General features: G+C 40.9%; 1 protein-coding gene and 1 long non-coding RNA gene across 2 annotated transcripts in view; both read left to right on the top strand.

Moving 5' to 3' along the window:
* The first annotated feature begins 37807 nt into the window (after nt 1-37807).
* Nucleotides 37808-85954, top strand: VRK1 (VRK serine/threonine kinase 1). The gene is made up of 13 exons (XM_081939830.1): nt 37808-37982; nt 42167-42328; nt 45290-45345; nt 52990-53059; nt 53633-53720; nt 55029-55137; nt 55230-55322; nt 64031-64163; nt 73020-73140; nt 74648-74706; nt 75845-76017; nt 81269-81380; nt 85715-85954. Exons 2-13 carry the CDS (start codon nt 42172-42174, stop codon nt 85813-85815), a joined length of 1272 nt encoding a protein of 423 aa, XP_081795956.1. The 5' UTR covers nt 37808-37982; nt 42167-42171; the 3' UTR covers nt 85816-85954.
* Nucleotides 85955-138314: 52360 nt separating this feature from the next.
* Nucleotides 138315-138409, top strand: part of LOC309382662 — a 40548-nt gene continuing 40453 nt past the window's right edge. The window contains exon 1 of the long non-coding RNA XR_014173693.1: nt 138315-138409. This exon is cut by the window's right edge and continues 5 nt beyond it. This is a non-coding gene — a long non-coding RNA (uncharacterized lncRNA).

Below are 138409 nucleotides of genomic sequence, written 5' to 3'. Positions count from 1 at the left end.
GTAACCTTTCCCTGGAGTGGGAGAGAATGGAGATTTTACAGTATCCTTCCCTTGGAGTGGAGTGGGAATGGAAAGTTCCTCCGTTGCCATGCCAGCCAAGCCAAGCCATGCTCACCAAACCATGCCACACCCACCAAGCCAAACCCACAAAACCGGTAGTAAAACATTTTGAATTCCACCACAGATCTCAGGGTGTGGTGGCATGCACAGCCATTGTATTTGCACCCATGTACAATCTGAAATGCATGCTGGGAATCAAATTTGAAGTATTATACAGTTCTGGCATTTATTTTAAGAATTGCAACTGTTCTTTAAGTTTCATAGTTATTCAGAAAATAAATCTAATTCCTTTTAAAACAATAATTTTTTTGATGCAGCATTGATGCAATCAGATGATTTGACTATTTTCATTAGAAAATGATTACTTACTAGTAGAGGAAGAAAATAGACAAATTGTCAAATATATAGAAAGTCACAAGTTTAATCCTATGGTTCATAGATCAGATAGTAATTTTTAAATATTTTAGAGATGTTAGAAATGACTAGACTAAATAGATCAGTGTGATGCAGTTCATTGCTTAACACTGCATCTTATCTTAAGAATCTAGAATTTAATGACATAAAATTTGACTTGAATAAAGTTTAGATGCACTTAAGAGATTTTTACTGATTTAAGAAGAAATTTGAACATATGGACTCATGATAAGGAAAGCAAATCAGGCCAGAGGAATTGCAGATCATAGTATTTGGAGTGACCAGTGGATAATAAGGAAAATGAGCAGGTTGCAACCAATTAAACCAGTTTTTCAGAATAAGCAGCAATTTTTAAAAAAATGCTCAGAAGACTAGGAACAGGTGTAGAGAAGGTTGGTCCAAGAACAAAGATTTCTATTATATGCAATCAATATTCTACAGTGGAAATTGCTGATAACCTTGCAAATATCTTGTGCCTGCAGTCAAAGAGATCCAAGTTTTGAAGCATCAAAATCTTTTACTTTATATATAAAGAGCTAATGAATGAATCTTGACAGTGCTCCTGTAGAAAACGCTGATTTAAGGAATCGTTCTTATTTGGATATCAAAATCTCTCTTGTATTCTTAATAAAACTTGGAATATTTATTAAAATCTCCCTTCACTTCAGCTTCCCACAACAATCAAGCAGAAGTTCACTGTTAGTTACACTCAAAGTTTGTTTTTCTTTGGGATTTTTTATCCATCTAGGTAGTTGCTATTTCTAATGAGTTATATGGTAGTTATTGATATATCATAGAGTACAAGGTCACATTTGCAGATTGCAAAGTGCAGAAGGTTAAATCCTTGCTTGATGTAAGCATTTCTCAAAGCAGATGTTGTCAGACATAACAGGTCTCAATGTTAGTTTGAAATTATGGGATAAAATAAAGCAACCACTACCAAAGAGCAATAGCACGTAGACTTATACACCGCTTCATGGTGCTTTTTACAGCCCTCTCTGAGTGGTATACAGAGTCAGCATATTGCCCCCAACAATCTGGGTCCTCATTTTACCGACCTCAGAAGGATGGAAGGCTGAGTCAACCTTGAGCCTGGTGAGCACATTGAATTGGCTTTAAGACATGTATCTGATCATTGGTCCATTTAGGTGTAGTATCTTCTGTTCAGGAACATCTCTCCAAAGTGTCAGGATAATTGTCTCCTCCAGTTCTACTACATGAAAGCTTTTTAATACGAGAGAGAGGCACGTATGTTGTTAACATGTTGGATTATAAAGTCCATTATTCTTGACAAATAGCCAGGGTTGATGAGAATCTGGAGTAAAATATCTGATGGAAACAGGATCCTCATTGAAGGTGTCAGAGACGGGACTTGGAATCTCTGTAGGCAAAGCATATGCTGTTCTGATGACCTATGACTCTGCTTGGCATCCTTCTCATTCACTTCTGAAATTCAGCACTAAATTGACTTAGGTAGGATTGTTAGTTTGCTTTTCATTTACTTTGCTCTGTCCCCATTAAAAAACTTCACCACATAGTTTTTCTTCATATGCTTAATCTGCTATATTGATGGGAATAATGATGGGCAATGGTGAAAGGTGCTGGGAATTGTAACTCAGCAGTGTACAGGATTACATGTTCATAATTCCTATTGAACAAAATAAAAGACATCTATGCCTTTCTGTGTTTTCACCAAAGAAGGAAAAAGGAGATCACACGCCCAAAGGTTTGCTAAATTCTCCTTTATGTAGATTACTTTATCACTCATTCTATGTATACTCTTACAATTGCTTCCAACAAATCAAGGAAATAGAGATTTGGCTACCACAGTGTAGTGAAAAACATCATAGAAAAGTTATTCAGCGTTGTCTGCTTTCAAATTGACAGGGCTTTGCTGCTGTTGGAAGGCCAAGGAGCACTTTCAACCCTTGACAAGCTAAACTTTATTTTATTTTTCATGCTAAGATTTAGACTCTTAAGAGAATATCTCTTTTCTCACCAAAATGAATAAAACAGACATATATGAAATAAATTTGCTCTAAATAAACATAATTTTTATTTGATGTTATATTATCTTTTTAGTCCATTACAAAGAATGCTAGGAAAACTCCTAACAGGAAAACTAGGTTTGCACCAGATATTTAAACTGAGTTCAAATTTAAAAACCGATTTGTTATTGTGACATACCATAATTACTTTGTATTTTTAAATTTATGGATGGAAATTGTTATGCAAAGTACATTTTTTTCATTATACAAACGTACTTACTTCATTGCTGAATTTTTATCCTGCTTTTCCTCTGATAATCCTGATGCTTTGATGGGGAGGGGGCATCCTGTGACTGTTCCCAGAGCAACAAACATTTCTGGTAGAATGAACTGAGAATGAACAGCTGAATGTCACCCAGTGAGACAAGTGACCTGAACCCAATTTTCTCTAGTCTAGTCCCTAAACTATTGCACTGTGCCTATATGACAAAACATGTAATATATATATACCTATGGAATGATACAGCTACTAACTCATCATCATTGAGTTTAAATAATTTCATTGCAGCAAGTACTAAAAAAAGAGACAAAGTACAGAAATATTGACATACCAATATGAAATGGTTATAAGGGCAAATATTTCATATTAATTCATTTCTTAAAGAGAGCAATATTTGCGTTTACACTTGTTGCTTGCATACCCGTGTTGCAGAATGCATAATCTTAGGAGAGGCACTCTATTTTACCGGTATTTAAAGAAAATAGGAATGATGTTCATAAGTGCTCACCACATTTTTCTAAATACTCCAGCAAATCTCATGTTAAAGATTCGTTTTTTTAAAAAAATGTTAAACAATCAGAAAGTTTCAGATTAGTTATCCAATAAACTAGAATTCCTACTGTTTTTAATTCTTGATTGGTAGACAGGCAGATGAAGAACCAAACCTCCATGTAGCCAATCACAGGAAATAAACATTGAAATATATGTTTATATACTTGACGTTGTATGCTTTAAAATTCCCATGCGCCAATAAATATTATAAATAAATGAAATTAAGTAAAATGAGAACAATCACGTAGGTTGCTTACGTACTTCAAACATCCATTGCCAAGAGAGATTAAATGCTCACACTCTTTCTCTACCTATCTCTCTCACAGCAATCAATGTATCTCAGGCATTTTGTGTTGGCATTGTTTATAGTTCTCACTCTGTATTACTAAGCAAACACGAGAAATCTCCAAAGAAAATACCTACATATTCACAGCACATCCATGAACCGTACGAAGTGTTAAACGGTCGTCTTCGATTTGTAAAAAAAAAGTTTCTTACCATTTGCAGGGGAAAACATATTTTCTTTGTCAAAATATAGTTGAACTTTCTCCAAAACAGCTGGGATGTTGTTTTTTTTTAGGATGTTTCAATAATGCCATGCCCCTGCTGTTTTTTCCCCCTATTCTTTATCTCTCGGATTTCTTTTTCTTCCCCGCAGACAAAAATTTAATTTTAGCCTATCTCCTCAGTAGAAAAGTTGTTTTATAAAAACACAACATTAATATTAAACTGCACTCTCTCTAATCCACTGCAATGTTTTAAAGAATGTAATGGCTTCTTCATACATTTAATGGCTCCAATATTATGCAGCTAACAAACAATTTCAGAATTAAGTTGCCACAATTAGGAATTAGAAGCAGGTGGCCCAATAATGTTGCTTTTTCATTTCAGAAGGATGTGGCGGTGGAAAATTCCTCCCCACCTCACCCACATATACAATGCAGAGGGGTCAGTTATTTCATCAGCTCTGTGTTAAGAGATGCTCAGCATTTCCCATTTCCCCCATTGCTTCCAGTCCACTACATGCCTGTCTTTCATTTCCCGAGTTTGCAAAGCTTCTTAGCATCCATCCCAATTTTATATTTACATCACAAATGTGGACTTCAGCTATTAGATGCCATTTACAATCCCTGTTTTGTCATTTCTAAATATGAAAACAAAAACAGGAGAGGGAGCAGATGGGTTGTATTTTCCCTGCTAGGTGATCCCCGAGGTAGGTGTTTTTAATTTCCATATACAGGTAAAACTCGAAAAATGAGAACTTCGTGCAAAAGTTCATTTATTTCAGTAATGCAACTTAAAAGGTGAAACTAATATATGAGATAAGACTCATTACATGCAAAGCAAGATAGTTCAAGCCGTGATTTGTCATAATTGTGATGATTATGGCGTACAGCTCATGAAAACCCCAAATCCACCATCTCAGAAAATTAGAATATTACATGCAATCAATAAAAGAAGGATTGTACATAGAACAATATCGGACCTCTGAAAAGTATAAGCATGCATATGTACTTAGTACTTGGTTTGGGCCCCTTTTGCAGCAATTACTGCCTCAATGCGGCGTGGCATGGAAGCTATCAGCCTGTGGCACTGCTGAGGTGTTATGGAAGACCAGGATGCTTCAATAGTGGCCTTCAGCTCTTCTGCATTGTTCGGTCTCATGTCTCTCATCTTTCTCTTGGCAATGCCCCATAGATTCTCTATGGGGTTCAGGTCAGGCGAGTTTGCTGGCCAATCAAGGACAGTAATCCCACAGTCATTGAACCAGGTTTTGGTGCTTTTGGCAGTGTGGGCAGATGGAAAATGAAGTCAGCATCCCCATAAATCTTGTCTGCAGAAAGAAGCATGAAGTGCTCCAAAATCTCCTGGTAGACGGCTGTGTTGACCCTGGTCTTAATGAAGCACAGTGGTCCAAAGTCCTGTTGCTCAGTGGTCCAAAGTCCTCTTTTCTGATGAGAGCAACTTTTACATCTCATTTGGAAACCAAGGACCCTATGGAGGAAGAATGAAGAGACCAATCAAGCACAGTAATCCCACGGTCATTGAACCAGTTTTTAGTGCTTTTGGCAAAAGTTGGTCTCATCAGAAAAGAGGACTTTGGACCACTGAGCAACAGTGAAAGATGAGAGATATGACACCGAACAATGCAGAAGAGCTGAAGGCTGCTATTGAAGCATCCTGGTCTTCCATAACACCTGTTTCATTGATTGCATGTAATATTCTAATTTTCTGAGATGGTGGATTTGGGGTTTTCATGAGCTGTATGCCATAATGATCACAATTATGACAAATCACGGCTTGAACTATCTTGCTTTGCATGCAATGAGTCTTATCTCATATATTAGTTTCACCTTTTAAGTTGCATTACTGAAATAAATGAACTTTTGCACGATGTTCTAATTTTTCGACTTTCACCTGTATATATGGAAATTAAAAACACAAAACACAGTATATACATAGTATATAGCAGACATGCACAATCCACAAACGCCTGCTTCAAAAGACATTGATCTCTAGTTTGCTTGTTTCTTGTGTTTTTCATTTCCTTTGCCTCTTTGCAAGAGGTGTTAAACTGAAACTCCTCTCTAGGTTCAGTGTTAAAACCGAGGCAAAAAGCAAAGACATATGACTTATAAATGTACCGGTTATGTAAGAATGTGTTGTTTTTAAGAATAGGAAAACGGGCAACACGCCGCCCGTTTTCTCTCCTTCCCTGCGTGCTTACAAGGCATTCTTTCAGTAAGCAGGGCAGGAAATTGCTATGGCCTGGCACGCCCTCTAGCGGCCTAAGGCTCAGCAAGATTGTTCTAGTCTAGCTCTAGGCTCAATTGGTGAGAATTAACACTCAGGTGGAAAAGCTTGGTTTTCTGGAGAGAAATTTTGGACTATAAAGAAGAAAGAATTCATGTTCTCTTATCATCTCAGGGGGGAATCTAACGTGCTTTTAAAAGCAACAACACTTTTTCTTTAGTTTTAAGACTTATTTATTTTTCTTTGTGTGTTTGCTTTTCAAAACCACTGTAGGCTTATTTTAGCTACATGTTAACATCAGAGGTGTTCAAACTGTGTAGATCATAACTCTGGAAGTTCAGAGTAAGAGGAGGGCCCACAACATGGGTTTAAAGTTGGGCGGCTTTGCACAGAAAATATGGGAGTGCAGTCAAAAGACATTCTTGTTTTGCATGGGTGAGGCTCAATGGTCCTGGAGTGAGTTTTGAGAGATGAGCAAATCCGTAAGCTTACCGACCCCATGATCCAACAATCATAGCAGCACCAGATACTGACTTTTGCTTTAATGGGTAGTAGTGGATTATTTTAAACATCTCACTTTTCAAAGTGGAAAAAAAGTTTTATTGGGAGGGTAAGAAGAAAAGGAAAAACAGACAAGAAATCAAGCAAACGCTGCCTGCTGGCCAAACCTGAACTCGACTTACAGACGGCCCTGGATGAAGCCAGGGCGGTAGAGCTATCAATGAAATCTATAGAGGAAATCCAGAGATTCTCCAGACCACAACTCGCAGATAAGACTACCAAGGTGCACTATGATGACGTTATCAATGACACCGGGGCCTCCGGGAACGACGAAGTACATCGCCTAAGGGGTGAGCAATCCAAAGGTCGGCAGGGTAAAGCCATGTCCCGAACAAATTGCCCAGGGTGTGGGGGTAGGCACGATAGAGCGGACTGCCATTTTAAAAATGCCTCCGTTGTGGAAAAAAGGGCCATTTAGCAAGGGTTTGTAGGGCAGCTGCGCCTTGCGCAAGTGCTTTTGAGGGGAACTCTCCCAGCACCAGCCAGGGTTTCAAAAAACCCTCCAGTTTTGGTAGGAATGCCGGGTTCAGGAAGCAGGATTCATGTTTTGCAGTCAGTGAGGACAGAGATGAATCTGAAGTAGATCAGATTGTCTATACCCAGAGAGGGAAAATATTCCTCACCGTTAGACTGGAGGGCAAACCCTGTCAGATGGAGGTAGACACTGGCTCAGCCGTGTCTATAATATCATGGGCAGGCATTAAGAGACTTGTGCCAGACATCTCCCAAGCGAGATTGAAACCGTGCCCATTAAAGTTGAAGGATTTTCAGGGAAATTCCATTCCAGTGCTGGTTTTTCTGTAGGGTGTCTTTTAAGCAATATCATAAGAGACTTCCTCTTATTGTAGTCAAGGGTCCCAGGCCCAGTTTGTTAGGTTTGGAATGGTTTGAAGCCCTGGGTCTGGCCATAACGGGAATAGATCAGGTTCAGACCACTCCATTCCTTGACATGCTAATCAAAGAATTTCCCGAAGTTTTCGGGGAAGGATTGGGAAAATACACTGGCATCCCCATCTCTTTTAACCTAAACCCCCAGGTACCACCACGGCGTCTGAAGCCGCATAGAGTACCATTTGCGTTAAAACCCAAAGTAGACGCAGAAATAGACAGGTTATTGGCTCAAGGGGTGTTAGAGCCTATTGACCATGCCCATTGGGAAACTCCCATTGTCACACCAGTTAAGCATGATGGCTCTGTGTGCATCTGTGCTGACTTTAAATGCACTTTGAACCGTGCCTTGCAGCAGAGCGCATACCCCGTGCCCGTGGTGCAGCATTTGCTGCACTCCCTGGGTCAGGGAACCATATTTGCGAAGCTTGGCCTAGCTCAGTTATATCAGCAGTTGCCTGTGGATGAGGCAACTGCTGAAGCCCAGACTATAGTTACACACAGGGGCACATTTAAGTGTAACTGTTTAGAATTTGGGGTTAGCGTAGCACCTGGACTTTTTATGTTCCCTATTTTGACGATGTCCTGGTATCAGCCCGCTCCCTATCCAACCTCCTGGCCCAATTGCGAACTGTACTTCGGCATTTCCATGGTGCTGGCTTAAAACTTAAAACGACCAAGTGCCAGATTGCAGTTCCCCAAGTTGAATTTTTGGGTTTCTTAGTAGACAAGAAAGGCATTCATCCGACCCCTGAGAAAGTGCGGGCTATTAGTCAGGCTCCTCCGCCTAGCACCAAAGCCGAGCTTCAGGCTTTCCTGCGTCTGCTCAACTTTTATAATATTTTCCTGCCTCACAAGGCGTCTGTTGTGGAACCCCTGCACAGATTACTAGACTGCTCAGCGAAGTGGGTTTGGGGCAAGAAGGAAGCCACAGCTTTTGACAATGTAAAAAAATTCTTAACGTCTGAGAATGTCCTGCACCAATACGACAAATCCCTCCCTGTGATTCTGACTTGTGACGCATCTCCTTATGGCATCAGTGCAGTCTTAAGCCACTGTCTGCAGTCAGGACTAGAAGCCCCTGAGGCATTTTTCTCTCGCACTCTGTCCTCACCCGAAAGGAACTATAGCCAGCTTGATCGGGAAGCCTTGGCTATAGTAGCCGGGGTGAAGCGCTTCCATTCTTATCTCTATGGCCGTCATTTTCATATAGTGACAGACCACAAGCCCCTGCTGGAGATCATCGCTGGGGACAGACAAACGCCCCAAATTCTATCTCCAAGATTCACGAGATGGACTGTGTTCCTGGCTGCCTACAACTATACCTTGCATCACAGACCAGGGAAGCACATTTGCCATGCCGACGCTTTGAGCAGGTGCCCTTTGCCCATCACAGTGAAAGACCCAGAGCCTGCCTCTGAGGTTTTGCTGATTGATGAGATGCAGCTACCGATAACAGCAGCTGATGTGGTCACCCCGGCTACTATAGCCAAGGCTTCCTGATCAAGCTGGCTATAGTTCCTTTCGGGTGAGGACAGAGTGCGAGAGAAAAATGCCACAGGGGCTTCTAGTCCTGACTGCAGACAGTGGCTTAAGACTGCACCGACACCATAAGGAGACGCGTCACAAGTCAGAATCACAGGGACAAACTACTCGCCAAGGTGCTGGCTTGGACTGAACGGGGATGGCCAGCGAAACCACTGGGCACCGAGTGGCAACCCTTTTCAACCAGGCAACAGGAACTCTCTTCTCAGCAGGGTTGCCTCCTGTCTGGTGGCTGAGTGATCATTCCTGCCTCCCTGAGAGAAGCGGTGCTGACAATTCTCCACGAAGGCCACCCGGGCATAGTCCGGATGAAGTCACTGGGCCGGAGCTATGCTTGGTGGACGGGCATGGACCAGGACATTGTGAGGTGGGTTTCTGGCTGTTCTAAGTGCCAGGAGTCCCGACCTGCCTGTCCCAGAGCTCCCATCCAGAATTGGGAGCAGCCAAGGGCTCCGTGGTCCAGGATTCATATGGACTTGGCAGGCCCAGTAAAGGGCCAATCTTTTCTTGTTATTGTTGATGCTTATTCTAAGTAGGTTGAAATTGCATTATTGTCTACCATCACTGCCCCTGCCATTATCAAGGTGTTAAGGAGGGTGTTCGCAACCCACGAGTTACCTGATCTGATCATTTCTGACAATGGGCCCCAATTTACTGCAGCATTGCTAGGCAATTTCTTTGCCAGGCTAGGGGTCTGACACGCTTTTGTAGCCCCCTTCAACCCAGAGGCCAATGGCCTAGTGGAACACGTGGTCAGATCAGCAAAAGAAGCGCTGGCTAGGTTTGGCCCCCTCAATTGGCAGGAAGACATAGACACGTACTTGCTATGGCAGCATGCCACACCATGCTCCACAACAAACAAGAGCCCGGCAGAATTGTTAATGGGTCAGCGACTCAGAACAACACTAGACAGGTTACACCCAGAATATGCCCCTTCAAAGCCTTTAGACTTGCACACTCAGCTTAAGGGTTTTCCATTAAACGCAACAGTTTATGCACTGAATTACGCTGGCCACCCACTATGGGTCCCGGGGGTAGTCAGAAAAATCATGGGCCCCTTCTCGTACCTGATAGAGCTAGAGGACGGCCGAGTATGGAGGCGCCATATCAATCAGCTATGAAATCGGCAAAGGGAATCAAACATGGCAGGGAAACAACAGGGCCTATCCTATAGGCAAGCCACCGAGAGCTCAGAGCAGATGCCTATGTTCCGGTCTACCTCCCCCGAGCGACCACATAATAGAATAGAACAACCTAGACACTTACCTGCTTTTCTCCATGAGTTTCCAGCATTGTCAGAGTCTGAAGGGGCTAGGCCCGAGGTCATGGGAACTGCGGCCACAAACTCTGAAGCAGAGGTCACTCTGCGAAGATCAGGGCGGGTTTGACACCGCCCAGGCTATTTGGAAGACTACGCATGCGCATTCTAAGTGTGAAGGAGTGTTATGTATCATAGTTTTCCCTCTGGTCCATTTCCCTAGGGGGCGCAGTGCTCGACGCTGATTGGGTGACTGTTTGACACCTGGCATATATAAAGGGCTGACAAAAAGGGCTCAGCTGTTGCCAGTTAGCTGAGACGCACGAAATGTGAAGTGCCGCGTTTCGCAACCTGTTAGCAATAAACTGTTAGCACCTGGCTCACCTCCATTTGTCCACCCGTGTTCTCCCAGCTAGAACAGTAGTTTCCACCAAGGTCCTCTGATCCGGCGGGAAAATACTCAAAGGTGATTGGTTAAGATGTCTGACAGCTCTCTATAAAAGGGCTGCTGCCAGACAGAGTCTTTGCTGGATTGTACATAGTGTTGACTAATAAAGAGCTATTGTTACTGTTAGCCTGAGTCTGCCTCATCCATTCACCCGATCTAACACAAACCTTGCGACAAAGGGTGGAGGACATCAAGAGGTAGGCCAACTAAGGGAAAGCTCTGCTGTTTCTGGCTCCAGATGCCATTAAATGTGTTGTTGCTCCTGCCAGCTATTTTAGCCAGTTGGAGTCAGCAAACCATTGGAAAGCATTTTCACTTACACAGTGCCATGTACTTCCATCGGCCATCCTGTACGGCAAGTATAAAAGGACACCATTGACAGAAAGACTGTTCCTGCAGCTCAGGAGAGGTGGAGATTGTGGGTCACATGCTCCTTAGATATTCCTTTTACACAGAGTTTAGGAAAAAACATTATTCCAATAACTGCTAGGTATCCTGGCTGTTCCAATGCTACCTATCTTCAGTGGCTGCTTAAGGATGAACAGTCCATAACTACAGTGCAAGTGGCCAGATTCTGTGCAGCAGCACTGGGGATTTGTCGCAAACATGTGTGTCAGCCTCTACTTTGCCTGCTTGCTATCAGCTGCCATAGAAATGGGGAGGGTGGGGGCTTATGGTATTTGTGGGGGGGAGAAATAGGTGCCGGAGGAGATATCGCTTAGGGAGTTTTGTTCTCAACATCTTCTGTGCATGCTGATGGCTCGTGTTTGGGTTTGGTCAAGGTCAACGGTCTCTGCATACCAACTGAATGAGGCTGTTCGAAGATGCAACCCACATAACACCTTTGGGAGCTGGAGATTGGACATTAGGTTGGGGTAACTGGGGGGGGGAGGGTTTTGGGGAAACGTTTGATGCGTACAAGTTTGCGCTTTTTTGCTTCAGATCTTGCTTCACTTTCACTGTTTTCATTTCATGTCCAGTAAAAGTACTTTTGTCTAATCAAATGGAGTTGGGGTTGTTCTTTCTCAGATTTTGAGTGAGGCACGCCTGACAACGTGTCTACTCCACCATAGTTATGTTATATAACAAATGTGGCAAACCTTTTGCACTGCTTAGTCCTTTCCCTTTTAGCATTGAACCTACACAACGGGCCACACAGTTTATGGATTGTAATTTTAGTATAGTTCGACCATGTATAATTGACAGACTGGATTTTATTATAGATTTTAGTTGCTATTTATTATTTTATACTAGAACTTTAAATTGTATAATTTACTGAGCATTTTTATTTGTTCTGGTCTCTGGTCTAAGACTGTAATAAACTGATTGATTTTAAATGGTAACTGTTATTTAACCATAGTGTGAATGAACTGGGTTTGCAAAGCACGCTAAGTTACACATTAAAAGGACCTACCATATATCATTGTGGGTACAATTTGTTTGATAGGGGGTGTCTTGTAGGCTGCAAGTAAAACTGATACAAAGAAATGGCAAGGATTAACTTTGACAAAATCTAATTAAATGATGCTTTGTTTTAATAAAATAGCACAATATGAAACAGGTGGTATAAAATACTAAAGGGGTGCTTTGCTTCACAGAAGTTATGAGCAAAGCAATCTTCTCTACGGTGGTGCCTTCTGGATGTAATGCCCAGGCTGCCAACATTAGTGCAGGAAAGGTATCCTGGGAATTCTGCTGCCAGTCTGGAGGTGGAGGAGGGCACCAGACTGGGGAATGCTAATCTGAAGAAATGTAGATAATGTCAATACTGCATTATACCAGATTGTCCTTATCACGAGATAGTGAACTGCTATAAGGCATAGAACTATTGCGGTAGCAAACTTTGAGAACACAAGAGATAGTGACAAATAAAGAGGAAAACCAGCACCTGGGATAAGAAAGGCTTCACAAGATGGGTAAAATAATTTGGTTGTAAACCTCAGTCTTGCTATATTTTGTCAATTTGTATGGTGGAGTTCTACACCAATGGATGCTTTTTATGTGTTTAATTCTACGCTGCCCAGAAGAATCCCTATGTGAGATGGGGGGGGGGGGGGTTCTAAATGCCATTATCACATGCCACTACCATATCTTACCTTACCTTATTTCATCTCCTCTCCTCCCCACCCTCCTCTTCTCTCTCTCCTCTCTCTCTCTCTCTCCCCCCCCCCAATAGCTGGACTGATCCCTCCTACTGTTCAACCTGTTATGAATCTGCTACAAGTGAAAACCAAATCTGCTCTCAGCAGGATCTTTGGCAAAAAATATATTATATATATCCCTATTAAGAGACAGAACTTACAGAGAGACAATTGTGTTGGTAAATTAGTTAAGTATGTGTCTACTACGTGTATAGCCTATGCAGACATGTGTGCACATACACATATGATACAATATATGATGTGATGTGATGGGTTAGAACCCACTAGTTCCTGTGATAAAGGAATTCCTGCAAATTTTAGTCCACTAGTTGTTACTGATTATAGGGGCTGGTGCTCATCTCCATTTCAAGGTCACTGAAACAGCACTGTCCAAAGACATTTCCTCAGTCATGTGGTCAGCATGATGTCACAGAGCTCTGTAACCTTCCTACTGAAGTGGTACCTATTTATCTATATGCATTTTGCATGCTTTAGAACTGCTACATTGGCAGAGATGGGGGTGAGGGATAGAATCAAGATCACATGAAGTGTTAATACTACTTTATAATGCTTTGGTAAAGCCACACTTGGAATACTGCATCCAGTTTTGGTCACCACGATGGAAAAAAAGATATTGAGACTCTAGAAATAGTGCAGAAAAGAGCAACAAGGATGATTAGGGGAGGCTAAAACATATGAAGAACGGTTGCAGGAACTGGGTATGTCTAGTCTGATGAAAAGAAGGACTAGGGGAGACATGATAGCAATGTTACGATATCTCAGGGGCTGCCATAAAGAAGGGGGAGTCAAGCTACTCTCCAAAGCACCTGAGGGAGAGGTTGCTCCCAGTTCAACCCGGTTCAGCCGAACCGGTAGTGGTGGTGGCGGCGGGAGGCTCTGCCCACCTGCCCGGCCTCTTCTGCTCATGCGCAGAAGTGTCGCACGCACACATGTGAACCAGTAGTAAAACCAGTACAAACCCATCACTGACCTGAGGGTAGGACAAGAAGCAATGGGTGGAAACTAATCAAGGAGAGAAGCAACTTAGAACTGAGAAGAAATTTCCTGACAGTTAGAACAATTAATCAGTGGAACAGCTTGCCTCCAGAAGTTGTGAATGCCCCAACACTGGAAGTCTTTAAGAAGATGTTGGATAGCCATGTGTCTGAAATGGTGTAGGGTTTCCTGCCTAAGCAGAAGACCTTCAAGGTCCCTTCCAAGTCTGTTATTCTAAAGTATATTACAAAAGAAGAAATACTTCCAGTGTTCCTTACAGTCAAGATTGGATTGCCGGTTCTTGTGGTGTGGAGCTCAAGAGCCTTCATTAAGGCAGGAGAGAAGTAAGTGCCATATTCACATATTACTTCTCTGCAGCTTTATATCTTGGCAGATACACTTCTTTTCAAAGTACATTATTATTTTTGCTGTTTGCTAAAATAGACCCATATACAGGTTTTATATGATGGCAGGTTTTATATGATGGCAATGCTACCAATTTAACACTTCTCAGGATTGAAATTATATTCTAGTTCACTACAGAATGGTTTCAAACTCATATGCCTACTTTTAAGAACAAAGTAAGTCTTTCCTTTCCTTTCCTTTCCTTTTTCCTTTCCTTTCCTTTCCTTTCCTTTCCTTTCCTTTCCTTTCCTTTCCTTTCCTTTCCTTTTTCATGTTGATGGCTGCAATTTGATCATTAGCAAAGAAAAAAAGTGCAGATGGAAGTGATATTTGAATTTCAGCAATGTGTTGATATTACTTGGGGGATGAAAAAATGTTTAGGGGGCCACTTTTGTAATATCGCCAGTTGTTTTGTTTATTCCATGTCAAAAATGAAATAGAAATTGTTTAAAAAATGATAGCATAATATTCTCTAATCTTTTAAGGAAATATTAACAAGGACACTACAAACTAGTTAGTGTATTGTGAAACTATCCAGCTATTTTACATTATAGGAACTGCCTATGCAAAACATTTCTCTTAAAAATAAAACTTTTATGAAAGATTGCACCATTGCATTCCAGTTTCTGAATGATGCCAGGAATATCTCAGCTGGTTTGGGCCCATTTCTTTCTTTCATTTCATTGAATTAGATTTTATCAGGCTTGACTATTTTAGCCAGAAAATAATTCAGTTCATTGCAATGCAATATTGGGGCAATTTGGACTCATAACATCTCACTGTGATGATGTCATTGGGAGTGTAATGGAGTCTGATTCTTCTTGCAGCTCTATTTATGTCTTGCCACACATAACAGGGGGAAAATGCCTTTCCTTTTGATCCTGGCACCTACAGTACTTCACAGCCATACTGGTATGTTAGTTTCCCAAAAAGTGAAGGCAAGACAATTACCTTGCTCTTCTAAAAAGACACTAACTGTTCTCACTCACCTATTTTCAATATCCAAATGCTATCTTGTATTGAAAGTCACCCTTACAAAGCACAGGAATGACAAATGTATTTATAAGACCCCTAAGTGAGCTATGGTAGTACTGTATACAACAAACACACACATTATCAAAGTTCTTTGACAATTATTAAAATACTGAGGAACTTTACATGTATCAATGCATGAATTAATACATCACACATAATGATGTTTGCAGTCTTCATTTGTGTGAACACTGTGGTTTGGAAATTTTAGTTTATGGCTTAGCATGCTGCCACTTGCTATGCAGAAAAAGAGATAGGATTTGCTTATATTTATCAAGTATTCATCCTGTTTTCTGGTAAGTTATATAATAATCCTGACTATTTCAAAATGATTGCTTCTTTCCGTTTAGTGGGATTGATGTCTGAAGTTTTCTCCAGACCTTACTAGGGATGGAGAAATGATATGTGTTAGATCGGGCAATGAGAAGGCAGACACTGGCTTAACGCCACAACAGCTCTTTATTCATACAGACAAGTATGTACAATCCAGTAACTGTTCGGTCTGACAGCTCTCCTTTTATAGGGAGCTGTCGGACCTCTTAGCCAATCAGATTAAACCTCTGTTCCCGCCAGAATAGAGGACTTGAGTGGAAACTATGGTAGCTAGTGTTAATATCTAACAATGTGCTAATCTTCATTCCTGGTGCCCATGCATTTTTTGTGACAATAGATCCAGGATTAAAGTGAACTCCGAAAAATCTGTGGGATCTGGTTATGATCAATAGAAGATCCGCTGATTACAGTGAGTTTCATATAACTAAGTCTGAATCCAACAAAAAACAAAGCCTATCTCTGTAACTTTAAATAATTACAACTTAATAAATTGAATAAGTAAGAGCCATGTGCCTAAATACTGTATTTTTTGGAGTATACGATGCACCTTTTTCCCTCAAAAAAGAGGCTGAAAATCTGGGTGCGTCTTATACACCGAATACAGCATTTTTGCCTCCTGAAACCCCGCCCTGTTCACCAAAATGGCCGTGCATAGCTTGTAGGAAGCTTTTAGAGAGCTCTTGGGGCTTGGGAGGGGAGAAATTCCCCCCCCAGCCCCCAAGAGCCCTCTATAAGCTTCCTAAAGGCTATCCATGCCCTTTTTAAACAAAAAACGGGCCCGTTTTTGTGAAAAACGGCCTGGTTTTTGCTCATTTTTGGCCCCCCCAGGAGCACACTGCAAGCCCCCCTAAAGGTTATTCATGCCTTTTTTTGGAGGGGGGGAAAGTGCCCATTTTCATGAAAAACGGGCCGTTTTTGGGAGGTTTGCAGAGTGCAAAAACTTTAATTTTAAATTTGCCTCTTCAAAACCTGGGTGCGTCTTATACTCCGGTGCGTTTTATATTCTGAAAAATAGGGTAGTTATTTGTCATTGTTTATAACACCTTATCAATCAGTTAGGAGGATCTAAAGGGAACAAATATTAGTTCCTATAACATAACAAATTATTTTTGCATATTTTTACTTAAAATCTTTAAAATTAAAAAGGGCTGGATATTTAAAGAAAAAAAGGAAGCTGAACATTTTAGAAAAGACCTGGAATCTTCCAGAAGAGTATTCAACCAGCTTTTGTAAATATCATACAGGCAGGACAAATATCTTCATGCAGGACATCAGTTCCCAGTCTGTTCAGTACCCAGCCTCTTAAGTGGGGACTGGCTGAAGTGCCAACAAGGACACCTCTGCCAACAGTGACAGTTGCTGGTGTGAGAGGGGACATCTGTCTGCAGAGAAAACTGGAGTGGGGTGTAAAAAATTATTTCCCGGAGGCCACCAAAATGGTCATCATATTGTAATAACTTCTTCATCTCATTAGCTTGATTCTGATGTAACCTATTGCCATATCAGAGGAGAAACCGCTCTAATTCTCTGAAAAGTGTAGAGTACTACATAGTGTAGTAAAAAAAAAATTCTAACAGGGGAAGTCCTCTCTTGACAGATGAATAGCTATGTCAACAATTTTTTGCTTCTATATTTTTCCCATGTATTGTGAGGTGTAGGGCATATGTGAGTATGTAAAAAAAAATTGGACCATAAATTTCATTATGGAAAAAAAACCACACACAAACTCTAACAAAAATTCTGGCATGCAAATTCTTGTTTTGGATGTGAATTCTATTGTACCCCATTGTGGCTTGTCATATCAGGAATATCCTGATATGACACCCTTTCACAAGTTATTGTTGGAAGAAATGTCCTGCAGTTCAGTTCCAAGTGGGGAAAAAGACAGTGGAAACATGGAGGCTGCTTGGAAAGATGGTTTAATGGTGGACAGGATCACATGGAGCTTCTGGGTGAAAAAGGGAACAGATGCTGAAAGTCCCTGGGTTTTATGCCCTCTCTGGGCTTTGAACTTCCTGGGGCACAGGAAGAATATCCTGATTGGTTGCTGTCAGAGGTCATAGCTAGCTTTGTAAGTTGTCTGTGTGTAAAGTTTGGTTGAAACCTGGTGGGTGATGCAATGAAGAGCAATGAAATGGGGTAGATCTTTGTTATGTAGAATAGACTGGCCCGGGCCTTAATGGCCCATTAACAAGGGAGGGGGGGGGAGTTTTTGCCTCTCTGAGTTTTTACTTCTCTTTTTAGGGGAAATATTTTGCCCTTTTAATATTTCCTAAAATATTTCATTTTTCTAGGAGAGGGGTGGGTGCTAACTTCACTATTAATCGTTGGTATCCTGAACCAAGAAATCCTTGTTACAAAAACTGCATTTCATATTTTAAAAGGAAGTAAATTTTTTGATTTAAGTTGTGTTCTCTTTCTGCGGCCGCTTTCTTGGTTACGTGTATATTTCATGCATTTCAAAACAAAGTTAAAAATAGTAGAATAATAAACAGACTGAGCCAAAAATCACACACACACACTTTTCACTTCTTCAGAACAAGAAACAAAGCAAGATCCAAAATTCCTAAGGCCCATATTTAAAGAAAACACATTTTAAAGCTGTTCTCACAGAAAAAAACAATAATTGATTTATATTCAGCTCAGCCTGTCGTATTAACCAAATCAAGGCAATTATCAAAGCATAATTTATATATTAGCATTGTAGCAGCTGCTTTAATGCGTAAGCCATCCTGGGTTGGATTTGTAAGAAACTAACAATCCTTCTTTCACACACACCCAAATACACAACAGAATGACAGTCACCTTAAAGGTGCAGTACATTTTAAACAAACAACACCCGCATCCTACCTTCTGCATTGCTTGGCTGCTTAATCTTCCCTTCTGAATCGGCTCTCCCTCATCCTGACCCCTCAGATCCTGCCTACTTCTTCTTGACTTCTTAGATCCAGCCCTTTCCCACTGGCTTCCCTGGGTGATTTACAGCCTCTTTTCTTCCATTGCCAGAGCACTGCCAATTGATCTCCTGATTCCTTTGCCTCTCTCTCCTTTATCGCAGCAGGGAGGGGACTCCCGGCTGGACGATGTGATGCAGAGAGAAAGAAAACCTCTGTGCTTCCTTTCCCCCCCTCTTTCTTGCTTAGAAGTAGTTTCTCTTTGGGTTAGAGAACAGGCCACCCTGCATATTCTTTAATTCCCCTTATCTCCTTAGGCTTCCTCTTTCTAGCAAACTTTTAGATGTTGTTTTTCCCCCCTAGCCTGATGATATCAGCTTAGTCCACCCCATTCCTTTTCCTTCCTGCCCTCCGCACTGCTTTCAAATGTGGCTCCAAGTCAGGGGTTCGCAAATGTGAGCGCGCAGAGCCTTCTGCACATGCGCATTTGACCAAAAAAGGGCCTAAATGAAATGCCGTAGAGCTAGGGTGAGTGGGTGGGCCCACATGTAATTTCCGCTACCGGTTCGGGTGAGCCAGTCCAAACCAGTAGAATACCACCTCTGCTCCAAATCTCATTTCAATGCTTTCATACCTCTGGCTTTTTGCTTCCTGCCTCTCTGCTTCTTGGGTCAAATTCCTACTTTATCTGGAGGTCCCCTTTTCTCATTTCCGTCGCTGTCTCCAAACTCTTTAATCTTTTTAGGCATATCCAGACTGACTACTTAAACTGCTTCTGCCAGCTCAATTTTGACTCTGGGCTGAAATATTTTGGTAATAGCTCCAAGGGATTCAGTCTACAAGCTACATGTCCACTTGGCTGCTGTTGTTTCCCACCTTCCCCAATTGTTTTTCTTCCTGTAGGCAGGTCTTCCTGGACTACCTGTGCATGTGCATTAAATTTAAACTTACTCTTGGAAAAAAAATCGGGTCCAATTCCAAGCCAGGAGAAAGATGCTGGAAAATAAAATGGAGGCAGGCTGCAGAAAAGGAAGTCTCTGTTTATTTGGCAGCCAGAAACTAGTGTCAGCAGTATGTTTCTGGGGTGGCTGACAAAATGGGGTTGAGAATAGGTGGGTTTTTATACATTCTTTGGGGCTTTATTTATTTTATTTATTTATTTATTATTCATGCTTCTAGACCGTCCCCTCTCCCAAAAAGGGACTCGGGGCGGTGTACAGTCCATGCAAAATATATCAAAATACAATAAAAATTGAATATGTACAGTTGGAATGGAGGAGGTTAAAAATGGAATTAAAAGAACTGTACAAAGCAATATATATAAATATAGGATTTTGAACCCCTAAAACACACACAATAAGTTAAAAACAATACCCCTAAAATAACCAGTTAATACATTTGCCAGGAGGGACAGTTGTAATTATGCCAGGCCTGCTAATCGGAACAGGTGAGTCTTCAATTTTTGCCGGAAGGAGCGGAGGTCAGTAGTGATTGGGATGCCTGTTCCTATGTAAGAATGTGTCCTTTAACATTTTAATTGCTGTTGCCAGATTCCTATGGGGTCATGTAGGGGTCATGTCTGGCTTTACAGGCAAAAAGGAAAATGCATTTCCTAGGTGATTGAGCTAATTTTGCCAGCTTTGGCTTGCCTAAGTGTGTGGTGTGAAGGTTCCAAGAGTTGCCCTAATTAATTTATGAGCCCCGGGACGAAATTCAAAGTAAAACCATTCGTTTATTAGGACTACCATCTTAGCACGGACTTCTGTGTAGCTGAAACTAAACCACATTTAATGGTGTCTGACCTTTACCCCTGTGCCCCCTCCCCTCTGGCTGAGGTCATCAATCACATTCTCCAACAGGACATTATGGCAGGGTTCTGGACATGCGCATTCACATCCCAGGACAGAAATATGAGACTTTTACTCTGGCCAAAAGTATGCATGGAATTTCCCTCCCCTTCTCAAGGTGATAGTAGTCATGGAAACGCCTTAGGCATTGACATCCAGCTCCCCTCACTTCCTGAAAGCGACCTGTATAAAACAAAGCAATTTGAGTACAGGGATGTGTCCCTCCCCCAGGCTTGCTTGGATTTTCTGCATGGAATTTTGCTAAAAGGCGATCAGCCTGGATATTTCTACTTTTCACTCAAAATACCTCTGATAAGGGGTAGCTGTTAGGGTGTAACCAACAAGTTGGGTAGACAATATATTGCACAAGGCATGTTATGTATCTTTAAGAGAGGAGCTCTGCTAATTAGTAGATTACAGCATTTAAATTGCAGCTGATGTTGTTGCTATCTCTCTCTCTCTCTTGATTGATGTATGATAACTGCTGTCTAACTGTTACTACTGTTGCTACTACTTACTGTGTGTAAGTTATTTGCTACTTGTATCCAAGTTATCTTGGTAGTATTGGACTGTTTTTTTTTCTGTGTATGACTTTTTGGCTGTGTTTATGGATTTTGCTATATTCTTCAAAAAGTAAAGTTTATTTTGTTACTTTACTATCCATTATTCAGTGTGGTTGCTTTATCTATCGCACGCTGCGTATACTTTACAGGGTTGCTCTGTTATAACCTCGACCTGGGGTTCATTGCTAGTGCTTAATCGCACCAGTACCTAACATTGGTTATGGGCCCAGACGCCCTGCCTTAACCATATTTTTTTTTTTTAAGCACCACTTTTTGGATAGTTTATTTTTGTGAATATGGCACAAGAACAGTCTGCTGCACTCTCCATGATTACCCGGTTTGATGGAACCAACTATGTTTCCTGGTCCTTGAAGTGTTCCCTACTTCTGCGTAGAGAAGGACTGTGGTTTGTGGTTCAGAACCCACCAGATGTTACAGATTGGGATCCTGCTGATAATGAGGATGTGAAGAAGATTGCGCAGTTTAACAGGGACAATGAGAGAGCTCTCTGCATTATTGGACTAACACTGAATGACCAGCAACTGGTCCATATTCGTGGCGAAGAGTCTGCTGCTAGGTGTTGGAACACATTGCGGAGAATTTATGTTCGGGACAGTGTGGGTGCTCATATTCATCTCACACGGAAACTGTTTAGAGCCCGTTTGCAAAAAGGTGGTGATATGTTGGCTCATTTAGACTTCATGAAGAAAACTTTGCAGGATTTGCAAGAAAAAGAATTGATTTTTTCTGAGCTTCAACAGGTGTATATTATTCTATCATCGCTTGATGAAAGCTACGACTCTTTTGTTTCCTCATTGGAAGTTCTTTCACGAGATGAACTGACATTATTTGAGGTTACCGGGAGATTGCTTGAAGAGTCCAGATGAAGAGAGGATAGAGTTCAGTTCAGAGACAATCAATCACAAGAAGAAACACAGTTTTCAACTGTAAATTTTGTTAAGAAATGTTATTCTTGTGGTGGTAAGGGGCATATTGCTAAGAACTGTAAAAATAGCAAGAAAAGGAGTGTTGCTAATAGTAAAAGAAAAAGCAACAATGTTACTGTAACTGTAGCTAAGGTAGATAAGGCTGTAAACCATAGTTTCTGGGTGGTTGACAGTGGCGCATCCCATTCTATAACTAAGGTTAAAGAAAGGTTTGTTACTATGAAGGCTAGCAAACAGCACATTTCCTTAGCAAATGGTTGGAAAATTAAGGCTTCAGGTGAAGGTACAGCTTATTGTCCATGTATTAATGAAAAATTGGAAATGTTATATGTACCTAAAATGAAATTTAACCTATTATCTGTAAAAGACCTTGTGAAATGTGGGTTTACAGTAACATTTAAGAATGATAGATGCATTATTGAAAAGGAAGGTAATAGTGTTATTGCCAATTTGGAGAATAATTTATTTATTCTACATGAGAACTCTTTAAATATTGCGAGTTCTGAACCTGGTTATAAGAATAAACAGCCCCATGATAACTGTATACATCTACTTCATAGACGTTTAGGCCATGTAAATTTTAAAATGGTACGTCAAACTGTTATTCTATCTAATGGAATCAATTTGAAACCTTGTTCAAAATATCTTAACTGTAATGCCTGTAACCAGGCTAAAAGTAAGGTTACCCCTGCAAACCGGTTTCAAGGATTCAAGACATCTAAACCACTGGATGTAGTGTTTGCAGACCTAATTGGCCCTAAGAAACCTAGCTTAGGAGGTGCCTGCTATATACTCAGCATTATGGACCATTATTCTAGGTATGGTTTCTGTTATGTAATGAAATCAAAGGCAGAAACTTTCCAACATTTTACTAAATGGTTAAAGTTTGTTGAACGTAAGATGGATAAAAAAGTACTTTGCCTAGTCACTGATAATGGGTCTGAATTCACTAATCATAGGTTTACATCAATGCTGGAGAATGCTGGTATAGAACATAGGCGTTCTGCCCCCTACAGGCCAGAACATAATTCATTTATTGAAAGACGTGGTCAATCATTGCAGGCAATGACCAGAACTATGCTGGTTGATTCTGGTTTGTCAGAAAAGCTTTGGGGTGAGGCTATAATGTGTGCAAACCATATTCTGAACATAGTAGTTAACTCAACTAATGGTAAGATTCCTTATACTCTTTGGCATGGTAGGAAGCCTGATTTGAGTTATTTACACACATTTGGTGTCCCTGCTTGGGTGCATATTCCCTCACAGACTAGACGGAAGGATCAAAGCAGAGCTAGGAAGATGGTTTTTGTTGGGTACAATTCCAATCATAGATCGTTTAGGTTCTGGGAACCTGGAACTCGGAGAATTATGCTCAGTGCTAGTGCTAAATTTTCAGAACATGTTGGTTGGGAGAAGCTAGAACAAGAGTTTCACAAGGTTTGTGATGATATAGATGTTGATCGTTTGGTTAATCATGATACACCAAATGAGCAGTTAGAGAATCAGGATGGTCCATCTATTACTCTGAAAAGGGAGGAAGATGTAGATGTAGAATCTACTCGTGAGGTGGAACAGGATGATTCTGCAAGTCCTGTATTGCCTAGGAGGTCTACTAGGGACAGGCATCCACCCGACAGATACCAAGCCAGTGTAGTATTGCAAGTTAGCATAGAACCTTCTAGTTTTGCAGAGTTAAGGCTGTATCCTGAAAAGGAAAAGAAATTGTGGAAAACAGCTATGGAGAAGGAGTTGAAATCCTTACAGGAATTGAAGGTTTATGAAGAAGCTAGGCTCCCTTCAGGGGAGAGTGCAATTGGCTGTAGATGGGTGTTTAAAATTAAAAACGATGCTGCTGGCAATGCTATTTATAAGGCTCGTTTAGTTGCTCAAGGGTTTTCCCAAACTGAGAGGGATTACGATGAGGTTTTTGCTCCGAGCTTGAAAGCCTCTACGTTGAGGGCAGCATTGGTGTGGGCTGCTAAGTATCGGTGTAATGTTACCCATATTGATGTTGAAACAGCGTATCTGCATGCTCCATTGCAGCATACCATTTATATGAAGATGCCACCAGGTGTGGATTCTAATGGCCAGACTGGTTGTTGGAGACTTAAAAAGAGCCTTTATGGTTTAAAACAGTCCGGTTTTGAGTGGAACAGATGTATAGTAAATGAACTAAAAGCTATGGGATTTATTCCAGGTTTGGCTGATCCTTGTTTATTTAGACGGGTGAAAAATGGTTTGATCTCGTTGTTGCTTTTGTTCACGGACGATATAGCTATTATTACTAGGTCTGAGCAGGAAGCTATTGACATTGTTTCACAATTAGAGAGTAAATTTAAAATCCGGAATTTGGGTGAAATTAAGCATTATCTGGGCTTAGACGTGGTTAGAACCAGTAAAGGTTTTAAGCTGTCACAGGCTGGTAAAATTAATCATTTACTTAAGAAATATAGCATGGAGCTATGTAAGACTGCAAAGACACCAATGGCATTGGAGTTTAAACCTGAGGTTACTGAGGGTACTGGTTTTGATAAGGGAATCTATCAATCTTTGATAGGTAGCCTAATGTACCTAAGTAATTGGTCTAGACCAGATATATCATTTAGTGTGAACCAACTGGCTAGATTCAATGATAGTCCTTCAGAGAGGCATTGGCAAGCAGCAAAGCGTGTGCTGCGTTATTTGAAGAAAACTATCCACTATGCATTATATTTAGAACCGAATAGGGATTTAGTTTTGACTGTTTATGCTGATGCGAATTTTGCAGCTGCTATAGATAATAGGAAGTCAACTTCCGGCATAGCCTTTATGCTAGGTGGTGTACTGATTGGATGGAAGTCGATACGACAGAAACACATAAGCTTATCCACAATGGAAGCTGAGTTTTCATGTTTGTCGTTGACATGTACTGAGCTGATATATTATAAGCAGTTGCTTATAGATATGGGATTAAGTATCAATGAACCTTTTACTGTTTATGAAGATAATCAGGCAGCAATAAAAATGGCGACTAGTTTAGCTATTAAGACGAGATCGAAGTATACTGATTTGAGGTATCTTAATGTTCGACAAAGCATTAAGGATGGCCTGATAAAGTTGGAATATTGTTCAACTGAAGACAATTTAGCAGACAACTTCACTAAGGCACAAAGTTCAGTGAAACATACCTCATCATGTGAAGGTTATCATCTTACATTGTGAGTGGATATATTGATCTACCCAAAGGGGAGAATGTTAGGGTGTAACCAACAAGTTGGGTAGACAATATATTGCACAAGGCATGTTATGTATCTTTAAGAGAGGAGCTCTGCTAATTAGTAGATTACAGCATTTAAATTGCAGCTGATGTTGTTGCTATCTCTCTCTCTCTCTTGATTGATGTATGATAACTGCTGTCTAACTGTTACTACTGTTGCTACTACTTACTGTGTGTAAGTTATTTGCTACTTGTATCCAAGTTATCTTGGTAGTATTGGACTGTTTTTTTTTCTGTGTATGACTTTTTGGCTGTGTTTATGGATTTTGCTATATTCTTCAAAAAGTAAAGTTTATTTTGTTACTTTACTATCCATTATTCAGTGTGGTTGCTTTATCTATCGCACGCTGCGTATACTTTACAGGGTTGCTCTGTTATAACCTCGACCTGGGATTCATTGCTAGTGCTTAATCGCACCAGTACCTAACAGTAGCCCTTCCACTTGATTAAGTATTGGAGTTGTCTCCTGTGCCACCTTGAATCAAGGATACGCTGAACTTCATAATGGGTTTGGCCCCCTAGGACCATAGGGCCCAGGGGCTCCCGGGGTAGTGGTCTCAGAGTGGATCCAATCACGGATTTTAAGAGGCTGCTATGGAATGCTGGGTGTATCTTTCCCCAACAATCGAGGCAGTTTCAATTGCACTGTGACTGGGTTGATGATCTTTACTATAGGGAATGGTCCCATAAACTTTGGCCCCAGTTTCTTACTAGGCAGTTTTAATCTCAAATATTTTGTGGAGAGATAAACCTTCTCTCCCACACGGAATGGCCGTTGCGGATCCCGGTGTTTGCCTGCCTGTTTCTTATAGGTTTGTGCCGCTTTAGCCAGTGCCTTTTGACATTTTCCCAGGTCGCTTTCAGCATTGACATCCAGTCAGCCAAGCTGACTGAGGAGGGGGGATCCCTTGGATACTCAGGCATTGGGACGAAGTCCATACCACTCACTATTTTGAATGGCGTGAGTCCTATGCTACTGTGGACAGCATTATTGTACGCAAACTCAGCAAAAGATAAAAGGTCTGCCCAATTGGACTGCTGATAGTTCACGTAACACCTTAGGTACTGCTCTACCATGGCATTCAGTCTCTCTGCTGCCCCATTGGTGCTCGGATGAAAAGCTGAACTAAGACCCTGAGATGATCCAATGGACCACAGGAATTCCCTCCAGAACTTTGCCGTGAACTGGACCTCTCTGTCTGAGATAATTCTTTGAGGTACTCCATGCATTCGGTAGATATGCTTCACGAACAGTTTAGCCAGCTTGAGAGCTGAGGTTAGTCCGCTACAGGATATGAAGTGTGCCTGTTTGGACAGCAGGTCTATTACAGTCCAAATCACTCTGTTTCCCCCACTTTTTGGCAACTCTACTATAAAGTCCATTGCGATCTCCTCCCACGGCCTCGTTGGCTCTGCTACTGTTTGCAGTAGTCCAGGGGTTTTTCCTGTTCGTCTCTTCATTGTGGCGCAAATGGTACAACTTTTCACGTAACTATCTACATCTTTCTTCATGCCAGGCCACCAGAATTGCCTCTGGGCTAAGTGTAAAGTCTTTAGGAACCCAAAGTGGCCTGCTGGTTTGGCATCATGATGCCTCTGGAGAACTAGGGTACGTAGGGATTCTGGGACGTAGAGTTTTGTCCCCTTCCATGCAAGGTCATCTCTCTTTGTCAAGATGTATTGGTTGGTTTGGAACCAGGGGTCTGCTAGCAGTTCAGTTTTGAGCCTCGTGGTTAGGTCGCTTGCAAATTGGTCTTGCTGGTCACGGTGTTGCCGTCTGGTGGTCACTTGGGCAGTGGTTTGGGTAGAGGGAATGATGGCATCCACTACGTGCTCCCTTTCGCATTTGTACTGAGGCATGTGGGAGAGGGCGTCATCTAGAAAGTTCCTCCCACCTGGAATGTGCTTTAAGACAAAATCAAAACGGTTGAAATATTGAGCCCATTGGACTTGTTTAGGTGATAGTTTCCGTGGGGTCCTAAGCGCTTCCAGATTTTTGTGGTCGGTCCAGACTTCAAATGGTTTCCGGCTCCCTTCCAACAGGTGTCTCCAGGTTAGCAGTGCCCATCTCACTGCGAAAGCCTCCTTTTCCCATGCGGCCCATCATCTCTCTGTGTCTGTGAGCTTGCGGGAGGTGTAGGCGCAGGGTTGTAAGCTTCCTTGATTGTTACTTTGGAGTAGCACTGCTCTCACTGCCACATCGCTGACATCTCCCTGGATCAGGAAAGGTTGCTCGGGGTCAGGATGCTTCAGCACTGGCTCCTTTGCAAACATTTATTTTAGTGTCTCGAACGCCTCTTGGCAGGTTAGGCCCCATGGTAGGGGTTGTCCCGGACGAGGTTTCATTCCTGGGCTCCCTGTCTTCAGGAGGTCTGTCAGGGGTTTGGCAATCTTCACAAAGGAGGGGATGAATTGTATGTAGAAGTTCACGAACCCTAGGAAGCTTTGTAGCTGTCTGCAGGTGCGAGGGGGATGCCAGTTTAGGACGGCTTGCACTTTTGCTGGGTCCATCTCTATTCCCTCATTTGACACTCGGTAATCCAGGTAGTCTAACCTTCACGGTGGAATTCGCATTTTGATACCTTGACGTACAGGTTGGCTGCCAGAAGTTTCTCCAGTACTTGGCGGACCAGGGGTACATTGTCGTCCATGGTCTCCATATAGATAAGGATGTCATCTAGGTAGACGAGGACCCCATTGTAGAGGTGCTAGTGCAACACCTCGTTTATTAACTGCGTGAATACCGCTGGGCCCCCTGCAATCCAAAAGGCATCACTTTGAATTGAAAGCTCCCCGGGGGCAGTTGAATGCTGTTTTCCACTCATCTCCCTCTCTGATTCATACTCGGTAGTATGCTTCTCTGAGGTCTAGTTTGGTGAAGACTTTTCCCTTGGCCAGATGAGATAGCATATCCTTCATGAGGGGGAGGGGTTTAGGTTTTGTACGCACACCCCGTTTATCCCTCGAAAGTCCACACACAGCCTCATGGTGCCATCTTTTTTTTCTTTGAAGAGGACTGGTGCCGCGACCCGTGGCTTGGCTGGCTCAATGAACCCCCTTGCTAGGTTTTTGTCTATGTATTTGCTCATCTCTTGCATTTCCCAGGGCATCATGGCATACAGTTTGGGCTTGGGTAGTTTTTCCACTGGGATGATTTTGATAGCACAGTCTGTCTCCCGGTGGGGAGGCAGAACATCACACTCGGCCTCGCTGAATACTTCTGCGAGGTCCTGATATTCTATCAGAATCAGTTTGGCCTCTGGGGTTTTGTCAGATGTGGTTGCCAGTTGTTCTCGTGGGCTTTCCTGGGGTGTTTCCAGTGTAGGTGGTGTTTCTGCTTGCTGGTGTGGGAGGGGTTGGGGGTCCCTTGATATCCTAAGTCTTCGGGTACCTCCTTGCCACCAGATGGTCGGTCCCCACTTGTCTAGCCAGGAAAGTCCCAGTATGACTGCATCTGTCATTTTGGGGTTATTATGAATTGAATTACTTCCCAGTGATCCGCTAGTTCTAGCCTCACTGGTTCAGTTAGGTGGGTGGCATAGGCTCCTCCCATTAGGGACCCGTCGACCTGCTCAAACCGGATTGGGTGGGCCAGTCTTTTTGCTCTGATCCCCAGTTTCAGGACTGTGGTTAGGTTGATCAAGCACCTTGTGCAGCCTGAGTCTATTAGGGCTTGAAAATCCCCCTGGTTTCCTGTTTTTGGGGCTGTGAGGTGTATTGGAAAAAGGAAAAGGTGAATTGATTCACTCACCATTGGGTCATTTTCTCCCTCGTCCTCGCTGTCATATGATTTGGGTGACTGGTTGTCGTTGCCTGGGGTTCCATCACTTTTGCCTGAGGGGAAAGGGGCCTTTGCAGCCTGGAGGGCTTTTCCAGATGTGTTGGTGGTCCATTTGACCCTCGTTCTGGTTGTGCCCTGGGTGGTGGGTCTGGCCTTGGTTTTGGGGCTGGGGTTGGGCATGCAGCTGCCATGTGGCCCATCCCCCACATCTGTAGCATTTCAGCAGACTTCGAGGGAGAGCTGGTCTCAGAGCCTGCTGTGGTGCTGTGGTTCCATGCCAGCTGGGTGGTTTCCTGTTGGGTTGACCTCTCTCTTGTGTGTCCGGTTGCTTTGTCATGTTGTTGGTGCACAGCCCGCTGTCAACTTTTGTTGCTACTTGGAACCACTCAGAGAGTTGATTTGGGATGTTACAGTATGCAGTTACCTGGGTAACTTGCTTGTCCAGGCTTGTTCTGAAAAAATGCACCAGCAGCCACTCTGGTAAAGGAGGTAGCCTTCCTATGACCCTCCTAAATTCACAGATGTGCTCTTTGATGGGGCGGCCCCTCTGCTTTAGGTTGCTGAGTTCCTCTTCTGCATATGGGTCCTCCTCCTCCACCTCCTCAAACCTGGCCTCCAGCAGTTGCAGGAAGTCATCTATGTCTTGCAGTTGGGGGGCTCTCATCTTGTGGAGGGCTGCTAGCCATTCCCTTGCTTCTACCTTTAGGCCCTCTGCGATGGCATTCACCATGGTTCTGGGGGATGGGTAGAGGTGCACATAGCATTCTAGGTGGATATCAGCTGAATCAAGGAATAGGGCTAGCTGGTCTGAGTCTCCGTCAAACTTTCCCCTGAATTGGGGTGGGTCATCCAGCCCTAATCCCCCAGCCTCCTGTCAGCCTTGGTATGCTTGCACCTGATATGGCTGGTTATCTCCTTCACCCCTAGTTCAGTGAGAGGGAGGGGTTTGCCTGCTCTTGGCAGCCTGCCTGCTGCGTGGGAGAGGCACTGGTTGCCGTTCTGGGCTCCTTCTCCTTCCATCGGGATGGGGAGGGGGGCTGCGCTCCAGTCTGCATCTCTTCCCTTCAACAAGATCAGATGTCCCTCCCTTCACTTCTTCCCTCTGTTGCTCTTTTGCACTCGCTCGGGATTCCATCTGGGGCTTTGGACTAGGGCAAGGGAATTCCCACCAATACTTATCTTCTCTTTTTCTGCTTATGAGAAAGGCATCCCTGTTTTGCTTTGCCGCATACCTCCAGCTGCAATCAATCTCCTGTCTTCTTGATTTTCCCTCCAAGCAACCCAAACATTGGGAGGGGTACTCGGACAGGCCGGGCTTCAGGAAACCTGGAAAAAATTTTTTAAGTGAGTTTCAGCTATCTGTGAAGGTTCCAAGAGTTGCCTAATTAATTTATGAGCCCCGGGATGAAATTCAAAGTAAAACCATTCCTTTATTAGGACTAACATCTTAGCGCGGACTTCTGTGTAGCTGAAACTAAATCACATTTAATGGCGTCTGACCTTTATCCCTGTGCCCCCTCCCCTCTGGCTGAGATCATCAATCACATTCTCCAACAGGATATTATGGCAGGGTTCTGGACATGCGCATTCACATCCCAGTACAGAAATATGAGACTTTAACTTTGGCCAAAAGTATGCATGGAATTTCCCTCCCCTTCTCAAGGTGATAGTAGTCATGGAAACGCCTTAGGCGTTGACATGTGGCTTATTTGGAATCTCTTTGCTTTTGAATAGACTAGTTGATAAGCCAGCATTGCCAGTGTATTTATTTATAGGGGGAAAGTGTTTGGACCAAATGTAATTTCTAATGTTGGATTTTTCCCCTTACCAGAGACAACTCCCTTGTGAAGTACTGTGAAGCTGTTACCATAGCAACTCTACTGTACTGTACAGTAGAAACCATTTTATGGCAGTACAGTAGAAGCCATAAGGCACAACAGGCTGTATCTTAACAGAACACACATTCCGAGGGGTGTTAGGGGTGTCTTACCCCCATAATATTTATTTCGAGAGAGTAAGTCATCTGTGTACCAAGTTTGGTTGAAATTGGCAGGAAGACTGGGGCTGCTTGTTAAGATTCTTCTCCATTTCTTCTTTAGGGGAAATATTCTATGCTGCCTGTTTTTAATATTAAGAATAAATCATATTTTAATCTGGTGTGTGTGTGTGTCTTCCTACATTGCTAAGGTTAAAGTGTCAAAATGTACATACAGCCAGGCACAATAAACAGCTTAAAATTGTTTTCTTTCAAGTGTCCTTTACAGCTGTTCTTATCATTAGGGCCAAAACCAGCACTATTTATTTATTTAAAGAATTACATCATTTATCTCACATAGTGATCCTAGTCAGCTCAGAACAGTAACCAGAAAGAACCACAGAAAACAAGAAAAGCTAGAAAAAACAACAACATAAAATCCTTTCCCTCATGCTGCTAAAAGCAGCCATACTGTTGACCCCTGACTAACCCTAATCCTAATCTTCCCCCTAATGCTTCTTTCCTTCTGTTGCTCTTCTAGCAGCAGCCAGGAGTCCAGGAGGACCTCCCTCCCCTGAATTGTGCACCAGCTCTGAGATCTTTATTTAAAGAACAAGTGGGAGAGCTACACTGTCAGAAATCAAAGATGTCATCTTTCCTGACCCTGGTGTCCCAAACCCCCAACCATTTTAGAACACATTCATTGTAAATAGAAGAGGGCTAGTTTGAGACCTAGCAGGATCATTATTATTATTTCTTTCCTAGGGCTTTTTTTTTTCAACACTAGTGCAACACCATTTCATCACTTTCCATTCAGCTGCAGTTAGCCTTGTAGAGCATATCAGGCCAAAGGGACCAGAATACTTGAAGTGACATAAGGAGAAAAACTGTACTTGTGCTCTCTACATGGGGCTCCCCTTGAGATGCACCCGAAGGCTGCAGCTGGTCCAGAATGCAGCCGCGGGGGCAATTATGGGGAGTACGAGGTACTCCCATGTAACACCTCTCCTGCGCGAGCTGCACTGGCTACCTGTGGCTTTTCGGGTGCGTTTCAAGGTGTTGATTCTCACCTTTAAAGCGCTCCATGACTCAGGACCTAGTTATTGGCGGGATCGCATCCTACCCCATACATCCCTGCGACCAATTCGCTCTCAGAGGGACTCCTCCGGGTGCCGTCCGCCAAACAATGCCGGCGGGCGACGCCCAGGAGTAGGGCCTTCTCTGTGATGGGCCCGACCCTCTGGAACGACCTCCCCCCTGACATTAGAATCATTACTGATCTCCGCTCCCTCCGTAAGAAACTCAAGACCCACCTGTTCCAATTAGCTGGCCTGGCCCAATCACAATCACAATCACGATCTAATCCCTTGACTTTCCTGGCCGGTTATTTTAAATTTTGGGGTATTTTAATTTGGTCTTAATCACTAATTAATTTTTCCACAATTGTACAGTCTTGTGTTTAATTTGTTTTTATGAGGTTTTGTAATTGTTCTATATAATGTTTTTATTCTGTCTGTACACCGCCCCGAGTCCCCTTGGGGAGAGGGAGCGGTTGACAAATCCAATAAATGAAATGAATGAAATGAAATGTGTTCAGAGGTTGTATCTGTGATGGGAGGGAGTTGAGTAAACAGCAATATCGTTTGTTTCTGCCCTCAAAACTTGGTGGCTGACCTTGGTTGTGGATAAGCTCAAAGTAACCACAGTTATTATTGAAACTACTGTATATAAGAGGCAATCACTTTAGTGTCTAGAAACTGTTTTATTTTTTTAAAAAAATAATTGACTCAGGGACAGAATATGTGTTTGGGGCACAAAGATTTTGTATTGCCAGTGAGGACACAAACGTACAGCATATTTTTGAGGAAACCCTGGAAAGCTGTGATCATTCAATCAATATAATGCAGGCGAAACTAATAAAGTCAAGATATAAATGAATTGGAAAAGATGGGCTAGCTAGGAATATAACTTCTTCCTGTTGAACTAAATGTGATAAGGTTCTTGGTAATCTGTACAGAGCTGCCCATTTATAGGGCAAAGATGCTAATACTTCCCAATCACCTTAGCTTTTCTGAAGGGAAGCATGGGTTTTTTTTGTCAGTTTTCATTTTTGTAACACAATATCAATCTTTTTATCTTGATGTTTTTTGTCTTGATGGATTGGGATGGGGGGGGGGATTGTATTGTAATTCTGTCAAAAAAAATAAAACACTTCAACATATGATTGGCAAGTTGATTACAATAGTGCATGTGATTAAATCCTTGGTGTGCTTCTGGAACAACTGAGGGGATGTCAGTGGTGATTAACTAAGCATGTGTGTATTTATTTGAGTGGGCTTGTATTTTAACTTTTTGAATAGGATAACCTGTACCAGTAGGACACCTGTGGATGAGCTTTGCAGGTTTCATGTCTGGCTTATCTGAAAAAAGTAAAATACAAGGACGCCAAGAAACATATTTGGTAATCAGAGAATCAGGAAATAAATGAAATGAACAGTAAGTGAGCAGAATACTTTTATTTACATAGGATATAAATTATTATGGGTAAAAATAGAATAACATAAGATTACCTGCAGACTACATCTGGGTGTGAGGAAAGCAAAGTATTTTGCTTTCTCAGTCAGTCTGGGATAAACAAATTCAAAGATTTCAATAGGATGCACATGGGTGTTCAGTTGTGACATATTCAAGCCACAAGGTTTTAGTTCCTCTAAAACTATGAGGCCACAAACATACGTTGCCACATTTTCACTGCAAGTATTTCACTCTAACTATTGTAGAATTAATTTTGGTAGTTTTCAGATTGCACTTAATGTATATTAATTGTGATTGTATGTGCATTCTACAAAATAAAGTGTTTCTTTAAATAGGTAAATGTAAATCATTTTAACAAAGTTTAAAGTAATACAACAGTACCTCAGGTAACAACTCACAACATACAAACCCATATCAAGAAACTCTCCCATCACCACTGGTCTATTCTGAAGTCTCTCTAGAAAAGCCAAGTTTCAATGACTTTCAGAAAAACAAGTATGGGAGTGAATCTAATCTCAGATGGAATGATGTCAGGCACAGAAAAATCAGGAATCCGGGCAGTTCAAATGAATATATAAGTTTGTTGCATGCTAAAGCTCTGTACAAGAATCTGAGCTACTAATGGTCAATGCAAATTGGTGGTAGATAAAGAATCAAGGGAATTGAAGGTGAGCTGTACTTTAATCTGCTGTGGGCACAAAGGGATTGAGACTGATGATGCATTTGACTCTTCCCTCATGCTCAATCTGGTCATCCTCTATAACAGCGATGGCAAACCTTTTTTGGCTCGCGTGCCATAAGTGGGGGGAGCGCAGGGGGATCGTGTGTGGGCGTGCTGCACCCTTAATGCAATGCGTGACCCCCCAGCATGCATGCGCGCACTACAGATGCTCCCCCCCATTTTTACATGCTTTTTTTGCCCTTCCCAGGCTCCAGAGGCTTCATAGGAGCCTGGGGAGGGCGAAAACAGCCTCCCCCACCCCTCGGACACCCTCCGGAGGCGTCAGGGAAGCCTCCAGACGGTCCCTGAAGCCTTCGGAGCGCTCAAAACGATCCTCCGAGCAAACAGGAAGTGACTTCCGGTTTGCTCAGAGGGTCGTTTTGAGCACTCCAAAGGCGTCTGGGAAGCTCATGAAGCCTCCAGAGGGCCTCTGGGGGGGACGGGGACGGCTCTTTTCGCCCTCCCCAGGCTCCTATAAAGGCTCTGGAGCTTGAGGAGGGCGAAAAATGGATTTAAAAAAGGGTGAATGCAGCTGACCAGCGTGCTCATGCGCGCTGGCCAGCTGACAGGGCAGCGCCTTGCGTGCCCTGACAAATGGCTCCACGTGCCACCTGTGCCATAGGTTCGCCATCACTGACCTATAAATACTTTTCAAAAAAGCAGGCAGTAACAGAAAGGGTTGTCTCTTTCCTGAAGATGTTCTACACATCCTTCTAATTGCTTCATTTCCTTTGGCTTCTCAGTGAACCACTGACCATTCCCACTTCTGAGAGAAGTACATATGAGGACAGGATTAGGCAGCAAGCCTTCTCCATGGTACTCTTTACAACTAATTCCCACAATACTATCAATCTATCTAGTAGGGTGGTATTACTATTATCCTTTTTACCTTTCCTATTTCCTATTCCTTATGACTATAACTTTGTTGCTTGTATCTTATGATTTATATTGTTTTATTTAGTATCCTAGTATGATTTATGTTGATACTTATTTAGTATCCTATGACTATCACTAAATGTTGTATCTTATGATTTATGAGGAATGTATTTTATGATTGTAATAATGATTTATCACTTGTTGCTTGTATGTATACTAAGAGCTTATGCACTGGGGACAAATTCCTTGTGTGTCTAATCACACTTGTCCAATAAATAATTCTAATTCTAATTTTCTTTGTCCAGAGTTGCTCAGGGACCCTTGTTTGGTAGCCTTCTATAAACAACTTCCTCTTTTATTTCCTCAGATGATTAAAGGTGCATCTATCCATAAAATCATAAGTACTGTGTTTACATAATATGCTATTCTTTATGAATAAATCATATTACATCTTAATGTGATAGCATGACTTATACAATATAAGACTAAGATTAAGTTTCCTACAACATAATGAACTACAAACTACTCAATTCTATTTTATCCAGATCAAGAGTGTTGAGCAAATGATGCCAATATTTCCTGTATTGTGCCAAACTACAAATTATTTAATTCCACTTGTTAACCATATTTATACCCCCACCCCCCATCACAAAGGACTCTGGGGGAAATGCAAGTACAAAGATGAAATTATAAAAACAGTACAAAATTCCAAGCCAATATCCAAAATACCAGTATTGTAAATCTCTATCTATTGTAGAATAGAATAGAATAGAATAGAATAGAATAGAATTCTTTATTGGCCAAGTGTGATTGGACACACAAGGTGCTGGTCTTTGGTGCATATGCTCTCAGTGTATATAAAAAGACAAGATACATTCATCAAGAATCATAAGGTACAACACTTAATGATAGTCATAGGGTACAAATAAGCAATCAGGAAACAATCAATATCAATATAAATCGTAAGGATACAAGCAACAAAGTTACAGTCATGCAGTCATAAGTGGGAGGAGATGGGTGATAGGACCGATGAGAAGACTAATAGTAATGGTAATGCAGCCTTAGCGAATAGTGGTGAGGGAATTATTTGTTTAGCAGAGTGATGGCGTTTGGGAAAAAAACTGTTCTTGCGTTTAGTTGTCTTGATGTGCAGTGCTCTATAGCGTTGTTTTGAGAGTAGGAGTTGAAACAATTTATGTCCAGGATGCGAGGGGTCTGTAAATACCTTGCTAGTTTTGTATTGGACAGATGCACATACTTTTCCTGCTTAATCTTGTCTACACATAAACTCCATAGCTCTCTGGCTATTTTTTCATAGATTTTGCACCAAGGCTGTTCAGAGAATATCACCAAGTTTAAATATGAAAATTTGTAAGAGCCTCATCGAAATTCCATGTAGGAACCTTTTATTATAAAATGCAAAATGAGATATTAGAACAACAGAATTTTAAAGACTTTTGTAGTAAACTAAGTCAGGATCATCTTTGCTGAATGACAGTACAGAAAAGCAGTAACTTGTAGTGTGACTGAAAGTTCATAGCAACTCAGTTTAGTTCTAGATACTTTGAAGATACACTACCTTGAAGCATATAGAGTCAGCTGATAGATAAAGGTAAAGGTTCCCCTCGCACATATATCTTAATTGTTCCCAACTCTAGGGGGCGGTGCTCATCTCTGTTTCAAAGCCGAAGATCCAGCGCCATCTAAAGGCATCTCCGTGGTCATGTGGCCGGGATGACTGTACGCCAAAGGCGCATGGAACGCTGATAGATAATATGCTTCAAAGCATATTTGTACTTATAAAAGAGGCCCATTATATCTCTTAGGACCTTTTCCATATTAGGAATCTAAAGTTTTTGTTGACTTCAAAAATAAAATTACAACGCTACTGCCCATCCATGAATAACCCCCCTTAAATTAAGAGGGAATTTAGTTTTGTAAGATGATACAGTGAACTGAATTACCTGATGATCATTAGTACAATCATTATCATGGTTGTTAAAAAGATGTTATATTCCGCTTCTACATCCTAAACTACACTGTATACTATTTTTTAATAAAAATGTTAGTTTAACTGTTAAACCTACAATAAGTCCTCCCACCAAAAACTATTATCTTTGGGGGGAAACAGTAAGAAGGTAAATACAATAAAATCACTTTAAACGAAAAATAATAGATAATTCACCTGCCTGGCAACAGGTCAATGCAATTTTTCTGAACAGTAATAAAAAGCTGCCCTGAATAGAGGTTAGTACAACGAAGATTCCAAGGATAAATTAATGAAAAAAAATCTACATTTCGGTTATTATTACTATAATGTCGTTCACAAGCAAGATTTAGCAAGTGGGGAAACCGAGGTCGCAGCAATACAGAGCGTAAATTGGAAGAACAGTCGAAGTTGTCACGATCAAACGCGATTGAAAGGAATAGGATTTATTTCTGATTGTGCCAAAGAACAAGAATGGGTTAATTCGCGGTCTAAAAAAAGCACGGCGAAGACTACAACTGAAACAAACATATGAAATCAGAATTTATCTTGCTTGCAATAGAAGAAACGCCGGCTTTAGCCCCTTCGGCGGTTCATCTAAGATCAAGCGTCGAGTGGACGGGGCAACCACGGAAACGCCGCTAAATAAAAGCCTTTTTACCCGGGCAGCCCACACGCGACGCCTGCCCATGCGCGCGACGAATAAACGGCGCCAAGCCGAAGCCACGCCCGCTTTTTGGCGCGCGGGAGGCGAGACCGCCCCTCGCTTTGACAGTTGCAGGGACTATATCCCGTTTGGAAAACGGAAGCTCTCTTTGCGCGGCAACTCCGAACTTCCGCCCTCCCGTTTCCGGTGTGGAGTGAGTTTGGTGCGTGACGCAGTCGGGGGTGGTCGCGCTCTTCGCCTGGTGAAGGGACTCGCTAGAGTCCCGTTTGGCTGACGAGGTATGGCCCCGAAGCGCTCTCTTGTTATGGCTCTGGGAGAGGACGAGAATTGCATCCGCTTTTCTCCGCAAAGCAGAGTTTGGGAAGCCATGTGGTGCCCATTTTCTTTGCCCCCAAGGTGGACCTTGTTGTTTCTACCTTCCTCCTCCTAGCCCCCTCTGTAGCCCAACTCTGCTGTTTGGCAGCCTTTTTCAGGAGCCGTTAGCCACAGAAACGCTTTGCGTGTTTCCCTTTTCCGCCCTTAGTTGTGCATGTCGCCGTAAAAAAATAGTCAATTAGCAATATCATTGAGATATCTACGCAGGTGGATTTTTCGGGATTTGGTATGTCTTTCATTGCCTTTTTCTATTGGCTCCGCTTTATTGGACTGGATTAAGTCGATCCAGGACGGGAGATTTAGTAACTGAAAGTAACTCCCCTAAACACTAATTCAGTTTGGCTAGTAGGAGATCTAATGTTACAATTCAAAAGTCCAGATGGAGAAAAACTGCTCCAAACATTTTTGTTTTGACCATATTTAAAAAAATAAATGGTGATCTATTAAAATAAAGGGAGGGGTAGCCTTTGGATGCTAAGGGCAAGGTGAAACATTTTGGGAGAAGTGAGTTAGGTCTACAATACAAGCTGAGCTTTGGGGATGATGAAATCCCACTTGAGGTTAATAACACACTTACTAGTTTTCAACAATCATAGTTTGAAATCTTAGGATTTTTCAGAAGGCCTCTGTGACAGTAGGCTCTCTGAAGTAAAATATAAGCCAAATGTTCCTTTTTAGGTGAGGAGGTAGTATGTGCTCTGTTCAATAGTGTCTTGGGTTTGCCAGAAGGGAGTTGACATAAATAACAGTATGTGATGTATTAGAGAATGAAGGAGGTAAGTTCTACATTTCACAATGTAGAAACAATGTGGTTGAAAACATTTAATAGGAAGGGAACTGTAAAGAAAAAGGGAGAGATGAGAAAAAAAATTACAATAGCAATGAAATTGATAGCCTTATTTTGGACCAGCTAAATAATTGTTAATTTAGTTATTACTAATGATGGTGATCAGAACTGTTTCTTGGTACAAGAAATGCTACACACACACACACACACACACACACACACACAGCTATTTAATTATTAAGATTGCTATTGTTTGTTTACTCCTAAGCCTGCCTCTTGGTATTCACAATCTTAACATTTACCTTTAGAATCATCTGTTAATAACCAGGGCTCTACTGATATCACTTCCTATCACATATGCAAGGAATTCTAGGAAGTTATAGTTGTAGGCTAGGAGTTTCTGGAAGTTACAGGATTGGTGAAAGCTGCACTTGGTCCTTAAATATTCCCCATATCCTCCCTCCCCCAATCTACATACCTACTGCATTGCTGTTTTTTCCAGAGTTATTCATTATCCATTGTATTATTTTCATAAATAAGGCAGCATACATATCCAATACATCTTCCATCTTCCATCTCTTTTTCCCCACTGCAACAACCCTGTGAGGTGGGTTGGGCTACTTTCAAGTGATAAATGGTGGCCCATAGAATATAATTTAAGCTGCTGTGACTTTTCAGTTTGTATTAATTTTTTCTTTGCTAAATTTATTTGCCTCATATCTTGCTGTGGGGCTACTCTTAAGTGGCTTACAACAATAAAACAGAAAAATTGAAAAGAATGTCAAGAAAATAGAAGCAAAATAATGGAACAATAAAATAAAAAGAAAATATGAGAATGCATCAATATGCTAACAAAAAGTCCGGTGGAGAGCAGAGAGCAAAGGGGAGGGAATATGTAATTATGTCACATAACATTCAAATATGAGTAACCTAGTGTAATTGCTAATTTTGTATAAACAAAATAAGCATAGGGAATATGAAAATATGGGAAAAGATGGGGTTCCACCTATTTTTTCTGCTTTTTTGTTAACTCCTAAGCAAGCATTGATAAGTTTACAATGTTTATTTATCAAATTAATGTCATGTCATCTAAATCAGGGGTGTCAAACTCACGTTGTCACAGTGGGACTTTCCCCCCCTTCATTAAACCGGGTGTGGGTGTGGCCAGTGCATGATGCACTTGGCCCGTGGGCCGTGAGTTTTACAGCTCTGATCTAAATGATACTACACTACGTTGGTAAGTTATGTCCGTTTTAGATACAAATAAATGAATAATTTATTACTTATTGTTTGTTGAATAGATTCAAAGCAGAAAGGATAAGGCCACTTTCATCTGGCAGACTTGGCGCCCTCTAGATTCCATTGATTTAAAGAATAACACCTGTCAGGGCCCCACCTTCCCTGTAGCAGTGCTGTCCTGTGGAATGATGGTTTGAAGGGCTCCCACCTTGTTGGTATTTCAAAAGACCATAAAGACCTGGTTCTTTGCCCAGTCCTTTGAAAAGTACAATTGTTACCCCTTTCTTTTCCTTGCTAACATCTAAGTTTCGTTCCTCTGCTCTTTTGTGTTCTCTTTCTGTTTTTATACTGTTCCTTATTTTTAAATTTTTTTAACAATTTGTAAAGTACTGAGAGTTGAAAATCAGGTGGCTTATAAATTTAATATATTAATATAATGTGCACAACAATGTGAAATCAAAGCTGCCAGTTGTGTAGCTGGTGTTGGCCTTCATACACATTAGGTTCTTTTCCAAAACAGGATGTAGTAATATGTTGGTGTAGTATACATGCAGATGTAAGTAGTGTGGCCTTTTGTACTTGGAAATTTTGTCAGTGCCTAGATTTTATATTCTTATATTTTTAGGGATAAATGTATCATCTTCATTAGCTCAAAGAGTTAATTAAGGGGAAGGACTCCCTAACTGTTTTTCAATTTCACCTTTGCAGTGCAAATAGTTAACACCTTCAAATTGCATTACATTTGCTCAGTATTTCTTTGGATATTTGAATGTTTTTTTAAAGTGTCAATATTTAATAAAGGATTGCTGTTGTCCTGTTTTGATTGTGATTGTTTGATTTCATTATGAAATATGGCTACCCACTGCATTTCTGAGGAAATTGTTTAAATATGTAGTGTCTGTGCTGACCTAGGATTGTGAAACTTGAACATTAAATGCAAAAGTGATACAGGAGTTGAAAGTTCCACAAAAAAGTATGGAATGGCAAATGCTTAACATAATGTGATATGACAAAGAAAGTCAATGTATGGCCCTCCAGATATGGTTGAATTCTGCTTTTATCAACCTGTTTAATATAATGGTGAGATAGTGGAAGTATCAATTCAACATCAAGAGGTCTCTGTTGCACAGCTCCTGTTTTTATAGTAATAATGGTTAGTATTGTCATAAATAATATTAAAATATAAACATTAGATTTTTAAATGATGATTCTGCCAAAATTTAAGTCTTGCTCTTTATGATGAGTAATTTTTCATATTTATCAGAGGTGCAAGTATGAAACCTCATCTGCCTGCCTGATTGCATATGATTGAATTGAGACTGTCAGCTATGCTTTGGAAGAGTTGATGGCAATAGTAGGAGTAAAACTAATCACTGACTCAGCTTAAAAAAATTCAACTCAAAAATGGCAAAGTGAAAACAATTATGAGGGAAGACAATTTTTGCTAATTTCCCATTAATTAAATGGCACATCAAAATAAAAACTATTGAAACTATTGAGATTTCTTTTTTCGGAGATTGAAAAAAGAAACTGGACACTACTTTTGTGCTGTACTTCTGTGACATATATCAAAAAATAGGTAAACTGTGGTCATCTAGGTATAGTTGAATGACAATTTTCAGTAACCATAGCCAGAATGAATAATAATGTAATTTAGCAATATCTGGAAGGATACAAACTGTCTATGTTAGTAATGGTTCTGTAGATATGCCCATCTTTTAACATTTAGTTATTATTTGCAGCAATATGAACGATAAGAGAAATTGGTAAAAATATATATTATTTTCAAACTGTAGAGCCTTTTTTACACCTTTGTCAGAGGTGCGAGTATCACGTAGGAAGTAAAATAATACATTTTCATATTTGCATTTTGATCAATTTGTCCTAGAAAAATTCAGTACTAAAATCATCAAAAGTTCCATGATCAGAACTTGTTTGGGATTGATTTTGATTCTTCTGTTTTGTCAAACAGGGTGACAAATGGAAGAAGGCAATAAAGATTTTTTTGATTTAAAAATAAGACAAATTTATCCTATTTCTAATTTATTTTATTGTCTTTAGTGATTATGCCTAATATCAAAAAGCCGACAGGAAAAAGAGGCCCAAGAAAACGGAAACTTGCTGAAGAATTTCCTCCCGGAGAAGTTTTTACTGACCTTTTAAAGAAAAAATGGAAGCTTGGTCCAGTTATAGGCAAAGGTGGTTTTGGCTGTCTGTACCTTGGTAAGAATATTGTCAAGATTGCTAAAATATAGCGGCCAGCATATACCGTATTTTTCGCCTTATAAGACGCACTTTTTTACTCCCAAAAAGAGGGTAAAAATCTGAGTGCGTCTTGTAAGCCGAATGTAGCTACTGGGTCATCTGAAAATGGGGCAGGCAAAGAGGGGGCTGCAGAGATCGTGATGGCTGGAAAGGAGAGAGGTTTCGCTTTCAGAGCTCCCGCTCGGCTGGGCTCCTGAGAGGGCTTAGGCGGTGGTGGTGGTGGCAGCGGCTCCTCACATTGCTGGGGCGCTGCTTTAAGCTGCCCTCCTCCTACAAACGAAAGGTGCCTCAAGGCTTTGGCTCCTGAGACGGGTGCGCTGCCATCCAAAATGCTGGTACCACGATCGCTGCAGCGCCCGCTTTACCTGCCGCTTCTCGGCCAGTTCCAGGTGGCAGAGATCGTAGTAATAGCATTTTGGATGGCAGTGCACCGATCTCAGGAGCCAAAGCCTTTGAATCAAGTTTGATTGTGTCCCATCTAGCGTTCTCCACCCCCAACCCCAAATCTCTCCGGATCCGGAGAGATTTGGGGTTGGGGGATCCGGAGAGATTTGGGGTTGGGTGTGGAGAACGCTAGATGGGACACAATCAAACTTGATTCAAAGGCTTTCACTCCAGAGATCGAAGCCTTTGAATCAAGTTTGATTGTGTCCCATCTAGCGTTCTCCACCCCCAACCCCAAATCTCTCTGGATCCGGAGAGATTTGGGGTTGGGGGTGGAGAACGCTAGATGGGACACAATCAAACTTGATTCAAAGGCTTTCGCTCCTGAGATCGAAGCCTTTGAATCAAGTTTGATTGTGTCCCATCTAGCGTTCTCCACCCCGAACCCCAAATCTCTCCGGATCTGCTTATTGCTATTGCTGCTATTGCGCCCAGCTACTGTATCTCTTTGCTGCATGACAGATCCGGGCGGATTGGGGGTGGGTGGGTGGAGAACGCTAGATTGGGAAGTTAAAAGTTTTAGATGAGCCAGAAGGGAGGTGGAAGGAAGGAAAGAAAAGCAGACACGCTGGAGGGAAAGAGGAAAGAAGGCAAGCAGGCAGGAAGGAGGCAGAAGGAAGGAGGGAAGGATGGAACTGGAAGGGAGGCAGGGAAGGAGGGAGGGAGAAAGGAAGGATAGGAGGATAGGGAAAGAGGAAAGAAGGCAGGCAGGCAGAAGGGAGGGAGGTGCAAGGAAGGAAGGAAGCATAGATAAGCAGGAGGGAAAGAAGGCAGGCAGACAGGAGGAAAGAGGAAGGAGGGAACTGGAAGGGAGGCAGGAAGGAAGGGAAGGAAGAAGGGAGGGTGGAAGGAAGGATAGACAAGAGGGAAAGAGGAAAGAAAGCATCTGAATGTACTAAACACGAGTCTTCAGGGAAAAGATGGATACATTGTGAAAACTCAGCTGTCAGTTGATCTTAATGTTATGAAATGAAAAGTATGCCATTTGCAATTAACTTGGCATAAAATAATTCATTTGCATTTAATTGTTATTGTTCAAAGAATGTTTGGAAAAATGTTCGGCCCTCCAGCATGTTCACTTCATCCAATCTGGCCCTCTTTGAAAAAAGTTTGGACACTCCTGTGTTACATGGTTGACATAAAATTGTTCTTAAACTGCTGTTAACTTTGTACAGTTGATATAAAATATTTTACTATAGTATTTGGTTCAGAATCTTTTTTTTCTAGATTTTCCTCCTTTAAAATTGGGTGCGTCTTATATTCCGGAGCGTCTTATAGGGCGAAAAATACGGTAATTATTTTAGAATGTATTCTTAACACATATACAGAATGGATATATTTTCCTACAGAACAAACATTTTTGTTTCAAAATACTCAACTAATAGAATTGCCTGGAGAACCTCATGACTTTTTGCAGCTTCTCTCTTCCTGTAACAGTAGAAAATGAGTGACCTTAGAAAAGGGACAATAAGACTTTATCTTTTTCCCTTTAAACAATTTGTAGAAAGCTTGCTGTGTTGTTGTATAGCACTCCTCAAGGCTCTCCAGCTCTAGCCAGCTTGCCAATCAATTGACAAGCAGTTGCTGTAGAATGCATGGTTATCATGCTGCGGAAAGGATGTCCACAGGCCAAATAGTGTTCTTGGGATTCTGCCATTCAGCTGATTAGCAGATTGATGAGGGGACTGCGGGGTTGGTGACAGCATCTGGTGAACTGAATAGAAAGTAGTTGGGTGTGCGCGCCTGATTCTATTGCTTATTCTGATTTTCTTCATTGCCTTCATGCTCCCCTTACAAGAAGGGCTGGGCCTTTGTCACAATACTTTTTGTTGGTATTTTATCCAGTGATGCTGTCAGTAGAAGACTCTTCTAACAGAATGGGTTCCCCCTCTTCTTCTATCTTCCCTAGTCTGTTCCAACAGATAAATATAAGAACATGAAATCTTTTTGGAGGGCAAGGTGGATCTTGACTCAGTGCTAATTAAAATATCTGTTATGGTTGTTACTACCATGTTCCTAATAAGGACTTGGTGTTCATAATCTTGTTCTTTAGGAAAGGCTTTGTTGCTTCAATTCACCCACCAAAATCACTGAATGTTTCACTAGTGGGGCATTTTGACGTATTTACATCTGGCAGCACCAGCTGGTTGCTCTTAAAGCAGAATACTATGTGTGATTGACTGTGGTTAGGTTTGGCAAGTTTGTATAGTTTTTAAAAATGGAATGTAGCATTCATTGTTTACATGCAAAATTGAAATATATGTAAAATGTATCAGTTTATATTATTGTATGAGTTTTGTGATATGGAGATTTGTGCAAATAATGCATAAGGCTCCACCATACAATATTGTTAAATATACTCATGAATTTGTATTTGGTTTTCATCCAATTACTCTGTTGGTTATGTAAAAATTGCTGCTGAGATATTAAGATAGTTTTAAATCCAGTTGATAAAAACTACTTATATTTTAACAGCTGATGTTAATTCATCTGAATCAGTTACCAGTGATGCACCCTATGTTATAAAAGTGGTAAGTTTGTTTAATTATTCACTCATTCATTTTTGGTGTGCCTGACTCCAGACTGATTCTAGAGAAAATTTCTTTCTTTTGAAATAGTCTGCATTTGAAAAATAAAATGGAAAAGACAAACTTTTCCACCTGTAGGTTTGTAAAATTCTTGAAAACCCTCAAGCAACTAGTGTTATATGAATTGTTTAGTAGATTAAATTAAACTAGAATGTATTTTAAGCTTTGCTAATATATTTTAATAAAAATAACAAATGCTATTGTCATCTTGCTCAAATAATTTCTAATTTTATTATATTCCTTGGATTGAGTGTTGAATAGTGGAATGACATACGTGCTTTACACTGGTTCCCTTTGAGGTGTTCGGAAATAAAATTTCTGTAAAGTTGGGACACAATCTGGAATCTGACCTGTACCTTGTATATTTCTCATAGTGAGGGGAGGAGTATCCAGGATGGGTTGACCTTGTCCTCTCTTGATTGGACTGAGTCAGATAAGCTCTTTTAGCCACGCCTTGGTCACCAGGCTCCACCCCGTTATCAACTCAGTCCATCAACGGACGGCTGTGTTCATCCTGAGATCCTGAAGAAACTTAAAGGAAAAATTTTAAATTGCTGAAAAAGTGATCGAAATTGCCTCCACGCTGCCTGATCAATCACTAGAGGCTGAGGAAACCCCCAGCGGGGGTAGAAAGCCCATGGAGCAACTGCTAAGGCGGCGCGCAGTCCAGGTCACAGAGCGAGATCCAGGGCACTAAGTGAGGACTCTCACCAAAGACAGGCAAGCGAGCTCCGCAGAGGCCTCTGCACAAGGGTGACGCCCAAGGAGGCTCTAAGGGCGCTGGAGTGCTCCACCGCTCCCCTCAGGGGTTGAGTGATGAACCGCGGCATTTTAAAACGCCCTGGATCACCCACGCTGCAGAGATCGCCAGAGAACAAGGAGAGAGAGAGCCCCCAGCGGCAACGGAACACGCGCGGCAGCCTGCAAAGGCACAAGCCGCTTCCACGTGCTCCAGCAAAGAGGAACTTTTTGAATTTGGAGCCGGGAGCCGTTTTGAAACCACGTGGTCCAAGATGGCGGCCCCCAGCAGCTCAGACGAGGCCAGCAGGAGCCAAGCACTCAGCCCTGCAGCCAGCAACCACCGGAGGCACTGAGGAACCCTTAAAAAGGTTAGAAACCATTTAGGAGGCATCAGCCAAGGGCGGGGGAGGCAAGACAAAGGCCAAAAAGGAAGCATATCTCCACCAAGGAGGCTAAAGAGGCAGGCTGTGGATCCAAACCCCCCAAGCCTAGCTCAAAGTATGAAAGGCAGAAGCACCAATCTTTGGAGCGCATCGGCCACAAGGCCAGCAGCAGGAAGACACCCACCTCCCTGGCCTGGAACCTGAGGAAAGATTACCAGGTTTCTCTTCACCTGGCAGGGCTGCAGAAGGGGACCCCTCCTTCCAGGTGAGGATTCCCTTCAACACCTCGGGCTTTGTCATCCTGTGTTCCGGCAATCTTCTATCACGATTTATGCAAGCCCTATTCAATCCTTTTCTGAGTGCCTGACTAGCCGGAGAAGCCCAGACAGGGCAATGAGGCTCAGATTTCTGCTGAGGCTTTGCCTTTAAAGAAGGTCTTCCCTTTAAGGAAAAACTTTCCCTTTAAGGAAGAGAAAGGAAAGCAGCTGGAGGAGGGGGCGGCAAGTCTCTCAGCAAGTGGCTGTTAACAGCAGGAGGCCACAGGAGAGAGCGCAACAGCTCTTAGTAGCACAAGCCGCTTTTTAAAAGCCCTGACCGGCAGGGCTGTTGTATTTGCTGCGCAGCATCATTTGAAAAGAAGGGGAAGGAGAGTCCCCACGTGGCCCAAGATGGCGGCCTCCTGCAGCTCGGAGGACACAGGCAGGAATCAAGCCCTCGCTTCTAAAACCGGCAGCCCCACTAGAAGGGCAGAAGATCCTCCAATCAGGTTAGAGATTACCCCTGAAGGTCCATCCAAGGGTGGGGGTGGCAAGGCAAAGAGCAAAATGAAGCACACCTCCTCCAGGGTGGCTAAAGAGGCAAGCTCCGGCTCCAAGCTTCCCAAACCTGCCTCTAAATATGAAAGGCAGAGGCATAAAGCCTTAGGGCGCATCTGCCATAAGGCCATCAGCAAGAAGGCTCCCCCTGGTCTGGAGCCTGATGTGATCACAGAGGAGGATCCTTCCCAGCAAGTGAGGATTCCCATTGATACCTCAGGCATCTGGGGCTCTATCCAGGGATGGCAGTCACCCTCACTATGGGGCATCCTCCTCAAGCCTCCCTTCTACCTCTGCAGGCACGGAGGTGGGGCAACCACACGAGGCAGAACAGTATAAAGATGAGGTTATTTTGAGCTCCCCTCAAATAAAAGGGATATTGAAGTTGAATCCCAAACTCTGTTTGCAGTCTGAAATCAGCTGCCGGGATTTCCCCCACCCCTGTTGGAGCAAAGAGGACCATCCCGTTTCAGTGAGAAAGGCTGATTATCTCTCCTGAGATGACGGACTCTGTTGCGTTTAAGAAAAGGGGCCAAGAGTTGCATGAGAAATGCAGCATCTTACCACCTAGCTGATTCAATCTGCTCTGAAAAGCCTGTTTTTGTTCTCTGATACACTGAGAAAGCAGATTCTGCAAAGTTAGAAAAGCATGTTTCCTCTCTCTCCTTGTTTGAAAGCAAGATTGACTTTCTTTCCATCTGATTGAGCTTCAGGGGATCCAGGAATCGCATGATAAAGCAACCCCACCCCTTCCCAACCTTTGTAATCTGATCTGCTGTTGTTAAGGCCTAACAAAGAAAGAGAAACATGATGCAGATTCCAAGCCTTAACTCCTTAAGTGATTGTAAAAGCCTCTTGGAAAGATCTCCATGGAAACGAAACTTGAATGAAAAAGGGGTCAGCTAGCCCAGACCCTACCTCCCAAATCCTTTGAACTTTAATGATAAGTTTTCCTGACAATGAGGGGCAATAAAGACGCCCCAACTATCCCAACATCAGCTTACCTTGTGTGTGCAAAGCCTTCGGGCAGCCAAAGGGCCAAAAGGCAGATGTAGTTCAGCTGAAGAGATTGTTATGCTCTTGTGGATTGATTACTATTGTTTATGAATTATTTGGGAAGGGCTCAACCCCTATAGAAGGTACCAAACTAGCCAGGTCCAAGACGGGTTCCGAGTTCAGGTAAAGGCCCCTTAGGAATTCCAAAATTGGAGAGTGAGCTTGACAAATTTAACCAGCAGAATAGCCTTGGCATCTAGAGCCAAGATGGCATAGGGGTTAGAGTGCAGTACTGCAGGCTACTTCAGCTGACTGCTAGCTGCAGTTTTGCATTTCAAATCTCACTGGCTCAAGATTGACTCAGGCTTCCTTTAACAGCAAGGAAGGTGTCATTACCAATCACTCCAAACAGTAGGCACAAGCAGCGCCCACTAGTGGCTCCTCTACAAACTGCAATCCAGTATTTCAGGCCAACACTTGCAACGCCTAGTGGCCGACAAGTGATGTGCACCTGCATCTACAAAGCATTGCATCGTACCCTAGTGGCCAACACGTGAACTGCGCCTGCATCTCAAAAGCCCTGCAACTCACTCTAGTGGCTGACCAGTGAACTGTGTCCATGTCTACTGAGTTTTGCAATGCCCTCTAGTGGCTGACACGTGAACTGTGCCTACATTTACAAAGTCTGGCAACACACACTAGTGGCTGACCAGTGAACTGCGTCTGCATCTACAAGTTTTGCAATGGACTCTAGTGGCTGACACGTGAATTGCACCTGCATCTACAAAGTCTTGTAACACACCCTAGTGGCCGACAAGTGAATTGAACTCAAATAATTCATAATACATTCAAGAAATGTTCTGAGCTAATCCTAGTCATAGAATCATAGCACCCTTCTAGCCATGGCAAAAGGGTCAGACAGGCCGGTCCCCATGCCTGAACCTACTGCAAACTCAGAATTGGATGTCCAACTATGAGAACGCAGAAGCACCTCAGATAGCCTATGACCTTAGACAGCATTCGCTGAGGGCAGAACATATAGCAGGGGTGGACAACATCAGAGCTGACTGGCTCAGCCGGACCGAGGTGGACAATTCGGAGTGGAAGCTGCAGCCAGCAATCTTTGAGGAGCTGGCAGAGCACTTTGGACGCCCAGAGGTCGACCTATTCGCCACCCTTCTCAACACCCAGCTCCCGAGGTTTTACTCCAGGTACCGGACAGGGGAGGGGGCGGAGGGAGTAGATGCTCTCCGCGGCCCTTGGCCCTGGGAGCTCCTCTATGTCTATCCACCCTTACCCCTGATCCACAGGGTCATACAAAAAATCTTGCAAGAGGGGGCAGAGGTGGTACTGATTGCCCTACACTGGCCCCAAAGGCCTTGGTTTGCCGATCTCGAATCTCTCTTGGTGGAAAGGCCCTGGAGGATCCCCCAGGAGAGGATCTCCCTCAGTCAGGGGTCGCTGGAACACCCAGACCCTCAGTGGCTCCAGTTGACTGCTTGGCGCTTGAGCAGAGCATCCTGAGGGAAGATCACTTCTCCCCTAGGGTTATACAGACTATCCAGGCAGCTCGCAGACCCTCCACGGAGCACATTTACGGCGCTACAGGGTCGGCTTTTTCAACATGGTGCATCTCTGGGGCCACGATCTGGTCCGGGCCACTGTTGCACAAGTTCTGGATTTTCTTCAGGCGGGGCTGGACAGAGGGTTGGCTCCCAACACGATTAGGAGACACGTCTCGGCCATTTCATCGGTACTCCTGTGCGGTAGATCTCAGACACTGACTCGCCATCCGATGGCAGGCGGTTCCTCAAGCTTCAATCTTAAACAGCCCACGGTGAACAGGTACTCTTCCTGGGACTTACACAAGGTGTTGGATGCTCTGACAGGCCCTCCGTTCGAACCATTACGTACTGTCTCTCTGAAGTTCCTGACACTTAAGGTGGCCTTTTTGGTGGCCAACACCTCTGCCAGGAGGTTATCCAAACTGCAGGCTCTATCTATCAGGGAAGATCTCTGCGTGTTCCACCAGGACAGGGTAGTGCTAAGGTTGGACCCCTCCTTCATACCAAAGTGTGTTCTTGCTTCCATTGCTCGCAGGAGCTGATATTGCCCAATTTCTGCTCGGACCCTTCTCACCCATTAGAGAGGAAGTGGCACACCTTGGACGTGAGGAGGGCTCTGACGATTTACCTCAGAAGAACCAGGCTGAACAGGAAATCGGACGCCCCATTTGTTTCCTTCCAGCCGAGGTCCCTGGGGAACAAGGTGACTTCCACCACGATAGGCAGGTGGTTAAGAACCTGTATTGGCACGGGGTCTGCAAACACTGAGCTTTATCACAGCACATTCTACACGAAGCGCAGCCACTTTGGTGGCCTGGGCCATGCGGGCCTCACTATCTGAGATCTGTAGGGCAGTCATGGGGTCTCCCCCCCACCATTCGTGAGGAATTGCAAGTTGGACTCCTTTGCTTCTGAGGAAACCTCATTCGGACGTAGGGTTTTGCAGGCTGTTCACAGGGCGGGGGATACGCCTCACCAAGCATAAGTTTGGGCATATACTCAAATGTGTAATCCTCCCTAGGGACTTGTAGGCTTTGGTACGTCCCATCCTGGATACTCCTCCCCTCACTATGGAGAAAGGGCGTTGGTAATTGCAACTAATTGCAATTATGAGCTATTTTACTTTAGAGATATGTGGTAAAGGAGAAGAATTTATCATTGTACCCTCGTGAATTTTGTGTGTGGAAAATTAGAGTTCTTAAGGAAGGTAAACAGAGACATATAAGACATTTGAAGACGGGTGTGCTATGGAATCTATGAACTGTTAAGGATCATTCTGATCATGATCCTTAACAGTTCATAGATTCCATAGCACACCCAATAGCAGGAATTGGGATCATGCAATCATTTCCATACAGCTAGTAATAGTGCACGCAGGATGCCTCAAAAAAGTTGGGGCATGTCCTGCCCCTGTTTTCCTCTCATCTGCCTTTCATTATCCCATTTATATTCCCATTAACCAATGCGGGTGAATGGATAAATAGGACCATGATTTCCTGGCCCTTCAGTTTTGACATTCTGAATACTGTGATGATATCAGAATAGACTACTGATTTAAAAAGCCAAATTATAGAGTGCATTTTAATGCTTGCAAATATTATTGCTTGATAGTAGCATCAAGTGGACTTGCCTTTTTGTTGTTACTTTTTATCTGCAGTATAGAATTATAGATGCTATTAATTAATTACAATTATGATGTAAAATAATGTATATGTCACATTTTTACTATTAAATATATTGAAAAGTATTACTGCATAGTGATTCATATTGGTGATGTACATGAGGTGATCTGCATGAATGGAAGATGTGACTGATAAATATTTATATGAATCTGTGATTTGTGATATAATTTAGAATTTAAATGTAAGGTGATAAATTATATTTATGCATGAATAGATAGCTTGAAAAAAATATCTCTTGGAAATGGTGACATTTGACACTAGCTATAGATTTATAGAATAGAGTTAACTACAGTGTATGTAGGCATTTAAGTCTATTCTGCATTATGATTACAGTCACTTAAGTCAGGATCATCTGGGAAAGGACTATCACATGGATACTGATTATCCATGAATAAAACTCTTCTAACAGTTCTATAAAACAAAAATAAAACTAATGATTTAGTCTTGTTATAATCATATTTTGATTTAGTTAAAAAATAACACAAATTTCAAAATGAGAAGATCAGGAAAAAAAATTGCATACGCCATGTAAACCAATTCAATTCTCTGGTAGATTGCTTGCTGCTGCATAAATTGGTTTCCATTAATGGCAAGGACAGTGTTCTTTTTTTAAAATAAGAAATGTTCTGATTAAAATACCTATATGTATGGGAAGCACCATAATTAACTATTATATCTCATAATGTAGTTATATAAGAGCCCATGTTTAGTCCCTAATTGAGAAGAACTCAATCTGAGATCCTGGAAAGTTGTTGATAGGCAGAATAGAATGCACAGTGCTAGATGGGCTACTAGCTTGACTTGGTATGAGACAACTAGGTTAATATATGTCCTATTTTGGATACTGAAAATGAGAGTGTTTGGTGAATCATATTGACAGGAACAAAGCAACAAGGCCACCTCTTGCTCCATAAAGTTTTTTATGGCTGCCTCAAAGTCTTTTCCAAGTTGTCTCTCCATATATGTGCCTAGACCGTTGCTTTATTTAATTTACTGTACTTGCAGAAGTATGCATACAACCCTGGAATGTTCATAGAGCAATAGTGGTAAGCTTTCTGGAGGATGTAGATGCCTCCATATTACATGGGTTGCTTTGTTTGGGTCAAATACTTACCTAGCGATACTGTGTATTATTTTGGCTTTTAGATCCCCTATTGATGTAAACATTTTTATTGTGATATATGGGAATGCTTTATTTTTAAATTATATATCTCATTCCCAATTGTGTAACAATTAATTATCAAGGAATTGAATTACAAGGAAGAAAAAAATGGTTATTTTAAATGGTTAAAAGAACAGTTATAGGAAAATAGAAGAATGTTTTATATATTAGTAAAATCTTTGCTTGAAAAAAGTGAATAAATAAATTAAAACATTGCACTTATTTATAAAATGATATTTAAAGGAGCCCAGTGACAATGGACCACTCTTTACAGAGTTAAGTTTCTACATGCGAGCTGCTAAACCAGAACGAAGTAAGTAAATGAATCCATTTTTATTCAATAAAACAATGTAATCATTCTTAAATATAAGATAATTATGGGAAATATATAGTATTGAATTATTGTAATTCACATATGATTCTAAATGGTTATTTTAAGAGTATGAAATATAGCCATGTAATGATACAGTGTTGAGTATTTATTGGAAATATTTTTTATAAAGTGGATCCTAAAACATCCTTTTTTAATACTAAGAGTCTGAAACTGCTTGAAAAGGGGGGAAGGAATAATAAGCAACTATTTAAATGATATGTTAAACATGCTAGCATGTTTGTTCATTTTTTGCTCTTGTGGGGTGCTTTTGTTATATTTAAATTGCTAAAACTAGAAGGAATTGAGGATAAAATGTATAAACATTAAAGAAAATGCAGTCCATCTATAGTTTAGATTCTAATCTTTTCAGTGCCATTAATTTCAGTGGAGAGGTTCCCTGTTTAAAAAAAAAAAACCATCCTCTTCTATTTGTATTAAGATTTAATAGACAGTAATAATAGTTTTCAACCTTATGTGGTAACAAATGTATATTGAATATTTGTTTCTTTTCAGTTAAAAAATGGATTTCTTCTCATAAACTAAAATATTTAGGCGTACCAAAATATTGGGGTTCTGGTTTGCATCAAAAGAATGGCAAAAGGTATAAACCTTATGTTATTTTAGAATATAAAATACTTTTTTATAATGTAACTTTCCTTAATTTCAATTTTCCAAACTCTACAATCTATTTCTTAAAATGAGTCATAATAATTTTGAGTAAGAATCTTTGTCATTTAGGTTTATTATATCAACATCGAGGAATTGGAACAGTTACTGTATATGTATTTTATTACAGAACTTGGTGGTCAGTATTTAAGTGAATCTTAAGTAATGTTATGATATTCTATTAAATTTAATCCATGTGCTTGGTAGTTCTCAAGGAAGTATAAGATAAGGTGTTTAAACTTTCCAAGTTAGCTTTATTCCATCAGAACAAAACTAAATATGTTTAAAGAATTCAGACCAAGTAGTAGGATTTCAACATCACCTATCGTTCCCTTGTTTTTCACCCCAAGGCCAGAACAGAGTAAATAGGCAATATTCCATTTTGAGTCTTACCTAACAATTAAATTACAAAAATATCTGTCCAAAGAGATAATCAAAAATACCTTGCTAGATATGTGAAATAAAAAAAAAGGTAAAAATAACCGACTATCATTAAAATTAAACCATTAAGAAAATATCAAACAGGAGATGTACTAATTGAAAGGGATGTTAATGAGATAACTTCTCTTTGGCTTGTAGTTTAGTGACAGGCATTAAGGATTTGTTTAAAGAAATTGGAAATACCTTTTTCTTCTCTATTGAATTTTTTTTTATAAGTTATTTAATCAGTGAAAACAGAACTGTGTTTTTATTGTTTCCTAAGGGGGGTATTTAAATGAGATTATGCTTCAGGTGCCACAGAATTATGGCACAGAAGTTTGGTTAATTAGAACAGCACAGATTCTTCATCTCTTTCAGTCAGGAGACACCCCTGATCTCTTCTCTGTTATACTTCAGAAATTTGCCTTTAGTATCAGTTGAATTGCTATCCTGTTCTGATTTCATTTATTCCTGCATACTTTCCTGAAATCGTAGCAAATATGGAAGAGGGTTGTTTAGAAAGTTTTATCAGTTTTTAAACTTTCTTTTTTTTCATGCCACTGCATTGCTTGGGAGTAGCACCTAGAACCTTTGTCATCATAAAAGCTAATCATGGTCAGTCCTGCTTAGTATGTGGGTGGGAGACGATTAAAAAATACTAGTGGAAATTAGACAGGGAAGTAAAAAAAGACCAGGAAGAGGTTAATGGCACATGATTGTTAATTGGTGCTAAGAAAACTCCATGTCTGTACAATCCTCAAGATTGAATGTTATTTTTTGTATGTTTGTTTTCAATTTCCTTAAATATATATTTTTAAATCAGTTATAGATTTATGGTGATGGACAGATTAGGAAAAGATCTTCAGAAGATATTTGAAGAACAAGGAAAGCAATTTTCACGCAAAACAGTGTTACAGTTGGGATTGAGAATAGTAAGTTAATGTTTTTCTATGTTAATGTAAGTAGAGACCTCATTGAAATTAATTTTATTAGTTTTTTTTTCTGACGTTCTGTTCTTTTTTAGCTTAATGTTTTGGAATATATTCATGAACATGAATATGTACATGGAGACATCAAGGCCTCAAATCTTCTCCTGGGCCACGAGATTCCAAATCAGGTAAGTTTCAATCTTTTCTTCCTTTAGTGTTTAACCTATTGTTTTAAAGAAAATGGAACTGCTGTGAACCTCAGCAGAAATCTTGCCTTTATGAATGTGTACAGCGTTAATATTTCTGCTTGACATTTATATCTAGTTAATGTTGTACATTTTTTATTCACTTTGCTGGCAGCTGATCAAATTGGCTATTCTGCCCTGAATAATATTCAAGAGAATGCTTGCAATACAAAATGAATTTCAAATAGCTGTTTGGGGGTGGAAGTTTAAAATTATATACTACACCAGTGAATTACGTTTGCTTGTCTGCTTTGTCAATTTTTTATTTCCTTTGTTTGAAGAATCCATCAAGCATAAGTGTTCTGTTACTTGAAAACCTGATTTCTTAACATATTAGTTCAAATCAAATGGTTTACAGAAATATCCCTACCTGTCTATTTATTATTATCATTTAGTTATAGTAGTCATCATTAGCAAATGAATAATTTCCAAGTTTAGGTGCTTTTCTTGAGATGACACTTTCATATTCCCATGTAAATTGATAGAAACATTGTGCAGGTTATTTTGTCCCTTCCTTTGGCAAGAGGTCCAAGAGTAACTAGATGGTTGCATTGCTTTTATTCAAGCCGGGATGGCAGTAAAAGATCAGCTCCTAGATTCATCTGGATAAAATAGTTCATTTGTTTACCACATTATTTCAGGTATTATGTGATTGATTGATCACCCATCACTTTAAATTTCTTTTTTTTTTGTAAACCTGAGATCAAAGTTTTTGTCTTACATCTACAGTTTTTTTTATCACCATTGTATGAATTGTTGATAAAAATACTATTTTGGAAGATGAGAATTATCTAAAAATGAAAATAATTTTGTAAATCAAAGGAAAATTATTGGGTTTTATAGTAGAATTTCTATAATAAAGCAACATATACATTATTTTTTATTTGTATAAATTGACACTTTGCATTTCAATCAAGAAATAAATTTGTAGCACAGGAGCTCACTCTTCAAGGACACTTTTCACATCTTAATGTTTGACACATCATCTTAGTTACAGATTAACAGAGTTGGAAGGGACCTTGTAGGTCATCTAGGCCAACCACCACCACCACCACCCAAGCAGGAGACTCTGCACCATTTCTGAAAAATGGCAGTCAAATCTCTTCTTGAAAGCCTCCAGTGATGAAGCTCCCATAACTTTCTTAGCTTGATACAGAATTACAGTATATCTGACAATGCAAATATTTTTAGGATTATTGATTTATTTCTTGTATAATACATTTCTGGGAAGGATTCATCTGATTTTTCTAAGGAAGGTAAAATGGAAGCCGACATAGTGCAAAGAAGAGACATTGATAGTGAGTCTTACAGTTATTCCTAGTGGGAACAAAATTTAGTGTTTTGTTTAAAAATTTACCAATAGCTTCAGAACAGGAACATCAGAATTCTGGGGGAAATGGCTTCCTGGTTAATGGGTATTTTGTAGCTGGCTAATCTTATGTTGATGAAAAGATGACCCCTTCTTACATGGTAACTCTTGTGAGAACTCATGACATGCTCACCAAGCCAGAAATTTTAGCAGCCCCAGTCTAAGATTTTTCTGTAAGCACAGACTTTTTACAACCTATATTAATATCCACTTACCCAGATTTGAATCCAGGAAATGAATTTACATACTTATTTGATTTAGAAGCCACCAAATTCCAGGATGACTCTGGAAATCTTATACTTTAAAAACAGAAAACGGTAAAGAAAAAAACCCATAGTCATGATACTCCCATATATCAAAAAGCTATAACCAACAGGATCCACAAGTACTATAGCCCATAGCCTGAGAGAAAGACCATTTTTAAAAAGCCTATCACAAGGTCATCAGAATGGGAGCTACACAAATCTCTCAGAGGGCAGGGGCTGCAACAGAGAAGGCCTGGGTCTTGTTTGAGGGAGGGAGCACCAATTCTGTCCGATATTACTGGAGAGCAGAAACAATGAAGATAGGTGGTCCTTTCAATAACCTGATCTAATGCCATAAAAGGCTTTATATAGCCCAGCAGATTGAATTGGAAAAGAAAGAGGGTAAGACTGGTGCTGACTTGTTTCTGTAACAGTTTGTGAGATGTAAATGAAATTGAAACTGGTGGTAAAAGCAGCATGAGACTTCAGGTGGGAATTGAAAGCATCCACTGGTATAGTGAGCCTTAGTTATTAAAAATAATTCTGAATTAGGTTTGTGCTGGTAATACGATATTTAGAATCACCATCTACACCCCTGAGACAATTTGTTCTACATCAGTTCAATCAGGAGCTGGTTAATTATAAAGGTAGGGTGCAGATAATATTTTTCTATTTGGTTCTTTTAACATCAATATTAAATTAATGTTACTGGATTGTAGATAGGCTTACTTTAACTTGCTTGGGAGTCCTGTTAAATTTAATAATATAATGTGTTGTTTTTATTGAAGTATATAGGATAGATAATTAGGCTTTTAATATTAGGAAGAATCTTGGTACAAAAAGAAAATACATACTTATATTTTCCTGTACACCGCTTGGAGAGTCCAAGCAATGGGTTAATTCAGTCTGCTTGCCCTTAGGACTGAGGAACTATTTTTCCTTTAGCCACACCTCCTGGTGTGATCAATCCCCAGAATTCTTCCTCAGTCAGCCCGTTTGGACGTAATTAGCTAGAGCTCTGAGCTGAATTAATCCTTTTTTGGCTTGGACTCTCTATTTGCATTTTTTTCCTCTTTCCTGACATTTCCCCAACATTGTGAGACGTTTTTCTCCTCATTGCTGCGTTTCTCTCCAGCAGAATCTTCGTTTGAAGGCCAGGAGGTAAGCTGGAAGGTGGTGGGGGGTGCCCCTCAGCCGATCTCTAAGGGATGGCTTCGGAGGCCTGCCACTTGTCATTTAAAACGGCGCGGCTGCAGCGGCGAGGTTCCTACGTTCCCAGGCCCCTCGTTTGTTGTTTTAGTCAGAGTTTTTTCGTTCCCCGGCCTGCTGGAGGACCTCTGCCGCAGGGAGGAGTGAGCGATCGTCGCCATTAAGGCGCGTTCGCTCCTTGCTCTCCCTTCGCCCCCACGCTGTTGCGGCGGCCATTTTAGGCGCAAAAAAAAGCGCGCCCAGCCATGGCCGCCATTTTGCATCAGCCTTGTTATCAGGAGACCGCTGGAGGTGGCAGGGCCTGGCAAGGGTTTCCCAGGCTGGGGTCACCACCTTCGTCTTTTTGCCTATTTTTGCGAGCGGTGCTGGTTCCTGGGCCATACCAACGGTCATTATACCGGCTCAGGGAGGAGGCCTAAGTAAGCGCAGGCCAAAGCCTTTTTCTAGTCATTCTCCTCCCTGCTTCTCCTGCGGGGCCTTGCGCCTCGGTGCAGGCCCCAATCCTACCCCTGGGCCTCTGACTGGTATTAAGCATGGGATCCTTTCATACGTATTGACTCATTTACTGTGCATATAGCAATTTTGACAAATCTTTTTGTTTTGTTCCCCTTGCAGCAACCAGTCTCTCTCTCTTAACTTCTGCCTTGTCATAGCCTTGCTCCATCTTGTGTGGTCATTGACTATGGACCTGCCCAGTCCCCCCGATTCCCAAGATACTAGGCCGAGCCTCTCTCAGGCCCCTAGCAAGGGTTCCTCCTCATCGGGGAGTGGGGGTGCGGGCAAGAGTGGTGGGGGTAGTTCTGGGAAACAGCGTTCCAGAACCCCTTCTGTGGCTGAGGCCAAGGATGCTGAAAGGCGCCAGCAGGCCCTTGACAAGCAATTTGAGAAGGCCAGACGCCAGGCAGGCAGGGAGCAGTCCCATTCCGGAATCCCTCCCTCCCGGGAGGATCTCCAAATGGTCCTTGCTGAGGAGGTGGAGTCCCAGGACCTGTCCCCAAACAGGTCATTTGCGGAGCCGGCTTCCCCGGTCCCCTCGTGGGCCTGCGAGCAGGCCCCTCCCCCTGGAGTTGCTAGCATAGATGACATGCCGGGTGAGGTTCACCCCCCCCCCCCTGGAGGAGGGCCCAGATCCTGATTCTGACTCAGAAGAGTTATCTCCCCGCATGCAGGAACTGATGGCCCGTGCCATTGCTAAGGGCATCACGGAAGCCATGAAGTTTAAGAATCCCACTGCAGTGGCCCCTAGGGGTCCCAAATCCAATCAGGCAGCTCCCCCTCCTAGCAAGCGTGCCCGCCACCCTTCCCTGGAATCCTCGGTGGTCAGCGAGGTCTCTGCCATAGAGGACCCGGACCCAGAGGTGCTAGGTCTTTCGGACGACGAGGACCTTCCTCCTGAAGCGCCCGCCTTTGCGGGTCTGTTCAAGCCCAGCCTTTTTAAATCTGTCCTCCACAAGGTCAAGGCTGCCACCAGGGTGGGGATCAAGCCCAAACCGGCTGCGCCGGCGGCGGATGCCACTCCGGCTAATCCCAATGCGGTCATGTTCGATGTTCCAGCTCCACAACAGGAGTTGGTGCCGGTCCCGGGGCTGTTTCTCGACCTCATCCAGCGCCAGTGGGCTCAACCAGCCACGCAGTCCTCTCCCAGCGGGGTAGATAGGAAGCTTTATACTATGGATCCAGTGCTGGAGGACCTTCTGGCCCTTCCCACTGTCGACCCGCCCATTGCTGCACTCACCTCTAACTCCTCCCTACTGGCCGACCTTCTGGAAGGCCTTAAGGCGGAGGACAAGAAGGCGGAAAAGGCGTGCCACAAGACCCATCTGGCCGCTGCCTGGGCCATCAGGGCCTCTTCATCCGCCTCCTTCTTCAATAGGGCTTCAGTGATCTGGCTGCGCGAGCTTCTGACCAAGTTCCCGGCGGGAGACGTCCGCCTCCACCAGGACATGTCTAAAATAATCGCGGCCTCCCAATACGCCGCTGACGCATCCCTTAACGCCACTAAATTCGCCTCCAGGGCACTCGGCTCTAATATTACTTCTCGCCGTCTGATCTGGCTCCGCCATTGGCAAGCGGACCAGAAAAACAAATGGAAACTGGCTTCCACCACCTTTACAGGGTCCAAATTATTTGGCGAGTCCCTGGAACCTCTCCTCATTGAGTCCAAGGACAAGAGGAAGGCCCTCCCTTCTTTAAACAAGAAGCAGGAACGCAAGGCCGCTCCCTATTCCAGGAGGCAGTCCTTTCGTGCCTCCGAGCCTTCCACCTCTGCCTCTTCCTTCTCTCCCTCCAATAGGTCCTTCGGTCAGCAGGGCGACAGGTCCCAGGACAGGGCGCCCTTCCGGGACAGAGGCAGACAGCAGTTCACCTTCCGCAAGTATAACCGCGGTGGGGCCTCCAACAGGCCGTTCCGTAAGTCAAAGTGACTGCCCGAACTCGGCACCCATCGGGGGTCGGCTCCAGCTGTTTGCCTCCCATTGGGCCCAGACAACCGAGGATGCCTGGGTTCTGCAGATAGTCAGGGAAGGCCTCTCCCTGGAGTTCCTATCCCTCCCCCACCGGAACTTCATCCGGTGCCCCGTCCCAACCTGCCCTCAAAAGAGGGAGCGCATGGACCAGGAGGTCAGGCATCTCCTAGACATCAGGGCCGTGGAACCTGTTCCCCCGGGTGAGGAGGGGAGGGGGTTTTACTCCATCCTCTTCTTGGTACCAAAGAACTCGGGAGGGTGGAGAGCCATCTTGGACCTCAAAAACCTCAACAGGCACATCGCCTACCGGAGGTTCAAGATGCAGTCCCTGCAGACCATTCTGGCGGGGATTCGACAGGGAGATCTCCTTACATCTATAGATCTCAAAGAGGCATACCTCCACATTCCCATCCGTCCCCAGCACAGGAAGTTCCTGTGCTTCTATTATGCCGGTCGCCACTTCCAGTACAAAGCTCTCCCATTCGGCCTCTCGTCCGCTCCTCGGACGTTTACCAAAGTTCTGGCGGTAGTGGCGGCCCAGCTAAGATGCAGGCCCATAAGGCTCCAGTGCTACCTGGACGACATCCTTATCCAGTCGTCGTCCAGGCAGCAGGCCTTGCGGGATCTTCAGACCATCATGAGATCCCTCAGGAATCACTGCTTCACTCTAAACATAGAGAAGAGCCACCTCACTCCAACAACCAGACTTGTACACCTGGGGGCGGTGATAGATACCAGCTTGTGCAGGGTTTTCCTCTCCCAAGACAGGTTGGACGGTCTAAAGTCCATGACCCACAAGGTGATGAGCTTGAGGCAGGCTCCAGTGGTCCTTCTGTCGCAGCTGCTGGGAAAGATGATCTCCTGCATCTCCATCGTGCCGTGGGCCCGCCTGCATTCCAGGGCGCTTCAGTGGCTGCTGCTGCCGCACCAGAGGGCATCCAGGAGCAACTCTCCCAGGCCGATTCGCGTCCCGCCGGAGTTGAAGAGGTCTCTCCGCTGGTGGGTGTCTCCGGCCGTCCTCAAGGGCCACCTATTCAAGGAGCCCGAGAGGTTGATCATCACCACAGACGCCAGCCTCTCCGGCTGGGGAGCCCACGTGGGTTCCCTGGTTGTCCAGGGCAAGTGGTCCCAAGTGGAAACCAGTTACAGCATCAACCTACTGGAACTGAGAGCTGCTCGCCTGGCCCTGCGCCATTTCAGCCGGTCCATCCATCGTCAACATGTGCTTCTGATGACGGACAATGTGGCCACCAAGGCGCACATCAACCGCCAGGGTGGCACCAGATCCAGAGCACTGATGAGAGAGGCGGAGTCCCTGGGCCGCTGGGCGGAGCGCCATCTGGAATCTCTCCGCTCCGACCACATCTCCGGAGTGGACAACACCCAGGCGGACTGGTTGAGCAGGACAACCATAGATCCTGCGGAGTGGAAACTGGACCCTTGCCTGTTCCACCAGCTGTCCAACAGATTCGGAGCTCCGACTGTAGACCTGTTCGCGTCCAGGGACAACAAGCAGCTCAACCGCTTTTACTCCCGGTTCTTCACCCCGGGGGCGGAGGGGACAGATGCACTGCGTTGCAGGTGGCCCCGCGAGCTACTGTATGCCTTCCCTCCTCTACCTCTCCTTCCTCAATTCATCTCCAAAGTCATCGCAGAGGGGGCAGAAGTTCTCCTCGTGGCTCCACACTGGCCCCGCAGGTCGTGGTTCGCCGACCTTGTCCACCTGTCGGTGTCTCCTCCGTGGCGCATCCCTCCGGACCAGATCTCCCTCAGCCAGGGGGCCGTAGTTCATCCAGAGCCCCAGTGGCTCCAGTTGGCCATCTGGCACTTGAGGGGGACCAACTGAAAGGCGAAGGCCTGTCAGAGGAGGTAGTGTGCACCATTCAGGCGGCTAGACGTCGTTCAAACACCAGAATTTATGACGCATCTTGGGCCGCTTTCGCGAAGTGGTGTGACGACCGCGCCTGTTTCCAGAGTCCTCGACTTTCTTCAAGCGGGGCTCAACAAGGGCCTGGCCCCGAACACCCTTCGACGCCAAGTGGCGGCCTTGTCCACCGTCTGGTCGGGCGACCCCCTTTTGCCTCTCAGCAAAATCCCGAGGGTGCGCCTCTTCCTCAAGGGCGCCTCTAACCTTCGCCCTCCCACCGTTCATCGCTACCCCACTTGGCAGCTGTCCGTGGTCCTACGGGCCATCTCTGGCCCCCCATTCGAACCTCTACGCACAATGTCTCTTCGGTTCCTGACGCTGAAGACGGCCTTCTTGATTGCCATCACGTCCGCTCATCGGATTTCAGAGCTGGCGGCCCTGTCTGTTCGCCAGGACCTGTGCGTCATCCACCCTGACAGGGTCATATTGAGGCTGGACCCGACCTTTACCCCTAAGATAAATTCATGGTTTCATAGAGCGCAAGACATTGTGTTGCCAAATTTTTGTCCTCATCCGTCGCATCCCAGAGAGCGTTCCTGGCATAATCTTGATGTCAGGAGGGCCCTGAAGGTTTACATCGCTCGCACTGCGGAGTTCAGGAAGTCAGAGGCTCTCTTCCTCTCCTTCCAGCCTGGTTCCCTAGGGAAGAAGGTTTCTTCCTCCACGATTGGCAGGTGGCTTCGTGCCTGCATTGCGTCAGCCTATGAATGCCAATCCAAAGCCGTTCCGCGCAGCATCATCGCACACTCCACACGAAGCGCTGCTACCTCGGCGGCCTGGGCCACCCAGGCCTCAATCCTGGACATCTGCAGGGCCGCTATGTGGTCCTCTCCTTCACCTTTTGTGCGACACTACAAATTGGACATTTTCGCCTCGGCTGAGGCGTCCTTCGGCAGGCGTGTGCTCCAGGCGGTTGTATCAGAGACCGAATCCCGGGAGCCTTCTTCTGCCCACCCAGATGGACAATAACTTGGGTATGTCCCATTGCTTGGACTCTCCAAGCGGTGTACAGGAAAATGACCATTGGCTTACCTGAAGGGTCCTTTTCTGTACACCGCGGGAGAGTCCAACCCACCCTGGCTATCGAGGCCGGGATTCGGGTTCTTCGTGTCAACAGTACATCATCTTGGACGCTTCGCTCCGTCCGCACGAACTGACTCCTTCTAAGAATTCTGGGGATTGATCACACCAGGAGGTGTGGCTAAAGGAAAAATAGTTCCTCAGTCCTAAGGGCAAGCAGACTGAATTAACCCATTGCTTGGACTCTCCCGCGGTGTACAGAAAAGGACCCTTCAGGTAAGCCAATGGTCATTTTGAATGACATTTCCTGACATTAATGATATAATGAGAAGTCAGTATTATATAAATAAAGTACATCTTCTGGTTGGCTGTTTTTAATTCTTGGATTGATTTTGTTGTGCTTGAAACTGACACAGGTGTACTTGGTAGATTATGGCCTTGCTTTTCGATACTCTCCAGAAGGCAATCACAAGGATTACAAAGAAAACCCCAAACGATGTCATGATGGAACTCTTGAATTTACTAGTATAGATGCACACAAGGGAGTGGGTAAGATGGTTTTTTGTTTTTATGCATATTCATTCTTCTTACAAATAAAAGGTAACAAAGTTGTTTGGTATGTTGGTAAGTTCTCTTTTACCAAGCATTCATTCAGCAACAGTTTGAAGTTGCAACAGTGCTGAGCAAGTGCTACTTGCAACTGGACCTCAAAATTTGGGCCATTGCAGTGCCCCCACTGTCATATGATCAGAATTCAGGCTCTTGGCAATAGGCTTGCGCTTATGACAATTGCAGTTTCCCATGGACAGTTGCACTTTTTCATGCTCTGATGCACCCTCCAGCTCTTGACTTTCTTGCATTCTGACTGCCATTCTCTTCATTCCCTGACCTTCTTGCACTCACCACAATCCAGAAAGAGTATGAGTGATCATAGGCAAGGCGTTTCAATTCAGACAACTGCACCATTGGAACATAAGATTTATGTACAAAAGATCATTGGTCATAGTTGCAACCTGTTCCTTAAGTAGGAGGTATAAATCTAGGAGGACCTCTGAATTGTGCACCAACACTGTGTCTAATGGAGTGCCACTGCATCCAGAGTCAAGTATGACTCATCGTCAGACTCTGGTATGCCCAAACACAGCCAATTTCTCTTGCCAGGGTTGAATTAGGGCCAGTTTTTCCCTATTGAGCCATGGTGGCGCAGTGGTTAGAGTGCAGTACTGCAGGCTACTTCTGCTGACTGCCGGCTGCCTGCAATTTGGCAGTTCAAATCTCACCAAGGCTCAAGGTTGACTTAGTCTTCCACTCTTCCGAGGTGGGTAAAATGAGGACCCAGATTGTTGGGGGCAATATGCTGATTCTGTAAACCACTTAGAGAGGGCTGTAAAGCACTGTAAAGTGGTATATAAGTTTACCGTATTTTTCGGAGTATAAGACGCAGCACCGGAGTATAAGACGCACCCAGGTTTTGAAGAGGCATTTTTTTAAAAAATGTAGGTAGGTAGATAGAGGGATAGAGAGGGAGAGAAAGAGAGAGAAAAACAGTAGGTAGCTAGGGAGAGAGAGAGAGTAGTTAGGTAGTTAGATAAAGGGATAGAGAGAAATATAGATAGATAGATAGATGATAGATAGATAGATAGATAGATAGATAGATGATAGATGGATGGATGGATGGATGGATGGATGGATGGATGATAGAGAGAGAGAGAGAGAGAGAGAGAGAAATACAATAGGTAGGGAGGGAGAGATTGTAGATAGGTAGGTAGAGGGAGAGAGATAGATAGAGAGATACAGTAGATAGGTTAGGAGAGAGAAAGAGTAGGTAGAGGGATAGAGAGAAAAATAGAGAGAAATACAGTAGATAGGTAGGGGGAAAGAGAGAGAGTAGGTAGGTAGGTATATAGGTAGATGTTTCCAGGTGTATTTATCCATGTGCTGGAGAAGGAAATAGCTGACAACCTGTAGCACCTCAGTCTTTGTTTCTGCTGGGACAGGACTTGATCAATGTAATTCTCATCAACCACTCTAACTAAACAGCTTTCCGAAAGGGGGAAAAAGTTTTTGCACTCTGCAAACTTCGCCAAAGTGGTCTGTTTTTCACAAAAATGCCCCCCCCTTTTTAAAAAAAGGCATGAATAGCCTAGGGGAGGGGGCTTTCAGAGTACTCCTGGGGAGGTGGGGGGGCGAAAAACGAGGAAAAAAATGGCCCGCTTTCCACAAAAATGGGCCATTTTTTTGTTTAAAAAATTTCATGCATAGCCTTATGGAGGCTTATAGAATGCTGCTGGGGGCTGGGGGGGGCAAAAAACGGCTTGCTTTTTTGTTCATTTCTGCCCTCCCCAGCCCCCAGGAGCAGTCTGAAAGCCTCCATAAGGCTATGCACGGCCATTTTGGTGAAAGGGCGGGACTTCAGTAGGCAAAAAAATGCTGTATTCTGTGTATAAGATGCACCCAAATTTTCAGCCTCTTTTTAGAGGGGAAAAGGTGCATCTTATACTCTGAAAAATACAGTAAGTTTTGTTGCTATTGGTATCCATATATTCATAATACTGAGGGGCTGGGCCAGCCGAGCAATAGCATCATCTTCCTGGCTCACGGTGGAGATGTGTGAGTCGGTTTCATCAGGATATTAATGACAATATACTAAATGCCATTGAATGACCATAACAGTAGTTTCATATTGATGTTAAAGAGGAGCTATAATGCAACTATAATGGTTGCATCAATTCTCACTCTCAGAAAGATATCCACGAGTGTGGCACATGATTTTTTAGGAATATACCCTAGCCTGAACCCAGATTGAAAAGACTTACAGTTGCAAGAAAAAGTATGTGAACCTCTTGGGATTACGTGGAGTTTTGCATGAATTGGTCATAAAATGTGCTCTGAACTTCATCTAAGTCACAACAATAGAAAAACAGTCTGCTGAAAATAATACTACACAAACATTAGATATTGCCATGGTTTAATTGAACATAACATGTAAACATTCATAGTGCAGGGAGGAAAAAGTATGTGAGCCCCTAACCTAATGACTGCTCCAAGAGCTAATTGGAGCCAGGAGTGAGCCAACCTTGCTCCAATCAGTGTGATGACATTGGATATGTTGTTGACAGCTATCCTGCCCTTTAAAAACACACACCTGTTTTGGGTTTACTGGCTTCAAGAAGCAGTGTCTGATGTGAACCTTGCCTCGCAGAAAAGAGCTCTCAGAAGACCTACAATCAAGAATTGTTGACTTGCATGAAGCTGGAAAGGGTTACAAAGTATCTCCAAAAGCCTTGATGTTCATGTGTCCACGGTAAGACAGACTGTCTAAAAATGGAGAAAGTTTAGCACTGTTGCTACTCTCCCTAGGTGTGGTCATCCTATAAAAATGACTGCAAGAGCACAGCACAGAATGCTTCATGAGGTAAAGAAGAATCCTAGAGTGTCAGCTAAAAAGACCTACAGAAATTTCTGGCACATGCTAACATTTTTGTTGACACATCTACAATAAGGAAAACATTAAACAAGAATGGAGTACATGGGAGGACACCACGGACGAAGCCATTGCTGTCCAAAAAAATATTGCAGCACGTTTGAAGTTTGCAAAGGAGCACCTGGATGTTCCACAGCACTACTGGCAAAATATACTGTGGAAAGATGAAACCAAAATTGAGTTGTTTGGGAAAAACACACAACGCTATGTATGGAGAAAAAAAGGCACAGCACACCAACATCAAAACCTCATCCCCACTGTAAAACATGGTGAAGGGAGCATCATGGTTTGAGGCTGCTTTGCTGCCTCAGGGCCTGGACGGATTGTTGTCATTGATGGGAAAATGAATTCCAGAGTTTATCAAGACATTTTGCAGGAAAACGTACGACCATCTGTCCACCAACTGAAGCTCCGCAGAGGATGGGTGATGCAACAGGACAAGGACCCAAAGCATACAAGTAATTCAACAACAAAATGGCTTCAACAGCACAGAATACGCCTTCTGGAGTGGCCCAGCTGGAGTCCTGACCTCAACCCGATTGAAATGCTGTGGCATGACCTTAAGAGAGCGATTCACACCAGACATAACAAGAATATTGCTCCACTGAAACAGTTTTGTGAAGAGGAGTGGTCCAAAATTACTCCAGATCGTTGTGCAGGTCTGATCTGCAACTACAGGGAATGTTTGGTTGAGGTTATTGCTGCCAAAGGAGGGTCAACCAGTTATTAAGTCCAACAGTTAACATACGTTTTCCTCCCTGCACTGTGAATGTTTACATGTTATGTTCAATTAAACCATGGCAACATTTAATGTTTGTGTAGTATTATTTTCAGCAGACTGTGTTTTTCTATTGTTGTGACTTAGATGAAGTTCAGAGCATATTTTATGACCAATTCATGCCAAACTCCACGTAATCCCAAGGGGTTCACATACTTTTTCTTGCAACTGTAGTTAATCTAGGTTTCTCTGTGGCTGAGCACAAGCAGTCGTCTCAACAACGTTCTGTAAAAAGGGAAAGTTGGAGTTTGTGTAAAGGTTGGTCAACATTGTTGGGTACCATGGTAGTCTCTTAAGATAGCTTCTGATTCATGATACAGGATGACTTTTCAAGAATATGTTTGATTCATGAGACAGCATGAGATCTGTTTCAGAAAAAAATGTTGGCCAAAATGAGCGCTGACTTACCTGAACGGTCATTCTCGGGGCGCTGCGGGAGAGTCCAAGGAAGGGTTAACACAGCCTATCTACCCAGGACTGAGTTGATTTTCCCCCTGGTCACGCCTCCTTTGCCTCCTTAGTTCAGTTTTAAAAACGAGGTCTTGTCCGTTGTAGGGCGCCCATAGGCCCCCAAGTGCACGGAACAGTTTTGGTTCTTTCATCAACCCTGGATGGGTCTTGGACTTTCCCGCAGCGCCCCGAGAACGACCATTCAGGTAAGTCAACGGTCATTCTCCAGTGCACTGCTTGGAGAATCCAAGGAAGGGACATACCCAAGCTATTGTGTCCCAGGGTGGGGAGTGCCACTACTGTCCGGAGCCTCTATAACTTTTTGCAAAACTCTTCTTCCAAAGCAGGCTTCGGCAGAGGCAAAGGCATCAATCTTGTAGTTTTTAATGAAAGCTGTGGGAGAAGCCCACGTAGCTGCCCTGCAAATGTCAATGATAGACGCTTGAGTCGCCCAAGCCGCAGTCATGGCAGCACTTCTTGTGGAGTGGGCCGTCACCCGAGCCGGAAAGGCCTTGCCCTGGTGCTCGTAGGCCATCTGAATGCAGGCCCGAAGCCAGCGCCCAATGGTCGATGAAGAGACCTTGCGACCCAACGATCCTGGTTGAAACAACACAAAGAAAGATTCTGAGTGTCTGAGGCCCTTAGTCCGTTTCATGTAAAGACGAACAGCTCGCCACATGTCCAACTTATGCCAAATGTGCTCTTTGGGGTGCTGAGGCTTGGGACAGAAGTTCGGGAGTATCACCTTCTGGGATAAAAACCTTCCTGGGGGAGTTGCTTGCCTTAGCCCTCTGCATCGGCAGCAGGAACCATTGCAATTCCCTGGCATGAAGATGAGCCCAGGGAACCACATTGAGGCAGGATATCATGACGCTTAGTAGTTGGGAGAGTTGGACGATCGGTAAGGAGGTGACCCGGCGGCACTGTCGAATCCTGCCCCTGAGATTGCGGAGCCTGTCCGGAGACAGGAACATTTGGCATGAGACAGTCTATTATGGCGCCCAGATGTTGGATGCACGTAGCTGTGTCTAGGTGGCTTTTCTCCACGTTTACTGAGAAGCTGTGTTCCTGCAAGGTGCGAATGGTGATCCGTACGTCTCTCACCCCCTGTAGACGATCTGTCGAGTGAATGATGATGTCGTCTAGGTAACATTCCAGACAGATGGGACAAGTACGGAGATGAGCCGCCACAACCGCAAGGAGCTTGGTAAATGTTCTGGGGGGGGGACGAGAATCCGAACGGCAGGGCCCTGTATTGATAGTGTCTTCCATTGTAGCACAGCTGTAGAATCTTCCTGTGGGCCGGATGGATAGGCACATGCAGATACGCCTCCTTGAGATAGATGGAGGTGAGCAGATCGCCTCGCCTTATGCAGCTTAGGGTGGATTGGAGGGACTGCATCTTGAAGCGCTTGTAGGCCAGATGCCGGTTCAGGCGCTTCAGATCTAGTATGGCCCTCCACCCCCCTGAGTTCTTGGGGACCAGGAAGAGAATGGAGTAGAATCCCTTCCCTTCCTGTTCCGGGGGAACTGGCTCTAGGGCGTGTATTTGCAGAAGATGTTCGATTTCTGCTTGCATGAGGGACCTTTTTACAGAGTTCTTGGCCAGGGGACAACGAACAAATGCTCGTGGTGGAAATGATAGAAATTCCGGTGTCAGCCCCCTCCTGATGGTATTTAGGATCCACGAGTCCATGGTGATTCCCTCCCATTGGTCTGAATAGAGTTGCAGTCGGGCCCCGATGGGAGGGGGACTCTGTTGGTCACTTGCCGCGCCTGAACTGTCGATTGAGGGAACCCCCACGAAAGGGCTTTCGAAAGGAACCCTGGTTGTGCTGTCTGCCCTTGGGGTTAAAGTTGTTCCTGTCTTGAGACCTGTCATTAGACTGGTTGTAAGACCTCTGATAGGGGTAGGATAAGGTGGAGGCCTGGGTGTTGTCCTGTGCCCGAAAGGTCTGTTTCTGGAAGGAACCAGAACCCTTCTTTTCATTCTTCTTGAAGGTAGACGGAAGGATCTTCCGTTTATCCTTCGTCTCAATCAAGAATTTCTCTAAGGAGTCCCCAAAGAGAAAGCCCCCCTTGAATGGAGCTGAAGCCAGCTTCCACTTAGCCTTCATGTCCGCCTGCCAGTGCCGAAGCCACAGCAAGTGGCGTGAAGTCATGTTGGAAGCCAGCGCCCTGGATGTGAACTTTGCTGCATTCAGGGAGGCATCCGCTGAGTATTCTACAGCTGTAATGATCTTGTTAAGATCGTGTCGCCAATGAGATGCCTCCGAGGGAGGCTGAGATCTCAGCTGGCACAGCCAGAGCAGGGAGGCCCTCGTAAAAAAAGAGGTGGAGGTGGATGCCTTAATTGCCCAGGCGGCCGCCTGATGTGTTTTGTGACAGGTCTTTTCAGACCGCTTATCCTCTGCCTTTAAGCCCTCTAATAGATCAACTAGAAGAGTCGAGTTGGAGGTCAATGAGACCACCGGAGCATCCACCTCGGGCATCTTAAGAACCTCCTCTAATTTCGGTTCCAGAGGATACAAAGTCTTGTCTGCACCACTGGGGTTGGCCAAGGTACCCGGTTGCGCCCATTGGCGCTGTACCACGTCCATGGACAAGTCAGGGACTAATATGAGCTCCGGGTCTGGGGTAGTTTCACTAAACAGCCCCACCTTAAGGTCCTGAGAAGTAGAGGGAATGACCTTGTCCTTAGGTTTAGCTCCGAGCTCCATTGAAGCCTTGGCCTTGTGCAAGATACCCTTAAACAAAGACGGCTTGAACAGGCCTGTGAATGCCGGCTTATCAGGAGGCATGTCTTCATCCTTCGAAAGTTCAAACTCATCAGCAGCCTCCTCTTCCCAAGCAGATACCTCCGTGGTAACAGAGGTGCCCGAGGAATTGAGGTTGCGGCTTTTACCCTCCGGGGGTGGGGGTGGGGCAGAAGCCTTAGAGGCCTTGCTACCTATACCTTCCTTTTGTCGCATGGCCTCCACCACTCCCTGGGAGATAGCCTGAGCAATGACCTCCCTCATCTCAGCAGACAGAGCTGGGCCTTTGTCCTCTACAGGCCTGGACCTGGACGAGGGATGCTCTTTCTCACTCCTAACGGGACCCCTGGAGTCCTCCGCATGGAAGCAACTGTGGAATGGTTCCAACTCTCTTACTGAAGAGCTAGGAGAGACTGGGTAACCCAGAGAGGCTGCAGGGGAACCTGACAAAGAATCTCTATCACAGAAGGAAGGGGATTGATCCCCTTGATTAGAGAGAGACTCCTCTCTCTCATGTCTGGGTAGAGGAGATTTTGGCCCAGCCTCACAGGTCAGAGGAGGCAGAGGGACCTGGGGCTTAACAAGCCTCTCTTTAAGAGTTTCCTGCCCCTTGTCCCTGTGGTGTTTGGGGCCCCTGCTCCCAGAAGAGCTATGGGAAGCCTTCCCCCCCCCCCGTGCCCTTATTTCCCTTTCTCCCTTGGCCCGAGGGATCTGGCCTGCTGCGCTTTGCAGATGGTCCTGCCAGCTCCTCCCGTTGCTCCAAACCTTCATCTGCCATAGTCAGAGGTGTTGGTCTGGATAGAAGATGAAACAGCCACAGGAAGGGCACTGGACACTGGCCAGCTGGCTGAAGCGTCCGCAGATCAAACTGAGGCTGGAGGCTGGATACAGGCACCAGACACTCCCTGCTGCCCCTCCCCCCAAGGTGAGGGTCGCTGAGAGGGAAGATTAGGCTTGCTGGCACTCGGGACAGGCCCTCGCAACCCTTGGCGGTGATCTGCGGAGAGGCGCGAGAGTCTGCTACTGTTGCCGGCAAAGTTGGGCGAAAAAGATGGCCGCCACGGTTTTCGTACGCTTAGAGAGCGGCCCGGGATGCAGCTGGCTCCCAATTGCCGGCCGTTAGAAAGTGCGCCAACACGTCGCTTTCAAAATGGCCGGCGCGCCCTCCCTATCGTACAGAAACACCGCTAGAGAAAGGATCTCCTTAATTCTCTCCTCTGGAGCGGCCAGAGACACGTGGAAAGCTGCAGCCGTCTCCGCGCTCGCCAGCAGTCGCCGGACCAGCGGTCTCACTCGTCCCACCCGCTGCGAGCTGAATGCAGCAGGTGGAACCTGATCGTCGCCTCAGAAGACTCAACCAATGCGAAGTATTTACAAACAAATTTTAAAGCTCAAATAAATAAAACAAAAATAAAACAAAAGGGAAAAATCCTAATAGCTTCTAAACTAATTGTTACTACTAAGATATTCCTGGAGAGCCCAGCCTATCTATCCAATGACTCAGAGCTCCCCAAAATTAGTCCTATCAGGCGGACTGAGTTTTTAAAACTGAACTAAGGAGGCAAAGGAGGCGTGACCAGGGGAAAAATCAACTCAGTCCTTGGGCAGATAGGCTGTGTTAACCCTTCCTTGGACTCTCCAAGCAGTGCACTGAAGAAACAGTTATTCTCTTATGTAACTTGGGTAGCTATTTCGGTCAAAGCTCCAATCGTGTCTTATTCCATTTAAATTTTCCCTTTTTATATACTGTACTACTTTTCCCTGTGGTCTTAAATTTGTCACGGCAATCTGAAACTCCAACCAATAATTCCTTTCCAATGTAACTGAAATTATAATCCATAGTGAGTGTTCTGCCTTGATAGGTTGTAACTAATATTTCAATGCAATATAACTATTTTCATCTTCACTATGAATTTAGCACTTTTTTCTTTTTTTAGCTCCATCAAGACGTGGTGACTTGGAAATTTTGGGTTATTGTATGATCTGTTGGCTTAGCGGTAGTCTGCCTTGGGAAGATAACCTGCAAAATCCAGATTATGTCAAATTGTCAAAAATTAGGTAATTTTAACATATTTAACAATAAAACTATTTGATGTACTCAAACTGCTTGATGTAGATGTGCTTAGAAGAAACTAAATACCATATTTTCATCTTAAAAATGCAGGTGAGACAGACTTGACAGGTTTAATTGAAATTGAATTATTGGGTAGAAATTGGATGACATTCTTATTTCAGCTATGCAGTTAGATATTGCAGTGCTGTATTGCAACTCCAACATTGATTGATGGATTTATATACCACCTTTCTGAAACTCAAGTTGGTGTACATACCACTCTGTTCCCTTGTCCCCATAACAAACAACTTAGTAAGATTAGTTGACCTGAGAAAGAGCAATTGACCCAAAATCAGCCAGTGAGCCTTTGGTTTGGGATTGAGGGTAGAGTTGAGTCTTACAAGAAGGGACGAAAATGCTTAATGTGAAAGAAAAATATGCAAACAAGCAAAAGAGTGCATGTTGAACTAGTACAACAGAATTTTTTCATAAATAATGCCACTTTTGATGTTGAAATTTAAGGATTTTATTACAGATACATACCTGCACACTTTGATTATTGTACTGTTTTATCTGCAGTTTGAGATAAAGCCAGAAACAATGAAACTAGAAATCCCGTAAAGTGTTAATGCTAAATGTTGTTATATTATTCTTAAGTGGTCCTCCCTTCCCAAAGCTTATTTAACATCAGCTTGCAACAGAATTCTAATATGAACAGAACTATAAATGTTTATTCACTACATGCTATTTTTACCAGCTCTGCTGAATCCACCTGGGCTGTAAATAAACAACATAGTGTTGAGAGCTGAAAACATGAGAAGGACCAACATGGTCTTTGAAATGGGACAACTCGCCACGGCCAACTTGCTGCGGGACAATTTAACAATTCAATTTAATTATTTAAAATAAATGAACAATTGTTTCAATTTTTATCATTCATTCACATTTAATTTTGTCCCTCATTTTGCATCCTTTAATGATTCTATTCCACCATTTCTTTGATATTAGTGTAACTCCTGCCCTGCAGCGAGTTGTCCTGTGGTGAAATGGCTATGGTGAATTGTCATGGACCCCATGGTCTATGACCCCTAGCTTACTTATCCTGTTGTGCCATCTTCCACATATGAAAGCCAGATGCTAATATCATTTTAGTTTGGCAATCATTGTGGTTCTATTTATCAAAAACAAGACGTCATGTTACAGGTTCCCATTTCTCTTAATGTTCTTATCAGAAACCTAATACAATAGAATTTCTATGCTAGGATTTTAATTGTCAGAATGTTTTCAGTCCTTAACCATAATAGGATGATTGTAACATATATTATTCAATAATGGAGTATAATTTTAAAAAGCTAGGATACCATTATTACTCTTCATTATTGCTACCAGTATATATGTGTATTGCATGTACTGCATATATGTATTGTATATTTGAAAGGAAAGAAACCTAACAGATCAAAACTTAACTACTGATCTGTTAAACACAGTTTGGCATCTTGTTTTTCCTCCCAGGTATACCGATAACATTTCAGAATTCATGTTGAAATGTTTCACTAAAGAAGATAAGCCAGGTAAGTAAGAGCTTGCTTAAATTATTTCATCAAACAAATGCATTTGTAAGGAAAGAAAAAAGATGTAGAGGAATTCATTGAAACAAAATATACCAGTGTCTCTTATTTGGGGAGCACATGAATAAGTTGTCCCCAAAAGTCCTGACATGCAGTTTACAAGCAGAATTTAAAAAAAAAACATGCCTAATATTTATGGCTGATACAAGAGCCCTGGAAACATACTTTTTCTTTCTCCCTCACCATATACTTTATTTGAGGTTTCAGAGAAAGTTGAAAGAAAAAGCAACCCATTTTGCCAACAATATCTATTTCACCAGCACTCTGATGCTGTTGTGGTCTATATGTTTGCAGGTTTTCTTACTTCACAGAAAAGAGTTATAAATAAAACTATTCTCATGAAATTGAGTAAAGATAGCTTGTTTGCTAGGAAATCTTTTTCTTTTCAGAAAAGATCAGTCAAAAAAATCTGACCAATGTTATAATTTTCCCTGTTAAAATCTATTTGCTGATTTTATTTATTTTTAAAAGTACATTACCATTAAACACAGTTCTGTTTTAAGGTTTACTGTGATTATTTATTTACAATGATTACATTTTCAAATGTTGTCTAAAGATAAAGAAATTATTAAAAGAGGGATCTGTTTATCTGTACTATTACATCCACAACATATTTGTGCCTGTAAACAAAGTTCATGTCATGTGTACTATGAAATTTGATATTATTTCTGTGAAACTTCAATATTCCTAAATAAATTGAATCTAGAAAGATTAAATGACTGCCTCAGGTCTGTTTAGCACCTGACAAATATGGGAGAAGACGGTCTTCTTCATTTGACAAATTCTATCCTCTCCAGAGTTTCTTTTGAAGATGTGAAATTGTCAGGAAAGCTCTCCTTTTGCTCTGTGATATTTATCTGGATCTGGCTATTATACTGATTATTCAAAGCAGAATTGTACGTATTTTATAGATTCTGTCTCCAGAAACAAAATCGTTTCTGTGAGCAGAGAAGAAGAAAATATTTTTCTTACCATATTGGATAATAGTTATGACTGTGTAGTAGTATCTGAATTTTATACTGTATCACTATATTGCTACATGAAAATGTAATTGACTTATTGGGACTTATTGTTTCTTTAGATGAAATAGCCAGGTACATGGAGAAAGTGATGGCTCTGACCTACACTGATAAACCACCATATCAGGAATTACGGGAAATATTTCTTCAAGGTCTGCAAAACATTGGTCACAAAGATGATGGCATACTGGATTTTGAAGTTTCATTGAATGGCGACACTCCAGCAAAACCTAAGGTCTTCTTAATTCAGATCTGTATTTAATGTATCTTGTTTTCAGTTGAAATAAGAGTGAATGGTTTTATAAATGGTTAAATCAAGACAGTAAAGGGAAAGAAAAATTGTGCACATGAGATTTGACTGGGCCATGGGCTTATTTAAATTTCCTATAGCTACCTGCAATCCAAATAATTAGTTCAAGTGTGGTTGAGAGTTGCACATACCTTTATCTGGATCTGGCTATTATACTGAACCACTTTGAGGTGGTTCTTTGGTTCAAATATTTCAAGATTAGGGGGAGAACTCCCTACCAAATCAAATATTGTTTTTGAAATCCCACTCAGCAGGAATACCTGGGTGACAAAAGCATTGGCCACAAAATTGTAGAAACAGCATAGTACATGCAATTTGTATGCAGTACTTAATTGTGTGGGTAACCAGTTGTTCATTACTGAAAAACAGAAATTACAACAAAATCTTGAAATGAGTCATCATTCCCAATTGCATTCAAACTAAGCTTTCAAAGGATTTGACAGGGTTAACTTCAAGTTATCCGTGCATTTTGTATCTAGACAGATTATCCATGTATTTATATTGGATGCCAGGATTAATTGATCACCCTAATTATTAAATATATTCTTCAAGGATAGTGATAATTATGCAACTATGATTTGGAGTTTGTAAATATGAGGCATTTTTGCATTGAAATTTTCTTTATGTAATAATGTATTTGGTCACATCAGATAGAAAAAAATACTGCTGCACATTTAATGTAGGTCATTCTTTTTAAAAGGAAGGCATTATCAACCTTGATCTAAGTTAAGTTTCATCGCATATTTCTCTTTATCTGGCATACTGACTGCTAATATGTGACCAATTTGTGTGAAACCAAGACTTCTTTTTTATTCATAAAAAGAGAAATTTATAGTAAATATATTAACACAGATATTAAATGATATTATTTGGAATGAAAAAGACTGTAAACTCACTAAGCAGTTTCCCTACTAATAGTGTTTTTAATGATATAGATGGTTGAAGTGTCTGAAACCTCAAATAAGTTAGGAAATTGGCAAAAGTACAGCTGTAAAATGATGGTAATCCCTATTTTTGCTAATGGCTGCTCAGTTATTTTGCATTAATTACTGAATCCAAGCCATATTCAAGACCAGCATCATAAATACACTTTAAGGTCCCACCTTAGGATTTATAGCAAATGGGTTGCTTAGACTAGGCTGCCAAAGTAGCATTTCTTCTAATATAGCCATTTCCAGATGAAAGAGCTGAATATCTCCACTTGAAGATGGTAGCTCAAATGAATAGGTGGTCCTTGATTTATGACTGCAATTGTCAGCTGAGTTTCTGTCACTAGGTGATACACTCATAAAGCATGACATCATGTGACCACATTGCTTAGCAACAACAATCCCAGCACTCCACATTGCTGTTGTTAACGGAATTTCATCAATTACACGAGGACCTACTGCAATCCAAACTCTGAGGCCCTGGGGCTGCTTGTCACACTGCAGTTGGGGCTTCTTCGTGTTCTACAGTTCTGGGACTACAAGAAGCCCCTGAGCTACAGTGTGAAGCCCAGTCCTAATCACAGTCACCTTGCTGCCTTGCGTTCTGAAGCCCCTGTTGCTCTGTACTCTGCCACCCAAAGTGATCTTTGCCATCTTCTTGCTTCCGCTGCTGGCAAAGTATTCCCAGCCTGACCCTTTATGAGGCAGCTGTTGGCCACACAAGGCCATCCCATCCTCTCCAAAGTGCCGTAAAGAAACTGCCAACGGTAGCTTAAACAACAAAGTCTTATGTGGCCAATGAGAACAAGATGGCAAAAGTCAGCTAGGACGACAGAGGCTGCAGAGTGCAAGGGGCAAAAGAGCAGAGACGGGGGAGAAATAGGCAGGTGGGAGAGTTGAAGCACTCCTGTGTCAGCATGGCAGGCTGTAAAGTGCCTGAATTTTGATCATGTGACCACAGGGGCTCTGCAACAGCCATAACTTTGGGGACCAGGTCTCAGTCCCTGCGTTCAGCATTGCTATAACTTTGAACAGTCACTGAACAAAATGGTCGTAAGTCGAGGACTACTGCTTGTAGGTGTTAAAACAAGGAGGACCTTGTGAGCCTAATGGGATTGCAGCTCTGCAGCCAAATGAATAGAATGTCTTTCAGATGAAAAGTTGATTTACAAAGGACTGGAAACATGAATCCTTTTAAACATCTCAAGGAACTTGCAGCTTGCTTCCTATTCTTACTTTTCGCTTTGGGCTTTTTGATTAGCATGTGAAATGAAAAAAAAATAGAAATGGTTGTCTTAATATAGTTCCAAGGTCTAACTTGATAGATATTGTGTACTGAGGTTTTCATTTCTACTGTGTCAGTTTAATAGTGCTTTGTAGAAGAAAAATCCTAAAAGCATTTATTTAGTTTATAATTGGAAAAGAGACTCAATTAATAAAAATGGAGTAGAATTCTTTAGTTCTGAATGCATAAAATGTAACTCTCTTTACAATGATGCTGCATTAGTAAAAACCTGCCTTATGTGTCATGAATGCTCCTTTTGAAATGAGGCAGGCTATTACAAAGGTAGGTAGAAAGGATTGATAAACCTTGTAGTGTTTCATTAGAAAGAATTTTTTTTGATTATTCTGATGATTCCAAGGATTTACTGCTTAAATCTGTTGCGATCCCATAAAGACTTGCATAACAATTCTCTGGTTTGTTCACACATTCTTTTCCCTACCTGAACAAAGGTCTCGTCCCTTTTGTTTTTGGAGAAGATCTTGTATAAAGATTCATTTTTCAAACTAGTTAGTTCTCAAACAATGGCTGGATATGAAGAAAAGGGTAGGAGTGTACAGGTTTAAGGATGCTCAGGCTCCTAACCCAGTAGGAGATTGGCTAGATTGCCATATTCCTTAGCTCTCAGACAAGTATAAGATGAATTACCCTTCTCTCCCTCCCCCCTTCTCCAAATGAGTTCCATTATGTTTTTAACTGGGGTACAGCTGTATACCTGCTAGGGAACAAATTCCAGTAACAACATACTTTTGCATAGAACTGCACAATACATTTTTCAATTTCAATATTGGCTAGGAATCGATTCCAAGCTGAACCTCAAAACTGCATTCTGTTGGGAACATATGATGATGCCATATCATAATGGCTAGTAAATTGAGAAATAGTAGAAACAGTTGCTGCCCAGCTAATAGAAATTGGTTACAGAGGGAGTTATTCATCTTCTCTATTGTGCATTTTAAGTGATTCTGGTTCTGGGATTTATTAATGAGAGAGCATTCCCTACTAGGCTTAAATTTAATTCACTTTCATATGAAATGGATGATGTTACTGTAACATTTACATTTGTTCAGCTAACTTCTGCCAAAAAAGAAGTTTCCTTCATTTTCATGCAGTGAAAATATTCATTATTGAGCTTGTAAACTACTCAAGCCATGGAATATGCTTAGTGATGAGCCCATTGCTGACATTTGGTAACAGCTTCATTTGAACTGAAATAAATATGAATTAGTAATTCATAGTTCGCTGTGCACTCTGCATCAGACTTGAGTGTTGCCTCTGTCAGAGAACGATACCTGACTTTCCTTGCTATCTAGCTGGCCTGGATCAAGATTAAGAATGTGCCTTTCAGTGTATAAGCTGGGAAACTATATTAGTGTGTGGAAAGTATTGAGTAGCTGCTTTAACAGTAAGTCTTTTAAAAAAGCACAGCTCTATTTCAGTTAGACAGGAAGAATGCATTTATATCCTGTATGTAGAAGCAATACAATGGGAACTATGTCTCCTTAATTTTGGACAAAAAAAAGAAAAAAATGCCTGTGTTTATTCCTGCCTAATGCATCACAAATCTGCTGACATGCTAACCTTGGAGTTTGGGTTGGTGTTAATCAGGCCTATGCACCGGCAAGAAAGATGTACCTAATGCACTCCATCAGTGCCGTTTGCATATGGAAGTTCTCCCAGGGGAGCTGCCCTGTGCCAGCTGAGGGTTACCTGCCCACTGCAGTTATTGTATGTAATTATCGAACCAATCTGTTCAGCCCAGCAGGGTTTAGATGGTAATCATGAAGCAACACTTTGGAAAGATGTAGTGCACTCTCCCCTTTTCTCATTGACTATATAAGCTTGTAGCCACTTGAGCTATTTCACTCTGGATATACTTTGATCAAAGGTACCAAAAAAGTGAGTGGAGGTTTAATAGTAATTTTTGTGCTGATAGGCTAAGGACATTGAAAAATATTTTGGCTTCTTAACGTTCATAGTAAAACTGGGGAAATATATACACAGTTCCAGTTTATTTTGGAGCATTTTGTCCTCTCTGCACCATTTATAAAGTGTCTAACCTGATGCATTTCTGGTTGAGAGCAGTTCTTGCTGTGGAGGGTAAAGGCATAACAACAACAACATTTTAACCAAATAAGTCTGAAAGCTTTTAGAAATCACTTCTACAAGGAAGAGTCAGAATTTTATTTATCTATGTTCTTTTCTAATTGGAATACTTTCAAACTATTATAAATCGGTATGGAAAGGAGGCTGGCAATGGTGGCTGCTTGGAATTCAACTTTTGGGGTTCACTGGCTGTAGCTTAAATTTTGATCTTAAATAATAAATGAATGCTTCCAATTTGTGTGATTTTTACATGAGCTATAATTCTACACTAATTATATAGCAATCTGTATTCTTTTAACAATAATTTCAAAATAGTACTGGAATATGTATTTTTTCATTGCATTAGCACCGTATTTCACTATTCTGAAAATATGAAATATAATGAATATTTCCTTACAGAAGTTCTTACAGAAATGTGTGTAAAACCTGAATTTCTTAGCAGAGAAGTGTCTGCAATTTGTACAAGACAAGAATCTCTCCAATCACTTAAAATAAAATTTCAATATAAAGGGAGCTGCTTAGGCAGCGCAAGAAGTAAATTTTGTATGCATAAGAAATATTGTTGTATGGAAGGCCCACACTCAATATGCTGTTGTAATTGTACCTGATTACTGTAAACTATACTCTTGTTGCTGAATAGAGTAAAATATGTTCATGCAGGAACCTGTACAAAATAAGATATTAAAAATCATAGCATGATTCCTAAGATAACATGCTTTTTCTGTTAAAAGCTTTCTGAGTTAATTACTCAGAGGATGGGAAACTTTGATAGAGAAATATGGTTAGCAATTTTATGTATGGCGTTATCATTTGTTTAACTTGCCTGTGCGCACTTTTTCTGTTTTGATTTGGACGATAGACAAAAAGAAAATTAGTTGCTGCATCAGGGACAGCTACTGCTGATGAGGACAATGCCGAAATAGCTGTTGACGGTGTGAAAAATACCAAAAAAAGAAAGCTTGCATCACCGAGTAAGTCAAAGATTCTTATTAGTATTTGTCACTGATCTATCGCTGTAGAAAAATTCAAAGATGTTTAAATTGTACAATAAATGTTAACTATTTTGTTGGGAAAAAGAAAGATTGTCAGCTATCTGCCAGTAGCAAATGTGAAATATATTTATTGCTCATCATATAAAACTGATGACAGTTAGTTGATGAAAGTTGTTGGCGGTGGCTCCCTACCCCTTTTCCCATCATTTATTTTCCTCTCTGTTTTCATTTCTATCCTCACCTATCTTGTCCAATTCACTGTCAGGAAGTGCTGACTCCCCACAACCAATTCATCACAGCAGGTTGCAGCCAGAGGCTAGCAGCAGTAGCAGTAGTAGCAGCAGCAGCAACAGCAGCAGTCACTTGCAACAGTGAGTGCAGTTACTTTAAGAAAAGGGAGTTATGCAGATAGACGATAAAATCTTGGTAGTATTTTGGCATAATCTGTAGTTTATGACCAGCAGATGCACATCAGCAGGACGACTGAAAGGAAGCCTTGCCAATTCTTTAGCAGGAAATGCCAGGAATTAGTTTGGACCTCACACATTCGCTGCCTGTGAGTTATAGCCCGTCTCTAAAAGGCACTGTGGCAGATGGTATAATTTTCAAGTTAGGACTGTGCAGAGCATCAAAGGATTGCTTCCCTTCGAAAGAAACCTCAATCAAGGCGCACTTTTTAGACAGTTCTGTGAAATGTAGTGGCACCTGGTATACATCAAAACAATCACTTCAAAGGCTTGCAACAGTTTTCATGCCCAGAAGACACTTGGATTGGCGGTTCCAGCCCACCTCAATGTTTCTATTAAAAATGTTGAAGTATAGCGTCCTGCTTTCCTGAGTTAAAGCTTGTCTTGAATTATATTCCTTCTTTGATCTGACTGAGTTGGCGCCACAAAATGAAGCTGTGTTGCTTTGGACAGCAAATATTATTGGCATTCTTATTTTTTAAAAACATTTATAGCCAACCTATTATTCAGAGCATCTTGTGGTAAGCTACAATTTATAAGAGAACAAGGAAAAATAGTACACGAAGTTAACTATAACTATAGCCCAGTAAAGACCCAGTCACAACAACCAAGACAAAGATACAGCTAATAGTCAGAAGGCATAAACCGGCTGTGACAGTAATGGTAACTGATATTGAAAGACACAAAATGTCAGCACAAGCCTAGCCTAGCCTCAAGGGAAATGGCATTGCATACCTGTAGCCATATATTACTATGGCTCATCCAGGTCTTAACATTTGAGCATTTAGAAACTGGGAGACAGAAACATTTAGAAACTGGGAGATATGCTCTTTCAAGTATCAGTACTTGACACTTAAAGCAGCAGTCTGGTTCTGTGCTGCATGTGTGGCCTGATTTTGAACGGGATGCAGCCTGCTATCAGTTCGCGGCCCAGGCGTTGGTGACCCCTGCCTTAAAGCCCTTGAATATCATTTAACAATAAATGGTCCTCACTTAACAATATTTGTTCAATAACCATTTGTAGTTAGTAATGCTGAATGACTGGTATGTAAGACCAATCCCTAAAGTTATGGCTGTTGTACTACCACCACCACCCGTGGTCAGGTGTTCAAAATTTGGGTGCTTAGCACCCCACCTGCAATTGAAATTACAATTATAGGATAGATGCTCCCCCTACCCTGATTCCCAATTTCTGCCCTTCTGATCACCAGGCACAACACTGTCTCTACCAGGGCTGCCAGCTTATGTTCGGTCTCTGCCAACCTAGCTGACCATTGCTGTGTTTTTCTTCCTGCTGCTGATGCAGCCGGCCTGGCCTGGCTGTATCACTTCCATCATTAACTAAATCCCACCCAATTGCCAGACAGAACCCACCTCCATCCAAGCCATTTCCAGCTTGATCTCTCCCAACCCTGAGCCTTAGTAAGATAAAGTAGTTGCCATCTCCATCTTTATTACTTCTGAACCACTACACCAGCAGGCCCTAACCTGTCCAGTGGGAGGGGGGGAGAGGAGAGGTAAGCTTGCATGTGAGTGCTTGTGCAAGTGCTAGGCTTGCACGTGAGTGCTTGTGAAAGTGGCGAGCACGTGCAGCTTGTGTGGCCCTCTGCACTACACCAAATTGGCTCTCATATTAGGTGGGCAGCGTAGTTATTTTAGGTTCAGCATTATGGAATTTCTGAAGAATATACCAGCTTGTGTTCTGCACTAGCGTAGAAAGCTGCATGCATGCTTTTTCAGGGAGAATGTAACCTTATTCAGAAACATAGCAGATTCCTGCTCCTAGTCAATTCACATTGTCTCATTTTAAAGAACATCTTCAGTTTATTGGCAATCAGTTGGCTCAAATGGATAATACTTGTGGCACTTAACCCCAGACTCCAATGAACTCAATGAGTTGTTGCATTAAAATGTTGAACATGATGGGATGGATCCCTGTGGAGTCTCACAGTTCAGCAGCCATGAGACCAAGTAGAAACTCCTGAAAGCCATTCTCAAGAGTTGATCATAAATATGAGTGCAACCAGTGAAGAAAAGCACCTTCTACTCCAATCCCAGAGAGTCAGTTTAGCAGTCATATCCACCATATTTGTATAGTTAGGTTATCATTCTAAAATACTTTCCAATGCAAGTTCTCTTTTGGATGATAGCACTGTTTCTTTCAACAGATGGAAATTTCCCCTTGTGAAATGAGAAATTTATCACACTCTAGATATGAATCAGTCCTCTTTTGCTTAACCTTAATAGTCAATCTTGGGCAATATATTATCAAGGCATTATTACATTCCCAAAACCCATAAGGAATAAACTGTTTAATGCTTTAGTCACAAGTTATACAGAAACTGCCGAGATGTTATTTGAACTGGATTCTAACTTAGGACTCCGATTAAGGTCTGGAATTACATGTGAAACTCATAGCAGGCAGCATGAAAGGCTTGTGAATTTTAGTGGATAGTAAAGTAATTTAGATATTGAGTTAACACAACTATTATTGAAGTACATTATGGTTAAAATCAGATTGAAGAGGAATCTCTTAGCTACAAGTAAAGTGTATATTTTTCTGTATTTATTCCATGTTAATAAAATACGGAAAACTAGACACTTCTGACTAGATGCAAAGGTCACTTAAGGCTCGAGAGCTAAACTGAAGTATTTCAGCATTGCTTAAGGATGGATTATACTTTTTCAGTAAGTGTATCTCCCCCTCAATTTCAAGGCTTGTAGTTTATGTGGATGCATGGGAAGCACACATTTGTTGTTGTGGCTATAGACAAGTGTTCCCTATGCTTCCATTTGAGCAATCAAACTGAAAGCACAGCTGTTTACTTCATTTTCCACATCAGTTGATGGAGTAAGACTTAAAACTTGAGTATAAACAATGTAAGTCAGAACAAGCAACTCCACTATTGCTTCCGTCTTCAAAATCATTTTTTTCTTTCTTAACACTTTTTGTCCCTTCAGGAAATTTATTTTGCTGGAGCCAGAGAAAGTTGGCTAGATATTTACTCAAGATGGGTTTCCAGTTCCTTGTTCCAATCAAATATTCAATTCAATTCAATATGTTTATAGTTTTGATTGCCAGACACACCAAATAAGTTAAAACCTACATAAAAGTATCCATACTTTAATAATATACATTATAATGTGCAAAAATCAGTGCCAATATTAAATCTTTATTATAGCAAATAAAATGAAGAAATATTGGGAACTGTTAATAAAACCATCTCTGTTTAGCAGCAGCCTGTATAAAGCTTGCTAGCCTCCGTAGTGATAGCTCCTTGTCTAAATTCATTAAATATTCGATTTGATGTGACTCAGGCCAAAATCATTTTTTTATCAAGAGGGGCTCCAAAAATTTTCTGCATGCTGAAGCAGAAATAGTACAGTACAATAAACATTGTGTAAAATATTGTATAATTTTCTGGGAATGTGGGCAGAAGCACATATTATATGGGATATTAAGAAATTGGCCCTCTCTAATAGATGATGCCATTTGCTGAAATTGTACACTCACGAGTGTCTCTCAGGAGGATGGCATTGTAACATACACCCAATAATGTTTGCATTCAGTTTTAGTTTTATAAAGTATACCCAAAGGCAATTTTATTTTCTAATAATTTCAGCAAATTTCTTTAGGCAAAGACGGTACAAGAAGGAATGGAGAAACTCATGTGCGCCAATCAAATATAATTTGTGCAGCTAGGGATATCATTTTTAGAGTTATTAATATCCTGAATTTGATGTGGATTGTAAAGTATTAGTAAGTAAAAAGTATTTGATGAAATTCAGAATTTCTCTGAACTGTCTTTTTAATAATGAAATTGTCTTTATTCATAATAACTATAGAGATTGGAGCCACCAAACCCAAATTACAGAAGATCTCACCCAAACCCAAGACAAACTTGAAACCAAGGAAGAGAGTTCAGAAGTTAAAAAGCCCAGAATGAGTTTCCTACTTGCACTGAGTAGCGGGTCCATGGTGGTTTTTTTTTTTTTAATTTTACCTTATTACAGTAGCACTTGGCTTTTTCCTCTTTTGTACCTTTGTTTAAACATACATCTAAATTTGCCGTGTAGTGCTAGCTTGAAAAAGTTTTTAAATCTTATATGTAGAATGTACGGTTTAGTATAATTTTACAAAAGTTTTGAGAGTGTTATGGCATTTCTTTGCACATTCTTGCATTCAGCTATTTTGTATAAACTTGAATAAAAAGGAAATAATGTCTGTAAAATAAATTTGGAAAATGTAATTGTAAATTGTTGGTCGCATATGTGTGCATGTGTGTGCAATCACAGTCTGGCTCAAACCTATACGTACAATGTTATCGTCTAAAAATAATAATAAAAAGGAACAGCCAGATAAAAAAAATCAAATGGAGGCAGAGGAACAGGAGTAATGTACTGTTAGTTCAAAGATACATATTTTGGTTTAATTGGAATTGGACATCAATTTTCCCAATGCTTCCTTGAAAATGTGAGATTTTAGCAGTGGGTTGGTAGAAGAGAAATCAAGGTACTTCTAAACATATGGATTAGCAAGGGACAAATCTCTAAATCATTTCAAGGAACAACACCGCTGGATGGGAAAATATATTACAACTGGATGAGTGGAAATCATAAGAAAGGGAATGTTGGGATAGAAGGTAGATCCAGGCAGGAAATGGGATTTTGAAGATAAAGACCAGGAAGTTTGTCTATCTGTAGAGAAGCTTCAAGAACAAACAAGTATGTTTCCTAGGAGCTGTGATGCTTTAAAGAAGCAAGGAGAGAATGGAAAAGTGTTTGACAATGTTAAAAATATTGCAATAACCGGCATTTTTGAGGGCGGGGTGCAGAAGGGGTGGCAATTCTTGGGAGTCCTGATTTGAATGCAAAGTCCCTTACACAAAGAAAGTAAGCTTCCCTTATAGCTGCATTTACTGCTCTTGATGACTCCAGTTGTGTGTAAATATTAGAAAACAGCAGGGTCCTGCATTCCAAGAATTACTTGAGCACTGCCATGAAGACGAGAGTCCTTACCGGTATTGTAGTCATATTCCCAAGCTCTCCTGCTGTTTCTAATCTGTGCACGCAGCCATGAAAAAACTGGACTGACATTTACAGGCACAGCAGGGAGACACTTGAGTCAGGGAATATTAAAGACAACGCCACATACTTGGGGATTTTTTCCCCCTTGTCCCTTTTCATAGTGGTCACCATACATAAGACCATACATAATTTTCACAGGAGAGCTAGTTTGCTCTTCAACTGATGGTGTAATGAGAGTATTGATAATGAATCGTTCAACAGTTTTTCTAGTCACAAACATTCAGCAGATCCTTGTTTACTTTCCTACATTCTAATCTAAAATATCTGCAGGGAGAATCCAATTTAATTGTAAATATAGTTTAGTTTCTTTATTTTTTTTAACCATGTGCAAACCTGCTTGCTTTATAATTGTATTTTCTTTATTGATTCTTAATGATTATTAAAACAGATACGTACAGCTGTATGGCATTATACAAACAGTAATTTTGCATATATACAGACTACACATGTACAATTCAGTGTATTTGTAAATTCATATTCAGTTTGCTACTTTAAGTGATACACTAAAATTCAAGTTTGAATGCGCTGTCAGATTTGACATGCCATAACACCATTAATACAATTAGAACTGGTGGAGGGTGGGTGGTGAGGGGGAAGGTCGTGTATTGTCTGGTTGACTTCTCAAGTTAAAAGTTTTATCTCCTCTTGAGAATAAGACTAGACAGACTGTCATTTGCTATTACTTACTCTGCTTAGCATTATCACCAGAGCTCACTCTCTTCCTCTTATTTTTTGTAATTAGCTAAGTTGGCTCTTAAATTTTAATAGCCAATTGAAGCTACGTTTTAGCCAAGTTCTATATCTAAATTGTATTCAGTCCATTAAGAAAGTTGGTTAAAAGGCTATTAAAGTAAAAAGCCAATATATGGTAGTTAGCAGTTATGTTTGCAACACTAGCAATGGCAGCCTTCAGTAGTGTTTTCAAAAAGAACGTGTTCCATGTTGCTTTGAAAATGTTCAAAGAATTAGCAAACCAGGGATGCAATTTTATCTATGTTCATTTGGGAAAAAGCCAATTTGAATATAAAATTGCATGTTTGTTTAGGAAATCCAATAACTATGCATGAGATCCTAGCTAAAAGCAAAGTATTTCCTCTAGTTTATCTATGTAATCAATTATTAGCAAAAACATCCAAAGCGTCGTCTAATGGAATTAGTAATCATGCAGTGGTTAGTTTATAAATTGTCTTGCTATTTTTAAGGTGAGAAGGGAAGTAGACAACGTGTGGGTAGTGAATGCCACTTCTAATTGAAGGCTTTAGTCATACACATATACCTCCCTGCCATTACCTTTCTGTTTGGATTTAGTTCAGTGGGAAATAAAGCTGAACTGTGTATAAAGTTGTTCCAGACATGGATCTCACTTCTTTGACTGCTGTTCTGAAACTCAATTCTTTTAAAAGAAGAGGAAGAGCTCCCTGAATGTCAAGTCTAATTACTCCAAAGTCAAGCAATATCGGAAGGACCAAAAACATGAAATATTTCTAAATTATGGTTCATTGCAAAAGGTTCATTAAGATAGAATTACTAATTCAGTTCTGTTGGCTAGTACAACTGCAGCAACTCTGGGAAAACTTAACAGGACCGCTATGCCCACTTTTTTCTTAAAAGTGTAATGACTTTATGATGCTGCTTCCCATCAACTCTTAAGATTTAATAGGCCTGTTTTCTGTTAGCATGCGATTCACTCTGTTTTATTCCTGGAATGTTGGAAATCTCCACATTGTGTTCTGCATGTGGCCAAATTACATCACATGCTCCCATCACTTTGAAATTGCACCAGCAAAAGCGCACTTTGTAAAGTAGGTCACATAAGTCAACAGCTGAAATAAAATCATTGCAGACGAAGAGAAGACCCGCAAATGACAAAGCTGCAATTAACTAAATTTCCATCGCATTGCTTGCCTGCTGGTGGTGGTAAGATGAGTGTCATTTGAAATAGGCAGTGTTCTGGCCTGATGTTAGCATATTGCTTTGTTGCTCCTTGTGCCACCGATTGTGAAGTGCCAGGAGTCATTTGGGAATGCATATTCCGTATAGCTTTAAATTCTGCAATCAAGCTTTAAACTCTGCAATTGGCTTCAAGTGTGATATACTGATAGGAGTAATTCCCTGAGCTGCCAATAGATGCATCTGAAAACTCCGGGAACTTTTCATTTGAATTAAAACTTCAGCTAGAGTTCATACATGATATATGAGAGGACTGGAAAAAAAAGTATGGGAGCTGGAAATCTGAAATAGTTGCCCCAAACCACCATTTTAAAATCTGGTGCCCTCCAGATAATTGGAAATACAAATTTTACAATTTCCAATCACTAACTTAACAGCTACACTGGCTAATACTACTGGCAGATAGATCATCTTAAATAGCTGTAGGACAATATGTTCACCCTTGCATGATAGGCAGCAGTTGAATCAAAGGTTAGAGATGGGTAAACTGAAAGAAGATAATTACTTATTCTTCATTGGGCATCTTCTGTAAAAATGAGACTCCCATAGCCTTGTAATAATGAATGAAAACTCCCAATAACATCAGATGTATGTATGGACAATGACGAGGAGCAACCTAGCAACTTAAACATATAGCTCTGTATGCTGACAATTGTTATTAGTCTAATCTTGGATCAACTGGAGTGGATGGGATGATCCATACTCTTCTTTGGGCTCTCAAGTTTGGAATCATCTACCTCTTTAGAGTTGGGAAAGTTTGGAGGCAGTGGTGTATTAACCATTAAGCAGACTAAGCACGTGCTTAGGGCACCAGGCCCAAGGGGGCACCGCAAAGTTGAGAAAGAAGAAAAATCAATGAAGATTTGTACAGTATGTACAAAGGAGGGGGCATCAAGATATGTCAGTGCTTAGAGCACCAGTGAGCCTTAATCCACCACTGCCAGGGGGAGGAGGGAAATGGGGTCACAAAAAGTTGGACACAACTTAGCGATTGAACAGCAACAAACCTTTTTAAAGATGTCTGCAAGGAGTTTTTCTTTTAAACTATTTTCTGATACCTAGCTCAAATTTTGATTTTCTGATTTAAGCTTCTGATTTATTTTTATTTATGCTTCTGATTTTCAAAAGGAAAATTGAGGTGAGGGGGAAGGATTTCCACAAATTCTACACATTTCTATAAATGCAAAGCTCTAATGATTTGGGACAGATTGATTGGTTGGTTGCTCTTGGTTTTGCAAGACTTTACCGCTTAATTCTAGGCATATTCTATGGGAAATAAGTCCCATTGAATTAAATAGGAATTACTCTCAGCTCAGTGCGCAGAAGCTCGCACACTAAAAACCACATTTATTCCAACCTCCCTGGTGCTTTTGGAGCACAAGTTGATCTAACGTGGGATATTTGGGGTATAAAAACTGCCTCAGTTGTGAGGCGATCTGGAAAATCTGGAAGATTGCATGCTGGGAAATGTTGCTAATAGAAATTTTGGAGTTCCACCTTGCAATTCAAAGAACCAATTTTTAATGTTCCCTTCATAATAGAAAAAAGTGTGTTCATGGGGGGCATTGAAAATACAGATTTTCTACAAACAGGAACCAAAGAAAGAACTATTCCTGATAAATGCGTGTGTGTATGTGTGTGTATACACACACCCATTATAAAGTATAAATTCATGTTTAAATGGAAATAGAAATTGCCACACTATGATATACCTTGGACAGAAAACCATGTTACATTTCTGTACTTTCAGCCATTTGGTTAATATGATCGTGATTCGGTAAGTTCATTTGTTTGGGCAAAAAGAAAATAAAAATATCAGCAAGATAACTCCGTGTATTACAAAGAATATAAACTATAACCAACAATATTGAGCATAATAGCAGGTAAAGGCACAATGGTCTCTAGTTGTTTATACAAGTTAGGTTTCAAATGGAAAGTGCTTTGTTCATAATGCTAATAAAAGAGCCGCGTTTCATTTTCTTTTTGAGAAATAAATATTATGCTACATTTCTTCAAATTGCAGGGAAAAAAATAGATTGCTGGCAAATAGCTTCCACTAGATTCAGCTGGAAAGGGAACAGCAATACGCTGCATTTCTAGATCTATCAACATTGAATGTAACCTCTGCAAGTGTATATTCGGTGCTGCTGGGCAGGAGGTAATCAAGCCGAATAATTGCTATGCATGGCAAAGTGTTCAATCTTTACCTTTCCATTGCTTTTCATGGCAGAGGAGGATAATGAAGTCGACCTTGTTGTCATTGGCCTGTCTTTTATTATGTGATTTTTCCCCCTTAATCTTAAATATTGTTTTGTATGAAACATGCTGTGTTTTGTTGCAGGAGCAAGTGCTGATGCACATCATACAAATCTGCAAGGTTCAAGAGATTCTGGCACAAGGCCAACAAGAATTTTAGATAAACTACTGAACAACCTATGCCCCTGCTGGGTCATCATTTCAGACCTATTTCTTTGCCTAAACAGAGAAGCAGAATGACCACGGGTTGGCAGCAAGCAATGGGAACAAGAGTAACTTCTACCTTCCTGCCAGATTCCCCATTGACCGACCTACCTACCTACCTACCTACCTACCTACCTACCTACCTACCTACCTACCTACCTTCCTTCCTTCCTTCCTTCCTTCCTTCCTTCCTTCCTTCCTTCCTTCCTTCCTTCCTTCCTTCCTCTCTTCCTTCCTCTCTCCCTCCCTTCCCCTCCCCATCCCTTCCCTTCCCTTCCCGCAGGCAGTAAAATAGCTTCTGCTGGGAGGGGACAGAGTAAAAGATTGCAAGACTAGTTGGGAAACTGGCATGGAACATTCAGAATGAAGAACAGTAGCAGCCAATAGCACTGAAGCAGCCACAACAGCCTCAAATTTCATTGAGCAGTTTTCCTTGGAAGCCATGTGTCCCAGATTTTGTATCCATTTCCTAAATTAGCTCATTTGAGAAACCTTGGTTTAAAAATTATTGCCCTATGATGCACGGCTTCACCTATTTAAAGGTCATGTTAAAGAAACCTTTAGTAGTATATAAGTAACACAAGTGGTGTGAAACTATCCTAAAAAAATAGCTAGTGGAAGAAATTGCTCTCCAATGACCAACAGAACTAGACCTGATATATATATATATATAGCCTAATCTGTACCAGTTGTTTGTTTTTGGGTTCTGTTTTGAGCTATAAATACCATGAGATACTTTAAAGACCTTTTAATTAGTTTCATTTAGTAACCTGGCAGTTGCATTTGGGACTAATTTAAGTTTTTGATCTATTCTTCAAAGGCAGCCTATACCCAGACAATTGCTATAGAATTTACCAGAGCACCTACCCATCTGAAATTGGAACATCCTTGGCTTCTGGGCCACATTCCTTGGGGCAGGGATGTGCAAGCTGCTAAGGGCTGGAGCTACAGGGATATCACTGCAGTGAGATGTAACAGATTTGTTAAATGTGAATGAGAGTCCTTTGAGAGGAAAATTACTTCCATTCCTACCAAAAATATGAGAACTGTGCTGTTCATATGGTCAATTTTTCATAATTTCATGGAGAGGTTTCACGGGTAGGAATGAAAGCATGCTAATGGTTTGCTTTCTATTTTGGGGTTTGAGTGGAGAAATCACAGGTAACTTAAAATATACAATCTTGCCACTAAAGTTTAGCAAAATAACCTTCAGATACGAGCAGTGGTGGGCTGTCAGTAGTTCATCCCAACTTTAGGAACCGATTGGATTGTCTCAGTCATCCAGGTCATGGTTGTCCCAAAGGTGCTCTTTCAAGAGGCAACTGTACTTTCTGGGTTTTCTTTGAAGACCTTTCCCATCTCATCCAAGAAGCTTCTTCAGCTCTGACTGGATGGTGTATCCTCCCATTCCCCAACATCGGATCAGAGCTGAAGAAGCTTCTTGGATGAGAAGAAAAAGAAAAACCAGAAAGTCCAGTTGCCTATTGAAAAAGCACCTTTGGAGCAACTGGACTTTCTTTTTTCCTCTTTGAAGTTCCAAGAACGTTCCACACTCACATCCTCACATTCAGGTGACTTTGAGGACACAGTTTAAACCTCAACAATTCTCAGAGAGAGTACTAACAACCAGATGGCTGCAGATAATATAAATCCTTCCATTCTCCACCATTCAGCCAGAACTGAAGAAGCTTCTTGGATGAGAAATGAAATGTCATCAAAGAATTTTTGGGACTTAGGAACAGATTGTATATTCCCTCTGGGCAGATGAACCACCAGACAGGAGACAGTAGTACTTTTGATTCTAGAGCTACTTTTATAAAAACTGGTGGAGTTGCATATCAGACTGATAACTTAGAGACTTTGGGTATTTTTAAACAGTTCTTCCAACTGTTGAGTTTACAAATGGAGGTAGGAGCAGAGAAATTTCCTGAGGGCTTTTTTTCTTTTCTTTTCCAGAAAGACAGAAAAAGAAATCTCTCCTAATAGTTTTATTTTAAATGACATAAAATAGTTACCATATAAAAGAAATTAGCCTGTATTTGGAAATGCTTACAACAAATCAAGTGCTACATTGACAGGTAAAATGCATAGCTTGCTTCAGTTTATAGTTACCTATGAAAATGATAAAATGCTAAAAAATCAGAAAAAGTAGAAATTATTAAGATTTATGGTTCAAAAATTGAAACTGATTATAGTGTTTCAGGTGGCATAAAGTACTTTCTGAATCTTGTTTTCTTCCTTGTTCCAACCTGCTATTCTCAGCTTTGTTAAGAAAAGAAGAGAAGAGAAAAGAAAAGAAAAAAGCAACAATGCTTTTTATATCTTGTTAATAAATGGAAAACAAAAGTCACAGATAAAATCTTTATTTAACTGCAATATGGATAATTTTTCACATTTAATTAGTATTTTTCATGGCTTCATTATTAGGTTTCAAAATAAAGAGATAAAAATAACAATATTATATTATTTAGAATTCATCTGTAACAGAAATTAAACCATGTTTAATTTAAATTCATTCAATCCACAAAATATAATTGTCCAAATCAAATTTAGACAGAATATTTTTGTAAAGTAATAAATAACTCTGTGTAACAACTATTTAAAAATAAATATGTCATATATTTCATATTCCACCTTATTAGGTATGTATATGTGCATTTTTTTTTATTTTTTATTTTTTCTTTCGTGTTTTACTTAACCAGTTAAAAAAGAAGAAATGTTAATAACTGCAATATATTTTTTTAGATTATATCTTTTATTCCCAGCAAGAAATAATATCTTAGAATTGATTTTATTCCATTTACATTGTTAGAGTTGTAGATAAGTTAATGTTAAATTTAATTTTTAAATTAAATTAAAAAGCAATTATCTGCATTAACTCAACTTTGGGATTCAATATTTTAAGTTCTAGACAAACAAAATGGACCTCTGGATCAAAATACTTACAGTTCATCCCTGCAAAAGCAATAGGTCCAGCTATTTAATAGTTTTCAGAATTGATATGAGCTATTGCAGTGAATTATGGCTTCAATTTATTTATGTCTCTAAATATATATCTTGTATGTTTTTGTTTCTTTCAGTCCCCCCACCCTTTTTATGTTGGGTTTTTGTTTTCTTTGTTTTTATATATATAGTTAATATAAAAACAAGACAAGGGCTCCACGAAGTTACTATGTTTGACAATTTATGTTTCTTCTGAATTGCCAAAAGACTGTTGGCATGGATATGACTTAGAGTAGAGGAGACTAAGGTTAGTAGACCCAACCTCAAACAATTAACTTGAGAATAAATACTGAGGCTCTACATAGAGATCAAAATATTCTCCCCTGGTGAGTTTGAAAGCCATCTAAACTTTGATTACTACATCTGGTAGCCAGAGATTACGGAGGATAAGAGAAGTTGGTTGGTTCCTTTATTTGCAGCATTTATATCACTGCCCAACTCAAACAAAGTGACTTTGAGTAGTACACTGAACATCAACTAGAAATACAACCCCGAAAGAACGCAACACAACACATTTTTTCAAAAGTATTTTGCAGATGTCCTTGGCATGTTAGGAGTGCATAATGCTGTCCAGCTTGTAATTTTAATTTTCTCCAAATATCACTAGCTCTTTCCATGACTCATTTGCAAAAATAATAATAATAATAATCCAGCATAGGGAAGCTTAAATTAGATCATGACCAGAGAAAAATACATCCCTGCGACCAATCCGCTCGCACAGAGAGGGCCTCCTCCAGGTGCCATCCACTAGACAGTGTCGGGGGGCGGCGCCTAGGAGTAGAGCCTTCTCTGTGGCGGGCCCAGCCCTGTGGAATGACCTCCCTCCGGATATTAGGAATACCTCTGACCTCCGCTCCTTTCGTATTAAGCTTAAGACCCACCTATTCCAAGTAGCTGGCCTGGCTCAACTTTGATCTAACCATATCGCTCCTGACGGGTTTTTAATTGGGTATTTTAATTATATTTAATTATTTAGGGGTTTTTTAATCACTGTATTCTAATTGTTTTTTATTCATCAGCCGACCTCCTCCTTGTGTATGTCTCGGTATATGTCTCTGTTATATGTTTGTTTTGTCCACATATTTATTTCATATGTTTCATTGTACGCCGCCCCGAGTCCTTCGGGAGAGGGTGCGGCTAAGAAATAAATATTTATTTATTTATTTATTTATTGCTTTAGTTCTTTGCTTCTGCCATCTTTGCAGCTTAGACTGAGGAACAAGTTACTGATATTATTACAAGCAAGAATTTCTTCTCCCAAATTGGGAGACTTTTGTCCCCATCGCCCATGCCAAGAGCACTTACAGAAGTCACAGCTGGTTCCAAATGTAGCAGTCAAAAATTGTGGTCACATGACTGTGGGACACTGCAAATCAGGGGGGGGGTTGTCACCAGCATTACTGATGGTTCGGTTTGCAAATTTTTTTGTAAATGCGTGTGTGTGCGTTTACACCTAAAACGGTATGTGTGTGTGCAGAACGTTAGAAAAGGCGGGAAAATTACATTTCTGCAATGGAGATTGTTCTGCATAAAGATGGTACCGCCAACAATAGAACCGGTTTGGGTGCATGGGTGGCCGAGTTACTACCTCGGAACCCACCTCTGCTGCAAATGGCTATAAAGGTAAGTCGGTTGCCAAATGCTCAAAATGCAATCACGTGACTTTGGGAGTTGGGTACAACTATAATAACTTTGAAATTGGGTTGTAAGAACCTTTGGGGGGTTCATTGTAACTATCTCTATTAACAATGGAAGGAAATCTCACATTAGAAATAGTGAGGATTTTTCTTCCATTGCAAATAGCTGATTTCATATCTCTTATTTGAATCAATTTTGGGCTTTAGAAAGCCTTCCTGCTTCGTGGCATCTATCTTTTATCTGCTACATGGTTTATTTTAAAAAGAAAAAAGAAATCATCCAGCACAGAACAGCCGATATCAGATCCCTTCTGACTTCCAGCCTTTTCTCTCAAATCGGAAAACTCTTGCCTGAAAAGTCCCCAGTGAAGAGATGTCACAGGATAGGCTAGGTTGGATCTGTTGCACACCCCTTTTCTGCCTTGGAGGGGGAATCAAGACATGTGGCTAAATGTTTAAATATTTTCTCACGTTTCATGCAGTTGAAGGAGTAGAAAATCCACTGAGTTTTGTATAATTATAATTGTTCACTCCATCTTCCCAGTCAAACCCAATCACTTTAGTTTTTATACACTTAATTTTTAACAGCTTCTTTGTCTTTTTTCTCCCTCCTGAAAATGCATGATTTCTATTGACAAAGAACACAGATCAACAACCCACTGCTAGATTTCTCCTTTCAATATTGTTTCATAGTTATTTTGGCTCTCTTCTTCTTCTTCTTCTTCTTCTTCTTCTTCTTCTTCTTCTTCTTCTTCTTCTTCTTCTTCTTCTTCTTCTTCTTCTTCTTCTCTTCTCTCCTCCTCCTCCTCCTCCTCCTCCTCCTCCTCCTCCTCCTCCTCCTCCTTCTTCTTCCCCCTATTATTATTATTATTATTATTATTATTATTATTATTATTATTATTATTATTATTATTATTATTATTATTATTATTATTATTATACGATTGTATCACAGCGGCCAGTTGTTTTGCCGGATTTGGCATTGATTACTAGTCGGGCCCCACCCAGGGGCCTAGGACGTCGTAACGTATTTTTGTTACATGCAGATCCAAGCAGTGCAGCGTTTTGCATTTGACTGATGGTTATTATTATTATTATTATTATTATTATTATTATTATTATTATTATTATTATTATTATTATTATTATTATTATTATTATTATTATTAGCCATCTAATGGTTTGAAGTGACTCTGCTGGCTTATAGTGATAAAATGTACAACTATCCAAACAATTATAAATAAAAAAGATTGAAATTGATGGATGGGGTGCCTTCTCTCTTAGTGTACCTATCACCTTCAGCCAGCAGCTTCTCTTCAGGATCTCATCCCAGTTAGCATAGCCACATTTTAACACTAAAAGAGAGATGGTGAATTTTATCTCCTGTGGCAAGACGATCCAAAAGGCAGGAGTCATGGCAGAAAAGAGTCTTTTCCTGGATCCTACCAGCCAAAATTCCTTGGCTGATGGGATCTGCAGTAAACCCCTTCTACCAGCACAAGTGGGAAAAGATGGTTATGCAGGTGTCCTGGACTATGCCATAAAGGCTTTAAAAATAATAACCAACACCTTGAATTGTACCTGGAAGCAGATCAGCAGCCAGTGATGTAATGGTGGTGTTACGTGTGCTCCCTACAGGCCTCCAAAACTGTATCATGACCAGAAATATCCATTACTGCTGCAAATGTTCATATAGCAATAGCACTTAGACTTATATACCACTTTACAGTGCATTACAGTCCTCTCTAAGCAGTTTTACAGAGTCAGCATATTGCCCCCAACAATCTGGGTTCTCATTTTATCGACCTCAGAAGGATGGAAGGCTGAGTCAACCTTGAGCCGGTGAGATTTGAACTGCCAAATTGCAGGCAGCCGGCAATCAGCAGAAGTAGCCTGTAGTACTGCCCTCTAACCACCGTGGCTCATATCCTAAAGAACATCTACCGTATGGCCAAAGAATGATTTTTGTAAGCTCATGTTTATAAGCCAATGAATTTCAGATTAAAATGCAACCAAAATAGGACAAGCCTAGTTGCTTTGATTTAGCCTAAGTTAATCATGAGTAACTTAAAAACCATTTATTTTAATGGTTCTCTTCTTAAATAAGACTAAATCTGAATTGTATCCTCAAAGTTTAAATGTGTGGAAAAGTTCAGAAACAAAGATCTATTGAGCACAAGGTAGTTAAGCAGTAGAAGAACATATCTGAGAACAGCGCTCTTCATTTAGACTGCTATTATCTGAAAGGATTTTTCTACCACTAATTACCAATAATTTCATTCTGCTGGGAAGAGACATGTTAAGAAGGATGTCCAAAGTCAGTATAATAATTTGAGATTTCTTGAACCAGGACTGGATCATAACCTCAATCTGTGGTGGGTTGAAGGCGGTACGCCCCGGTATGAGCGTACCTGAGCCTGCCCGGAGCACTGGGTAACGTTCCGGTACAGTGCTCCGGAGGGCCCACCCACACGCTCGAGCTCCTTATCTGTCCTTTAAGCTTTTGGTGCTTCCCCGCACGCATACGGTGCGTATGGCGCCTGCGTAACGCTCCGCCGAGCAGCTGGAGCATCACGGAGGCTTGCGGAAGCGTCGCAGGCAAGTTCGATGCATGCGTGTACTGCGTGTGTATGCACGTGCGCTGTGCGCATCCATGGGGGTGATGCTGTACCAGGTGGAACGGAATCCGGAACCCACCACTGCCTCACATATGTCAGTAAGACATAAACTCTAATAATTTCAATAGGTTAAAGTGAACAAGGAACAACTTCATTTTAATTCCAGAACAATAGGAATAGGGAGAATGTTTCCTTTCAAATACCAGAAGGTCTGGTAAGTACCCTTCCAAATGAACATTTTTATTAAAAGTCAAAGACTATCACAAACTCTATGGCTTCATCACTACATCTGATGAAATAAGCTGTAGTTCACAAAAACTTATGCCCGTTAATATAATTGGTTGAACTGAAAGGCTCAAATTCCTCCTAATTTTGGCCCTAGAACAGCACAATATCTCCCCTCCCCTTACAATGCTTTCAAATACCTGCTTTATGGCTTGCTTGTGAACATCTTTCAAGTTCTAGCACCCTCAAATGCTTTCCATACCAAATTAGCTTTTTTTAACATTTTATTTTTGAAGAGTTGGATGACGCAGTTCACTTCGATGAAATTTATTTAAATGCCCCCTCAAATCCATAATATAACCATTCCTTAAACTGTAAGTAATAGATGCACGTAAGAATTAAGAAACCCATTGTGCTTCAGATAAATTACATTCAAATTAGCTCTTATTATAAATGGGCTAGAAAATGGATTTTTTAAAACTCTGGCTGGCCGAAGAGCCAACATTTGTCTCTAGTTCATTTGTTTAAATATATTCAGGCCAGATTGAAATCCATATTGCTTGACATTAATTGAGTACTGAAGCATCAGTGTACTCAAGTTTCACAAACCACTGATGAGTGAGTTTTTACAAGCTTGATTTAAAAATATACCATCCCTTTTGTAGGGGAATAATGTTCAATTTATAAAGTCATTTCCAGGCCCCACCATTAAATGCCATACATCTTAATAGAATGAATTTAAATATGACATTTGTACTATTGCAGTGACATCTTGTTTGTTAAGAAATTATATTTTTCTCCATTTGATAATGTATTTTTAAAGAGCCTTCTGTGCTATCCTAAGTAAACATGCTTCTCTTTTCCAAGAAGACTTGAACTCAAAAATAAACCAACTGCAACATTCAGACAAAAAGAAATAATCCACTGAAGTTTTGCACTACGGATATGGGAAAATAGTTTTCTGCAACATCACTGGGAAATCATAAAGAGCCATTGTATGCCTGTGGTGTACCATCTGAATTGGTTCATTCATCCTACAGAGGTTCTACCTGGCAGTCTCAACTATACCAAAATATTATTTGACCATGGTAAAAGGCTGATGGAAATGCACCCAGTATCTAGATTACAGCAGATTTGCTCTGAAACAAATACAAGATCTAAGATATGCTGCATGTGCTGCATCTGAGATTACTGATTGATTTGATTTATATACTGGCTTTATTTTTGTATAGGTCAAGGTGCGTACATATTGCTCCGTCCTATTTTCCCCATAACAATTTCTTTAACATGGGTTGAATGAGAGTGTGACTGTTCCAAAGTCACCCTGCCAATTTCCATAACTAAGAGAGGGCTAGAAATCACAGGCTTCCAATTTCTAGTTCAACAATTTAACTACTATTTGGGATGAGGCCATGGAGACCATGAACTCATGACATTTGCCCATGAACCAAACCCAAGAGCATCGTGATCGAAGTCACCCAACAATAAAAAGCAATGAAACTCCAATCAAAGGGGGGGGGGGGGAGCCTGCTGGCAGCTTGTGTACCAACAGCTACTAGCCTACTGAGCAGCTCATGTACTAACAGAATACCCAATATGACCCTATAGCTCAATCTTATCTAGGGACAGACTCAGAAGTAACATTAATTATCCAACGGTGAGAAACACCACCTTCATTAAATCATAGGTGAGTGTGGTTTTTACTTCAAATAGGCATCAACAACTTGAGGTCCAGGTTACCAAATTGTGCAGAATGCAGCGGCCCTCATAGTCATTGGCATGAAGAAAATCAGCAATATAATGACTATATTGTAAGTACTGTACCACTTCCCAGATGATTTATGAGTACAATTCAAATGGCAGTTTTCACCTAAAATCCCTACAGGGTGTGGGCCCAGGATATCTACAGGATCATCTCCTTCAAGGTAGCTCTAGCTGGTTTGAACTGCTCTGTGTGCTCCTTGTCTGGAAGGTAAGGAGGTGCATCCAAGATAAGCTCCCCACCCCCAAAAGTTGGTTAGTCTCTACTTTAGTCATCTTCGTAATTGCTGTTTTAACAAGCCTTTTGAGATTAATATCTACACTTCGTCTGCCATCTGTTTGGCAGTATGGTATCTTAATTTTGTATTCTTTTTAATGAGTGTTATGATGGGATTTTAAGGTTTTATTGTTTTATGACTTAAATTTGTGAACTGCCTAGAGATGCGCAATTGTGACAGCATACAAGAAACAATAAATAAATAAATAAGTGAATGGTACTAGCCAATGTCAGCATATGTTGAGATCTGATGTAGAATCCATCAACTTTAATTTGCAATATTTTTCTTAGTGCCACCTAGAGGTTTCTAAGATCAGAGCTAATTAATTCCACCTGAATAGGTGGAACAAGAATATTAGAATTCTTAGTTTTCTATCAAGGCTCTTGAGAGTTCTGAAACAGTAGCTGGTATTAGAGACATGTTTGGTGTTATGGAGAGTAGGGGGGGGGGGATTATTGTAAGTGAAAATAAAGGACCATGGTAAAAAGATTAGGGATGGAGTGTGATATACAGAAAATCAAACTCATTATCAGAAAATAAGTACTTTGTGCTAAAGAAAAGTGTGTGACTTAAATTTTGAAGTGAAATTTGGAAGATCACTTTGGGACAAGGTGAGGACACAATCAAAAGGACAGGGAGGATGAAGTGAACTATTAAATGTTTTCAGCCAAATTGAAAAAAGAGAGTGAAGTGCAAAGTGAAGAAGGTTTATAGGGCTCAAACTGAAGTGGAGTAGAAGAAGTGGTGGCGTTTTTTTTGGGAAGATTAGATGAAACTATAATTAATGGTTTTTGGACATGGCTTTGGTTATTCTGATGGACAATTTGTTGAGTGCAACTGAGGGGATGCACAGTGCTATATCTCTCAGCAGTTTTGATACCATTAATCATTATATTTTCCTGGACCTCCTGAGGATTATAATCATAGCTTCAACTTAGTTCTATCCTAATTAGATGGCAGGTTTGGTTAGGAAATCAATGCTTCTCCCTGCAGATTGTAGCTACTACTTCATACTTCTCAATATCTATATGAAGCTGTGGGGTATGATTATCAGAGAGTGGGGAGCTGGATGCCAATTAGATGTACATACAGACACATTTATATTTGTGCCTGTGAATCATTCTTAATTCCTAACAAAGGTCTGAACTAATCCCTGTAGTTTTATTGGGGGTGAAATTCAGAAATGTTTACCCATTGTCTTCTTCCTAGAGTTGAGAAATAGCAACTGGGCTAAAGTCACTCAGCTGAATTGGTGTCTAAAATGAGATTAGAACTCACAATCACCCAGTTTTCAGCCCAGTGCCTTAGCCAGTGTCAGCCGGAGCTCCAGCATGGGATTTGTTGCATGTTTGCTATCAACTGCTATAGTTAATGGGGGTGGGGTGGTATTTGGGTTGGGGGAGTGAAAGGTAAAGTCCCATGTGAACTGGAAGGAAGGGCTCTCAAGAATTATTGCACTGCTGAGTGGAGTTGTTTACACACTGTCAAGGCCAACCATCCTAGGACTCCAGATGGGTGAAATACCTGAAGATGAGCTCCATGCAACTGGATGTTGATTGGACCCTCAGCACTGGACCCTGGGTGGAGGGATTTGGAGAAACGTTCAATCTGTAACACGTGTTTTGAGTCGGATCTTGCCTTGGTTTTGCTGCTATCATTTCAAACTCAGTAAAAGTACCTCTTCTCTACCTCCATGGAGTTGGGGTTTTTCTTTCTTGGGTTTTGAACGGAGGCAGGCCTGGCAGTCAGTACACCAAACACAGGTTCATAGTTGTAAACAAACAAACAAACTAATCTATCTTTGCAATGTATTAATAGAATTTCTCCCACTTTGTTGAATTTGTTGCTGTTGACTGAAGAGCCCCATAACCAAATTCATTATGCTGTTTCCTAATACCCTACAAATGATGCTCACTTAGTGTAGAAAGTTTACATAGTCACAGAGGTAGAGATATCCATTCCATTATCATTAGGCATAAGCTGGTCTTTACATATGGACATATTTGCACAAAGGGACAATTATACTGTATCTCTTTAAGCAAAAGACTTTCCTAAAGAGATAGACCTTAAAGCTTTCATGCCACTTTGTTTTATAAGCACTGGGTTAATTGAGGAATGCTGTATATTTAATACGGCGGGAGCCTTTGGGATAAAGCTACAAGGAACTGAAGATGTTCAATTGTCCATTAGGCAGGCCAAAATGGCCACAACGCTCCCAATGGACCAAATCATTAATGGGACACTAAGCTCCAATTAAGGGCATGGCCCAAAAGACCCAAGTGAAAAACATGGTTCTTAGTGCTTCTCCCGGAGGATCTCTTTCATCTTCCTGCTTGTTTTTATTTGCAGCACAATAGCACCAGCCAGCTTATTTACTTGGGGTAACCAGGCATTTTTGTTTGGAATTTAAATGGAATACATTAAAGTTATATAAAACCAGAACAGGCATCCTAATGCATAAATTAAGCAAAAGAAACAAGATGATAGGGAAGAAAAGAATTCTTTATCTCGAGTCAAGTTTCCACTGCATTTACTCATAGCTCAAGAGTAACCTCAAGATTTGGAATTGAGTTTTAAATGCAATGTTTAGTAAGACAGCCTGATAATTTGGATTCCAATCAGGTGAAAAACATTTCAGGCATTTCAAGTTGCAGTAGAGATACCATGGACTGGAATATTGGTATACACGGGAAACATAAATATGTGCCATACCAGCTCTACAGTTCAGTGATGCCAGCATTTTAGTCACACATACCGAGGGCTGAGGATAAAAGCCTTCCCTATCTACAACTTGATCAAGCCATGATCTATTTCTTTAGAGGGAGAACGAGAATATTCCAAGTATGCCTTAACTGCTCACAAGTGCCACTTAGCAATTTCAGCCTTGCAAGCAAGAAATAGGGACGTGATGGCTCAGTGGCTAAGATGCTGAGCTTGTCGATCAGGAAGGTTGGCAGTTCGGCGGTTCAAATCCCTACCACCGCGTAACGGAGTGAGCTCCCGTTACTTGTCCCAGCTTCTGCCAACCTAGCAGTTTGAAAGCATGTAAAAATGCAAGTAGAAAAAATAGGGACCACCTTTGGTAGGAAGGTAACAGCGTTCCATGTGCCTTCGGTGTTTAGTCATGCTGGCCACATGACCATGGAGATGTCTTCAGACAGCGCTGGCTCTTCGGCTTTGAAACAGAGATGCGTACCACCCCCTATAGTCGGGAATGACTAGCACATATTTGTAAGGGGAACCTTTACATTTACCTTTAAGCAAGAAATAAAATTAGGTGCTAGAGATATAGTAGAAGATAGATTGGCTTGATTTTCTGAACATGTCCAATTGCTGATTTGGTATAACTGCCCAATATACTTCTCTGCAATTGGCTATCAGTGGTGATAATTCCTTATCTCTTCCTTCCTTTGCTTTTTACTATCCCATTGTTTGCCATCAATGCAATCATATATTTAGCTAGATGGCAAGGCTCTAATGCTGAGAATGGTGGAAGGAAAAAGAAGACAACAAGCAGCATGGTAGATGGAGTTGTTACAGTGGCAATGAGTGCAAGATAGGGAGACTTGAAAGAACAGGTTAAGGATAAACTGTCACAGAGAAAATTGATGTGATTGTTAGGATAAAAAAAGAATAAACAATCAATCAAAAAAATCAGTTCTGAATTGGTAATATTTTGATATCTGAAGAATTCTCAACATCGGTCATTGTCCCTGGACCAGAAATTCAGAACCACTTGATCATGTTGTGCATTTGTGATATGTGTATAAAATAAAAGTTTTAAGCCTTGGCTCAGGATTTGCAGTTTCATTATTTTGATCCTTAGACCCTGTGTCAGGAAACTGATTCTATTTTAGCTTTGGGTCTGATCAGCTCTTCCCTATTTTTAAGCCTGGGCTATCACTCAAAGTTAAGACCATGATATTACAAAATGTACCTAGGATAAACTCACGGAAGAACTCTGTCAAAGCAAAATTGTTTTCTTGTCATTGTTTCAGTTGGCCGGCCGCTTCTTGTTTCATTTAAGAAGGTAGAGATGTAGATGGCAGTTCAATTTGGGAGGATGTCCAATCCATAGTAAATCCATGCCCTTACTTTAGAAAAAACTGCATGTAGCTAGAACAACAGCCTAGTGATCCATTTAGTTTGTATTTCCCCATCATCATCGTGGGCTACTACTTCTCTGTCCTACCGCAGTACTAAATCTTCAGATATATACATTTCTGCTGTTACCACAGGATATGCATTTTTATGCAATGCCTTGTTTTTCAGCTGGTTTCAATAATCAATCAACCAATTATCATGTCTCCCCTAGTCCTTAAGAGAAAGAAGGACTAGGGGAGACATGATAGCAGTGTTCCAATATCTCAGGGGTTGCCACAAAGAAGAGGGAGTCAAACTATTCTCCAAAGCACCTGAGGGTAGAACAAGAAGCAATGGGTGGAAACTAATCAAGGAGAGAAGCAACTTAGAACTGAAGAGAAATTTCCTGACAGTGAGAACAATTAATCAGTGGAACAGAAGTTGCCTCCAGAAGTTGTGAATGCCCCAACACTGGAAGTCTTTAAGAAGATGTTGGATAGCTATTTGTCTGAAACGGTATAGGGTTTCCTGCCTAGGCAGGGGGTTGGACTAGAAGACCTCCAAGGTCCCTTCCAACTCTACTATTGTATTGTATTGTATTGTATTGTATTGTATTGTATAATTAATTCTTTTTAAAACAATATAAGCCATTAAAGGAGGCCTCCACAAACTTGGTTTAGTTTTTTTTTAATTTTAGAGATCAAGTTCAGCAAAGTTCATCTATCCTATGCTGTTTGTTCTTTTAAAAAACACGAAGATCTTTTGAGTTCCAGGCCTGTTTTCCTTCTATCTTCCTCTAACAAGGAGTTTGATGAACATTTTCAGCCAACATTCAGCCTGTTTCATTATTTACGTTTCCAAATGCAGAATCTCCATATTCCCACCTGAGGCCATTAGCCCAAAGTAGGTTAAAAAACAAAGTATTTGCCTCCATCCTTCCACAGTGCCCCAAACCCTATTAAGTCCTCATTACCATCAAGCTAATTATTTTGAAAGCTAGCATATGACTCTGTTAAACAGCATTTGGATTAGCTGAATTCTGTCGTAACTTGGCTAGAACTTTTAAGTAAAAAAGAAGGGAAATTTACAGAGGTGATGAGGTGAATCCTTTGGATGAGAATATATCTCAGCACTCTTTTATGAACAGTATAGATTGTGTATTTTCTACAGACAAAGCTTTCCTCACTACATGCACAGTCGATGTTTGCTAATTTAATATCTCAGAATGAGGAGGAAGTCATTTTCAAAATAACAATTCCAAGGGCTATCAACCAATTAAAATTATTTGTGTTGAATAATCACCTGCTTTTGAAGCAATTAATCAATCCATTGATTGGTAATATTTAAATGCATAATATACTTCTCTGAGATGAAGAAAAACACTGGATAAATTAGAGTTTAATAATGAAAAGCTAGTATTCAGTGATGGCAACACCCTATCTATTCCCTACTTTTCATGGATGGAAAAAGGTACATAAATGTTCCTATGACAATGTTCACTATCTGAAAATCTCCCTCCTCATTTAGTCTGAAAACTCCATGTGTCCACTGCATTAAAAAGCAAAATGGTGTTTATTGATTTTGCTTACTTATAATATGTATAGATGCATCAGCACAGATTTACCTGACAACATACTACCGTATTCTATTAGAAGCAAGGCACCCCAGTCCTTTAATAACCTTGTCTATATGTGGGTTAAGGATATCCATACTTAGGTTATATATGGCCTTATCTGTTTAAGATTAGAAGCAGCCATATGCATTAACACAGGGCTGGGGCAAGCTCAATTTCTTACACTAATTTCCAAAAAGTATTAAAAAGCTGTGTTCAATCTCTGACAATAGTGATTTGATGCCCCAATTGCCAAACCCCTTTTGTCCATAATTGCAAGGCTGGGGACTAGTTTTGTCTTCTTTAAAGGAAACTGGCTGGTGGATTTCCCCCAGGTTTTTTTTTAACTTGCCCATTAAATGCCTGAAGATGGAAAGTAATAATGACCAATGACCAATGACCTACCTAATGTGGAATAGGTAGATAAATCAAAGGAATTGTCAAAAAGAAAATTGGTTTCCTGGGCATGTTCATACTACAATGAAGGGGAATGTGCAGATGAGCCCAGAATCTCAAAGTAGTCCTGAGTTTAAACTGATATCCCTTATCAACCTCTCTCTCCCTCCCTCCCTCCCTCCCTCCCTCCCTTCCTCACTGTTTCACAGGGTGGAAACAATTCAAGTACTCTTGCAGGAAAAGATGGCCACTGTCTACTGAGTTGGGAAAACTATGTTTAAAAGGAATTAAAATAAATTGCTGCTTGCAGTTTATCCAAATAAGACCTCTGCTCCTGGTATTAATTAAATTTATCTTGAGTGCTCTCCCAAACTTAGTGGGTTTCTTCTTTCATCCCTTTGTTCATACCAATCAATTGCATCAATTTTTGCAAACAAAAATTTCTGATGGAACTTTCATCTCAGCATGGAAGTTAAACAGTGAGAAACAGAGCCAGAGAAATTGAAAAATCTGAAAGAACTCTTCTTAAAAACCTATTCTCATAAAAAAACCCTAAAGAAGTTTACGTGTTGTAGTAACAGCTGAACTCTAAAAAGAAAGAACTCGGTTTTACCGGGGTCCATCTTAGAACTTTGTATTTTTACTCCTCTTTTTCCAGCAGCCATCAAAGTTCTATGAAGAAAAGGACAGCTTTAGCTCTTGATTCCCCACCTAGTTAAGCTTTCCCACAGTGATTAAAATTGGCACGCTTGCCCAGTGGTGGGATTCACATTTTTTTATTACCAGTTCTGTGGGCGTGGCTTTGTGGGCATGGCTTTGTGGGTGTGATAGGGGAAGGATACTACAAAATCCCCATTCCCTCCCTGCCCCACTAACCTGCTTTCCAGCTCTGTTCTCCTGTTCAGGGCAACAAAAGTAGATCAGCTGGGAGGCAGCAGGGGCAGGGCCAGCCTGTTTGCCGGTTCTCCAAACCGGTACTCAAAATTCCTGCTACCGGTTGTGCAAAACCTGTCAGAACTGGCTGAATACCGCGTCTGCTCTTGTCATAATGTATATGTGTAAACTAAGCTGGGATTTAATGTGATCATAGAAACCATGATCTACTTAATCGAGCCTTCCTTAACCTGGCACCCTTCAGCTATTTTGGGACTTTAAATGCTATTCTGAATAATAGAGCTGTGAAAGCCTGAAAATAACAGAATCCCTAAGGGTTGGGAACACAAAACATAATACTGGGGACAGGTCTAGTGTATATCCTTATACATATCCTATCTTCTATTGTGCTTTAAAAAACTCATCTGAGCCTGCATCAGGATCCTCTGATGCAGAGAGGAGATCTGTTTGCTTTCATAAAAGACAAAAATGTGAATTATAAGGGCAGAAGAAAAATTGTTTCTCAATGACAGCTGGCACACTTGGGTGTTTTTGGATCACAGATTTAATTACGTTGCTTTTAAATTTAATTCCTTTTAAATAATAAGATGGGTTCACAAAATATGATCTCTGCCTTATGTATATGTGGTCCTTAACTTATGACCACAATTGACCCCAGAATTTATGATGCTGACCTAGACAATTGTTAAGTGAATTTTTGATGTTTTTTGGCCACAGTTGTTAAATGAATCATTGGAGTTGTTAAATTAGTAACATGATTATTAAGTGAATCTTGCTTCCCAATTGACTTTGCTTGTTAGAAAGTCACAAAAGGTGATCATAAGACCCTGGGGCACTGCAGCTATCATAAATACATGCCAGTTTCCCAAGTGTCCAAATTTTGATCATGGGGATTCTGTAATGATCATCAATGTGAAAAACATTCATAAGTCACTTTTTACAGTGCTGTGAATGGTCACTAAATGAATAGTTAGAAGTTCAAGGACTACCTACATTTTGCCGATTGGTGTTCTGAACCTCTATCCCAGAGTCTGTCTCTTATGGGATCACTATTGGAGAACAGATTGTTCCTCTACCCTGGATATTACAGAGCAGAATCCCTTCAAAGCTGGACCAACAGATTTCAGTGCCTGAGGTGGAACTACCAATCGCATCAGGACGTCTTATACAAAAAGCTGTTAGTACCCGAGGCAAAAAAAACACATTCTATGCAATTTCCTCTGGCCTTATTTGTAACAAAAATATAAAATAAATGAGCAACAATGGTTACATAAACTAATTTTTCCCACCACCACCTTAAGAAAACGGCCAGGCCCAAATCCTTTGGGTACTATTCATTTCTCTAATATTTGAGGATGAACAATATTTCTGTTGGAGTAGAATTCCCTGTTGCTTTTGGCATTTCTCTTATGGGGGCTGTGGTTTGACTGTAATTTTTATGCATTTGTATACACTCAAGGTGGTCTATAAAACTTCAAAACAAGTAGAGCAATGACAGGCAAACTTTCAGACAAATGAGTAGAAAGCACTATTACATCAGATTTAAAAATACTTTTTAAGAGAGAAAAGAATATTTTGGAATAACAGCGTGAATAGAGAAAGTACTGTATCTACTTGGTAGAAAACAGGAAAGTTAACATTGTGCATACTGGGGCTGATCAAGGCTTTGAGCGGGTACAACACACCAACAAAAGTTTGACTGAGCATCCTCTTAAAGTTGCTTTGGAAATGATGTACGGTAGCGACAGACTTGTGCAAAATGAAGTAGCTACATAGCTTCATTTTGCCTCTTTCCTGAGGCTTCTTCCAATGCTTCTAGTCATTTATTGGAAATGCCAGAATGTGCAGTGCATGCTCCAGAGCCTTTCCTAACTAATGAACTGGCCAATTGAGGTTTCAGGTTGTAGCCATATTTTTGTGGAAGAGAATCACTGGGCTTGATAAGGACATTTGTGTTGCTTTCAGAAAGCAAAGTGGCTATTTGAAGAAAAGTCAAGCCATTTTACATAGGGGAATGTGTGTATTTCTGGAACAGGTCATTCCAAGTAGATGGGGCAAAACAACTGAAAGTCCCTTTTTCTTATAGATGTTAGACTCTGCTTGCAGATGTAAGCAGATATAGCATTTGGAGAAGAAGATGTGGGCTAGTATCTGAGTAGACCAGTCATCATTTGAACTCTGTACAAAAATGAACTTTTCTCACATTCACATTGCTTTTTCCTACATATGTGGGGTGATTAATGAGTAGTTTTCCAGAACGTATTGAATTCTCATTCCTATTGTCCTTCACCATCAGCTATTCAATTTAACATTTAAATGTTGCCATTTAACAACCTCTGAAAGAACATCCATTGTCCATTCTTGACATATAATGTTTCCATTATAATGATGGCAATCTTGCTAGTCGTACACCAAAGAAGAAGAGAGAAGTAAAAAGAGAATAAAATATGTCGTCTTATATACCATGGCAATTACCGCCAGTTATTCTATGGAGAATGCCAGCTATCCCTAGCAGCTCTCCAACTGTTCTTAAATATGGCAGTAAAATAAGGAAAAAGACAACAGTGCATAGCCACGGAGGCCTCCCTGGTCGACATGCAGGGTACAATTAGCAGGAGAAGAAGGGTTTCCCAGACACTTCCATTCAATGTATTCTGCTTTATAATAGGTTTTTTGTGTGCATGCTATCACTGGGATTTTTTTTAAAAAAAGAGTATTAAATTAACTTTGTGCCAGTGAATATTATATTGAGACAAGGGATTAGATGAAATGATTAGAATAACAGCCTCAGAAAAGATCACATTTCCCTACTGTGCCAATGTATTTGACTACATACGGCAGCTCCTTTAAACCACCATTCACAGTGAATAGCAACAGCTTCCTGCCAAGATCTAAGTTCTGCATCTTTTGAATGGCAAATGATTAAAACTAGGTCAGTTCTAAGAAGGAACCAATTGTTCATCTTCTTTTGGGGTTGTACACATTGATAAAGCAGGATAAAAGGGATGTGAGTGCAGCTTCTTAATCTATATGCACCTGGCAAACTAAACACTCAGGATACATTTCACAAGTGAAGATGTCATATTGGGAAAACATGATCGAGATGTACAACACTTTGCTTTGCTTATAAGTACACTCATAGAATCTGTACTTCAGATTCTTGTTGTGTGCCCCTCCAAGAGTTGCAGATACAAAATCTATCCAAGTACTTTATGCCAAGCATGCCATTGTTTTAGCAGTTACACTTCCATTATTTGTAATCTCAAAGCATTACTTCTCAGTAGAGAAGATGTGAAATTGTTGAAGATAATTATGTGAATACACTCCTATACTACTATAGTACTATAATGCTACTTATGTTTGATACTGTAAATCCTTGCTCTATGTGTACAATTTTGAATGGAAGTTTATTAATGTGAAATCCATGCATATGTATACAGTGCATATACATCTATTCATACAAACATACCTGCTCGCAGGGATACAAATACCTCAATGAACATGGGAATCTTCTCCAAAAGCATAGCATGGGTATGGCAGTATTATGCACTGTGTCTCAAGAAAAGGCTTCGCATATGTGTATGCTTTTGAGTCAATGGGGATTCCTGGTGATTGCCTTGTTTAATCCTTGCAGTTTTCTTGGCAATAATTTTTGGATGTGGTTTGACATTGCCAGTCACATGCTTCCTAGGACTGAAAGCATGTGACTGGCTCAAGATGGCTTTGTGTCTAAGGTGGGAGTAGAACCTATGGTCTCATGGTCTCTAGCCCAGGGCTGTCAAACTTGCAGCCTGTGGGCCAGATGCATCACACGCTGGCCACACCCACGCCCAGTTTAGCGAAGGGGAAAAAAGTTGTAATATGTCATATGATGCCGCCATGACGACATGAGTTTGATACCCCTGCGCTAGCCTGTTGCCTTAATCACCAAACTGACTCTTCTTTACAAAAGTGTGGAATAGCTATTTCAAGGGGAATGTTTAAAGGGGGTATATGCTCATTATTAAGTTGTTGCAAGTCAAAATTGTATTTTTACTGCAATCATTTTAAAAAAGAAGGAAAAAAACCTGAGACCCTTAGAATATAGATCAATACACTATTTCCAATAGATCTTGTCTAGACACAAATGGACATAGGAGAATCATCATTTGTGAAATTATTAACCCAATCAAAAGTGAGCAAATATAACTTCTTTGGGGGAGGACTGAGATTTACAATAGACAAGACAGTGGCAAAAAAGGGGAAAAGAACTATATGTCAATCCCTGATTTTCCAGGGATTATCCTTCTAAGAATAGATATAATCTAGTAATTTTATGTCAATAGAAATTAGTCATAACCAGAAGCATGTGTGTGCATGCACGCATATTAAAGGAAAGAATAAAATGAAAAGCAAACTTTAACAGTAAAAAGAGAAAAAAAACTTTACACTGTATTCACCTACAGAGAATGATAATATTATATTTAAGATAATAGAGAAAATCACACGTAGAGATGTATCCATCAAAAGAATTCTTTTTGTTTCAAAATAATGATCGTGAGAATGATCATAACTGTCTTCTCAAGTGTGACTGATTCTAATCTTAAAAGAGGGTATAATTGGACTTGCCATCTGAAAAAGAAGTAGTGTCTTAAGTTCAAGATGCCATCTATCATTCAGCTTTTAAATGCTCCAAGACATAGAAGGATTTCTAATTTGTGAATGTTAAAAACTTTAAAATGTGACCATCAGCCTTACATATAAGTTTTCTCAGGAACCTGGAACTGTACCACCTATGGTCTGACCTAAATATAGTATACAAAATTGTCTACTACAACAACTACTTCAGCTTCAACCTCAATAATACATAGGCAAACAATAGATACAAACTCAAGGTAAACCACTCCAAACTCGATTACAGAAAATATGACTTCAGCAACAGAGTGGTCAACACCTGGAATGCTCTACCTGACTCCATTGTTACATCCTCAAACTCTCACAGTTTTGACCTCAAACTGTCTACTGTAGACCTCACCCCATTCCTAAGAGGTCCGTAAAGGAGGCATGCATAAGTGCACCACGGTGCCTACCATCCCTGTCCTACTGTCCCCATTTATTTGTACTCATTTCCTTTGTTCATGTCCATGTTTATATTTATGCCTGTTATCTTGTACATGTTTGACAAACCAAATAAATAAATAAAATAAAATAAATCAATCACCAAGTTAGGGCAGGTTTTTTGGGGGGTCAGTGATCATTAATGAATCTGGAGTCATGATAAATGCTGGAGTTTTTGTACTCATAAATGTATCTCTTCTATGAGCACACTAAAGTGCTGCAATGTAGTAATTCTTGAATATCTTAAAAATATTTAGGGAGAAAACGGATTCTCTCATTTCATATGGTTACGCTCCTGAATTTAGCTACTATCTAAACCCCCCCCCCCATTTCTAAGAAGATAGGAAGAGATCCTTAACAATGTCTTAGCGCTTTCAGCAACAAGAGGCAGCAGTGTTTTAAATCAGCACTGGCTCTGGGTGCAATAATCAGCTTTTAATTATCTGAAATGCTAGACTGACGATGCTGATACAACAGGGTGTTATGGGAAACGAAAAGGTCGCTATCTGGTCAACACTGTTGAGCCAAAAAGAAAAAGAAACCATACAATGTTACACATTCTGATGGCACTGCCTAGTGCTTAATGGGACCATTTGCATGATGTTATTGCACACACCAGAGGTGGGTTGCTCCCGGGCAAACTGGTAGTAGCGGCGGCGGGAGACTCCGTCCACCCACCCATATACTTATACGCATGCGCAGAAACGTCACATGCGGGAGCATGCCCGAACCAATAGTAAAAGAAATTGGCAACCCACCACTGGCACACACCTATTAGCATCATCAGGTTTTGCTGCAAGTGCTCCTGGTTTCTCCCTTTTTATGTGAGATCCTTTGCCATTGTTACTCCAGCAGAATGGCCATTTATACATGGCTGCAAATATGGTCATAAATAGGTTAAATCCGAAGAAAGGGCTGTGGTGATTGATAATTAAAATTCCCTGTGTCTTTCCCCATTGATTCCATGTATATTGATTCCAATATATAACAATCCTATATATTGTTTTTCCTGTGAAAAGATTACATTAGTATCACCATAACATTTGGATTGACCATTAGAATGCATTTACATGTCCCCTTTCTTTCTTCTAGTTTGGACACTTGGAGCTATAACTACACTTTTCTTACGAAGGATAAAAGATAGAAACGTTCAAACTGTGAATAGGACGTCCTCCCTGGTGTTGTGAGAGAGTAGAGGCTGTTGCACATGAGGTGGCACCAATGAGATCATTGTCTGTCGCAGCTGATCATGTCATTGACAATATGCTGCACATGGATTTAAATTGCAAGAGGGCAGATTAACAGTAAGAGCTATTCAACAATGAAACAAATGACTAAGACAGGTGGTAGGTTTCCTTCATGGGGCTGTTCACACAGGGCTAGACAGATGTCTATGGTGGATTTGAATTCCTGTACTGATATACAGGCAGCCAGGACTTGAAAGCATGACTGACCCCTTCCAACTCTATGATTTTATCTGCCATCATTCTCTCTATGAACTTGCCTTTCTGAACAAGACAGAGTAAAAGAAGAGAGGGCCATTTTGGTATGATTATTATGGCCCACCTTCTCTTCCCAGTGAAATTCAACTATAGGTAGTCCTTGACCAGATTTATGGTTTTAAGTCAATATGGTTATAAGTCAAGGAACCTATATGACTGGATCTGATTTTACAACATTTTTGTGACAGTTAAATTAATCACTGCACTTCATTCAGCAGTGAAATCCATCACAAATTGCGGTCATGTGACTCCAGACACTGCAAGTGGTTGTAACAGCAAGCCAGCTGTCATGTGACAATGGGATGTGTGTGTGTAACACAATATTTTTCAACAGCTACAAGTGCTTTATGGGCTAGAAAGCACTTGTTTTGGGCCAATTGTAATTTTGAAAAGTCTTTAAGTGAACGATTGTAACTTGAGATCAATCTATAATGATGTCACCCTTTTTTTTTGGAACCATGTGAAATATTTTTGTGTTTATTCAGATCTTGTCAATGTTTTAATCCATGTTGATATGATATTCTATTTTCCTTGTCTGTTGTGTTTTACTGTTCATTGATTCATGATTTAAAAAATCCTTTTACTAATTACAATTCTGCTATCTTATCTTTACTTTTCAAAAATTGCTCACAGAGTTTAGGGGGGAAAATACTCAACAATCATTTAAAAGTCTGATTACTAACTTTGCCATGAAAGGATTTTTCTAACCCTAACCTTTACCTTTAATCAGAATTTATAGGAGTGTTATATCTCATATAACAAGCAGTTCATGATTTTATCCAAAATGATGCTCTAGTGATCTTACATTTTTAAAGTTCCTTAATGATGTTGTAAAATAAAATGTCCAAAATCAACCTATTCCTTATACAATTCTCCCGTGTGCTGTATGTATGTATCAGTGATATAAAAATGAGATTCCATAATATAAAGGCTTTGCAATTTTATATCTATCTATCTATCTATCTATCTATCTATCTATCTATCTATCTATCTATCTATCTATCTATCTATCTATCTATCTATCTATCTATCTATCTATCTTCTATCTATCTATCATCTATCTATCTATCTATCTATCTATCTATCTATCTATCTATCTATCTATCTATCTATCTATCTATCTATCTATCTATCTATCTATCTATCTATCCCTATATCTATATACTGGTATGCCCAAATATGGGAGGGAACATACTGATTCCCTTTTTCTGTCTTTCGGCTCACCCTAGGAACCATCCATTTTTTAATGTTGCCTTTGTTACACTTATGTTGCATTTGTGCTGATGAATAAATAAAGGGAGACTAGTATAGATCTATTTCAAGCTATTTAGCTCTCATCAGCTAGCCATACCCTTACTGGGAATTGAACCTGGGCTCTGTGTGTGTGTGTGTGTGTGTGTGTGTGTGTATGTATGTATGTATGTATGTATTTGTGTTACAACCCCAGGAGGGAGCTCACTACTCCCCTTTTCTGTCCTTCGGCTCATTACAGAAGACCATCCAGGCAGAAAACCATATTTTTATTTTTAATGTTGCCTTTGCTATGTTTGTGTTGTATTTGTGCTAATAAATAAATAAAGGGAGACTAGTACAGATCTATTTCAAGCTACTTAACTCTCATCAGCTAGAACTGGGTTCTAATCCCAGTAAGGGTATGGCTAGCTGATGAGAGCTAAATAGCTTGAAATAGATCTATACTAGTCTCCCTTTATTTATTTATCAGCACAAATACAACACACACACACACACACACATACACACACACACACACACATATATATATATACACACACACATATATATACACACATATATATACACACACACATACACACACACATATATATATATATATACATACACACACACATATATATAATACACACACACACACACACACATACATACACATTTGGAATATTACATGAAATAGATGCAGAAAATATCATCAAAATTAACAGACCATTTTCTTAATCAGGAAACATTCACATTCAGACTGTTATAATTTTTAAAAGCAATGTGTAGTGTCAAGTTAGGATATCTAATAGATTTCTCATGTTGTACATAGTATTGGACCATAAAGATAAAACTTTTTATCCCTCTCTAATAATCCCAGAGACCATGTTAATCTAATGAAATTAATTAACAACAGATTTAAGTGGACAAGAGAAATACTTGATGTATTATATAGCAAAATATGCTGGATTGAAAATACGGTGGCCCTTGGGTCCTGTTAGACTGAATGCTGATCTCTAACTGAAGGTGTCTTCTCTTTGAAGGGCCATCCAGCCCAAATCCAGTTTAAAGATCTAAAGTTTAAAGTCTTTAAGTTGTTCATCAACAAAGAGCATCAAGACAAAATCCTGAGTAAGGATACAGATGATAAACAAGTTGCCCTCTCTGTAAACTAGCCTGCTTGTATCTTAATGTATCTCTGAGTAACAATATGTCTCCAAGTAACAATAACAGCTATGGTGGACAAAGAAGATCTTTGTCATCTGGATAAAAAGGATAGGAGAAGACTCACAATTGATTGGCTGATTGGTTGAGATACCATCTTTTCACTGGGAGCAAAAGCAACCTCCAACTAATTCTTCCAAAGACTTCTCTGTGGTCATGTGTACATATATATTTGTGTTACAACCCCTGGTATGCCGAAATATGGGAGGGAACTCACTACTCCCCCTTTCTGTCTATCGGCTCACTGCAGGAGACCATCCAGGCAGAAAACCATATTTTTAATGTTGCCTTTTTATATTTGTGTTGTATTTGTGCGATAAATGAATAAAGGGAGACTAGTATAGATCTATTTCAAGCTATTTAGCTCTCATCAGCTAGCCATACCCTTACTGGGATTCGAACCTGGGCTGTATTACATATTAGGCAGATGTATTAGCCACTTAGCCACAGGCTCTCCTCCTTATCAGCTGAGCCAGGGAAATAGGTATGTATTTGTGTACAACCCCTGGTATGCACAGATATGGGAGAGAACTCACTACTCCCCCTTTCTGTCTATCGGCTCACTGCAGTGAGCTAATACATCTGCCTAATATGTAATACAGCCCAGGTTCGAATCCCAGAACTCAATTGAGATCAATCTGAAGCTGATCAATTCCAAGCTGATAGCCATGAGTGTTTATCATTTTCTTTGCTAAAATACAAATACCATTTATTACTTATCTCCCTCCCCAATGACGGTATGTAAGATTACATTTGTTGGGGTCTTAATTTGGACCAATGGCATTTTCAGCCTTAGAGTCACCCAAGTTATTGGAAGGGATCATTAAATTCTATGTCACCAAAGGCCATAATTAATCTTTTAAAATATCTATTATCAATAACTTAAGTTGATATGCACATTTTAAGGACTAAATGAAAGAAGGAGCCCCGTTTTGTCTAAACAATGGAAAATATGTTAACCTTAATACTAAAAAACTCACTAAATCTGAATCTGATTTATGCAAAAAAAAGAGAGAGAACTTAATTAAATCTCATTGCATTTATACAGAAATATGATAAGTAAATAATCATGTTGAAGATGCAACCAGAATAACACCTCATTACAATATATTTTTGCAATGTCCTATGATGTTCTGTAAAGAAATGATTACATATATCAATTTGATTTTAAGACAAAGTTTAATATTTAATATCTTCTTTTCAACTGCATACCTAGTACTTGAAAATTAACAGCTGCACAATAGAAATTGATTGTTTATGGCAATAGCACTTAAACTTATATTCTACTGCATGCTTTGCAGCTGACAGGCATGCCTCCTTCAGCAACCAAGAAAGGAACCACTTAACTCCATTTGTAGAATTAAGAGTACTTTTACTGGTTATGAAAAGATAGCAGCGAAGTAAAGCAAGGTCTGAGGCAGAAATGCGTGAAATCATACATATCAAACATTTGCACAACCCCTTCCCCCAATTCCCCAACCCAGTGTCCAATCTGCAACTCCCTAAGGTGTCATGTGGGGTGCATCTTCAAACAGCCTCATCAAGTTGATATGTGAGACGGTTGGCCTTGACCAAGTCCAAACCTCAGCCACCAGCATGCGCAGAAGATGGTGAGAACAAGACTCCTCCAGTACAATATTATTCTCTTCCCCAATACCGTGCCCTCCCATTCCTATGGCAGCCGATAGTAAGCAAGCATAGTAAAGTAGCGGTAAGCAGGTAACCAAAACAGAGGCTGACAGCAGCCCTTTCTAAGCAGTTTAGAGACAGCCTATTGCCCCCAACAATCCGAGTCTTCATTTTATCCACCTTGGAAGGATGGAAGGCTGTGTCAACCTTGAGCCAGTGAGAATCGAACTGCTGGCAGTTGGCAGAATTAGCCTGTAATATTGTGCTACCATGACTTTTTATAACCTAATTATTATTACAAAGAGATTAGTTCTTCTTTAACAACAATATCAATAACATGCCAACCAACTCCAAAGATTATAGGCAGAATGTAAACTCCTCTTTTATCTATAATTTGCTTGCTCTTTGTCTAAGGTAAAGGTAAATGTTCCCCTCACACATACATGCTAGTCGTTCCATCTCCGTGGCCAAAGGTGCATGGAATATTGTTACCTTCCCACCAAAGCTCCTATTTTTCTACTTGCATTTTTACATGCTTTCGAACTGCTAGGTTGGGAGAAGCTGGGACAAGTAACAGAAGCTCACTCTGTTACACAGCACTACGGATTCAAACTGCTGACTTGCTGACCTTTCTGATTGACAAACTCAGCGTCTTAGCTACTGAGCCACCGTGTCCATGCCCTTTATCCATGAGTTTGCTAATATGAGCAAACTCCCTTCTGCCTTTCTTCCTAGGTATCCAGGTACAGAACAGTTGATTTCTTCCTGATAAGGTATAGTTAGCAAGATGCTGGGCTTTGGCCATCTCACTTCTTGTAAATAAATATTTTATTTACTTTCTGTTCTATTTCTATTAAAGTTCTCAAACCTGCTTCACTTTTTCTTGCTCGGGGTAGTTCCTTGCTGTGAGGAACAAGCACACTCTCTGTCTCATGCAGACACCCACAGAATGCTTCAACCTCCAATAATCTTCACTCCATGCTTGTTTGACATAGTTATGCCTGTCATGAAAAAAGAAAGGTTATGTGATAGAAAGCATTAAAGATACGGGCAATGATGGAAAACAACCTTACAGTTCACCTTCTGTAAAAGGAAATTTTGTCACTATATCCATGATAAATATTTTGTCAGTGTTCCAACAAAATGCTTTCCAAACTCCAAATGTGTTCATCAACACTAAAAGAGGTCTGCTTCTTATTTATCTATTTATTAAATTATTTAGCCATCCATGTCACCACAAGGAGATTCTGGGCGGCTAGACATTTAATAGTTTTTTGTCTGTTCTTTTTCATGCATATTTAAATATGCTTAGATCTTTTCTTCTGAAATTAGCTATGGCTTTAAAACGATATGAGAAAAAGTGTTGATTAGTGGATTTAAATAAGAGACAAACCTGGCCAGGGCTTTGGACTGTGGGAAGGAAACATTTTTAAAAAGGCTTTACTTGACTTGGTCAGCTGTAAATCTATCTGGAAATGAAAGCATACAATTTTCAAGATTACGTGTTTACCCTGACTAGCACTAAAAATGTCTTCTGAAATCTATATGTTCTTGATTCTTGCATTTGCAAGTTATCCAGGGCTTGACAAATGGTTGGGAAAGAAAGGCCTGGAAAAAAAAGGCAAGGCAAGGCATACAGCTTTGCATTCTTCAAGGTAAAGCTGAACTGACATGTTCCTCCAAGTGTTTCTGTATAGCAGTTACAATTCTTGTACTCCATGTTAACCGCAGGCCATTAGAGAATTGTATGTAAAATGATTAGTATCAAATTTACAAGTAATTATATGAAGAGATATAGTGCAAGTGGAACTGTTATTACAATGACACAGCAACAGTTCACAATTTATAGGGCTTAACAAGGCTGCAATAATTCTGGATCTCAATGCATGTTTTTACAGCTGGCAAGTCTATCTTGAGTCCCAATTCTTGGTCCCAAGAGAGCATGGCAAACAAATAGCATCTAGAAATTATCATCTCTCTTATTATCTTTTCCTCTGTCTGTTTGCCTGTCTCTGCATTTATCTAGTTAGCCAGTTTGTCCTTATTCTATACTGTTTGGAAGTGTTGGTCCTCTTGATCTCAATTATTCATATTGGTCATTGGCTGCGCATCTCCTAAATTTAGGACTCTGAATTGTCTAAGAAGTATAGAAATGTAAAAGCACATCTGGTAATTGAAAAGATGGGAAAAAATTAATAATGAACCGCTCATTCTGAAGTAGCAGTGATGAAGATAATGGATGATCGCCAGACAGACCATATGCACTTGGCGGACAGAATTAATCATAGGCTTTACAACGCAAAACAAGAGCGACAAGTACAATAAAACATTTAAAGACAAGAATGGATTTTAATTTTAAGGGTTATAATAAAACAAAAGGATAAAGACGATTGCCAAGGCAGATCTTTGCATATAGAATCGAAATAAGAGACAAAAGTATACATAATATTTAATTTGCACTTCAATTACATTCTAAAATGTAATATTGACTTTAAATATGATGGGTGTGTATATACAACCTGAGGATTTCTACACTTCCATGCTATTCAAAGGAGCGTTTTTTTTTATTAAAAAAACATGATATGAAGAGGTAGAAGTTTGGATTATATGAAATGATTTTCCAACCAACATTTAACAAAGAGATCTTTGTAAACCTTTGCAATTTCATTTAGTTTGACTGGAATTAATAAGATAAGACACAGTATTAAAGAGGCGATTAATGGTTCAAAATTATTTTAAAGGATTTTTGTATCTTGCAGATATATTTTCATTAAGCCTCTAGCTATAGCACCAAGGGGATCATGTTTAGCTCTTGATGTCTAGTGTATTTTTTATGTTCTTCTTTAATTGGCTTGTACAGTTGGTACATATTGAACATTGTTAGCAGATTTTTTTTAAAAAAAAATGTGTCAGCACCAAGTACCGGAAGTGCAAGCAATGTTGCAAAGCTTTATCTGTTTGTTTGATGGCTTGAATTTCCCCAGGGAGAATATAAGATGTTTAAATTCCTTGTGCTTGCACAAGTGATTTATTCTGAGCTGCTTCACATGTGGAAAAAAAGTCACCATTATACACAACCATGGTCAGGGCCGGATTTTCCTATAGGCTAACTAGGCTTCAGCCTAGGACCTCAAGATCAAGAGGGGCCTTTTATTTTTATTTATTATCCGTGCCACATTTTTTATAAAGGTTAGTACCAATTACAACATGTTTCATTTAATATATTGATATATATCACAGTAATGATGTATTTTATTATCTCTCATGTAATTTACAAACTTAAAAATGGGAGGTGAAAGGGGAATAGCCTAGGGCCTCTTTTCATCTAAATCCGGCCCTGACCATGGTCTATATGTAATATACAATTTCAGGAGATTGACAAGGATTTCTGGCCATCATCTGTTTATTGGTTGCAACAGCAATATGATCGCAAATTATTACTGTTGAAATAAATAAAGATGATGGAGGAGCTTTGGTAAGGGCTCTTTCTAGATACAGAGATATTAAGGTAAAGGTAAACGTTCCCCTCGTGCATATCTGCTAGTCATTCCCAACTCTAAGAGGTGGTGCTCATCTCCGTTTCAAAGCCGAAGAGCCAGCGCTGTTCGAAGATGTCTCTGTGGTCATGTGGCTGGCATGATTAAATGCCGAAGGCGCACGGAACACTGTTACCTTCCCACCAAAGGTGGTCCCTATTTTTTCTACTTGCATTTTTACATGCTTTTGAACTGCTAGGCTGGCAGAAGCTGGGACAAGTAATGGGAGCTCACTCTGTTATGTGGCGCTAGGGATTTGAACAGCCAAACTGCTGACCTTTCTGATTGACAAGCTCAGCATCTTAGCCACTGAGCCACCACGTCCCTAGAGGTATTAGTTAAGACTAATTCCAAATCTTCTCCTTGGGAAGAAGGTTATGGAGACAGTGGTGCAGGAAAACTACAGAGTGCTGTAGATGAAGCAGATTATCTAGACCAGCGATGGCGAACCTATGGCACGCGTGCCACAAGTGGCACGCAGAGCCATTTGTCAGGGTTAGGGTCACTTCCAGTTTGCTCGGAGGGTGGTTTTAAGTGCTCCGAAGGCTTCAGGGAAGCCTCCGTACGGTCCCTGAAGCCTCCGGAGGGCCTCCGGGGGGTCGGGGGAGGCTCTTTTCACCCTCCCCAGGCTCCTATAAAGCCCCTGGAGCCTGGGGAGGGCAAAAAAATGTAAAAATGGGGGGGGGGTCGCGCGTTGTGCGTGCATGCGCACTGGGGGGGGTCGCGCATTGCATTATGGGTGCAGCACGCCCACACTCGACCCCCCCCCACACTCCCCCCACTTGTGGCATGCGAGCCAAAAAAGGTTCGCCATCACTGATCTAGACCCATGTCAGTCAGGATTCAGATATGAGACAGAGATGGAATTGATCATTTTGATTTATGATCTATGTTGAGGACTCAATAGAGATAGTGTGTCTGTCCTAGTCTTTTTGGACCTTTCAGTAGCCTTTGATATTATCAAACATAGTAACCTTCTGGACCTGCTGAAGGGACTGGGGATTGGAGGCACGGTTCTACAGCAGTTCCTTTCCTTACTCCATGGTCAGTTCCAGCCAGTAGTAGCTGGGTGAGGATTGGAGATGTCTACATCACGATTGTTTCCCCCTTTCTATTTAACAGGTACATGAAGCTACTAATGGAGGTTATCCAATGGTTTGGAGTTAAGAACCATAAATGTCCTGATGATACCCTCTAGCACAACTGCAGGCCAGTGGGGAGATGTTGTCAAAGTCCTGTGCTACTGCCTAGAGCTGTGATGGCGAACCTATAGCACATGTGCCACAGGTGGCACTCAGAGCCATTTGTTAGGTCCGTGCTGACCAGCTGACTTCAGCCTTCTTTTAAGGCCATTTTTCGCCCTCTGGAGGCTTCCCTGAAGGTTCTGGAGGGCGAAAACGGCCCTACGGACAAACCGGAAGTGACTGTTCCCAAACTTCCGGTTTGGCCGTAGAGCTGTTGTTCACCCTCCGGAGGCTTCAGGGAAGCTCCTGAAGCCTCCAGAGGGCATCTGGGGGGGAGGGGTGGCTGTTATCACCCTCCCCAGGATCTTAGAAAGCCTCTGGAGCCTGGGGAGGGCAAAAATAGCTTGCCAATAGCCGGGGGGGGGGGGGAGAAGCGCTGGTTGCACGCAGTGTATGTTTGTGTGTGTGTCATGTGAGCGTAGCATTATGGGTGTGGGCATGCCTGCACATGACCTCCTTGTGCTCCCCCCCGCTTTTGGTATGCGATCCAAAAAAGGTTAGCCTTCACTGGCCTAGAGACTATATAAGTCTGGATGGGAGAGTACAGTTTAAAATTAAACATTAGCAAGTTAGAGCTACTGTTTGTACATCAGGGATGTTTGAACATGCTGAGAGAAACAGCCAGTCTTCCCCCATTTTTATGAATTATGGGGACTGAAGCCCAGAAGTTCACTTTTTCCATGATGGGACTCACCCTTTCAATTGGAGGCCCTTTTGTCTCTGGAAAAGACTGAAGATGTAGATTTTCCAGAAGTCTTTTGCTACCCAAGACCACATATTTTGTTTGAGCTTCATCTGCAGAAACAAACAAACAAATAAAATCATATCTCCCCCTCCCCCCTCCATTTGTCTTCCAGGACTTTTTCAATTTTATTTTTTGTGGTTCAGTTTATAATAAAAACACAACTGTGTTTTCTAACCCGTATTTCTTCTTCTTTTTCTTTTCTGTATTCTCTGCCTCAACAGATCAGAGGGACACTGAGTAAGTGGTCTGGGATCATTGTTAAATAGGAAACAATGGATCATCAGGCTTGATGACTTAGGATACTCAATCAACTTTGGCACTTAACCACATGTTCAATGGTGTCTATTGGAAGGGTAGCATTGATTATTATCCTAACACAATCTTTCTGGTTGTCTCCCTAGTAACTGGGTCATGGAGGCCATTATCACAAGTCTGGTAGCTTAGTTGGGTCCTTCTCCTTTCCAACCCAAAACGTGCTGTAAGCTGTATCAGTAAAATTGTGCCATATTTCATTCCTCTTCTCTCCCTTGGCTTACAATTAAGATTTATTTTCTAACAAGAAGCAGCAAACATCATTTGGGAAAAAAACAAAGTAAGAAATTGTTAGAAACCTCCTTTTTTCTTTTTTTTTAAAAAATTGAAAACATTTTGTTACATTCACATGCATTAAGAGGTTCAAAGGAAAAATAGTCATAAATGAGTGACTAATTGAACAATATTGCACATGATTATGGCTGTACTTGAAACATGCCTTCATCAAGGCTGGGGGTGGGGAAAATACAGGAGCCTAAATCCATGAACAAAGAGATTAAAAATAAACTTGAAAGTTAAGAGTAATTATGGACTTGAATGGAAAATAATAACAAAAAGTAATAACCCTAAATAATGAAAGGGGAGGGTGACAGTCAGGCAAGATCAATGTATGTGCATGACAAGGTAATGCCATTTCAGACGTGAGAATAAGGTAGGAAGGGCGTCAAAAATACAGTTTTCAGTCTATGCCAACAGAATAATATACTATTCAATACAATGAAAAAATGTGACAACAAAGAAGCCACTTCTGAGGGCTCTCCCCCTCCCCTGCCAACTCCCACCCCTGAAATCATCACACTAGGAATGATCCAGTTAAGTACTTTGGTGTCAAAAATGGAGTTGTATGCAGGGATAGAGGCTTCACTGCTGCCAGATGCTTAGTTGTTGTTCACTGCACTCACTAGGACTGCATGTGTTTGCAACTTATAATTGGTTTGTGAGATGTGCACGTAAAGATTTTTGATTACCATTTGCTTACCAGTTGCAAAAAGGAATATTCACCCCTGATTATATTGAACTTTTCCTTCAGTTCTAGTGCCAAAACATTTCTGGATTCTGTACATCCAGTTCAGTGATGGGATTCAATTTTACTAACGGTTCTGTGGGCATGGCTTGGGGGCGTGGTAGGGGAAGGATACTGTAAGATCTCCATTCCCTCCCCACTCCAGGGGAAGGTTACTGCAAAATCCCTATTCCCTCCCGATCAGCTGGGACTCGGGAGGCAGAGAATAAATGGAGGCATAGCCAGTCAGAGGTCGTATTTACCGGTTCTCTGAACTATTCAAAATTTCCGCTACCGGTTCTCCAGAACTGGTCAGAATCTGCTGAATACTACCACTGCTCCAGTTGTGATTCTACAACTCATATATTAGAGTTGTGGAATCACACTGAATGTAAGATGTCTAAGGAAGGAAGGAAGATTTGTATCAGTGAAGTCTGCTCATCTGACACTTCAAAGGGATCTCCTTCACAAATATTTGACTCCAATTCCTATGTTTCTTAATCAGTATGACTAGTACTCATACAGATTGAACAAAGATATACATTTCAGTTTATTGTGCTTGGGGCAGGAAAGCCAGTTGTCAAAAGCTACATTTAATATATGAATCCAGCTTTTGTAGTGTATACAACTTATGCCATTCTGGTATGTTAATCCATAAACCAAAGTTTACAAACAGCAGTGTGTGAACCCAATCTGCATTCATCTCACTGTTATGAAAAAAAGGACCCTCTAAATCATGGCAACTCATTTTTTTTTGTCTCTTCAAGTTAGAATTGAAGTTTATATTTTAGAATTTTCCCCTCAAAAACTGACAGAGGACGTTTAAAACTTGAACTTCATCAAATACCTGACTTTAATCAAGTTAGATTGCTTGTCCTGAAATATTTACTTTTAAAATGCTTTTCAGGTTGAATGTCTATGGAGATTCTCAGTCATCTGGGTCATGGTTGCCCCAAATGTGTGCTTTTTCCTGAGGCCACTGGACTTTCTTTGTTTTTCCCCGAAGACGTTTCGCTTCTCATCCAAGAAGCTTCTTCAGTTCCCAGTTCTGTTCATTTCTCAGAACTGAAGAAACTTCTTGAATGAGAAGCGAAACATCTTCAGGAAAAAACAACAACGTCCAGTGGCCTCAGGAAAAAGTTCATTTGGCTCTGCTTTCAGGTTGATTCCCAATCCTCAAAAAATACTAAAGAGTTCCAAAGTTCTAAAAGCAAGTGCACACAAACATTTTGCACAAGGGACTGCTCCCTCTCCCTCTTTTGTCATATATCCATGTGGACACCGAAGCAACTCTGTTAAATTTTGCAGATAAGAAGCTTAGAATAATAATAAAAAAGGTTTAAATTCTCTCAGGACACCATGCTTATTGGAAAAGAAGGGATAGCAGATACAGAACGGGAGGCTTAAAATATCCTGAAGGCTGATGGTAAGGAAAAGGCTGGGAATGGAGTTGAGGCTGGCAGCTAAAAAGTCTTAGTGGTTGTTGAAGACTGACTATTGTTTTTAATCCAGAGAACCAGAACTAGAATGGACCGGGCAGTATTTGTATTGCTGAAGGCTTGCTAATTTGTAAGTGGTGGAAGAAGGGGGAAGACTCCCTTCTTGAGGAAAAGGCACCATGGGGCAAATCATTTATCAGTGCAGACTGCACAATGAGGCTATGCCAGGGATGTCAAACTTGATTTCATTGAGGGCTGCATCAGGATTATGTTTTACCTCAGGACCAGGTGACTGTGGCTGGAGTGGGTGTGGCCAGCTCGGCATTACTCGTGTTGGGGACACCTTCCCAACATGTGTGGGCTCCAATTTTTTTTTACTACCGGTTCGGTGGGTGTGGCTACTTAGAGTCACATGACCTCCTCACCAAGCCACGCCCACCAAAACAGTGGTGAAAAGTTTTAACAGGCTGGTGGTGCAGCCTTGCCATAGCTAAGGGAGCGCCTGCAAACTACCCAGTAAGAAAAACAGTTTTTGTCCTCCCCAGCTCCCAGGAGGGGAGCTCGGGAGGGCTGCATGTAGTCCTCCCAAGCTCCATTTTAGCTGGTGGAGCACTGCAGGAGGCTGTTGCAGCCAAAAATGAAGCTCAAGAGTGCCATGTTTTGGTGCAGAGGCACCATGGGCCAGTTCTAAGTACCCTGCAGGCCGGATCTGGCCCACGGGCCTTGAGCTTGACACCCCTGGGTTATGCAGATAGATAGAAGATTTTTAAAAATCTGTCAGAATCATCAGTTGGAATCCAGGCAAATGTCAATTTCATTTGACTGAAAAAGGCAGAAAACTGACATCAAATTTTGCACATTTAGATAGATACCTATCTTCAGTGGCTGTTTAAAGATGAACAGTCCATAACTACAATGCAGGTGGTCAGATTCTGCACAGCAGAACTGGGGATTCATCGCAAACACATCATAGTTACGCTATATAACAATTGTGGCAAACCCTTTGCACTGCTTAGTCTTTTCCCTTTTAGCGTTGGACCTACAACTGGCCACATAGTTTATGGATTGTAATTTTAGTATAGTTAGACCATGTATGATTGACAGAGTGGGTTTTATTATAGGTTTTAGTTATTATTTATTATTTTATACTGGAATTTAAATTGTATATTTACTAAGCATTTTTATTTGTGCTGGTCTCTGGTCTAAAACTGTAATTTTAAAAATAAAGTTAGATAAATAGGAGTTCTACGTTTTAGCAATACAGAGATCTGCTAGGTATATGCTAAACTTCTGTCATAATGTTCTAAGATATCTATGCAGTATTTTAAATTACTTCAAGCTAAAAATTAAAGAACAGGGGAAAATGCTTCTTTTCTGTAAAGGCTGGGAGAAGGTGCAATTATTTGCCACCGAACGTAATGCAATCTGGGATCACTTGCCTTTCTGGAAGCTAGGAAACAATCTTTCAAATCCAGTAAAATAAAAGAATACTATATCACACTGACTCTTTCAGTCAGGTGGCTCTCAAATATACATATTATATTTAGGATGTACTCTAATCTTAAAGGAAAAACTCCCCCCCCCCCAAAGCAGTGGAATTGGAGGAAGGAAAAATAACACATTTCTCCTTATTTCTAGATTCACTAACAAAATTTCTACCAACTTGCCAAGAGTTTTGTTTCTTTTCCTTTTTTTTAAACCTGGGCCATTGGCAACCCTCCTAACAGCTGACTGTCCTTTTGTATAAACAGATATGTAAATACTGATTATACATGAAACAGATACAGGAAAAGTGGTGGCCATTAATAGAGAGGCATTTCATAGTAAGTCAGAAAAAAAGATATAATAAAATGATCGGAACATCTGACAGGTGCTTGTAAATCTTCACTGCACCATTTCTTGAATAAAAAATGAAACAACAGCAACAACACGCAACTTTCAGTGTTTTACATTTTCCAGACACTTATAAATATGAATCAATTTTTTTGCTTATTCTTTCAGGTATAACTCTATTCTTAGCTGGATCCTTTGGAAAGATTTAGGGCAGGAGTGTCAAACTCAAGGCCCATAAGCTGGATCTGGACCGGGGGTACTTAGATCTGGCCACAGGGCCACCCTGGAAACAGCGAAGGACTGGTCCATGGTACTTCTGCCAGCAAAAATGGAGATCAGGAGGACTGTGGGCAGTGCTTCCCACCTCCTTTTTTGCTTGCAGAGGTTGCAGGAGGCCTTTGCAGCTATAAATGGAGTCCAGAAGCCCATTTCCTCTGGCAGAGTACTTGGGCTGCTACAGGCATCCCCGACATGAGTGATGTGTAGCTGGCCACACTCACCCTGGCCAGGTCCACCATGAACCCCCAAGGTAAAAGACAACTTTGATGTGGCCCTCAATGAAATCAAGCTTGACACGCCTGATTTAGGAGAATGGCTTTTTAAAAATGCAGTGTTTCCTGAAATTTGGTCAATGTCTTAAAGGCAAATGTATTAAGAGTCACCTTACAGGAGAGATGGGTGGCATAATTTTTTAAAATAAATAAATAATAAATAAAATTAACAGTGAAACCTGCAAAGTCCTTCAGAGTCCTGGCTACTTTTTTCCACTGGGCAACAAATCCAAATCATTACCTGGCTGGCAGGGACCACTCCCTGTTTTCTCTCTGCTAATGGTTTCAGGAAATCAGTGATCTACAGTGGAGATCCCCTCTCCACCTTCACTGTAGATCATTTATGTGTTTGTATGTGTATGTGTGTGAGAGAGAGAAAGAGGGAGAGAAGAGAAAATGCAGAAATCAAATAAATAATGAGCAAATAGGTTTACATGTGTCCGAATCTCCTCAACCAATGACCCAGAATCCATGCAGCCCTTGGAGCCAAAACAATTGCGCACTGATACTGATACAGGGAAATCTCCAGGAGGCAGAAGGGCAGGTGCACATTAGGTAAACAGCAAGCCTCAAATGGGTCCTTGATTCTAGTGTGTTAGTAGATGTATAAGGCAGGATAGTGCATTAGGGCCATTAGAGGACAGTACATTTAAAAAGTCTGTTGGCTGAAAGACAAAGAACTATAATAAAGGAGAACCTGGAGCCTTGAACTGGTCCACCAATACAGCCCTTAGGCGAGGAAGCAGCTGCACAGGTCCCAGCCTCCCTCACTATAGCTGGATGCACTGTTCTGAGATTTAAATTAATTATTTCAAGAATAGCAAGTGCTCAGACACATTAGCATTGGTGCACTTTAAACCTTTTGCTCTCTTTTTGGATATTGCAAATATGCCGGAAAGTTGAAAAAAGGGGCATTGGAAGAATATCTGAAAGGCAGTGAAAAAGATGTATTGAAACTAGTATACCAAGACATACTGGCCAAACTGGCCGACAAGAAACATCAAATGAATAACATAAAAGAGACATGGCAAGGGAAAGTATTGTATGGATAGTACATTAAAAAAGCAAGGAAAGCAGATAATAACAGGACCTGGAGAAAGAGAAAGATACAGAGGAGCTAATTCTGGCTGCACAAGACCAATCCTTAAGAACAAGTACAAAGAAAGCCAGAATCAAGAAGACAGCAAAGGACAGAAAATGCCATGTCTGCACAGAAGCTGAAGAAACCACGGACCGCCTGGTTAGGTGCTACAAGAAGACCACATAAACTGATTACAAACAATGCATAACGAAGTAGCAATAATGGTGCACTGAAATATGCGCAAGAAATTCCATTTTCTTGCAAGAAGAATCCACGGGACCACAAAGTAGACAAAGCAACAGAAAATGAAAAGCCAAAGTGGTCTTGGACTTTGAAATTCAAACTGACTGGCATTTGTTACACAATAGCCCAGACTTAACAATTGTCGGCAAGAAAGACATACAAGTATGGTTGTGGCAGTACCCGGAGACAACAAAGTAGAAAAGAAAGAATGGGAGAAACTCACAAAATACAAGGACATGCAAATAGAAGTAGAACAATGGTGTCAAAGGAAAACAAGGATAGCACTGATAGTAATAGGTCTCGTGGATGCAAACTGGAAAAAAAGGAGCACCAGTTGAACACTATCAGCATTGACACAATCATTATCAGTTAATTTCAAATGCAACTTTACTTGGAACAACTTACATTCTGCGACAATACCTTTAACACTATGAAACAACATCTGCCTATCTCAGGTCTTTGGTAAGGACTCAAAAGGTGGATTAAAAAGCCAGATTCAGTCTGAACATCTGGCTGACTGACCAATGATAAATTTTACATGTACATGCTACTCAATTCCAAATGACTCCCAGAAAAGGAAAGACTATCCAGAAACTGGAAGAAAAAGGAAGTGAAATTGCAAAGTGTACAAACTAACATATATATTTGATTTAACTTTTCAAAGTGTACTTATTTCCCCAAGATAATTTCAAATTAGCAAGACAAGCACATTTAAAAAAAAAATATTCAATTGGCAATTGAAATATGATTTATTTTAGATAACGGGTTTAAGATACTGAGGGCCATCTGACTTAGAATATATTCAAGATTTGATTTGAAAAAAAAAATCAACCATAGACTATAATGAGGAAATGGCAACATATCAGAAGCAATTTTATTTTCTGCCAGAATGGAATGAAAATAATATGATTGGCCGACTCTCTATAGGACAGTTACCCTGCTAATTTTCAGTTTAATCATTTCCAGGGTTATACATATATAGTACATATATACCTATACATATATTTTAGGGCAAAGAGAACAGGGAAGGAGAAAGAAAAATGCAGTTTTTAAGCTAATGAACAGCCTGTAGAAAAGTTTGTTGAACCTACAGACAAAGTGTATTACTCCAGTGGAAGGAAGGAAGGAAGGAAGGAAGGAAGGAAGGAAGGAAGGAAGGAAGGAAGAAATTTTTAACTTTCTATTTGCTTTTCTGGTATGCCCTGGATGCTAACAAATGGCCACCAATTATGGATATATTTTTTTTGCCTCTGATCATTAATATTACAATACAATACAATACAATACAATACAATACAATACAATACAATACAATACAATACAATACAATACAATACAATACAATACAATACAATAGCAGAGTTGGAAGGGACCTTGGAGGTCTTCTAGTCCAACCCCCTGCCTAGGCAGCAAACCCCTATACCATTTCAGACAGATGGCTGTCCAACATCTTCTTAAAGACTTCCAGTGTTGGGGCATTCACAACTTCTGGAGGCAAGCTGTTCCACTGATTAATTGTTCTGTCAGGAAGTTTCTCCTCAGTTCTAAGTTGCTGCTCTCCTTGATTAGTTTCCACCCATTGCTTCTTGTTCTACCCTTAGGTGCCTTGGAGAATAGTTTGACTCCCTCTTCTTTGTGGCAACCCCTGAGATATTGGAACACTGCTATCATGTCTCCCCTAGTCCTTCTTTCTCTTAAGCTAAACATACCCAGGTCCTGCAACCGTTCTTCATATGTTTTAGTCTCCAGTCCCTTAATCATCTTTGTTGCTCTTCTCTGCACTCTTTCTAGAGTCTAAGAATCTAATTTCTAAGATGCCAGGGATATTGGCACAGCTAGTTGGCACTGGCCCTTCCTACAAAAGAACCCTTCACTACTGGCAGGACCCAAGTTCTGTGAGAGTTGTGACTTAACTGGAAACATTTGATGTTAGCAAGCTGGCAGAGGTAGCAGGAAGAGGAGCAGCAGGATGCCTCTGTGAGATACAGTGCTACTAATAGAGCCAAGCCACAGAGAAAGATGCCGGCTATTTAAAAGCTCTACTGCAAATGTTATTACGCCTGTAAACCTCTTTTCCATTTTTTTTTTAAAAATCTCTTTTTTTCTTTCCCTCTTTTTTTTCCTTCTCTTTGATTTCATTTCAAAAATCAATGCACTGTTTTTTAAAATAGGTAAGGTCAGCCTCAAGCCCATATTCGGTGCTGAATGCTCAGCTGAGCCCCCAGATATGTTGAAGGAACGTCACAAAAAATGTAAGATCCCATTAGCTTAAGAAAGAGCAAGGTTAAAGTTTGTAACAGTAGATTTAAGAGGCTGAAAACTGAGAAGATGACGGTAACTGGAAGCAAGGTTAGCCTTGTCACTCCAAAAGAACTCTGCTAGGAAAAAAAACATTTAATGAGGATTAAACTGATTAGCTGTGGTATTCATGTCAGTCAACACCTCTCACCCTGCATCCTTTTATATGAAATCTAAATTGCAGCATTCTATATTGTCCGAAGCAACTCCAGAAGCAATATAAATCCTTCAAATCTGCAAGATGCTTCAAAGATTACAAAGTGCTTCAAAGCCACCTGATTCAGGGTGGTTACTTACAAGCAGGAGTATCCGCTTCAGTGCAAAATCTGCTTGAATGAATGATTTGATCAAAGCGTCATCAAACTGATGCCCTCTTTTGAAGCTTTGCACTTCCCTATTCTTCAGTGCAGTAGTTGAAAGTAAATATTTTAAATCACAGGTTATGCATAGATTGTCATAGATTTTAATTATTTATGTCACCTTTACTATGCCGAACAATTATTTTTAAAGTAATATATGCTATTAAAAGTGTTTTTTTAAAGGGGGTAATGTACCCAAAGAAGGAATGTATTGTAAAATCTGATGAGATTAATAAACCACCCTAGTGATTTTGACATCTACTCTATTATGTTCTGCTCTTTTCACTGACAGAAGAAATATGGAGTGCATGCTAGTATTATTTATGATTTGCTATTTTCTTTTTAACAGTTAGGTGCTCGAGAAACTCTTTGGGATTGAAGAGCAGAATGCAAAGTTGCCAATACACAGCATTAAAAAAAAATCCACCCCAGTGATTGATTTAACTAATGAAGTACATGAATATATGTATTGTTTGAGAAAAAGAGCCCTATCTAGAGATCAAATGCATCTGTCAATTTTGCTTTCATCCACAAAGTTTTAAGATCTTAATTTCTTTCTGCCCCATTTGTGAAGATATTTTAAAATGTTGCCAGGTTCTTATTAAAAAAAATGAACCCAGCAAAATTCTTAGCTTTCTGCCCTGGCAAAAGGCAACAGATACAGCTGTTCTCAACATAGAGCAATCCACAGTATGCTTTCTGCAAGTAGTTATTAAGATGGAAAGCTTTATTTTTTTCCTTAAAAAAAGAGAGCTTGATTTCAGCACTGCAAATATAGTTGAATAAATTAGGATTCAAGCCAGTCTAAGAGGTAAGCATTAAAAGCTCAGTGTTTTCAATGGGGTTTCATCCCTCCTCCCTCTGCCCACCCAATTCAATTTTTTATAAATATACCACAATTTATTTCTGCCCCATTTGTGAAGAAATGCACATGTTTTGTTAAGGTCTTATTAAAAGAGAGAAACCAAACCAAAAATATCTATATCTTACTTTTCTTACCCATTTCCATACTGTTCCCCACCCGTGTCACGAGACAGCGCTTTGGCTGAGAAATGTGATCTTGTATGTTTTATCCCTTAGAAATAAAAATGGAAATGGAGACGCATTTTTCTGAATTCTCCGAACAGTATTTTTTAAAGATACAAATGCAATCATTAGATGAGCTTCCCCAATCGTTCTTAAGAGCTCACGAAAAACATTTGTCTCAGCTTATCATGCGATGCCTGTGGCATGAATTAATCTTGCAGAAAGTGAATGCCATGCTATTGAACTCGGTGGAACTTACTTCTAGAGTAATCCTGCACTGAATGAGGTTTTGGGAGGGAGAGCAAATCCCAACCCTCTTCCGTATTAAAATCTGGGAAAGAGAAATCTGAAAAAGCCAGCCCTTTGCCCATAGCTTCTACCTCCCCCCCATTTATTCCTTTTATTTATTTATCAAATTTATTTGCTGCTCATCTCCCACATTTTCCTAAGTAAGAAGAGGCAGAAGGACTGATGTTTCCTGCATATCTAAGCTTGGAGGGAAATATATGTATGTATGTATGTATGTATGTATGTATGTATGTATGTATGTATGTATGTTGTATTTGTACTGATAAATAAATAAAGGGAGACTAGTATAGATCTATTTCGAGCTAATTAGCTCTCATCAGCTAGCCATACCCTTACTGGGATTTGAATATATATATATACAGAGTGTGTATGTGTGTATGTGTGTGTGTGTGTGTGTGTATGTGGGTCTTCAGCATACTTACACCCATGAAAATCTACATCTACATCTACATCTACATCTACATCTACATCTACATCTACATCTACATACATACATACATACATACATACATACATACATACATACATACATACATATATATATATATATATATATATATATATATATATATTGGAGGCTTAGTGAAGGCGGGAGGTGGGTGGGAGAGAAAGAATTGCAGAGTCTCATGTCTAAAATGCGGAAGAAGGAACGGGAAACTAATTCCCTGATTTAAAAGATGACAATTTGTCTGTGCGGCCAAATAGTCCTGTCAAGGCATCAGGAAATTTGGAGAGTTGAATTCTGAGAGAATGCCTTGGAAAACATAGGTTGCCTCAAGCTCCTTGAAGTAACCTCTGAAGCAGTAGAAGATGTTTTGCAATTTTGCCTTCTCATCTGCTCGGCTTTATCGTGGAAGCAAATAGGGATAATGACAATGCCTCCGTCATTTTGACTTAAATGCCAGTTTTTAAGTAATAATAAGCTCACAGCAGGTTTGATTTGGTCTGTACAGAGAGAGTACATGGGGTTATTTTCCTGTTTGCTTTCTTGTGGTGAATTATCACAATCCTCAAAGGCCAGGCAGTTGCTCTCTCTGTTAAAAAAACACACACAGAGGAAATGAACAATCAGCCCCCTCTGTGACACACTTAGCAGGATATGCTCATTTGTTGTTCTTCTGAGTGATATTTTGGAGGGGTGGAGGTGGAGCAAAGAAGAAATGTATATATATCACTGATTCTAGGGTGAAGCTGGCTTTCGTATAATGCAAGATAATAATGCTCTTTCTCTTTCCAGCTTTACCACCCCAAGCTTCTCCTGCCTGCACTGCGTTCCCTAATGGGAAATGTTAAAATCAGTGCTTATGATAATGCCCTTGTTCCCATGGACACCAGAGCACTGCAGAACCAAGATTAATGGAGGACCATTGAGACGGACCCTAAAAGATTGTCCCTCTTGGGTATTATGGTCTGTCATGCAGCATCCATTAGCTGCATACTGCAGCCTCCCCCCTTTGTCAAGTTGGCATCCCTGGGATCAAAAAGAGCCACCACTAGATGGCATTTTCCTAGCACATCAACTGATCATTTCACCCCTGCTTAATTGGACTTATGGATCGGTTGCTGGCATAAATAAGTCCCTTTGATAGTTGGTAGAAGATATTATGACACTCCAGGGTACAGGAGGGGACATTGGCACTGTCTATTTCCCCCCTAGTCCTGGCGTCTTGGTGCCTCTGATCTTTCTGAAGATTCAGGGCACGCGCTCTTCATTACAGTTTGGGCACCAGGGACTTGTTGTTTTTTTCTTTTTCTTTTTTTTTTTGCAAGATTAATGAGTGCCACGGAAATTCTCCAGCGCATCTCGATAATTAAGTCTTTGTTTATCAAAAAACAAGTTATATTAGGAGCAGAAAATTCGCAGTAATTATTCATAATTCTAACAATTCAAGTATAGCTACCTCATTTGCCTGGGTAATTCTGCTTTTTAATTTCTTGCATACATTTGCATATTAATTTTGCCCGTCGGCTGCAGCAGACTTTGACAGTTTGTTACTATGTGATGGTTTTCACAGGGGTGCGACTCAGTTGGGTGGCATTTCGACTGGGTGCAATGATAAATTATGAATTTTCTAATTTGCTGCATAATGAAGTAACCCCTTCCAGCCCAATTAAAAAAAAGAACAAGGAAATCCAAGACACACTATCATATATATATATATATATATATATATATATATATATATATATATATATATATATATATATATATATTCATATTCCAATCTATAGCAGCATTTTCCTCCCACTGTAAAAAGCAGATGATTGCATTTTTACCCTTTCCAAATGAATTCTTTTCCATACACTGAATACAGTCCATGATTTATGTAGCTCCCGCCTGTATTCATACTTCAAATTGGCCACTTCTCTTCAACCACAGGGCAATCAGGGATGATAGTTAAGAAATCCAGACTATATCTCTGATGCCCAATTTCATCTGCAGTGTTCATTTTGTGTGTGTGTGTCTCTGTGTGTGCACACGTGTGCATGCTCCTGTGTATGTATCCATTTATCTGTCCTGGTATAAGGAAGAATGTCATTCAAGGGAACAAAACGAGTGTTTGTATGAACTGCATAAGCAAGAGGCAATAAGGGTGAAAATTAGCTTCTAAGTGCTAGCAGGGGCTTCCTTCTCATACCAAACGATTGAGAGGGGGAAAATAGACATTACTTTGGTGCAGTTGATAATAAAAGGGACTTAATTGCAGGACATGGAGTTGTCATTCAATATTTTTTACGTGTCTTGAGGACATTTGGTAGTCTACTGCAAAAGGCAAAAATCAAGCCGGTCCAAATGCTGAATAAAAGCTGTGAATGTTCATGCATCCAACACTTTAGGTAGACTGCAAGCCTGATACAACCCTGCCTTTAAAAGAGTGACAAGACTACCAATCTGTGGAATCGTGAAACAAATGCCAGCATTAGGCAATTATCTGGAGTTTTAATAAAAACCAATTCCTTGGCATTTTGCCATTCTTAAAAATGTTATGTTCATATAACAAAGTGATATACAACCAAATGCAAACTCCCTCTCACAAATGGCTCTGCTGTTTGATTTTTCTAAAAGCTACAGCTGAGCTACCCCAGTTATCTAGCTCACAAGATCTGACACTAATATACCACAATCAAGCACCAGAGAGCACAACATACAGCGACAAAATCTATTTCAGTTTTGAGTAAATTCAGTTTGAACAGGATAACTTTAATGTATCCCTTGGCAGTTCTGAGTTGATTTGGCACAGGCAAGCTACAGGGGACACACATCTGCTCCTATGATGGTCATATGTGCAGACCAAAAAATAATTTTAATTCTGTGCTAAGATTTTCTTTGGAATTCTTAACCTTTTTTCCCCCTAATCTGGTAGAACAGAAATTGCCTTTCCTCCCCCTTCCCCTCCTGCCCATGTAAGGAGATTTCTGTTTCTATCATAACCATTGAAGGGTTAACAGGAGTTCTAGAATTGGACTTTTCAGAACTTTGAACAAGTGCTTTGATTTAAAAGATTTTATTGGCTCACCCTGTCACCCTAAATCAGAACTAATTTGTGAATTGGAAACCTGCTTTTAAACTGTGAATTGAATCAGATGGAATTGAAGTAGTTCACTTATGTATTGAATGGATAAGACACTCATAGATATCAAGGTACTGAGGATTTAATAGCTGCCAGCTGATGAAAGGTTGTAAGCTGTAATCAGCAAACTGATGCAATGTAAGGCAAGGCTGATGCAATGAGGCTGATTCATTGCAGTTATGGTATAACCCTTTTAAGTCTTTGATGGGAGGGCCATACAAGTCTATATATAGATGCCTATTAGAGGGTGTTTCTCTCTCTCATCGTGCATTTCATTTCTCTACTTGTGTCTGAGCT

Source organism: Natrix helvetica (genome assembly GCF_964273705.1).
Source record: "Natrix helvetica genome assembly, chromosome: 1".
Classification (NCBI taxonomy): domain Eukaryota; kingdom Metazoa; phylum Chordata; class Lepidosauria; order Squamata; family Natricidae; genus Natrix; species Natrix helvetica.
The sequence above is the reverse complement of the archived record's forward strand: the minus strand, read 5'-3'. Positions and strand labels throughout refer to the sequence as shown.

Coding starts and splice junctions, on each gene's coding strand:
- VRK1 (XM_081939830.1), top strand. CDS start 42,172: ATGCCTAATATCAAAAAGCCGACAGGAAAAAGAGGCCCAAGAAAACGG. Junction 53,721..55,028: donor CATCAAAAGAATGGCAAAAG/GTATAAACCTTA, acceptor TTTTTAAATCAG/TTATAGATTTATGGTGATGG. Junction 73,141..74,647: donor GTCAAATTGTCAAAAATTAG/GTAATTTTAACA, acceptor TTTTCCTCCCAG/GTATACCGATAACATTTCAG.